This window comes from Aulostomus chinensis, chromosome 6 (genome assembly GCF_037954235.1).
Source record: "Aulostomus chinensis isolate RoL2024-O1b breed Wild chromosome 6, RoL_Achi_v1.0, whole genome shotgun sequence".
Taxonomy (NCBI): domain Eukaryota; kingdom Metazoa; phylum Chordata; class Actinopteri; order Syngnathiformes; family Aulostomidae; genus Aulostomus; species Aulostomus chinensis.
The window spans coordinates 10,824,408-10,929,920 of NC_141325.1; the positions used below are offsets into that span (position 1 = coordinate 10,824,408).

The 105,513-nt window shown below is 41.8% G+C and overlaps 8 protein-coding genes across 10 annotated transcripts; 5 read left to right on the plus strand and 3 right to left on the minus strand.

The window, feature by feature from the left end:
* Window positions 1–5,481: 5,481 nt before the first annotated feature.
* tspan36 (tetraspanin 36) lies at window positions 5,482–13,371 on the minus strand. The gene is made up of 7 exons (XM_086206409.1): window positions 13,000–13,371; window positions 9,367–9,558; window positions 9,010–9,084; window positions 8,809–8,904; window positions 7,639–7,788; window positions 7,382–7,465; window positions 5,482–6,733 (listed from the first exon to the last, which is right to left on the minus strand). The coding sequence occupies exons 1-7, from the start codon at window positions 13,057–13,059 to the stop codon at window positions 6,653–6,655; spliced, it is 738 nt and encodes a 245-aa protein (XP_086062535.1). The 5' UTR covers window positions 13,060–13,371; the 3' UTR covers window positions 5,482–6,652.
* A 9,969-nt stretch (window positions 13,372–23,340) lies between these two features.
* prf1.5 (perforin 1.5) lies at window positions 23,341–27,738 on the plus strand. The gene is made up of 5 exons (XM_086206411.1): window positions 23,341–23,694; window positions 23,930–24,205; window positions 24,357–24,628; window positions 26,051–26,192; window positions 26,692–27,738. Exons 2-5 carry the CDS (start codon window positions 23,936–23,938, stop codon window positions 27,577–27,579), a joined length of 1,572 nt encoding a protein of 523 aa, XP_086062537.1. The 5' UTR covers window positions 23,341–23,694; window positions 23,930–23,935; the 3' UTR covers window positions 27,580–27,738.
* Window positions 25,583–42,830, minus strand: LOC147260046 (SWI/SNF-related matrix-associated actin-dependent regulator of chromatin subfamily A containing DEAD/H box 1A-like). The gene is made up of 23 exons (XM_086206410.1): window positions 41,961–42,830; window positions 41,138–41,255; window positions 40,951–41,059; window positions 40,534–40,603; window positions 39,731–39,804; window positions 39,516–39,620; window positions 38,655–38,733; window positions 37,973–38,556; window positions 36,499–36,695; window positions 36,131–36,221; window positions 34,915–35,014; window positions 33,547–33,606; window positions 33,206–33,281; window positions 32,952–33,087; window positions 32,671–32,802; window positions 32,201–32,296; window positions 31,759–31,876; window positions 31,561–31,676; window positions 31,172–31,360; window positions 30,918–31,036; window positions 30,630–30,812; window positions 30,242–30,356; window positions 25,583–29,025 (listed from the first exon to the last, which is right to left on the minus strand). Exons 1-23 carry the CDS (start codon window positions 42,070–42,072, stop codon window positions 28,969–28,971), a joined length of 3,036 nt encoding a protein of 1,011 aa, XP_086062536.1. The 5' UTR covers window positions 42,073–42,830; the 3' UTR covers window positions 25,583–28,968.
* Window positions 42,831–44,670: 1,840 nt separating this feature from the next.
* On the minus strand, window positions 44,671–48,929 carry LOC147260047 (uncharacterized). The gene is made up of 8 exons (XM_086206412.1): window positions 48,466–48,929; window positions 48,018–48,135; window positions 47,815–47,935; window positions 47,409–47,478; window positions 46,935–46,990; window positions 46,681–46,788; window positions 45,648–46,065; window positions 44,671–45,279 (listed from the first exon to the last, which is right to left on the minus strand). The coding sequence occupies exons 1-8, from the start codon at window positions 48,578–48,580 to the stop codon at window positions 44,792–44,794; spliced, it is 1,494 nt and encodes a 497-aa protein (XP_086062538.1). The 5' UTR covers window positions 48,581–48,929; the 3' UTR covers window positions 44,671–44,791.
* Window positions 48,930–50,510: 1,581 nt separating this feature from the next.
* zbtb35 (zinc finger and BTB domain containing 35) lies at window positions 50,511–58,104 on the plus strand. Of its 2 annotated transcripts, none has more exons than XM_086205333.1 (9): window positions 50,511–50,624; window positions 51,428–51,551; window positions 52,264–52,365; window positions 53,157–53,301; window positions 53,585–53,693; window positions 53,877–54,062; window positions 54,663–55,035; window positions 55,180–55,310; window positions 57,070–58,103. In XM_086205333.1, exons 2-9 carry the CDS (start codon window positions 51,434–51,436, stop codon window positions 57,595–57,597), a joined length of 1,692 nt encoding a protein of 563 aa, XP_086061459.1. In that variant the 5' UTR covers window positions 50,511–50,624; window positions 51,428–51,433; the 3' UTR covers window positions 57,598–58,103. The 2 variants fall into 2 exon arrangements, with proteins under 2 accessions (XP_086061459.1, XP_086061458.1); XM_086205332.1 differs by lacking the exon at window positions 50,511–50,624 and adding an exon at window positions 50,742–50,865 and having other exon boundaries at window positions 57,070–58,104.
* A 1,020-nt stretch (window positions 58,105–59,124) lies between these two features.
* Window positions 59,125–72,962, plus strand: nim1ka (NIM1 serine/threonine protein kinase a). 2 transcript variants are annotated; one of them, XM_086206414.1, is made up of 7 exons: window positions 59,125–59,281; window positions 66,808–67,327; window positions 68,088–68,456; window positions 68,776–68,888; window positions 70,274–70,395; window positions 70,520–70,666; window positions 71,127–72,961. In XM_086206414.1, the coding sequence occupies exons 3-7, from the start codon at window positions 68,146–68,148 to the stop codon at window positions 71,883–71,885; spliced, it is 1,452 nt and encodes a 483-aa protein (XP_086062540.1). In that variant the 5' UTR covers window positions 59,125–59,281; window positions 66,808–67,327; window positions 68,088–68,145; the 3' UTR covers window positions 71,886–72,961. The 2 variants fall into 2 exon arrangements, with proteins under 2 accessions (XP_086062540.1, XP_086062541.1); XM_086206415.1 differs by lacking the exons at window positions 59,125–59,281; window positions 66,808–67,327 and having other exon boundaries at window positions 68,116–68,456; window positions 71,127–72,962.
* An 802-nt stretch (window positions 72,963–73,764) lies between these two features.
* creb3l3l (cAMP responsive element binding protein 3-like 3 like) lies at window positions 73,765–80,080 on the plus strand. The gene is made up of 10 exons (XM_086206413.1): window positions 73,765–73,902; window positions 74,932–75,072; window positions 75,351–75,750; window positions 75,888–75,997; window positions 76,391–76,483; window positions 76,713–76,819; window positions 77,961–78,029; window positions 78,117–78,201; window positions 78,291–78,384; window positions 78,547–80,080. Exons 2-10 carry the CDS (start codon window positions 74,932–74,934, stop codon window positions 78,957–78,959), a joined length of 1,512 nt encoding a protein of 503 aa, XP_086062539.1. The 5' UTR covers window positions 73,765–73,902; the 3' UTR covers window positions 78,960–80,080.
* A 2,587-nt stretch (window positions 80,081–82,667) lies between these two features.
* Window positions 82,668–84,275, plus strand: gadd45ga (growth arrest and DNA-damage-inducible, gamma a). Its single transcript, XM_086205334.1, has 4 exons — window positions 82,668–82,791; window positions 82,888–82,989; window positions 83,103–83,313; window positions 83,471–84,275. The coding sequence occupies exons 1-4, from the start codon at window positions 82,739–82,741 to the stop codon at window positions 83,582–83,584; spliced, it is 480 nt and encodes a 159-aa protein (XP_086061460.1). The 5' UTR covers window positions 82,668–82,738; the 3' UTR covers window positions 83,585–84,275.
* Window positions 84,276–105,513: the final 21,238 nt, after the last annotated feature.

A 105,513-nucleotide genomic window follows, 5' to 3' on the forward strand; every position in this document is an offset into this window, starting at 1 on the left:
AAGGATCCTCATATCTGAGGACATTAGAGGTTCTACTGTAAATAAATACCACATTTTCAAAAGAAAACACAGCAAAATGGTTATTTCATGCATTATCTGGGCTGATAATTTAATGATTAAATTAATTAAACTGTCCCACAATTCAGCAGCCCGTGTGAAGCTTTGACATTCATCTTATCTGCTCGAGGTCACCGTATATTAGAAACAAGAGCAGAATTGAATACAACAGAGCTGGACCAAGCTGCAAACATCTGACACTAGAAAGAAAATCAACTGCTGTAATATGATTATATCAAGTGTTGCTGCTCGCTAATTCAGTTTTGACAACCAGAGAAAACAGCCTGAATATGTTGCTTTGTGTGGGTTGAAGGCCAAGTAGAGAGCAAAAAAGTAGCAGAGCAACATGAGTTTCTCCTGAGGTTGCAGTGGCTTTACTGCAGTTTAATCCCACTGCATGTGGTTAAGAGAAAGGATGATTCCAGTATTTAAACTGGGGACTTGTTTTCTCATGGTTTTTGGTTTAAATGATATGGAATCCGTTTGATACTGAGGGAAAATGCTAAGTAATCCATTGGTGCATTTATGTGTGTTAAAGCAGGATCAGGAAAAACACCTCTTTTTCCCACAATGTTTATACAAGAGAATATTATAGAAAGGATCTCGTCATAGACGTGTGTTCTAATGTTGCAGACGAGGACACCTCTGGACAAACAAGGGCATGAGTGATAGTGTATACGTTGTGACTTTGGCCCAACTGTGACAGAATACTAAAATTGATTTTCTGAAACATTTGAGGAGAGAAAAGAACTCCGATACCGAAACAGAATCACAATTCATGTTTGATCCGCGTTGCCTCATTTGACAGTTTTTCTGAGCCTGGTGTGTCACGCTGCACAAACCACGACACTCTCTGTGCTGTTGCACTCCTGACATTCTCAGTGGCAAAAAACGAGCACATTTAGAGGGAGTACTTTAGCACAAACAAATTCCCCTTGGGCTACTTTACAGTTTATTTATGACTTCCTTGAGTCTCCAGAATGCAGACAGACTGAGCCACATACATTAAGCTTGAATCTAATTGTAACTGAGGGCTATCAAATGCCATAACAACAAAAACAACACCAAAACCGCGATCTATTTACAAACTCTCAAGTGCATCACCAAATCTAAACCAAGTTGCCTTTATCCTGCTGCTCAATTAATTAACATTTTAGGGCAATTTTTGCTGTTGTTAGCCATCATTTGCTACTAGTTTCAAGCTAAATATATGTGGCTGGTTCTTTCTGCATTCAGGATCTCACAAAAAAATTAATGCAGGTTGGGAAAAAATGGCTTTATGAGGTTAAGGCACTTTTGTTTGCGTAATTGAAGGGCTTCATAAAATCTTTTCGTGACATATTGCTTTAAGGTTTTCAGGAGCTCAAGTGACATCGAGAGAGTGAGAAGGCAGCCTCTGGTCAATCTTATATTGATAACGGTGTTACATTTGCTGTGGCGAACCAAGAGCAGAGTGAGAACAGACCCGGGATTCACCTTCTGCTATGAGGCCAGTGTAAAGTGGCACGCTGTGTTTGTGGCTCCGTCACCTCTGCCTCCTACATACAGTAATGGAGGAGATCAAAACAGTTGGAGCTGCGAGCATGCTGGGACCAGACATTAGAGGCGGACATTCTCACATAAGCATTCCTTTTCATCTCATATGTCGAGATCTGATGGGAAGCAGAAAAAAATGATCAAAGGTCAGAAAGTCTTTGCTCATGAAGCTCAAGATAGTTAAATCTATGGATTATGTTTCTAGTATATTATACTATACTCCTTATTGAAATTCTCTGGAACAGTAATTTTCTTCACCCCTTCTTTCAGAGGGGTGGCATGGCTCATAGGAAGGGTCGCTGGTTCGAACATCACTTCCCCCGGTGACCATGTCCAAGTATCCTTGAGCAAGATACTGAACCACTAATTGCTCCTGATGGCCCTGGGACGGACTGGTGACCCGTCCAGGGTGAACCCTTTCGCCCAATGTCAGCTGGGATAGAGTCATTGTCACTTGCCTTCCACCTCTATTTCTTGATAACTGATGGACAAATTCTCATCATCTCATCAAATGCAGAAGCGGGCCTACAGAACATGACATCCTTTGAGATTCTGTGAATCAAAGAGCTGGTGCCTTTGGATAAATAGATGTTCGTATTCAATACAAATGGAAATCATGTGCCTGGACTCATACATGTACATCTCTAGGTGTGTGTCATCTATTGACACAGGAGCTAGTCAAACACTTTTTGTTGCTTTTGCATGTCTTAATGATAGTTTGTATTCCCATACTCTGTTTCTGTGTGTGTGTGTGTGTGTGTGTGTGTGTGTGTGTGTGTGTGTGTGTGTGTGTGTGTGTGTGTGTGTTGACTTTTATCTCATGTACCATTAGGCTATGCAATGGAGTCAACACTGGACCAATTTTCAAAACATTATCAATATTCCAGCCATCATATCATTAGATAATCATGCAACATGTAAAGCTCTGTAATATCTTACAATATTTTTACGAATTGGAATAGAAGCTGTGAATGAAATGGATTTAACTAAATTCATCCAGTGAATTACCACTATAACGTGATGCACATATTGCAAGACTACCCAGGTGGTCCATAGAAAGATGTATTTTCATCTTTATTTGGAAATATTCAGTTAATCATACATAGTATTGCACCATATTGAGATAAAATTGTAACCTTGTGTCCTTGACAACACCCAGCAATAGTGTACCAAATAAATGGCAGCAGAGTGTATATCTAAAAGCCACAGACTTCTGACATTCATTATTTTATAACTACTTTTAGAAGAGCCACATGGATGTCAGCCAAAAATAAGATAGATTGCTTACAAGGAAAAGATATAGGATACAATAAAGTATAAAGAGATAATGACATTGAGTGCAGGAGAGAAAAAAAGATGAATGGGAGAAAACAGGAGCCAGGATACTTGAAAAGGTTATATCTCCAAAGATTTAAGCTGTGAAGATCGAGCTCCGAGAATTAAGAGATGTAATGGAAAATGATATGGATTACACCATTACACAGCAGCTGCTCATTTGCTCCGCGTCTTTGTTCTCTGCGTCTGTGGAGCATTTCTGTTCCTCTTTTCTGGCTACTACTCTCTCTAATTAACACTGATAGCCATGTGACAAATGGAGATACTGCAGTGGTGGTGGGTGGCTATTTACAGACATGCACACACACACGCACACACGCACACAAGCACGGCACGTATGTTGTCAAGCAGCACCTGCTCCTGGTCGTGACAACGTGAGGTCATTATTTATGGGTTTTCCCTGAATAGAAAGGTGAAGGACAGAAATCTAGGAAAATTGCATGCTTGTCCCCTATAGTTGCATCACTTTTTAATAAAAAATCTCTTCAAAAGGTTTTTTTTTTTATTGTCTTATCCGAACTGTAAGAAGTCAAATGTGTAATTTACCATGGGGTACCCTAAAGAGACTTGTGAGGCCTAGAGTAAGAAGGGTTCTTTGTAATGTGTTTGATGTAGGAAATGAAAAAAAATCCAGAGGAGGCATTTAGGAATGTAAAAGTTATGTGAATCAGATAAAGGAATTCTCTGGACAAGAGTTCTCAGGTGCCTACTTAGACAGAAAGAGCCTGTCTACCTCCGGCCCAGTTAGCAGCAGCAGCATTGTGAGTTTGTCCTCAGCTGACCTCCCCTCAAACAGATACCTGCAAATAGGAAAATAAATAAATTACAGGCCAGGCTGAAATTTCCTTTCTGACGCCAGTGTGTGTGTGTGTGTGTTTGGACTTTGCCTCTCCAGAGAGATATGATGGCCTAAAGTGCAGTGAGCCCGTGAAATGAGACACATTTGTAGGTGTGCAGGGATGACTCATAAGAGATTTACAAATGATAACATGCCAAAGAATACACACGCGCATGCACACACACTTTTTGGTTCCTTTTTTTTTAACCTTTGAGGTGAGAGACAGTGGAGGCCTGAGCAAACATCATAGCTTGGTGCTTCTGCTGAATTAAGCCAGACTGCATTCCGCGATTTGCTTCTTTCTCCAGGCATCTGATCTTATTTGTTCTGCGGCAGTTTTGAGGTGAAGTTTGTTGAATTCACCTTCTCATACTTGCATACACATTCCTCCATCATTTAGGTTTGAAACCTATGGATTATTACTCTTTACTTGCTGTGAGTCTTGTTGAACTGTTTGCCATGGTGTGGGCTCCAGGGCGGCAGTGGTCTCTGAGGTGGTTTTGATGTGTTAGCAAAAAAATAAAAGTACATCCCCAGTGATAGTCACGGTTATCCTGGATTGGGTTGAGATTTATAACAGAAAGTCTATAACAAACGGCAGATGTGGGGAGGCTCAAATGATAGTTGCATGACAAGAGATGATCTTTGGAGTTTGACCGATACTAGGGACTAAAAGACTCAACGAAATAGAATTCAGTGTTCTTGGCCTCTGCAATCAGGAGGAGAGATGTTTTCAGGTTGTCCGTCCCATTCTTGTGATATGTTTGGAACACCTTGAGGGAATTTCCTCAAATTTGGAACATACACTGGGACTCGGGGATGAAGAATGAAGATGTTGGGGGTCAAAGGTCAAGGTCGGTGTGAGCTGTACACATTGCAGAGCTAAATCTCTTGTAAATCTTTGAATTATTTAGGTGGGGAACACTTAATGAAACTTGAATTTAAACAAATTCTTAACCATAAAACATAACACCCTGAAAAAGATACTTGTAATCAACCGTATGCAGCATTACTGAAAAAAAACAATGTTATCTTCTGTGCTGCACCCTCTGACATCAAGGATAACCATTCATGATACTATAAAGGTAAGAGGTTAAGACAGCAAGAACATAGACCAGAGACCAGATGGGTGGTCTAGATAGGAGATAAAGATGCAAATACAACTCAAATAACAACAAAAACATGTTGAGAAATTTTCATGACAAGAGAGGAAAAAGGTGAGCTGAAACAAGAAACTCGGATACACAGACGAGAGTGAAAAGGAGGGAGGAGAAACAGACAGGCTGGGGACGGGGGAGAAAAGATGAGCTCAGAGCTGACAAGGTTATCTAGCCGTGTGTGTGTGTGTGTGCGTGTGTGTGTGTGTGTGAGCCAGCAGTTCTCTGTGAAAAGGACGGGCCTGTCTAAATGTCAACGGAGCCTGGAGCAGAGAGGATATGCACTGAATAAGATATGCAGTCAAGAGATAGGAGAGGGACACAGGCTGAGACAGGGCAGCAGGCTTGTTTATCACTGGACGCCATTAATAAGAAACACACATGCATGTTAATTATATGTAGAACAACTTAATGACACTCGCACATAGGCAACAGTTGACAACAAAGTTTTGATAAGAGAATAAATTGGCGAGACAGACGTCAAACAACAATAATTTGGAAATCCCCTTCATAAAAGTGTGCATGTACAGTTTGAGCTGGAACATAGAACCATAAAAATACGATATGACAAAATAATATCTTTTATTCCCACTGCAGCACATAAACATCAGTTGCTTTAGGCCTCCAAAATACTGCAAACTCTCTTGCACCACCTGCAGGTATATTTTGGTTACTGCAGCTGGATGCCTACAAGAGCTATTCGGTTGCCTTCTTAAAAGAAGCACCTAAGTCATTTTCTTAAAGTTTTTCAGAAAACATTAAAAAAACTGGAGACAAAACATCATAAGGAGTTGTTTTAAGCAGAAAAAAACATTGTTAAAAAAATGAGTTATTTGAAGAAGGTGTTGATTTGTAATTACGTTTATTTCTCCTTCCATTCATGGTATCGTTTTCATTCATTTTAAACAAGAAACAGGTTTTCTGGTGCGATGTGATCGCTAACTGATGCTCCTGGTTTGTGTTCTCATTTATGTAATCTTGAAGGTTCCCAAAAACAAGTAAGACAAACACTCCAGTATTGTATAAGTGAGGGCCTCTTAATCAGCAGAGCCAGGTGGTGAGAGAGAGATAAGGTGGATTGTGCTTCATGTTTAATGTGAGGCGCCATACATGTTAAAAAAAAACAAAAAACAATGAAAAATAGACTAAACTTCATGTTATTGTGAATAGTTTTTAATTAAGAAACACAATGAACACAAAGTCAAACTAAGTAGAGCTGTAACTCAATGCAGACTATAAAATTACACATATATATTCATGGAATCAATTGACTATAAATACTGAACCCCTAAATAAGGTGCTCTCCTTTAACAAGTTTAAAATGTCTTATTATCTGTCTAAAGAATAATAGCTTTTATCTACACAGTGCGGCAGACAAACCTCGACACAAGAAGATGCAATGTCCAAAATATGTGTGTCTCCTTTGATGTGCTAGGGTTTAAAAGCTTCCTCGGGGATCAATATTTTCTATCACTTTTTTGAAGAAAAAAAAAAAGTATATCATTTCTCATAAAAGAAGGTAACAGTTGGAACACAGCAGCACAGGAATGTTTTGAATCGAATGGAATGACTACAACTCACTGAGCAAGAGGAAGATTTGGAGGAGTGATGCGTGCATGCCTGGGTGCAGAGTGCACAGCTGACGGAGGCTATCTGCTATTTGGCGCGGAGGTGTGTGTGTGTGTGTGTGTGTGTGTGTGTGTGTGTGTGTGTGTGTGTGTGTGTGTTTTCAGGCGTAGAGGGACTGGTAGCCACTCCTTCGGTTGTTGCTATTACAGGTGATCACACACACGCTTAGCATCCCGAAGAACTGAAACAGAGAACATAAAGATAATTACTGATAGTCGAGGTAAAAGGATGAGAACATATTCAATAGTAATAGTAATAATAAGCCAGAGCTAATATGATATATATAATATGTCAGAGGAAATCTGGAAGGCTAACACGAAGTCATTTTTTCAAACTCGTCTTTTCAGACCTGCTTTTTGTCCCCTTGGTTTATGTTTTATTGATATATTTGATAATGTTTTTCGTAACTGTTCTCCAACTTAATTGTATGCAAAGTATTTTGTTACTTGTCAAGGAAAATACTTTTTTTTATTGCTGGCGGTGTGCGTACCCCTAGCGGTTTGCAGAGTGAGAGTGTTGCTAGTGAAATGATCCACGTTTGCAAGAGGCCTCCTCTTGTGTAGACGATGTTTTCCTCTAACCTGTATGTTAGCTCCAACTTCAACACAATTACACTTATTTCATGATTAAAAACAAAAGTTTCCAATAAGATTTGTGATGGATTTAAAAAGTAGCATTTTAGTGTTTTCAGTCAAATTACGAACTAATTTATTGCATCGCACCGGAGGCTATTTTCTTTTCATGAAAATGTTATCCACTGTTCAGGCGGCTGAAAAACTCTTTTTCAGAGGAAATGCACGCTGGTTATACTGAGAAGTACTGTTCTTACCTTGATGATGGCAAAGCCCAAAATAACCAGCATGGCATAGCTCAGCACATCTTTCAACAGGCGCTCCAGTTTGCCTTCACAACCCTAAAACACATAAACACGCGAGGTGATCATCAAATGATTTCTCTGCTCTCTTAAGACGATGAAATAACGCACTTTCGCCGTCTTAAGAGAACTGGGAAGTCATTTGCCGTGGGAGGTTTATGTTAAGTAAGTCATAGTTAAAGTACAGAGTGTGTTGCTTGAGTATACTGTACCTCGAGGTTAAGCAGGCCTGGCTGATCCAGTCTGCCAGTGCACTGCGAGGTGCCGTTCTTACAGCATGACAGAGGCACAGTGTTGTTATGGCTGCTGAACCAGGTGGTGTTGTACCAGCTGGTGTAGTTTGTAACGCCACAGCACTGCAACTACACACATGAACAAACACACACGCGCACACATACACACACACGCAAGCGCAAACACACAAGAACAGATGGGAGACTTCAATCTAAAGGCTTCACTGACACGTAGCAGTAATTTACATACTCTATGTGGGATGACTTTTAACTGTTGTGCTTCAGTGACTCATTTCCTGCATTTGACAAAGCTAACAAGTAGAGCTTCTAGATCAGAGCAAACCAAAAAAAAAAGAAATCCTGATGATTTCGGGCAACGCTGAGGATTACTTAACACGATTACTCCTCCACTTTTTAAAAAATCTCGTTGTTCCTCGTCCGACTCCTTTAAAACTCATTTCGAAACAGAGGAAATCGTTTCATCTTTCTTATTGATGGAAAAAAACAACTATGTAATTCTGTTACCACACAAAGAGCAGCGTTGCCAATGCAACACAGTAATCCTTTTATCTCTACTCTCATTCAAAACCACATTTGTTGGTGAAGACCATTGATTAATCATTTAGCTCTACCCACCCAGAGGTGGAAATGTGTTGCATACTGAGCATGTAGAGCTCAGGAGACACTTGATTTTGTTTTGACTGCGGAGAGCTTTGTGATAGTTGTTCAGCTGCACACGTTCCTCGCAGTTAAGAAATCACACAATATATCAGTATCTCCTGAATCGTTCACTTTTCTTTTTTTTGCAGTGAATAAATATCGGGAAAAGGAACAGGTTGAGTTATTCATTCTTATTCTTAAGACTTAAAAAGGGTCTGATTTAAACATAATGCGGCTTGGACGGCGGCATATGACTCCGCTCGTTCTGTCTGCAGTCGTTCGTCCACAGGAACAGGAACAATTCATCACCGGGAATAAATAAATCTGACTCAGATAAATTGCAATATGGAGGATTTCTGACTGAAGTGTAAAAATGAAAAAAAAAAAAAAAACACGAAAAAACAGAGAAAAGGAAATGAAAGTAAACTGTCAGAACACAAGTCACAAGTGCACAGCAGTTATTTCAATAGAGTTCAAGCCAACACAAACCTGAGTCTGGAGGTAGTCCACAGTGTTGGTCTCAGGATCATTCCCATCATACTTTGCAAAGATCTCAGTCATTGAGTGTTCCAGGTCTTCGTTTATCTGGACAAACAGAAGAAATACAAACAATCTACTCAAATCTCCATTTTTTTTTTTTTTTTAGGTGTCTGGATACGAGCAGCAGCAGATCATGTACGTGTGACTCACCTTTCTTTGATAGACAAAGCTCAGTACTAAAGCTGCCACCTCAGCGGCGAAGATCACCATGATGATCAGAAAGAACTAGATAAACAGAAACAGACATAAAACAACTGGCATTTATTTTTGCTCGTATTTTGCAGATTTAAACATCAAATAATGTTGTAATTGCATGAAAAAAAAACAGAGGACACCTGATGACCAAATAACGTTAGAAATTCGTCCTCTCCGTTTACTCTCTCTTACACACACACACTCACGCACGCACACACACACACACACACACACACACACACACACACACACACACACACACACACACACACACACACACACACACACACACACACACACACACAGACTCACAAAGCTGAGGCCGACTTTAGACTCTCGGACTGTGGCGCAGCATCCCACCAGGCCAAAGATGAACATCACAACGCTGACGCCAATAATAATGGCCGCTGGGATCAGTGTGTACCTATCCTGGATGAAATTCTCAAAGTTTCCATAACTCTTGATTACGTAGGCGCCCACGTAGGCTAACGTCGCTCCCGCTGCCTACAGGGACAAGAGCACAGGAACAGAATACGTCAGGTGTTTCAGTCACGCTGGTTTGCATTATGCTCTCTGGTGCAGTGCCTGTTCAGAACACCAGACTGAGGAGTGCATGAATAAACATCAGTAACATGAATATAAGTAACACGTTCTTTAAACATTTTGAAAATAGCGGGTAAGTCAGACGGGTCCTGTTTTCTTTGCCTTCAGTTTGAAATTCAGTGTTTTGCGCCAAAGATTAGAGCTTTTTTCCCTGCAGTGACATTTCGCAATCTCACGTAAATAAAGGCTTTCAACAGGTTAAGTGACCTTCACTCAGTAATTTACCTCAATACCTCCTCTGTGAATACTTCAGACGACTCATCCACTTCAGTTTTGCTGTCTTCTTTTACTTTAAATATAAGAAAAAAATATCCAAACTATGCCACTCTCAACACAGCACTTCCTTTGGTCCTTGGCAAGCACATGCCAAGTTTGACACGGAACATCCAGAGCTGATGGGAATAAACCAATCAACATGTGTTACAATACTTATACTTGGTATACAATACTTACTTGGTCATTTCCTTAAAAAAAAAAAAAAAAAATCACTTCCTCACTCTTGTTTTTGGTCTTTGTGGAATAAACAAAAATGTAATAACCCCACCCGAATGCACATCATGGATTTCAACATGTCAGATTTATTAATCTGCCCGTAATCGTGATATAATCCAATGAAGACCAGGGCCAAAGTTGCTTGTTTAAGCATCACAAACCCCTTTGTTGATATAATGAGCTGCGTGGTCATGTGATGGATCCAGGCAGTCAGTCATGCTGCAGTATTGAGCTCATCGATCATAAGACTACATGTATATATAGAGTATGGCTCCATTTAACGCTGGAATGAGCGTTTCAAAATGGATTTATCATTCTTCTGGAATGTGACAGATTTATTTATTCTGTTTTAAAGGGATATCTTTTTAAAGTTGGCGTCTATAAAAACAGAGACAACTGTTACACAAACAAAAAGGACTGATCTCATTATCATCAGTGCTCCCGACTTCCATTCCACCTTTGACCAGCCTTTATCGAACCCTGACAAATGGAATCCAACCGTGTTGAAAAATAACACACTAATATTCTGAACCGGTTTTTTTTTTACCTGCTAGGAAGAGCGGTAATATAACGTGACCACAAAGATTTACCTAACAGATGGAAACATTTTCCAGCATTGAAAGAAATCTCACCACTCTCCCTTCACAGCCGCCTGTGGATTCGTGCGTGTTCTAGATTTACTTTGCGTGTAAACATGTGAGTTATAGATTACACAATTGTCATATTTACTTTTTTTTTTTTTTTTTGCTCTGTAACCTAACAATCATTCGTCCCTTCAGTTCGACCGCATGACTCACGTCTCTTAATCACTCCATAGTCACGGGATCCCTGTGGGGTAGTTACTCCACCCCCCCACCGCTCACCCCTAATCTTTCCAGAAACTCTGATCTTGTGCCTAAAGAGCAGCACAAAGAGGCTTACAAGGCGTCTAGCATCCATGCACCGCGCCACCTCTCTGGAATGTGGGAAATCTCTGGAGCAGTTTTTTTTTTTTTTCCTTTTACCCGCGGGGATGATATTTTATTGGGTCCCCGCAGGATTAATGCACCACTACGGTTCATTAGGCCAGGTCTAAGTGGTGCACATGATGTAACGTGAGAAGAGGGAGAGGAGCCTTAATACATCTGTTGGCGCTCATCAAAATGGTAGTTCACCTTAGACGGAAAAACATGGTTGTCACAACACTATAAAAGTACCACTTTAAGGCAGAATAAAATCAGAGAGCATCTAGCTGTTGGAGGGATAATCGCGTGCGCATTTCCCCTTAATGAAACATATTTTTTTGTAACGTTGTCTGTCGTAAAGTAGGGTCATGTTGTTTTGCAAACCAACATATCAGTCAGCAAATATCGAAGAACTTAATTTGGTAGATTTTTAAGCAAGATTTATCTTCTGTACACACAGTCAAACTTATCTGAAACGCTCAAAGCACAAGCCAGTAATGCAGAACCGCGACAAACATAATCATCTACTTTGATAATTTCTTCAGCATCGAACATTTGCTGGTTGCTGACTTTTAAATACAGGAACTTGCTGTTTTCTTGTCAGTCATAACAGGAAATGAAGAGTTTGGGGATTTTGAAGAGTTGAAAGATCAAAAGAAGCGCTGGGAATTTCTAATCAAGCTTCTTTTCTACCCTGACAGCAGCAGCGTTCCACAGATTAACAACAGTAAAAGTAAAAGCTTTATGATAAATGTGCTAATGTATTTACACCACGTTCACTAGCGAGACATGTTTGTCATTCCTGGAGACACCGGAATGAATCAGTGGAAAATCTAGGACAGTTACTCTGATTCATCAACACTCAGTAAACATGACAGGCAGCACAAGTAGACCGCAACCATTTAAGACGTTTCTACATTACAGACATTTTTCTTCGATATTTTACCCTTTTATGCCGGTTTGTGGTTGTGTACTTAATACGGTTAAGGAAGGACGCATCTTCTAAACCACCGGTTCTCACTGCGGTGTGTAGAGGAAATCAAGGCTCCTAGAGGGCTTCCTGGGAAATGTGTCAGCAGTTAAATGTTGCCTGGATTTGCGAGAATTTTACAGTATTGAAGCAAAACTTGATTTAGCAATCTGGATCTCTCTTACACACAGCAACATGGAATCATTGACTGAAATGTTCAAGGACTGACAGACTGAATGGTCTCTAATTTGAAGTAACTTCTGGTCCTTGACAGGGGAAGTGATGAGAACCTCTTCAGCACATTAAAGTCCCACAGGCCTGTCAGTTTAGGTTAGACAACAGAACAGAAATTGCATTAAATTGGAATGAAAACATAAAAAAGGGAAGCAGAGGTAAGATTAACCTACAGCAGTAAAAGAAACAGCATGCCTGTGGTTTCCTCCTGAACACAAACCAGACCTCTCTACACTTCTCTAATCAAATTACACAGAGAATGAAAAGTTTACATTGTCTGTTCAGAACCCGGATTGTCCAGGGGAGCGGAGCAGAGGGGTTTTACCACCGATCTGAATCAAAGAATAACAGTTTACACAGACAAAAATCCAGATCGTATCAGAGAGTGGCGATCCGGCGACACACGTCCCTCATGTCACCCCCGAATTACATCCGAGAAGTATTAGTCAGAAGCTGCTCTGACTAGAAAAAGGGAACGACGTCTATTTGAAGTGCAGGAGAGGCTAAAAGGAGGAAGTGAACGTAGTGATGAGAGAGAGCAGAGCAGGCCACCGGGGTGTTTATCAACTCTGATTTGTAGGGCGTAAAGATGTCGGCGCACCCGATTCACCACAATTTAATAAGGAAAATAACTTAAAAAAAATCAAAACCTAAAAAATATCTTTCCAACATGAGCAGTTTAAATCGTTATTGCTGACTTACCCAGAATATCAAGCTGAGGAAGAGGAGGACGGTCTTGGACGTGATGATACCGCAGTCCATGTCGAGAGGCGGTGGTGAGGAGACTGAAGAGGGGCCGGAGAGTCGCTTCTGCTCGGTTTATACGCTGTAGAGCCCCTGGCAGCTGCTGCTCCTGGCCGTGCTGCGGTTGTGTTGGTCACAAGTTTGTCTCGGTGTTTCTGACTCGGTCACATGCTCGAGGGAGGAGGAGGAGGAGGAGGGAGGAGAGTGATGTAGCGGAACAGGTCCCGCAGCCTTCCAACCCCTTCACGTCACGATTGAAAAAACAAACCAAGACATTGTGAAACAACCTATTGTCGGATCTTTCCCATTTAGTAGAAATCCCCCGGGACAGTCATCATATACAATACATTTTTCTCATTACCCAGGAAATATTATAATGGCGATCTGCGCGTCACTTGTGTATCACGTGATTGCGAGATCAACAGGGGCGCCCCAAGACACTTTTCATAAGGGCGGTCAAATGGGGTCACCGGGGTGGCAAGCAAAGAACCGTGCCAGGGGTGGGGCACCCAGGGGAGGGGGAGTTCCAGCCAGAACCATTCAGTAGGGCCTCTCTCTCTCTCTTAGTAACAGTGAGCATCTAATGATCAAATGTACCAGATCTGTTTGGAGATCGAGGAGGTTGATAAGTTTTGTTTTGATTATTTTTTAAATGACTGTTTTTACTACTTTTTAAGAGTCAGAAACTAACAAGTAACTCAAGACAGACTGTTTTCATGTATTTGGTGTACTCTGAAGCAAGGACAGACCAATATTGTTTGTTTGTTTGTTTGTTTTCAAGACCCATACTGAGAAAATTATCAGTGAGTCAAGGAGGCCGATAACTGATTCTTGCTGCCCAGATTGAGTTGCAATAAATGTTAACATTTCAGCGCCAGAAGTTACAATCATAAAACACACGCTGCCTTTAAAATAACATGATATTCATGGAAAGTTACTGTATGAATAATGAATTGTTGAAAAGGTGCATCAAGTGTCAACACTGGGCACACTGAGCAATAGAAATTAACATGTAAAGAAAGAACTCCAAAAACAATTTTCTTGATTGAATAGCAGGGATTCATTTCAGGATTTATTTATGCTATAGAAAACATATAAAAATGAAAGGAATATCACTGATATATTGTATTGCATGGATGGACTGATTATGAAATTCTGGGCCTGTATTGCTTGCGGTGATTAATTAATGCGTCTGCTAGCCGGTGGGTTTGTTTGTTTGTTTATGTTGCTTTTGTTGAGCTTCATTCCCCTTTTTGTTTCAGGGAATCGATCAGTGGATCCCTACTCTCTTTATTTAGTCTCATTCATATACAAATCAACAAACAATGTATTGCATCTTTTATTTGTGCAGTGAATAAAATACGCAGTAGAATATTAGTCTGATCCTGTTACTGGCCTTCTGGACTGGGTGGGTTAACAGTTCTGAACCTTCAGGTCTGGACTCAGATTGGATCTTATGTCCTCTTGTGTTGTGTTTTTTGCACCGTTCTGTATTGCTACTTTTTTTGTTATTTCCTATTTTATTTTTAAATGACTTCCTTTCTGTGTCTTGGTTCGCTTTACACTTCCTGTCTTTCTATGTTTCCCATGTTTTTTTTTGTGTTTCACCTGTTTTTTGTGTGGTTATCAGTCCTGGTCCGTCACAGACTCGTGTGTTTCATCCAATCAGCTCCTCCCTTGCCCTCGTGTCCCCTCCCCCACCTGTTTCATGCATGATAAGATGACTTTGTATTGTAGTCTGATTTTCTTGGTCAGATCCTCCTGTTGTTCACTGCATCTCATCCCCTGTTTTGCCCCAGTCAAACCAGTTCTTTAGTTCATTTTTGAATAATAAATTCCTGCCTCCTTGTCATCACTTCATTGTGTCCTACTCCACCACAAAATCCCACAATTACTTTGTATTTATGTATTATACATTATTAGAAATAATCCTCATGACAGGAGAGTAAAGGGCATCGGTTGATGTTCTCAGTCACATATCGTTATAGTTGAGATTGCTTTATGCGGAGTGAGGTAATCAGCCATGGTACATTCAGTGGATTTAAGTCAGCACGCCCTCTGCAGGGAGCGCCGACAGCAGCGGCAGCTTTTTTTCTTGAACTGAACAAGGACAGTAAAAGAAATGAATCTGGTCCCTTTAGATGTCAAAGTAGATATTTAAAGTTCCATATACATCAGTTCCATGATGTCTGGTAGAGGCCTTTTATCAGGTTTTAACTGAGCACCTAGGATCATCCAAGTGGTGCTGGAAAATGGTTGGACAGACTTTGTTGATTTAATCCACCGACTATGGAGGTGTGAAGAGCTGCTTGTCTGACGCGAAACCTGAAGACTTTGTGCAACACACAAAGCAGCACCTAATCTGAAATAAGTCACTGCACAAATGTCCTACTTTTCCCCCACTTACATGTTGTTTCAGGATCTCTTTAGCCAAGGAAAGAAAATTCAAGTTCAATAGCAGTCGAACCATAATTGTATGAATTGTTGTAGAGGATGGATTCACTGCTTTATTATTTCTCCTTCACAGGCAGAGGGATAATTTAGCAAGTAAATGTACATATCAATTACCCCCAGTGGCCGTTCTACCATGTACCAGTACAGAAGAGGGTGCTGAATTGTTGTTAACTGATCTTAAAAAAAAAACCCATTTACTTCATGTGATGTTTGTGTGTGTGTGTGTGTGTGTGTGTGTGTGTGTGTGTGTGTGTGTGTGTGTGTGTGTGTGTGTGTGTGTGTGTGCGCGTGTGCCTGTGTGATACAGGACGAGGTGCTATCAGTGGACTACAGGAGGCTGGAATTATCTCCCTCCTGAGCTCACACAAGCACAACATCAATACAGACAAAAAAACAGAGAGTGAAAGTCTGACATGCAGACACAGATAAATGTGATATGGTTTGCTATATTTTTTTTTTTTTCAGAGGTTGGTGTATCCATGAAATTAAAGTAGGCTAGGCTAGGCTAACTTTCTTGGCAATACATGAGCAGTCTCTGTGTGCACGTTCTCTCTTGATCCATGTTTTCTCACACATCATTTTGATACAATTAATTGAGAATATAAAGGCAGGTGCTGTGCATGAATTTGAAGATTTCAGGCAATAACCTGATGCAAAACATGTCATTCCAGATTACTGAGACATGGGTTGTTGCTCCAAAATTAAGCTGTTTTTTTTTTCCACACCAAACTTCTGAGGTCCATTCAGAATTCTAGTAGTTGTGTTTGGAAATGACTCCACAGGATGGATGAAACCATTTTGTAAGGGAGGAGAAGCACCTCAGAGTCTCTCAATTCAGGCTGAACACCAATAATGTTAGCAAACACTCCAAATAAAGTTCAACTTTTAAAGTCTGTTTCTGGAGCAGAATTTTATACAGATGATTTTTTTTAAGGGGGCGGCACGGTGGTGCAGTGGTCAGCACTGTCACCTCACAGCAAGAAGGTTCCGGGTTAAAACCCTGGCTCAGGCACTGGATCTTTCTGTGTGAGTCTGCATGTTCTCCCTGTTCCTGTGTGGGTTCTCTCTGGTACTCCAGCTTCCTCCCACAGTCCAAAGACATCAAGAGGGGACGAGGCTGATTGATACTCTAAATTGACTGTAGGTGTGAATGGTTGTCTGTCTCTATGTGTTGGCCCTGATGGACTGGTGACCTGTCCAGGGTGAACCCCGCCTCTCACCTGAAAACTACTGGGATAGACTCCAGCCCCCCCCACCCCACCCCCCGCGTGACCCTCAACAGGATAAGTGGAAGAAAATTGATAGATAGATGGATGGATGGATGGATGTTTTTTTAGGGTGCATCTGTAGCATACAAAACATTATGATTAATTTAATTTCCTTTATGTGGTGTAAAGATTAAAAGCAAGTTGCTGATGTTCATGTGCAGGTTGGTATTTGACCCCATCAATGATTTTTAGAAACGCAACTGAGTGTGGAGATACTTTGGTAAAATAAGCATTTTTCAGTCACAGTTTGAAATTGCTGACAGTGCAACAGCTGCAAAAGAAAGTAAAATTAATCAAAACAATATTAATACATGTTTGAAGTCTCATTAATAATCTCTAAATTAACAGAAAAGTAGGAAAACTGCTTCAGTGCAGATAATGAAATGATATTGTAGCCCAACATGTCATCATATCTCAACATTTGAAAGGCACTTTCAGGATTATGATACTGAAAAAAATAAATGATGTCTTCTATTCTTTTCTCCTGCCTTTACTCTCAGAGTTGATAAAGGTTTTTTCTGGCTCCCCCCCCCCCCCCCCCACCCATACACACACAGCAAGATAAACCGACAACTCCAGCAATGATTTCATTACATGTCATTATGTTCACAAAATACAGTTACACAAACACAAAATACAGTGAGCAAAAATCAAATTTCATACAAAGCAATCCTGATTTGGTTTTGGGGAAAATCATGTGCGTTCAGACCTTAATATGACGGAGTCACGAGCAGTTGTGTTTCTTTGGCCAACTTTAAATGAATTTAATTGCCAATAAAAGCTTAAATTCAGTTCATTTTTTAACCAATACATATGACACATGACTATTTAATAACAGAGATTTACCACAATTTATTAACCTTATCTAGTTTTGTTAAATTTCTCAAAATACACACGATCACGGTACTTCTGAACAGTGCCAACGCGTAATTACGCACAAAAACCTCTGATATTCTTGATTAAATCCGTTAATTAAGAACACGAATAGAAAGTAAACATCCCGCTCCTTGCTGTGATGCGGCTCCAATGAGTTTATGAAAGACTTAAAGCAGGATTTTAACAGGATAATCCATCCGGAGAAAACACAAACTGTGCCAAGTCTGGGAACAGACGCGACAAGCACGGCGTGGCTGCGGGGTTCACTCTACACGGTTCTCATCGGCTCTATGTAACCCCTGAAGCTGTCACGAGGGCAGACAGAGGTAACCCTCAGCCACCATATCTGTCATTATCTCTGAGACCTTCACTCACCCGATACAAGCATCAGCATCCAACAATGGCTTCTGCTGCGACTCCAGCAGTGGCGGCCCCAGCCGCTCTGAAAAAGAGGAAGAGTCCCACCGTGTCAGCTCTGATCAAGAAGGCAGTGGCTGCGGCAAGTGACACCGGCGGCTTGTCTGTGGTCGCCCTGAGGAAGACTCTGAAGGCCGGTGGATATGACGTGGTGAAGAAAAAAGGCATACTCCTCAACGCAATCAAGCGCTTGCTGGCCAAAAAAATCATTGTCAAAAGCAAAGGCAAACTTGTAATTAAACCAACAAAGAAGAAGGTGGTGAAGAAGAAGGCGAAAGCTAAAAAGGCGAAAGCTAAAAAGCCAAAGAAGGTCAGCGCCAAGAAAGCAACCAAGAAAGCAGCCAAGAAAGCAGCCAAGAAAGCAGCCAAGAAGGCACCGAAGGCAAAGGCTCCTAAGAAAGCCAGGAAGCCGGCTAAGAAACCCGCTGCGCCCAAGAAGCCCAAGGTTCTTAAAGCACGCAAAGCTGCAGCCAAGAAGTGAGAGCTCTCCTGACCACTAAATGCTGCCCCTAAGTGTTTCTGACGGCTTGTGCGGACTATTTGTATTTCTATATTTATTCCAAGAACTCGAGTTCGCTTTTTCTTTCTTTCTGGAGTTTTACATAAACACCGAACCTGCTTATCCAGCTGTCCGTGGATCAAAGTTTGATGTAAAGTTTGTGTGGACCAATAAAAACTGTTTCAATTTACAGAATCTACCGTGTGATTTCGTTTTTGTCGTCCTCCATGCCTGTGCATGGACACATTTTGACATCATTTTAAGCTTCGGTCTCTTATCACGTAAAAAGGGATTCTTTAGGAATCACAATGACTCCTAAAAACTCTAAAGAGCGCACAAAACGTTTTGGATTGGCCCTTTTACGCGTAATTACGCAAGACATCAGTTGCATAGACAGCAATTATAGACACAAATTAGAAAATGTAAAAAATGTTTGGAGGCACAAATTGTGTAAGAGGTCAAAATATACATTTTTTGCAGCGTATTCTAATTTAGACGGATTACATTGGAGGGTTATTGCAAAACATCAGCCAGATTGTAAACCTGCGAGGCCAGCTGACACCGAGCCGCTGGTTGCGGACACGGGGAGGCTCATCATCACCGATATGTGAGGGCGTGACGCGCGGAGCATGCTGGGTTCCCCCTCTTATCGTCAACAGGGGTTCGGCGCAGGTCAACGGGATTGTGAGCCTGGTGATTCATGAATCGATAGCAGGTGTTGGCTCTGTCAGCGCGAGACTGTACAAACACAAGCGCTCAGCTTTTTTTTAAGTTTTTTTTTTTTTCAAGTTCCCGCAAAGCTCCTTCCTGCATGCTATGCTTGAAATTAAAATTTTAGTTCAAAATGAAAAAGGCTTCCCAATATACCTCAGAATTCATCTTTAATAATTCTAATGCCACGTGACCTGGGGACTCTGTATTAATAGGTCTTCAAGACTACATACAGTAACGTGTCTTTTCTTTAATTGAATTGTATTAGCTGCAATACTTTAATTCAAAATTAGTTTAATGTACTGAAAAATTCATCAGTTCTTCAACAGCTTCCGTGTGACTTTGGAACTTTTTATTGCCTGTTATATATTACAAAATAATAATTTGTTGCATTAATCACTGTCTTTTTCCCTTAAGTGCAAAATTGATCTTTTCCATTATTATTATTTCAATATATTCTTTTTTATTTGAACTGGGAGAGATACTGGAACTGGAGGGGGAAAACCGGACACACCAAACAACCAAGTTCAGTCTTTGTGGACAGTTGAGCGAAGTCTCTGAATAATTCAGACAAGTTTAAAAATCGAAGCGTATTTTCTGTGAATGTAGTCACTGAACAATGCCATATTATTGAACCATTCAATTTTCAAGTCTTCATCTGGGTTTGAAAAAGTTGACGTAAAGGGTTTAAACGTAAATTACACACCAGCAGTGAATGATATTTGATCTGGTATATATACAAAAAACCACTAGAGGGCGCCAGTGAACGCGTGAAAGTGAAAGATTCATTCACTCTTAAGCTCACAGCTGTTTTACATGTAGCACGGCCCAGGATGTCACGACTCATTTCATCAAAAACAATGTTCCTACTGATTAGAATGAAAAAGTCCTGGACTACGATTGATTGGTCTGGTGTGGAATGTAAGTCCCGTTCATTCATAATTAATATCAATGTCCACAGGGTGCACAATACCGCTTTACTCAGTAATGAAAACAACAACGGCATGAATAAATCATTTTTGTCGCAGTAAACTTTTATGTAAAGAAATTCGTAGGACCCAAAATCCACAGAACTCATTTGTAAGACCAAAACAAAATTAAAAGACAATACAACAAAATAATAATAAAAAAAATTGTACAATGGAAACAACTGAAACGAAGTCTCCTAAAGGATAAATGTATATTTTAATAAGTAAAAAAAAAAACCTGAAATAAACAATTAATGCATCAAATTGTTTGAAAATGGGGAAAATAGATGATAGATTATTTTTAAATGAAAAAGTGATTGTAAACTGAAAATTTATGGTTTTTTTTTACTAAATAAAGAACAGATATATTGCATTTTGTTGACACCATTATTTATCAGGATTATTTTCATGGAAGACTCACAGTGTCTCTTTTCCATTTACTACAACACACATTTATCTCACAGCTCTCATGTCATGTGACCTCGGGATCCCTCAACTGTGTTTCCTAGACTGGAAGTAAAGGATAAATCATTGTTTAACATTTTAACGACACTCGCTGTCTTTTAGCAATGTTTTTTTACTGTAAATTTTTTTTTTTTTTTTAAATCCACTCAAAACAAGCCAAGATAACCTCACTGGACTGGACAAGTACAACACACCACTTTTATTGACTTTTACTGACTCTCCCATGTCAAATGAATATCTATATATAAGATTCATCATTTCTTTCAGTGGCTTTAATATCATGTGGCCTCATGATTAAAAAGAAAACAGATATTTTCATTTGGTTGCTAAAAATGGATGAAATTTCTACAGAAGTACGTGCTGACCAGGGGGAATACCCAAACATAAATCTGGGCTATAACTCACTGCAACCTGCTGGCTGAGTAATTCCTATTCAAAAACAGATATTAATTCTCACTTTTGTACTGTCAGGAAGGCGGGAAAAATGGGACACAGTCGCGGACCCGGAAGTCCTAAAGTTAACCCAGCGGGTTAACCACTAAGGTCACTAGTGGACTACAAAATGGGAAAAATAAACCACGGCTGCCAAGCAGCTGAAACCCAAACTAGACTCCCAAAACAAAGAGGACTGCAGCTTCCCAGCTACAGCTACTTGCCCAAAGACGACAAAACCAAAAAGACCTACAAGGCCACTCCACAAAAGGCAGAACCAAAACAAAACCCCATAAGACAGTGGAATCACACAGAGAGGTTCAATGTGGAGCTCCTGTAGATTCCCCTGTTTCTCACACCTACAGAAGACTGAACAGTGCTTTCTCCTTCACGCTCAGTGAGACAATGAGTCAGCACCGAGCAGAGGAGCCAAGGGCTAGATATAGGTTAGCCACACCTGGGCCACATCAAGGGCAATTATGTCTCACACCTGACACTGCTCAGGTAATCAGCCAGTGGAGCCCAATGTGTGGCCTGTGTGAGGAAACCCTCACATGTACTCTGTATTATATTTGCCAACCATCGCACTACTGTCACACACTGGCTGGAGCTGGATGACCAAGATAGCGTGCCTACATGCTCAGTTACATTGATATTTCTTCATATATGAATGAGTACAGGGACACCAGAATATTCTGCGCTATTCGAAGAGTGACTAGACCTCCAAGCTGCAAAGACAGTTGAGATCTGGAGATCTGGGTCTGAGATGGACTGATGAAAATGTGGAAACTGACGTTACCGGAGTAAATGACGATTTGAGTTACGTGTGCAAGGGAGAATAGAAAGTGAAAGCATTTGAAGTAATGATTTCAGTAATGATTGCATAGAAATAGCATTTGTAGTAATTCATCCGAAGAGGAAGCCTTGGGGGCTCACAGGGTTTGTGACAGAGATATCAAGAAATGGTTTGAAGAAGTGGAAAATGCTGAATGGAGAAGCAGCCCATACCTTGGAAATATATTTTTAGTATAAATGTTCAATATCAACTGTCAATATTGAATCATATGACTTTTATCTGTCCGTTTGTGTTAGTTGTAACATTTCTGCAGCTCTATCTTAACCTGGTCACTTGAAACATTTCCCCTTGTTATATACAACACTTTTATAATTTACTTTTTGTATCACTCTAAGAGACTTAAAAATTAAAAAAAAACACGTTAAATCTCTGTATAAAACACCTGGGGGAGGTAAAGAAATATCAAAACATGTCAATAGATACAAATAATCCGCCTTCCAATAAACCATGAATTCTGTCGTGTTACATATTCAAATCAAGCTGATTCAACTTCTCCATCCATTTTCTACTGCTTATCCTGTTAAGGGTCACAGGGGGCTGGAGTCTATCCCAGCAGCCTTCAGGTGAGAGGCGGGTTCACCCTGGACAGGTCACCAGTCCATCACAGGACCAACACATAGAGACAGACAACCATTCACACTCACAGTCACACCTACAGTCAATTTAGAGTATCAATCAGCCTCGTCCCCTCTTGATGTCTTTGGACTGTGGGAGGAAGCTGGAGTACCAGAGAGAACCCACACAGGAACAGGGAGAACATAGAGACTGCAGAAAGACACCATGTTTGAGCCGGGGCTCGAACCTGGAACCTTCTTGCTGTGAGGCGACAGCACGAACCACTGCACCACCGTGCCGCCCTGATTTGACTTTTCATTGCAGTGAATTATCTTTGCCATATATTATTATGGTGACTCTAAATAGAATAGTAAATCTGGGCTAAAAACTAAGTTCCACTGTCTCATATTAAGTAAAATGTCTCCCAGATTATAGAGTAAATCTTGCCTGAGTTCACTGACAAAAACCACCAACATTCCACCCACATCTATATATAGAGGATGACGAGGCTGACCTCACGGTGTTGGTGAGGTTATCAGCATACACAGACAGGCTGGCTCACACTTTAAATCGACAAAAGCACACATATGGTCACCATGGACCACCAAGACACACACACACAGATTCCCTGCTAAATACTAACGTGCATCTTTTGTGACTATTACAAGAATCTCCCTCCTCCCACTGCTCATGCACGTGCACACACACAAACGCACAGCTGGGAGGGGAATCATCGAGGGAAGTCTTCTTAAACATGAAAACAAAACTCAGTCACGCTGAGGAAATTAGACTTGCCTTAGGGCAGGCAAGAGAGAGAGAGAGAGAGAGAGAGAGAGAGAGAGAGAGAGAGGGAGAGGGACAGAGAGAGAGGGAGAGGGACCTGAGCCATCTAGTCCCTCCTTGGTTTTTCTCAAAGGTTATAAGGCAGACAAAGGAGCGTTTTAGTGCAGTCAGACGGTAAACCCTGAACTCTCTTGGCAGTGACTTCATTTCCAGAGGGCGATTCGTCATTTTGCAGCGCGCAGTGTGTCTGATGCTTTTAGGGAGCGGCACAAGGAATTCATTTTTCTTGTCAGTAAAATTTTGAAGAGGATTTCTGACACGCAGTAAAGAAGAAGGAAAAGACTCAAGCATAAAGATAAGAAATCCAAGGTAGGAGAGTCTTCTGGATACTTGTAGTTTTTAGTGCACGTGATTGATGTGCACGTTTGTATTGTTGACACAACATCTGGGGCAGGATTATATGCTCCGGTTCATAAAGCAGGATTAGTAGCGGCTCTCTGAGCTCTAACCCTGAGAAAATGAGGTTGAATGGAACAGCAAAGGATCGTCACACTCCCAAAAGTATATGTTCTGAGGAATGTCAATGTTTTTCTGTTACATTTAGGTCACCATGCCAGCTAAAGAAGTCCAAAGGAGCAGTTTTGTCCGGTTTATGTTGATCTTGGCAGTTGTTATGGACAACTGCAAAGTTCAGGCCTGCCGGACTGGCTCTGGGACGGAGTGTGAGAAAGCCCCGTTTGTCCCAGGATACAACCTGGCCGGGGAGGGTTTCGACGTGGTACGGATGCGTCGAACAGGAGCGTATGTCATCAATGTCAAAGCTCATGCGGTTGACAACCACACCTGTATCTTGTGTCCAAACCGCTTCCAAGGAGGACAGGTGACTGTAAAACTCTCTTTTCATTGTGTCTTCACTCAGTGTAAACAACCTCTGGGTTTAAATCAGTTCCTCTTCAGCTCCAAATAATGTGACACTTCCTTTCAATCCTTCTCCTCCTCCACCTGCATCCTGCTTCTGTTTTCCTCCTCAGATTCAGAGGCTTCCAGCTGCAGTGCTTGACTGGCGCTCCTTCAGCCGCTGCAGTAAGCAGCTTTCCAGCGCCCTCCACCACTCTGTGGACTCCCTGCTGCGTAGCTCCAGCTCCCTGGTGAACAACAACTGGGGTGTGGGCTTGAGCTTGGACAATATTGGGAGGGCAGTGCTGGGAGGAAGCCGCTCAGACTTGGCCAAGTTTGCTCGTTCACAGCACAGCGTGGACAAAGCCACGTTTGCTCTCCACGAAATCAGCTGCACCTACTACAGGTAAAGAAGGATGGCGTGGTGAAACTGTGATTTAATTTAATTTTATTTTTTTTTACTTTAAAATCCAATCAAAACAATATTCATGTAGGTCATGTAGTCAGGTTAATACAGAGCAGTATTTTCTCCATTAAGACTGTGAGTCCGGCTAGATTATCACAGAGGATGAGCTTCGGTTTAAGGGGCATTAATGAAGGATGAACATGGTTACCTCCAAATTTAACACACAGGAACTATCATACAGGATAGCAGCACTTTCTATAGCTACACAGATACAACATAAATGTATATCCAGGCAAAAACAGCTGCAACAATAGCTAACAGAGAGTACAACGGTAAACATAGGTACAAATGCCCAATGAGGGTCCTACTACGTAAGAAAACAGGTGGCTGCAACAGGTGACAATGATGCAAATGAGAGCAATGAGAAATTACATATTAACATTAACTGGGATGACACGCAACTTCCCCAAAGTAAGACGCCAACATGCAGCACAGTTGCCATCAGACAAACCGCTTTCCTCTAGTCGAAATTCGGCCAGACCGCAGTTTTTTTTAAAAGCGCAGTATTCGTTAAAAGCTCATCTTTAAGTCAAATCACCATTTCGAATCAAATATTGAGGCGGTGCAGAGATGTCGTGCCTTCACGTCTTTTGGTCTATCATGGAAAACAAGAAGGATGATATAAAAATGAATTCTCCCGAATATGTCACATCACAATCAATATAAAAATGATTTAATCTTTTTGTCAAGATAGTGCAATCCTAATTTTAATATTGGTTATATACATATATACATACATACATATATGTGTGTATATATATATATATACATATACATAAATATGTATACATATACATAAATATATATACATATACATAAATATATATACATAAATATATATACATATATATATATACATATATATATATACATATATATATATATACACACACACACACATACATATATATATATACATACATACATATATTTATATATTTGATCAACAGGGTAAAGTCTAGCCATTTAACACAGAGGCCAAAGGTCAAAGCATTTCTTCTAATTTTATTTGTATGGTTTTTTGTCGTTTCATATTATAATTTGTTGCTATAAGTAAAGAAATAAAGGTTTTGGTGGATAGTGATGATTCGTTTTTAGGTCTAGACTAGACGCAGGAGTCTCGGTGGCTCAAATCGTGCGAGTAATATGTGCCCGTCATAACAAACCTTGTAATGGAGGATGATCAGACATTAGCATAGTTAAGAGTTTCAATTCGGTTGAAACTGAACTAAACAACGACTCAGATTCTTCTCACAAATCAAGAATCCTTGAAAATGTATCAAAATAAATTTGACGGCTCGTTGTGCTGCATCCAGATAAGATTCTTGTTGGCCGGAACGTCACATGCTTTTGTTATTTCAGCTACAGGCTGGCTGACCATCCCCAGCTGAGTACAGAGTTCACCAAGCATCTGAACAGACTCCCACAGAGGTTAAACACGATCCAGAGCAGAGCCCTGTACAGACGGCTGATCGACACCTATGGAACACATTACATCCACCAGGTCAGATCCAAGGACGGTCCTCTCTCCCTGCAGTACCTCAGTGAATGGCCTTTTGTTTCGGAGTGCAAAAAAATTGCTGCTTGAATCTCTGATTTCTTTTTGGTGGGAGGTCAAACTTGATTTGAAACGTGACCTCTGAAAAACCAAACTACTTCTTTTAGTAAGCAGATGCAGAATCCAACTGAAGAAGCGCTTGTGTTGTCATTTTGTAATTTAGCATCTGTGTGAATTTGACATAGGAGCATATTTGATACTTGGCAGGTGTTCTTTGGGGGCCATTTACGTATGGAACTCCAGTGCAGGTGACACCATCTATGTACCTTAGTAATTTGCTGTCTTATCAGCAGGGTCCTCGAAATGAATAAACTGAGTTTGCAAAAAAGGAAAGTCTGAACTTCAGAGACAAGAAAGTCTAAGGACACAGCTGCTTTGTTCCGTGGGATTTTGATTGAACAAGTTGAGATCATTCATCTAAATATCATTTGTTTGTATTCCCCAGGTGCAACTTGGTGGTCGGGTGAGGCGAATTACTGCCTTCAGGACCTGCTTGGCCACACTGAGGGGTTTCTCAGAGTCTGAGATCAAAAACTGTCTGAATATTGAACTCCGCATGGCTCTGGGATTCCTCCCCGCTAATGCATCCTTCTCCAACAAGTGTGACAAACTCCTGAAGGGTAACATGAGCATGGGCTTCTATCAAGGCTTCATGACACATAAGATTGAGGTGATTGGGGGAGAAAGGTACTTCCCTGACATCCTCTACCAGCAGGACTCATCTGAGGCCTACCACAGCTGGATGAACAGCCTCTATGACAACCCAGATGTGGTTTCCTATGCTATCTTCCCTCTGCATCATCTGGTGGAGGATTCAGAGATCAGTGCTAACCTGAGAACTATTATCACAGAGTACATTAAAGAGAACAAGCTACAGGAGGACCAGCTCGGCTTCAAGAACTGTTCTCCGGCTCCTAACTTGGACCACAACTGTTGTCCGTTACGAGCTGGCAGAGGAACTTTCAGCCTGGAGATCCACAGAGCCGCTGGTCTGAGGGCGGACACCTTCACCAAAACAGACGCCTACGTGAAGATCTTCTACAACGGCTTGTACGAGGAGACAGAGACCGTGCTGGACGACAATGACCCAGTATGGAACGTGACTTACTACTTTGGATCGGTGGAAGTTGGTCATGAGCTGAGGTTGGAAGTCTGGGACAGAGATGTGCTTTACAATGACGTTGCAGGAATCTGCATCATCTCTCCTGAGAGGGGAACTCATTCTCAGAGCTGTCAGCTGAGCAAAGGAGTTCTCTATTTTACTTACAGCATTGGATGTGACGCTCACCTGACAGGCTACAGGTGTGGGCGATACTCCCCCAATGCCGAGTAGATTGTAACAATACTGCATGTGACATTTATAGCATTTCCTTTAAATCTTAAGTTGTTGTTCTTTTGTTTTTGTTAAAGTCAATCAGCTGTCTTTTATTTTTTTCTTCCTTATGCAATTTTCAGTGTCAAAATTTAATAAATAAATATTATCCTTAACTCAGGTGGTGTTTGATTTGTGATTTGTAACATTCCAAATCTTTTCAAGGTCAATCCTGGTCAAAAGCTCAATAGAATCAAGTGTGATCTTGAAATTTAAAGTATATTAGTGTGGTAATTATTTCTTTGTGAATTGTAGCCCAACAGACAAAAGATAGTCTTTAATCTGCTGGTCTGATGGTTTGACAGGAGCTGAATAATTCTTCCAGTAGAGTCCCTGAATGAGCAACCAAACAAACATGTATTCACTTTTTAACTCAAATTTTTTTATTCTATTTATTACTCTTAAACATCAACCTAAAAACATAATAATGAAACTGAAAGCTTCTATACCAACGTGTCAACACTTGCAACATCCGGCAGTGGTACAGTACATGAAAGCAGCAGCTGCTTCTTGTAAATCATCATCATCATCATCATCATCTCCTGTCAGTTGTCTCAATTTATTCTGGAATATAAACAGTGACAGAATCAAATCCAGCCCCATAAATCATAAAAGATGTTTCATCTTCTTAAACTCCAGTAGTGTTTCCTACATGAAAAGTTGGAAATATTTATGGTAAATGTATCCAGAACAGCCGCACAACCACGTCAGTTCCAATCCAATTCAAACCTGCCTTTGCTCAACTGACTGGACACAGGTGGAGTTCGACTTCAAGTATGACACCGAACAAAACACATTTAAAACAGGGACACAAAACAACTTTTTACCGGATATTTTCTCGCTTTTTTGATGGAATTATAACTGATCCTCTGGATTCCAATGAAGTTTTCCTTCCTGCTGCTCGCAAAGTTGGGATGTAAACATTCAAACTTGTTAAGAAGAAAGACGCAATACTGTCAGACATGAAAGATAGAAAGAGTCTACTTATGTATATATAATAATACTCATGGCATCAAGTTTGTCTACCAACATTTGCTGCATTACTGGCAGTTTGGTCTGAGGTTCTGACTGCTTGAGACTAACATAACATGTGGAGGGCACAAGATATAAAAAGGCACAATTCCTAGCCTCTGTACGCTTCAGTCCCTGTAGAACATGCGCGTGTATAAAAATTGTGTTCCAGGCACAGCTATCATTCTACACAGCTTATCAGATCTCAATATCAGCCTCACGCCGCAGCAGCAAAATTTCAGTAGTTTACCACCGAGACAGTGTGTGTTGTTGAGTGTGTGTTCAGTGGAAACACTCAAGTCTGCCCAGAATCATTGAAATGCCATAGAACTGTTTGTGTCACAGTCCCAGAGAGGCTTTGAGCAGTGACGCCATATCCTCAGGTATGGTCCCCTCCTCACCTAAAGGACAAATAAGATTTTATTGATTTATAAAGTAGAGAGTTCAAGCTAGCGCTGTCCGCTCTTTCAAAACATGGTCTGACTGGTTTTGATATCAATGCAAGTATCAGAAAAGCCTCCGATACCGCAAGAAATACCAGATTTGGCATCAGCAAGTACACAATACTCAAACTACTACTTCTTTAATTCTGCATATCAATACAAAACTACTGGTATCCTTTCCTAGAAATCACTTCTTCAGTGCTCTTAAACAGTAAAAATACTCCTACTCATTCCTTCGTTCCTATTTTTACATCTTTATTTTTTTAGTTGCTGTTGCACTACAGTTATTAATAAAAAGACTTACAGTATAAAAACCTGTATTTTTCTAAATCGCAGCTGTACCAGCAGTTTACTTGAGGGAATGTTATTTATTGCGAGATTTGAATTCTTTCTCAGGTATTATGACTGCCTGTCAAAGTGGGAAATAAAAAGAGCACAATGGCTTTAATTCTCTGTAGGTATTTCTTGTAAATATGGATAGTGATCTTACCGCATCAATACAGAGCAGGAAGTTTACAGCTCTTAAAGATAGAGGAGGATCTCTATATCTAAAAATATAGATATTTCAATGCACCGCTATCAGATCAGTCCTCTGTATCAGAATATACTTGAAGTTCAGGTATCAGGATTGGTATCGCAAAGGGAAAAAAATGGAATCGGAACATCTCTGAACACAACATGCCTAAAAATCAATGAAATAACACTCTAAAGTCCCAGCATGTGTTCCTACCCAATGTTTTAATTCTTTGTATCCATATAATAATTGTATCACTGTATTTCTGTGGACAAGCTCTACTCTATGTCTGTCCTCTAAGCCCTCTTACGGACCTTACTGATTCTGTACTTCCTCATCATATTTACATCCATCCATCTATATATTTTCTACCGCAATTTGTCATTTCATTCCATTTCTTTTGGAGATGTAAGGGGAAAAAAAATCTATGGAGGGTTTAAAAGGGTTGTATTTAGATTCTAAATATATTTGCGAAAAGGATTGGATAATTTATTACAGGCGGAGCAATGAAGGAATCAAATGTTATTCTTTTCTTAACCAAAAAATATGATGTGTTAAAAACTTGCAAATTGTGACCGTGAACACAAGCTGGTGGTGTGTCTACGTGAAACTGGGAAAGAGCGTGAGTGTGTGTGTGTGTGTGTGTGTGTGTGACCTCACCCTCTTCAACAGTGGTCATGTCCTGCTCCAGTTTGAGTTTCTTTTGGCCCAGCTGTAGGATGCAGTCCTCTATGCTGCCCTTGCTGATCAGCCTAATAACTTGAACCGTCCTGAATCACAAAGCAAGACGTATTCAGCGTTTTCTTTCTCCAAATTTGCACTTGGTTGTGCATTATGTCACGCTAAAAACAGACACCAATAATCATGGCAAGGCCCTGAGTAATTCTACTTGAGGAGTGTGTTTATCCACTCTAATTTTTATTTCCATGACTTTCGGCTGTGAAAGAAATCCTGTGTGTCCGGAGTTGAAGTTACTTACTTGTACAGCGTACACGTTATTTCACCCCTCATGTTTGTGTCTGTTGCATTTTATTCCATCTTACCTGGTCTGACCTACACGGTGACATCTGTCCTCAGCCTGTTTGTCATTGTAAGGATTGCAGTCGATGTCGTGCAAGATCACAACGTTAGCTGAGGTGAGGTTGATGCCGAGGCCGCCAGAGCGCGTCGACAACAGGAACACAAATATATCCGGATCTGCGTTGAACTCATCAATCAACACAATCCTGCAGGATTAAAAATGGTTTCATTCATGAGTGGGGCAAAGCGCAATACACAGAATTCCAAGGCCGCTAAAAAAAAACCCAGACTGATCACAAGACTGGTCTGACCTGTCTGCTATGGGCGTGGATCCGTCCAGTCGGATGTAGCGGTGCTCCAGATGTTTAAGCAGTTCTTCCACAATGTCAAGCATCATAGTGAACTGACTGAATAAAACCACTCGGCTCCCCTGTAGGAAGAGAAGAAAGTTACACTACATTGTCTCAAGATCACAAGCAAAACAGGAGACAAGAAACAAGAGGGATGTGCCTCAAACTTGCAGCGGACTACAGCTGCTCCCTGTGACATCACAGATTATTTCTACCTTTTCTTTGAGGGAAGCAAGCATCTCAGCGAGGCAATGAAACTTTCCAGAGTCCAGCACAAGACTGTTTTCGAGCTGGTAGGAACGGATGGAGGAGTACTGCTGACACAGACGATGAAGCTCAAAGTCTGACATCACTTCCATGTCCTCCTGGATCAAAGCAGCGTCAGCGTCATGATGAGTTGGTTCCTGAGGAAGACAGAAAAAAGAAGCAAAAATAACAGACTTAATGAATTGCATCAAAGAAGAGGCATCTGGGTGGAGGAGTAAATGAGGCTTTAATGCTCGAAAACCAGAGAGCCAGAGCTCCAAACTCAGCAGTTCTACCTATGAATTTTATAACCCTGTCAAAATCGTCACAATGGTCTGAATAATCAAGCAGAACCAACCTTGAGCATGAGTTTACTCATGGTTTTGAGCTTTTCCGTAGTGTAGTACTGCCGATGAAGCAAGGGATGGTTGGCCATCTTCCTTAACTGCATCATTACATTACACATCTCTCGCTCTACAGGACAAAATATTTTTGACATCTTAACCACAGATATGTTAGTTGTGCTTTAGAGTACGGAGCAGAAAATGTGGCTTACTCTCTCCGTTAGTGGAAGTCTTTAGTTTTTTAAAGAGGGACTCGTAAAGAACCTGCTGTTTTTCACTCATTGAGCAGAACTCCACCTTTTCTTCCTTGGCTGGCAGCTGCTTGAGGACCTGGAGAAAAGAAAGACGGGAAATCATTGATTCACGCTACAGTTTCAACGAATAATTCTGCTCATAAAAGTCCATAAATGATGTCACAAATGCGTTCATCAATGGATTTATTCTTTGTTTCATGAAAAGATTTCACGTTTTTATTAGATTAATAAACTATGCTTTCGGGCAGGGGAATCTAATTAAAAACAAAATGAAAACCTGATTGTATTTATATTTCACATCACAAGAGCTAAACTTAATGTGGGTAAAGCAGAAGATCAGAAAATCCTCCGACAACAGATTTGCCTGCAGCACATGAACAACTCTTCCACATCAACTCACCTCGCTCTTGACTCTTCTGAGGATAAAGGGTTTCATGATGAGCCTGGCCTGAGAAATGCGATCCCTCTCGAAACGGCTCTGCTCGTCGAAGGGTTTCTGCACATAAAGGACGTTAAATGTAAAGGGAATGAGGCAGACACAGTAGAACCTTGCTCTTGACTACTTGAAGAACCTGTTTGTACATTAGTGAAAGACATAAGATGAGAAACAGTGGAAAGCCAAGGAAATAAAATCTACTCATGATGTCGAACTGAGCAAGGAAAAGTTCCAGGTCTGTTGAAATTCTTTATCAAAACCTGCGATTCATTCATTAAAACTCATTAATTCATATAAGAGTATCAGAAAGACAAATAAACACTTTGGAACATAAAAAAAGGAGGTACACTTGTATTGCCTGGTGGTGTGCAGTTATTTTGTGCAAAACAGAATTTCAGGACACAAACTGAGACAAGGCACAATCGCACACTTACCATAGAAAACATTTTGGAGAGCTGTGATGCTGAGCTGGAGAACATAGAGGGCATGATGAAGTTCAGGAGTGACATCAGTTCTAGGAGGTTGTTCTGTAAAGGAGTGCCAGTAAGCAGCAAGCGATTCTCTGCCTAAAAGAGAGCGAGAGAAGCAACATCTGAAAAGCTGATGGTCATGGAGCATCGTGCACATGATAGCAAGGCAAAGAATTCTGATGACCTATGTAAAGTACCAGAGAAACTGAACAGAGAGGGAAAATACAAAATGTTAGTGAACTGACATTGATAGACATGAGGTGGCGGTAACGCAGAGAGTTCATGTTCTTCAGCATGTGACCTTCATCAAATACAGCGCACTTCAGACACAGTTTACGGAAAAGGCTGCGGTCGCTGTCGTTTCCAATGGCAAAGTTATATCTGTGGAACAATTCACATACAAGCAAAGTTAAGTCAAACAAAAAAAAAAACAAGTTATCCAATGCACACAGTCCTTCCAGTACCCGCTGTGATCTACACGCTGTGTGCGTTAACTCACGTAGTTACAATGACGTTGAAGTCAACAGCGTCACTGAGGATGTCGTGTTTGAGGTAGCGGCGGTCTTCTACAGATCCTGGTTAGGACAAGCATACACTTTGCTTTGGTCTCAAACTGTGATATCATGGTTGTCAAACAGTTAAACAGTAATATGAATAAATACCAACAGGGTAAAGCTTTATTCAGACCAACAATTGCAGTGAATTCAAAGAGACAAAGGTTCCGTTTTTTTTAAAGTGATCCAATGCCAGTTGGCAACAACAATAAAAAGACAATTAAATAAGCGCAAAACACACATGCTGCATAAATGTGCATGGGAAAACATGATTGAGAAAACTTACCATAATAAACTATAACCTTGAGACTTGGACACCACAGATTAAGCTCTCTTGCCCAATTATCTACTCGAGATAAGACAAAATATGCGTCAGTCAAATAACTTATGTATACGCCCATTTGTCAAAGCCAACTATAGCCAGTACGTTGAAGACAGCAGCCTAAATACAACAGTCTGAGGTGTTTACTATGGCGTCAGATAGCTGTCAAAGTCATGAGAGCGCGAATACAAACTGAACGAGCACAGGATCAGGAATTGAGGGCATAAAAAAACATAACATTGAGAGGTCAAAAATAATCTTGTGGCCATTAACGTTTTGAGCAGAGCAGTTGTGAGACGGTGGCGCTGCTCGCTCTCTCTTCTAACTTACACGCTCGCTCGCTTCGGGATGTTTTTTCGCTCTCGATATTTTTTCCTACCAGAAATACGTCACGGGGACAGGCTCGACAAGACGATTGCCGATCGAATACGCCTGTTAATGGTCAGCTGTTTAAATCAATTTTCTTATGTGACTCCATACCTTCCTGAGATAGTTGCTGTGTTAAGACTGTTTGCTACCAACTGCTGATCTAAATAGGACTTCACAATAAAACTTAAAATAAGAATCAAATCATGGAGCGGGCTAGGTTTGGCGCCGCTGACCATTAACAGGCGTACTTTGGCGAACTTCTTCTTCTACTCCTTCTTCTTCTATGTGGTTTAATGGCATGTTCGTTGCATGACCGCCACCTGCGAAAAATTGATTTAAACAGCTGACCATTAACAGGTGTATTCCGCTGACGAACTTCGATCGGCAATCGTCTTGTCGAGCCTTACCACTGTGACGTATTTCTGGTAGGAAAAAAATATCGAGAGCGAAAAAAACATCCCGAAGCGAGCGAGCGAGCGTGTAAGTTAGAAGAGAGAGCGAGCAGCGCCACCGTCTCACAACTGCTCTGTCACAATTTACACGCTGGAGACAAAACTTTAATGGCCACAAGATTATTTTTGACCTCTTAGTGTTGTGTTTTTTATGCCCTCAATTCCAGATCCTGTGCTCGTTTAGTTTGTATTTGCGCTCTCATGATTTTGACAGCTATCTGACGCCACAGTTTACACATCTAGCATTTTTACATTAACTTACCAGATCTTTTTGTTATGTTGGACACACGTGAGTTTACAGGCACAAACGAATGCCAAATGAAACATAAGCAAAAAAAGCTTGTATCTATAGAAAATTGAGGCAATGGCACAGAAGAGCAACAAATTGTGTGTAAAGATCTCTGTCACTAAAGTAGATGCATTAAAAGTTACATGTAGATCGAGCTGCCATTCTTCCACCAGTACTAAGACCAGAATAATGAAAAGTATGTATGTTTTTGTAACTGGTTACCCAGTGTAGAGGACGGCACAATGATGAGGTGAGGACCCTTTACTCCATTCTGGTATAACTGGGCCAGAAATGCTATAGCTTGGATAGTTTTTCCCAAACCCTGAAACACAGAGGAGGAAGAGGCGACACAGATGGACAGACACATACAGAGGCTGTTAGGGCGTTTCCCCTGGCTCACTTTGGCTCGGCTAGGGCGGGAACGGCTGGGTCGGGTGCGTTTCCACTAGCACTGGGTATCACATCAGCCCGGGTGACTGGCCAAGAGTTTCCTGGCGTAATTTGTGTGCGATACAACAACAACAACGGACGACATGGAGCAGGGGTGGGCAACCATGTGCCATGGAGGGCCGTGTGTATGCAGGTTTTCCTTCCAACCAAACACTTTAACACACCTTCAGCCACAGAAGAGTGTTAAACAGTGGAATCACCCGTTAAAGTGTTTGGTTGGAAGGAAAACCTGCATACGCACGGCCCTCCATGGCACATGACTGCCCACCCCTGACATGGAGGCAGCGTGATGCCTGTTGCTTGGTCAGTGGTTTTTGCACAGACTAAAAGTAAGGGACAATAGACAGGCAAGGTTTCAAGCAGCGAAACAGAACACCCAAGAAAGTATAAAAGACTTGACCAAGCAATCAACCAGTCTTCCACCGCGGCCAAGATGACGTAAGCAGGTAGGTTACTCTATCAGCGCCCCGCTATGTGTTTACATCACATTTTAGTCTCCGCTCAGCTCACTGGGAACCCCAGCGGAGCAGGGACTAAAATGGTAATGGTTAGTACCATGTTGGGGCCGGTGGAAATGGGGCCAAACTGACCCGAGCTGAAGTGAGCCAGTGGAAATGCACCCTCGTACATCAAATTAAGACAGACCCATCCAGACAAAGCCAAGACGAAGCACATGTACAAAAGATGCCTGTTCATTTTCATCATTCATTACCAGTAGAAGCAGTCCTGGCATGACTTCAGCTAAACTTCATCTTTACTGATACACACACCTAAAGTTCTGCTGCTTCTTCTTTACTTTGCTTGTTGATTCACAACAGGTTGGTTACATTCCGAATATACAACATAGTAACGCCCTTTCTTTGCTAAAGCAAACAAGCTGCAAGTGCCACTGCCCTACTTTGGTTTGCACATATTTCTTTTTTAGGGTTATTTACTGTTGTTTGGTTCCTTTTCTTAGGCCCCCAGGTCCTAGTTTTGGTTTCCTTACCATTTCATCAGCAAGGATGCCACTCAGGTTGTGCTCATGAAGAAGTAGCAGCCATTTTAGACCAATCAGCTGATAAGGTTTCAACTGGAATCTGAAAGGTAACAATAACATTAACACCATCAACAATCAAACAGCTAGTCTTTTATTTTTAAACCACTGGCTAACAAACCACCCCTCACATATTATGGACAAAGCTGCATCTTTAAAACCTGCAATTAACTCCAATCATCTGATATCAGAAGCAACACAACTACAAAACCAAACGTAATTAATTAACACATCAGAGAATGATCCTAAAAAAGTGAAAACATATATCACCTCTACGTTCGTTAATTATAAAATGCGTATAATAAATGCATTTCACTCACTGCCTGTTGAGCACACTGGGCTGCTTCATGGACCCTGTGCCTTGCTCCATCACTTTGGTGACTTGCTTCACCATTTTTGAGGAAATGGTCTCACATTTGGACATGAGTCCGAGCACAACACTTCGCACCTTGAGAACAACTTTGCAGCCCGGTAGCAAGTCCTCTGACAGACCCTTCTCCTTTTGGATGGCATTGAGCTAAAGGGAAAAGACATAAGTCAACAACATCCAGGAGTTTATAAGGCAAATCTGATAATAGGCCAACATTGTAGTACAGGTTAGTACAAGTTATTAAGCCTTGAAAATGGAAATAACTGTGCTATTGTACCACTAGAACAAGCGTGCAGCAAGACAAAGGTCAACACACTAGTATATACACATCACCACAGGATAACTAAGAAGGTTGTACTTTGGCAGGACCAACTGTATCCAAACTTCACCCAATAACCTGGCTTTCCATAAATACAATTTTCACTGCATTTTCTGACCTCCTTCAGGTTAGTTATGTATCTGTGGAGTGTTTTTTTTTTTAAGCAAGACAAGCAAATTCATCTTTTACATTTAACCCCTCCTTTACGGCGCAGTGAGAAGCTGCGTGCAGCACTCGGGGACCAACTCAAGATCTTCCAGGTCAGGAGCACTGACAGGACTAATTACACGTCTCTCATGGTGGGGGAAACCAGAAGAAGACTCACACAGACACAGGACTTAACATGACCTTGCTGTGAGGCAACAATGTTGGGCACTGTACCGTCACACCATGCTGTCTATTTACCCTGTCATACTGTAGGACTGAAGCCTGACTGGTTGCTAAAAGCAGTTCAAGTGTCACTTCAATTGCTTTCCAACTTAAAAGTGTAATAAAATCTTTAAAAACTTAAAAAAAAAAAAAAACATTTTACTGACCATTTATCGCAATATGGCGTGACTTAATTATGATTTTGCGCTGTTGGCATTAACACTGATGAACTAGGACTGCATGATTATATTTGTATTAAATATATCTATATCAAATATATATCAACATTCATGTTTACATTATATATTCCTTTCCCGAAGAGATATACACTTGCGCCTCATCATATAATAAATGTGATTCACAAGCTTTATCAGATGTTTCTGAAATAATGACGTTACCTTTTCAAATTCACAATATTTCTGGGTGTTTTTTGGTATAAACACAATGTCCGTATCATAAAAAACCTGTCTCTATCGAGGTAATATCGACCGTTGTAAATATCTGCTAGGACCAAAAAAATCAATACATTTCATGACAATCTTATGAAAAAAATGGATGAAAAAGTTGTTGAAAATTCTCAGGAGGGGATCTGCAGATGTAGACATGTCCTCCTGGTGTTTGGCTGTGGCTTCAGCGACTGCTTTATAAAGCTTCAAACATCAACCTGAACTGTTTTTTGTAAAGAAGAGCTCTCATTAAATTCTCACAGCCTCATGGGAGGAAAAAGTTCTCTCACCAGGCTTTGCCAGCTCTTGATGGGTCTCATTTCCACAATTTTCTGGGCCTTTTTCACAGAGCACCCAGAAATCAGTGACAGCTCATCAATCGACGCTTCCTGGAAGAACGTGAGTATCTCCGTCTTCTGTACTGTCGAGCATCCTGTTGGGTCCCGCTCGTCATCGGACTCGTCAAACTCACTGCTAGCTTCATCGGCACTTTCTCCCTCAGAACTGACACGTTCATCAGAGGCGCGGGCTTTCCTCTTCCGCTCCGCTGCCTGACTCTTAGCTATACCGGTAGCACTGGTAAATTTAGACATTGTCTTGGCAGCAGAGGATGAAGATGCTGAATTTGATTTTTTTTTAATCCAGTTAGAGAACATGGAAGTGCTACTTCCGTTTTTGGACCTTTCTGAGACTGCATCTTCGTCACTGTCCTTTGTTGCATCTGTACTGTCCCCCTCTGATTCACTGGTGTCGCTCCTTTTTTTACTGCCTGCATGATCTTTGTGGCGCTTCAACTTCCTGTGGTCCGTGTTATTGCTGTTTGATTTGCTGAACGTCTCGTCTTCGGTCTCAGAGGAGCTGATGCTGACAGGATCTATCGGCCAGGAGAAAAAAAATAAAGCCACCGTTCACATGGGAACAAAACCTTTCTTTAAAAAAAAATGAAAATAAATGCAGGAGATCTATTCACACCTGGATCAGAGAACAACTGTAGAACTTGAAGAGCATCCCTGACATTCCAGTTGTGTTCCAGAAGCACCATCCGCAGCTCCTACATAAAGACAGCCATCAGAAACATTCACAACAAAACATTATGTATCTTTATCCAGAAACAGCATCACAGATCCTGCTAGCTGATTACAGTCTAACAAGGCAGAATTCCTGTACAGCATTTGCTCATAAGTGGTCATGGTCTTTATTTACAGAACAGAAGGTGTCTGGTGTTCACTGGAGCCCGGCTTTTCCTAAACGGCGAGGAAGACACGGCCAGGACAAACTATGTCCTTTATCGTTGCTAAAATGCTGAAGAATTTTTCTGTACGTGAAGCAAGCAGTGCTGGCTCTTTCTTTGACTTCTTCTCGCAACTGTGGCTGCACATCATGTTTTATTTGCATGCATTTTGATGTTTCTAGATTTCTATTAAGAACTTTTACTTCTGATTCACACTGAAAAGTGTAATTGCCCATAAATTAGAACAAAGCCTCCCTGATTTCTGCAATATATTCTAGAGAAGCTGCTGGATTTTTGGTGAACTGAAAAATTTGTTTCTGGAAAGGCTGCAGATTATCATTCATCCATAAAAAAGTTCATCTTTACTTATTAATACCTACATTCATGAGTCATTAATGAATTGGACGAGTCACATGAACACTTCATGGGTTGACAGTGAAAGTGTCAACAAAAACCATTGAATACAAGATTTGCCTTCCCTTTCTGATCGCATGGCAGCATAATTAAAGTAGCAGTGTGTGTATGTGTGTGCGCGTGCACATGTGGATGTGTGCATGCCTGTATGTGTGTGTGTGTGTGTGTGCGCGTGTGTCAGATCTCACCGACTTTTCCTGGTCAGGAAATCTTTTCTTCAGCTTTCTGACCATCTCCTGCTGCCTCTCCCTGCTTGGTAGACTCATTCTGACGACGACGTCATCATCATCGCGCTGAACAGAGAGAATACCAAAATAATCAAAGGTATCATTCAAATCATTTTGTAGGATCGTACTCTGTGCTATATAGTTTGGAACAGCAGGGGTATGGTTCATTATCTCACATCTGATTGTCGACTCTTCTTGTTGGGTTGACTCGAACCGCTGGACTCATCCTTCTTCCTCTTCTTGTTTCCATCTGTGGATGAGACGACAAAAATCACCAGTGTTTTTAATAATAACGAGCTGAAGATTTTGCATTGTAATTATTTACAACGCCTATTAACTGCAGTTGAAAACATCCTACTTTCACTGTTTGGCAAATGCAAATCAACATCTCAGAATGACAGAAAAAGAGCATTTGGTCAACAAGAGATTTCAAACAGATTCAAATTTTTATACACATTTGTTTGTCATTGTCACACAAGGAACAACAGCAAGCAATATAAAGTTTCCAAAATCAGTGAGCGTTACATTGTCATGATACCAACACTGACAATCATGACTTTAATTTTTACATGAATGTATAGACACAATAAAACAGATTTAGTTTGCCTGTAAAACACCACTTGAAAACAAAAGGATTAACTGCTAGAACTGAAATGTCTCTCAGAGCTGCTTCAAAAAATGTGTGCTACTCATTTGCAGCACCATTTTTAACACGTAACAACCTTGCTCTTCATATGTGGTCCTTACACAAGTGTGTGAGCAAACAAACTATGGGGTCGCATCGTAAGTTGCAGCCAGGAATTTAATGATGTGACAAGTAGAGTCAGAGAGACTGCAGCCTCACTCCAACCTGTCTGTAGTCTCTGTTCACGTGTAGACTGAGCAGTAGTTTTCACCATGAAACGTGTCAATCTGAGACAAACTTGAACGTGTAAACTGGGCATTCATCCACCTTGACCACAAACACTGTATGTTTTACCTTCTTTATCACCAAACATTAGCAGGCATGAAGCTACAGCCCCATCCAGTGTGCTGGTGCTCCCAATGACCTGTCAAATGAACGGAATCGAGATGTAATGCTTGACCTAAAATACAACTATAAAGTGTTAGAATTTATGATACGGCACTTAGTTGTCAACTATAAATGAGTACAAGCAATCCATATATTTTCTCACTGTCTATAACACTGCAATAAAATAATATTAACAACTTAAAAGAAAACTCATAAGTCCTCATTCTGGTCCCATGTGTTGGCTCCAGATATCTGTGGTTTGTTTCTTTTAGTTTATTGCCAGTTAAGCAGCTGCGGCTATTTCATGGCCAAAACAGGTCAAGATATCTGTGGAATCAAACTACTGAATATTAAATTTGCAGAACTGCTGATGCATCAACTCACTTCCAGTGCATCTTTCCTTGTCAACTGGGGGAACATCTCTAGCAGGGTGTTCAGTTTTTCTTCCTGTACAGTGTCGTCATCATCTGTTGACGTTTTCGCTACATGGTCCCTGAAGAAGACAGAGAAAACAGTGTAAAAAAATATGATCGGGGGGGGGGGGTGTGATGGCATTCGTAATGATGCTTACTTGGATTTGTTTGCTGATGATATTTTGGTCTTTGGCTCATCGTCGTCAGTCAAGTCAATAGACAACTCCTCCTCAAAAACCACTCCTCGGGCATGAGACTTTCGTAGATTCCTGAGAGCTGTAGCGCAAACAAGGACAAGAATAGCAGAATACCCGTTCGGAACACTGAAAGATCATGTGGCAGCACCAAGGAGAAAACCAGAAACATATAGCCAGAACGCATAACTAGTTAGAATATAAACAAAATCAATCTTTTAGGAGCATAAGTCAATCCTCTTAACTTAGAAATTGCTTTTTAAGGTGGCAAACAGAATTTCATGAAACCTATAAAATGCAGTGGGATCACTACAAATGCATACACACAACCAGTCCTTACTTTTGATTGTACTGTCTGTGAGCTACTTACTTCTTCAGACTACAGCTTTATCACATTTAAGCAGTTAGGAGCTCATTGAAATGATGCATCATGGATGCAGAGCTGGATGTCAAGAGTCTGAAAGTATTTCTGTAACATTTACACCTTCACAGGATTGATGATAAACACATGCCCTAAAACCCCGTGATTTATATATGTTATGGGTTCGATCTAGCTAACACAATCGCATGTCACATGAACTTAAATTTGGAAAAAAAATTAAAAACATATTTAATACATCCAAAGCTATGTAGCTTTAGGTCCCATGCGTATCAACCATGTTTGCCATGAGCGAAATACAGTAATTCTAATCTGCACCTCGGTTGAAGTGGTCACTGGATCAATGCTAAATAAGACAGCATCCCTGACACATCTGGCTACCAGCAAAGTAAGCTAACATTAGCTCACCTGGCTTGTTCTCCTTCTCAGAATCAGGGCTTTTGGAGACGCTCGCCGGGGTTTTGTTCGTTGTCGTTACCGTCTTATCAAAACGAAAACGGTCTAAGTTGAACATACTCATTTTTGCAATCTCCTTCGTGTCTGACAGCAGCAGCCCTTTGTCTCCTTCCAGGTGTTTTTGAGTCCGCTTGCATGAAACACAGCGTTTCTGGGAGCTAACGAAACAACCTAGCTAGCAGCAGATATTTGCATAATATCGACACTCAGAGCGGCGATGAAAGAAAACTATTCAAACTGTGTCAACGCTGTGCTGTCAACCGTGGTAGACCGAGAATGTTATTTAATGACACTTTGAATTAAAAAATCTATGAGCACTTGTAGGTCCACTACTGCAGTGTTTGCCCGCGAACTCCCGTCCCTGGATGCCGACTAAAGATGGCGCTGACTCCACTCATTGGCCAGAGGATGGAGGAGGCGGGAGCTTACGAGTGAGTCAAGATAGTTACTGCTGATCACTTCCGGTTTTGAGTGGCAGTAGGGGTTTTCATGACTGGTGCTCGAAAAAGGAGGAGACTTATCTCGAAAGTCAGTTATGCGTCGCTTACAAAGTTGATTTAACCTTGAAAAGTCGTACATTTACTGGAAAAAAGGGGCAGTGAGCCTGGAACGATGCACGGTCCTGACTGAAAGGAAACCTAAGCAACATTCAGGGACAGACTTGACTTTTATATTAAACAAACAAGGGGATTGTAGCCCTCAGGATGCGTTCTTCTTGCTATTATGGAGGCCGTTTTAGAATAAAGACAAAGCCCAGCAACTTGTAGAACGATTCCTTTCCACCGTCGATGATGTACGGGCCAGTCACAGCTGAGTCGGGCTGACAGCAGAGCCCTCTAGTGGCATAAAAACAAACCACATTTTAAGGAAAAGAACAAAGCAGAGAAATATGGTCCAGGTGTGACCATACGAGCGATCGCTTATTTAGTCCATGAAATCACAGTTTAATGAGTTCACACTTCTTCCAAAAGTCTAACATTCTATTAGAAAACTCCGACATACTGCATTTAATTTGTTTCCTTGTTATTTATTGATATACGTTGGTTGTGTTGATAAAGACACACGAAATAAACAAACACATCCTATGTTACCCCTTTTTCTAAATAAAAACATTGGACACGTCGGGGTTGAGTACTCTGCTTCCTTCGCGCTCAGGGCGGGGCTACGGGGGAAACATTTCCCGACCGGGAAAGTGGATTCGACGGCCAATGCCCCCCTTCTTATTATTACAGTTTCCAGCATCCAAACCCGAACAAAGGAGGAGACCAGCAGCGCTGAAGATGGTAAGCTGAGCAAATCACCTCTAGCTGAACTCACTGAAGCTCTAACGTACATCTAATATATTCTGGATTCCCACAGTCCAATGGAGTACCTATTAGGGGCCAGAATGGCGAGGAGGCGCCGGCACAGGGTCCACCGGCCAAGAAATAATTACCTGACCCTCGGCGAAGCGGAGTGCCAGGAAAAACTACACCTTTCCCGCGATGTGGTGACAGAGATTTGCCATATTGTTGCAAATGATGTAGAATCCACTTCCAGCTGTCCAAACGCTCTCCCAGTTGCTGTCAAAGTCACTGCTGCGCTGTATTTTTACGCTACCGGATCTTTCCAACATCCGCTGAGTGCAGTTGGAGGCATATCCCAATCTGCCATATGTTCGGCCATACATGCAGTTACGTCAAGCCTAGCACGGCATGCTAACCGATACATTAAGTTCCCCATTACACCTGACGCCCAACAACAGGTTCAACAGGAGTTCCTGGCCAAGTACGGGTTCCCAGGGGTCCTGGGTGCCATAGACTGCACACACGTTCACATACGTGCCCCTGTTGATGATGCGGTAATCTACATCAACCGCAGGGGAACCTATTCCATCAACATCCAGGTAATCTGCGACGCACGGTGTAAAGTAACACACGTGTTCGCCAATTATCCTGGATCCAGCCACGACTCCTACATACTCGCTAAATCTGTCATTCCAGCTGTGTTCCAGGGGGGAGCCCCCCCGGAGGGGTGGCTGTTAGGAGACGACAGCTATCCGTTAAAGAGGTGGCTGATGACGCCGTTTGTCACGCCTACGACTGCCCGCGACCTTCTGTTCAATCAAAAGCACACGGAAACACGCAGCGTCATAGAGAGAACGTTCGGGATGCTGAAAAACCGTTTCAGGTGTTTGGATAAGTCAGGCGGAACGTTACAGTACAGTCCTCAGAAGGTCGCGGCGTTCTTTGTGGCGTGTTGTGTCTTGCATAACATTGCCATACAGCATGGATGTGTTTTGGATCTAGATGAGGACACGTTACGGGACGTGACGAGGCGCGACGCTGAACTGCACGTGCCGATGCCGGTTGACTCAAATATGCAGGCAGCGGCGGCTGCAGCAGCACGGGGGAGGAGGGAGGAGCTGGCAGAGGAGCTGAGTCACCTGTAGTCCGGTAAGCAGTCTGATGGTTTGACCACAGTTTCATTTGGCAAATTACAAATTTGCAGCGGCAGCAAAAACTTTGTTGATTTTATTTAAAGAAATAAAATTAATTTGGATGTTATGAGCTGACAATTGTAAGTCAAATATTGAGTAAGACGAGATTCAAGGTTATCTAAGGTCATGATTCTGACATTTTGATGCCTTCAACAGTGTCACTTTGTCTCCTCAAACAACTCAAGCATCAACTTCAAACGTAGGTGGATTCTGGGTATTTATTGCTGAGAAGTAAATCAATACTCAGTAAAAAAAAAAAAAAAAGGCTACCAAAATAAATCAAACAGTCTTACAAATTATTGATCTATCTTCTTCCCCCTCTGGCTCTAAGGCGGCAGTGGTGAGGAGCACCATGTCTGAGCCGGCCACCAGAGGGTCCAGGAGCAGAAGGAGCCAGTCTTGCCCTGGACCGGGTGCGGTTGGATGGAAGCGTGAAGGTTTGCTGAGGTGGAGGAGAGGCTGATCCATCGGTTGCAGGTGGGGACGGAGGAGCTCGGCGGTGCTCGGCTGCATCTGCCAGCCTTCCCAGACTGGTAGCAATGTCTCTTAGGGGGCGGAGCTGCACCTCAAGCCTGCTCAGGTGGTTATTCAGCTGCTGGACGCTCCTCCTGAGGCCACCCAATTCACCCTGCAGCATGTGGAATCCATTCTGCTGGAGCTGGAGGAATGGGTGATCCTCCTGCAAGGCGGTTGCTTGCCGAGATCTTCTTCGGGCTGGATGACCTCTCGTGCTCCCCTCCCCACGAGTCTCTCCTTTCCCCCGCTCCTGTCCACTGGCCCCTTCTCCAGGATCTTTAAATAAAATAAATTAAAAAAAAAACAACTGTGACATCCTGCAAACTCAAGATTTCATTTTGTATCATTTTAATGTGCACATTTTTTGACTGGGGGGGGGGTGGTTCAATTCTGTCTAAATGCCTTTTTATGAAGAGGCAACATGTCTGCTGTCCTGATGTAATGAAATAAAAACACTGGTTCATCTAACTGCCTGAATGCTTTCATTCCAGATTAAATCAAAGGAATGGTGTTCAGCACACACGCAAGGCTAACATGATGATGTGGAAGTGGGAGTAACTGGTCGTAGCTGTTCGGGTGTTAATTTTAATTCCGTTAAAATACCTTCTTGGGTTTGTACAAGTTGAAGTTTTTTCAAGCTTTACCTGGTCCTCCAACCTCTAGCCCCCCAAAACCTTCGATGCTGAGAGGAGAGAAGGTGGAGGTGGTGGTGTCCTCAGCTGGTGTCAGCTCCTGGCTGGTTGCTGGTCCTCCTCCTGTGGCCAGGCTCTGATTGTAAGCGACAACCCTTTGCTTACCCCGTCTCTTGACATCACAGTAACGCTTTCTGCACTGTCTTGCCGTTCTGGTGATGCCGGAAGATGAGGTAATGATCGCCGCTACCTCCTCCCATGCCTGCTTCACCTCCACCTGCTTTGGTGGGGCCTTCCCGTCCCCGTAGATGGCCGTCTCCCGGGACTTCACCTCCCGCGTCAGGAGATCGATTTCCTCAGGACTAAACCTCCTTTCTCTTCCTCCTGGCGCCATTCTTGCTGCCAAGGCCGGCGCTGAAGGCACACCTGCCTCTTGAAGAGAGTTGACAAGCTGACTTTCTGATTGGCATGTTTGGCCAAAATGCACCCATAAATGAATGAAGGCAGATTAACGCGACTGATGGGTGAATCCCTCTTTGGGACAGGAGCGGGCGAGGGGATAGTACCTGCACTGCTGGTGTAGGACAGAGAAGGTGGATTGAGACACGCCTCACTCTTTCTCACTGCGCTTTGGATGCGTTTAAGATAAAGGCCCGACGTATCTACATCCAGACAAATCCTGCTAGCTGACTGGAGTCCAACATGGCAGAGTTCCTGTACAGCATTTGCTCATAAGTGGTCACGGTCTTTATTTTCCTTATTGTTCAAATGCAGATGAATTTTTGGGTACCAAAGCACATCTGCTGCACTGACCTGCTGCCTCAGTTAACATTAAACAACCAATAAATACATTGTGAGGGTTCGCTTTTTCTTTGTCTTTATCCCACATTTGTGGCTGCACATCAAATTTACTTGCGAGCATTTCTTTGTTTCTAGATTTCTGTTAAGAGTTTTTAACTTCGGTCTTCAGCTGTTCGGGTTTTTACGGTCTTAAGTTTATTGTACTGGTATGTGTATGTGTGTGTGTGTGTGTGAGAGATCTCACCGACTTGTCTTGCTCGGGGATTTCTTTCTTCAGCTTTCTCACCATTTCCTGCTGCTTCTCCCAGCTTGGTAGACTCATTCCATCATCATCATCATCATCATCATCGGGCTGAGAAAGAAAGCCACAACAATCAAATGTTATCGCTCAAATCACCATCAACCTGGCAGCCATAGGCAGAGATGGAATCATGTGCAAGTAGAATCACACGTTATGCCATATCATCAGATCAGCTGAGGTAGTGGTCGTTATCTCACCTCTGACGGTTGACTCGAACCGCTGGACTCATCCTTCTTCCTCTTCTTGCTTCCATCTGTGGATGAGACCGCAAAAATCACCAGGGGTTCCTATAACAGCCCGCTGAGGATTTTGCATTGTGGCTGTATACACCGTACATTAACTGGAGTTGAAACTGTCACACTTGGGAATGACCCGTTTGCAGAATCAGTGACGATTGCACAGTCAACATAATGTGGATTTTTACCTTAATTGGCCAGCAAAGGAAGTTTGAATCAACAGCAGAAATAAACAGATCGTTTGCCCGTAAAACACCACCCAAATACACCGAGACTGCAGCCCCACAACAATTTGTTTTTATCCTCAGTTCAGCTTGGAACTGTCGCCCGAGCAGGAGGTTCAACGATGGAATTTGCCGACTGATTCTGAGACAAACTCTTACATGTTAAATGGGGCTGCCCGAAAACGCTGGATGTGTTGTGAACATGTTTTACCTTTTTTATCGTTAAACATTAGCAGGCATGAAGTTACAGCTCCATTCAGTGTGCTGGTGCTCCCAATGACCTGTCAAATGAACGGAATGAAGACATAAAGCTCGATATGTTACAACATTTTACATGAGAATATTTTCTCCTTTGGTTTACTTGATTAAATAAAAGGTCAAATAAAATGAGGCTATCAAGTGTTATAACTTAAAACAAGTCATTCAGTTGTCAACTATAAATGAGTACAAGCAATCCATATATTTTCTCACTGTCTATAACACTGCAATAAAATAATATCAACAAATTAAAGGAAAACACATAAGTCCTCATTCTGGTCCCACGTGTTGGCTCCAGATATCTGTGGAATCAAACTACTGAATGTTAAATTTGCAAAACTGCTGATGCATCAACTCACTTCCAGTGCCTCTTTCCTTGTCAACTGAGGGAAAAACTCCAGCAGCGTGTTCATTTTTCCCTCCAGTACAGTGTCGTCATCATCTGTGACATCATTTGTTGATGTTCTCGATACAGGGTCCCTGGAGAAGATTAAGAAAACACAGTGAAAAATATGAACAAAGGGGAAAAAAAAGGTGCAGTGGCATTCGTGATGATGCTTACTTGGATTTACTGGCTGATGATGTTTTGGTAGTTTGCTCGTCATCGTTGGTAAATTCAATCGATAACTCCTCCTCATAAACAACTTCTTGGGGACGGGACTTCCGTAGATTCCTGGCAGCTGGAGCAGAAATAGGGACAAGATGAGCTGACCCATTCAGAACCAAAGATCATGTGACAGCAGCAGGAAGAAAACCAGAGACGTACGGCCGTAATATGCATAACCACTAACAATATACTTCTCTTAGTTAGTTTTTATTGACAAGATACAAACTCTTTCAGATAGAAATAGCTGTGTAAGGTGCCAAAAGAATTTCATGAAGCAGGAATAATTATATTAATTATTAATAATAATAAAGAAATAATTTGATAATAATAATATTAAATAGGTAAAAAAGACAGCATCCCTTACACATCTGGCTACCAGCAAAGTAAGCTAACATTAGCTCACCTGGCTTGTTCTCCTTCTCAGAATCAGGGCTTTTGGAGACGCTCGCCAGGGTTTTGTCCGATGTCGTTGCTGTCTTATTGTCAAAACTAAACCGATCTACACTAAACATACTCATTTTTGCAATCTCCTTCGTGTCTGACTGCAGCAGCCCTTTGTCTCCTTCCAGGTGTTTTTGAGTCCGCTTGCATGAAACACAGCGTTTCTGGGAGCTAACGAAACAACCTAGCTAGCAGCAGATATTTGCATAATATCGACACTCAGAGCGGCGATGAAAGAAAACTATTCAAACTGTGTCAACGCTGTGCTGTCAACCGTGGTAGACCGAGAATGTTATTTAATGACACTTTGAATTAAAAAATCAATAAACCCCATCTAGGTCTCCACTGCGGCGTTGACCAACAAACTCCCGTCCCTGGATGCTGACTAGAGATGGCGCTGACTCCACTCATTGGCCAGAGGATGGAGGAGGCGGGAGCTCACTAGTGAGTCAAGATAGTTACTGATGATTACTTCCGGTTTGGGGTGGCAGTCGGGGGTTTCGTTGCTATATAGTTCACTTCCGCTTTTGCTCAAATTGTTTTACTTTTTTTTTAACTTTTTTTTAACACCTAAACCACATTCGGGGACAGACAAGAGATCCAAAACCAATTTAGGCACAGCTTTTGTCCCCAAAGACAAAATGATTTTGATTTTGTGTCAGTAGTTCCTGTGTAAGTAGTGTTTGGAGTACAAATCCAACAAATGATTGTAATCTAAAATATTCTCTTGCATTGAGGATGAATATATTCTACAGGCTAGCCTCTTCCTTTGACCAGACACAACATTTTATCTGGGTTTAACAAGCTCAACAACAAAATAAGGCCGGTCACAATTTGTCACAAAAAACAAAACAAAACAAAACAAAAAAACAAAACCAAAAACAAAAACAACAAAGTGGTTTCTTTTTTATTTGGTTTAAAAGGTTCACACATAAACCTTCCCGGGTTGTCTTAGTTTGTAGACTGTCTCATATAAAAGCTATAAATGTTTACCAAGAGATATCAGACTAAAAATCAAGGACTGGGACATGTTAAAAAAAAAAAAAAAGGATGTACTCATTGGTTTATAGCTGTTGCTTTTATCACCCCTTATGCCCTTGGAACGGTTGAGGCTAGATTGCATCATCCTGAGCGAGGACTGGAGGGAACTCTGAGAATATCACACATCAGTTTTACTTGCAATTTAAAAAAAAGGTTGCAAACTTGAGAGTTTTGCTCTAGAATTAGTTTATTTTCCATTATGGCAAATGGGGAAGGCTATAAAACTGCAACTGTTCCAGGGTTTATCACAACTAATGTCTAACATAAGTCTTTGACTATGCTACATAAACTGAGGAAATGCAGTTAGACGCAAGCCTATTCACAAGTACAGCAGGACATTTTTTGTCACCTCCATATATATCTGGATTTAAAAAACCTTCAACGTAAATGATCCAATGTAATCCATCCATCCATCCCTTTCCTATACCACTTGTCCATTAAGGGTCGTGGTAATGGGGGGGGGGGGGGGGGGGGCAATACTACCCTTATGGTTTCTGTAAATTAATCTCAGTCCCACATAAATCATTAAATAAACCTCCCTCAGTATTGGGGATTATAACATAAATGTAGTCTTATAGATACGATAAATGTCGATGTACTCAGTATAATATATCAAATCTATCAAATCTGGGGGTGGCATGGCCTCAGAGGTAGGGTTGCCATCGAGCAACTGCAGGGTTGCTGGTTCGAGCCTTACTTCCCCTGATGGCCATGTCAAAGTATCCTTGAGGAAGATAATGAACCCCGAATTGCTCCTGATGCCCTGCGATGGACTGGCGACCCGTCCAGGGTGAACCTCACCTCTCACCTAATGTCAATGCTGGGATAGCCCCCCCGCGACCCTTAACGGATAAGAAAACTGAAAGATTGATGGAAGTCAAACTCAAATCTATCAAACTCAGCTGTCACTAAGCAACGGTCCGAGGCGTCCTTGGGTTTGCAAGGAATTCTGGGAAACCGAGGCCCAAACGTTGAACGACCGCCCTTTTTTTCGGAGCAGCGAGAGAAGCACTGTGGTACATGCGTCGATGGAAATATTATCCTAGACTAACTCTCTGAAGCAGCGTAACCAATCTATAGGTATGCACAACAATGTTTTTAATCGCATATTTTGACCTGTGTTGGTTATAACAAGGAAATCTGACTGGTAAAAGTGTTTTTAATGCGCGGTTTGATGACGTAATGTTGCTTGTCAAACGCGAAATGGCGAGCATGCTAAGAGGCCCGTTACCAAATGTTACACCATTCTGGCGATTTCATTTGGTTATTTTAGACCTAACCCACTGCAATGAATCCGTAGATGTATGTAGTTACGTTACTGGTAAGTTTGGTTTTGGTTACTCGTATTTTATCGAGTGTATTGTATAGCTAGTTTCGTTCCTCTATATGGCCGGGATTGCGTGCTTGGTAGGTAAGCCGACATAGAGCTAAACTAGCGAACTCTTCGATAAACTCTGTCAGATATTACGTTTCATTACCTGTATGTGTCGTTGGCTGGCACGAAAGGGTCCGCGTTTCAGGACAGGTTCTATCTCTGGTTTTACACTTTATATTGAGAAAAAGCACTTCTACAAAAAATAAATAGTGTTTCCCCCGGGCCTTCATCTTGATTTCCTCTCTGTCTGTGTGCAGTCTTTTACTCGAGAAAGTCAGCTTTCAATTTCAATCTATTATTGTGTGCTAAAAATTTCATTGCTGTTGACACGGCCGCTGTTCTGTGACGACGTAAATTTATTTGTCAGTGCTAATTTACTGTGTGAATTATTATATGTGTAACAAACTTATGCATTCAACACAACCATACAGGAGAAAGCGGTGCCTCTGTTACCGGCTGTTAACCAAATAAAATGAAATGCATTTCTACTGTCCTGTGTTTATTTTAGTCAAAGATGATGGCTGAGGCTGATGGAGGCAGTGAGTTCCCAGCTCATTACAAAGTCATGATGGACAAGCTTAATGAACAGCGTCAGCTGGACCAGTTCACAGATATCACCTTGATTGTGGATGGTAAGTCCATATACATAAAAAGTCATTTATGGCCCAGTGCACACCTGGTATTAGGATTCATTCTGAGCGATCTGATCACAAGCGATCTGCCTAGATACTAAGTATGCACATACTCAGGGCCTTACCTTACTCGTGATGCATTGGCGTTTTGGGACACCAGAACACCCTAAAACAAAGTAGACCAAGGAGAGACTGGTGTTTGATCAATGGCGTTATGTGTGAAGTGCGATTTTTAAGGGCACATCAGTCAGATGAATAGAAGCCGTCGGTGGATTCATGCTGTGTATGATGTGCTTCACCCCACACACAAGGAGATCCATTCCCAGATGACAAGTGCTCACTTCTCCCTGGTTGAAATGCTTTCACCATGGAAATCGCAACACGCCTTGAACAACCAGGGATTTAGAGGGAATGACATTTGGCGCTCTTATTGGTTGGATTTATGTAACACCCTAAACACACCCATCAATATTAAAGCTTTAAATGACTAGCTCTTTGAACCCTCATTTTCTCTCTGAATACAAAAATGAGGTTGAACATGTCCCAAACGCACGATGCACACATGGCGCCATTTGCCAAACCGCCTGGTACCATAGATCGCTTAAATTAGGCCCTCTGTGTCCTGAACGTGTCTTGAGATCTCATCATCGGTGGTCTGGGGCAGGAAATCGCTGAGGTTTTTAAACTATTGTTGTCCCTGCTGTCTCTCCAGGACACCAGTTCAGAGCCCATAAAGCAGTGCTGGCAGCATGCAGTCAGTTTTTCCACAAGTTCTTCCAGGATTTTACGCAGGAGCCTCTGGTGGAGATTGAAGGTATGGAATTACTCTTCATGGACGTGTTAGACTGGTGTGACGTGAATACGAGGAGACCCAAAACACTTCTTGTCAAGTGAAAACAGTGATGATGCAGGACTAATTACCCATAATGTTAAAGGCTGATTAACTTGTGTGCTGGTGTAGCTGTCACTCAGAAGTTGCACTACCAACGTTTTATTTAGCTTCATATACATCAAACAGTAGTGACTGAAATGGAGTGAAATGTTCAGAGTTGGAGCTTTTAAGTTGAACAGTATTTCCTGAAATAACCGCAGCACCAAAAATAGCTCAGAACAGAGGAGATGGTGTGGAAATTTAGGGTTAGCTATGCATCCAAACAGGCCAGGAGCAGCTGTTGCAAGCATTTGCAGGGCTATGTTGCAGGATCTGCAGTTTTTCAAGTTTTAAGATAACTCTGAATGCTCTTGTTGTTGGCTCAAATATTGCTTCTTTTAGAAAGAGTTGCCAAAAATTGATACAGTAGCAATGGGCAAAACTGTAGCAATACATCAAGATTGTTTTCATTGTTGGAATTTTTCTAGTATTTTTTGAAGGACAGGTAGGTACGCATGGACCACACACACTTAAGTCACAACACGTTATTATGTATTTATATAGTCTGAATGATCAGTCCAGTAATTATTGCTGAGATAAACTGCAAAAGGTATTATATTCAAAATATAGCAAGCAAGAAATGTGCAGATTCTGAGGTACGGCTGCTTTTCGTCATTATTACTGCAAAAAGAACAGATTTCACTCACCATTGCTGCTTTGTCATGCTCTGACAGGCGTGAGCAACATGGCTTTCCGTCAGCTGATGGAGTTCACATACACTGCCACGCTCGCCGTAGCAGGAGAAGAAGAGGCCTACGATGTCTGGAAGGCCGCTGAATACCTCCAGATGCAGGAAGCCATCAAGGCACTCAACAATAAGTAAGACTTGCACCAAAGTCTCATCAGCACTCCATCTCTAATGAGGTTAAATGGTTTCACTAAACAACTCATTAATGATGGAGGAAACTTGTTGATATTCTCCTTTTGTCAATATCTCGTAGTCTACCACCTGTGCGGCTGTGTGTAGTGGAGGTGTATTTGATTACAATTGCAGACGCCACCTTTAAAGTAGTCGTGTGTCACAGTTGGAAACAAGTTTGATCTTGAGTGTTGCGTATAAAATACGTTTTATCTCTCAACAAGAGCTCATCATCACTTGCAGGATAAATGAGACTCCCTCCCTGACGGCAAAGAACAAAGGCACAAAGAGGAAGATTGCAGAGACGTCTAATGTGATCACAGAGACCCTACCCTCCGTGGAGGGGGAACAGGTTAGTGAGTTACTGTGTTTCTGGGATTTACAGTTATACACTCGCTTGCACACAAGTAAAAGTACTCTTACCTGACATTTCAGTGACATCCCTCAACTTCCCAGTGTATTAGCTAAACTCTAGAGTGCCTTACTTTACCCATACATGTAATTGTCACGACTTAATTTGTTCATTTTTGTCCAGGTGGAGATTGAGATGATAGGGGAAGGCGTCATTGAAGTGGAGGAGTCAGGACTGGAGGAGGTGGTTGATGCAGCCAAGAACGCCCAGTCAGATGACTCAGCTTTGGCTCTGCTAGCAGACATAACCAGCAAGTATCAGCAAGGGGAACCTTCGCTCCATGTAATCAAGAAGGAAGGAATAGATGAGGTACATCATGGTTTTTCTACCAATTTCAGAAAGCAGATTCATAACCAGAAGGTGTTCTCAATCTACTTCTGAACTGTGTGACACAGCTTTTCCCTTGTTTTTCAAATATCTCTCCCTCTGTTAAGGAGGTTATATTTGTGGTGCTATCAGTTTGTCTGTTAGCAAAATTCACACACAGTCCTCCTGGCTGATTATCACATAACTTGTTGGAGCAGAGGAGCATGAGCCAAGAAAGAACTGATTAGATTTACGCCTGGATCAGAAACACATGGTGAATGTCACAAATTATTTTTTGTTGCTTTTTACACATTGGGTGTCAGCTGACGCAAATTAAATATTAAAGCTATGAGCACATTTACAGTTTTAAAATAAATCACATGGAGGGTATGTATAGGCTTTCTTTTTAAAACATTTTTCTTTGATCACAGAATTTAGCAAGAAAAAGTGTTGAAAGGATGAGATGCACTGTTTGATAGAACCCCAAAGTATATCTGTACCATATTTCAATACCAATCGGAACAAATCTGATTCAACCAATTATTGTCAGGTTTACTTTGAAGGGCTAATAAAAGAAGTTCTTGTTCTGCTACGTCTGTGCAGGTCGTGTATCAGGAAGAGACCGTGACTGCTTCCAAGGTGCTGGAGAATGTCGAGGTCGTGGAGGTCCAGATCTCCCAAGTGGACAACATGTTCCGCTGTAACAAATGTGATCGCAGCTTCAAGTTGTACTACCACCTCAAACAGCACTTAAAAACCCACACAGGTTTGCTGGAAAAGCCCCATGTTTGTAACCACTGTGGAAAAGCCTACACGCGGGAGGGAGCCTTGAAGCAGCACATAAGCTCTTTTCATTTTGATGCCGAGGAGCTGTCTCGAAACCAGAAACCCCAAAAGAGGGTGCATGTTTGTGAATACTGCAAGAAGCACTTTGACCACTTCGGCCACTTTAAGGAGCACCTGCGGAAGCACACCGGTGAGAATTAAAAAAAATGAAGCTGTTTGCGTTCAGTATAATCACGCGCCAATTGTTTGTGTTGGTACAATTCCATTCATATATCGTTGGCCTGTTTTTACAGACCTAGCGTAGAAACACATCATTGTCTCTATATGTCTGTAGGTGAAAAGCCTTACGAGTGTCCAGATTGCCATGAGCGATTTGCAAGGAACAGCACACTGAAGTGCCATATGGCAGCCTGTCAGAACGGGGCCGGAGCCAAGAAAGGTCGCAAGAAACTCTATGAATGCCAGGTACACTTTGCACTCCCTTACATTCTACTTCATTCATTTTATGGTCACTACTCACAGATGCTTGGTGTTTTGTTTTTTTTCAATTTACAAACTATTTTTTTAACAGTGTTCCAATACTGTATACATTGATGTCTGATGTGTCATGCAGTCTATATTTTTCCTTTTTAATCAAGAGTTTAGGCTAAAGTAAATTTGATATATATCTGCCTGTATCTGGTGTCCATCTGTTATTCAGACATTCCTACATAATACTAGCCTAGAAAATTTAGACTGCTCCTAGCGGTAGCAAATTTAATTTGCCGGCAGGGTTAGTCTGGCGGCACACGGCTTAGGCTCCAGGCAGCAAAACCCGAACTCAGGTCAGACCAATCACATTGTGCAGGCTTGTTAGGAGGCGGGCTCAACATGACGCCAGGTTTGCGACTGTTTTTGCATTTGTAGTTTGGAAGTTCCTGTAAATAATAAAGGTTACTGCTGCTGGCGGACAGCAGTCCTTTGAATCTGCATTGGTCTCAATTATGAACGATTTAAAGTTAAACTTTTCCTTGAAAGAAGAACAGAAAACAGCACTTAAGTCATTTATATTAAAGAGAGATGTTTTTGGAGTTTTGCCAGCTGGATTAAAGGAAAAGTTTGATTTATCAGTTAGCTCCGCTGGTGGCTAAGCACATGGGACTCATCAGTGGAAACACGCTGGTGACTATTGTCTCGCCAGTACACCTTCAAGTCTCGATAAAAAGGTTGACAAATTCTGTTCAACTTTGCCGGTGTTTCCACTACCGCCATGCCGACATGAAGTAATCTCATGGCAATACTTAGGGGCTTCTTCAGGTTTTGGAAGATGCTTGTTGAATGTGCAAGCATGCCTGCATGTCATATTTTTTTCCACAAAAAACTGTTCTTCTGGGAATCCAGAGCGTGTGTTTGTGTGTGTGTGTGTCTGTGTGTGTGTGTGTTTCTCCTTTGAGAAAAATAAAATCAGAAACCAAAGGGTTAATTTTTCATCCTGGGGAAGGCATAACACTGAGCCAGACAAGAGCCTCCCAAACAATAATTTGTGCATGCATCTGCTTACCTGATAAGATATTCTGTTTCTCTAGATTTCATAAACAAACAAATGTCCTGTCCTGCAGCAACTTAGCTTGTTGAACAAGCCACCGAACAAACATTCACAGGGTTCCAGTGGTCATGGAAAAACTTTTGGTAATTGAATTTGAAAATGCCCATTTCCAGGCCTGGAAATAATATGAATAATAAAAGTCCCCAAAATGTTGGAAAAGTCACAGAGTTTGTTATAAAAAAAAAAAAATAAAAATCCTTGCATGTTACAGTATGCATGGTTCATTTTGGATCAATTGAGAAAAATCTCTTTTGGTTAGTATTGATTTACTTTTATAGATGTTGACTCAAATAACAGAGCTTGTAAGTTATTTTCATGAAATGTATGCTGGTAACTTTTGACATATAATTCTGTTTATTTGTCATGTGTATGGTTGTATGGTCATTCAGAATTTCCACAGAACATGAAAAGTCTTGGATATTTATTGGTAAAAATGTTGATGAACTTTAGCGTGTGAAGCTGATTAGCTCCAGCACATTAAACAGAACTTGCACACACTTGGAATGATCCCAGCGGAGCATTTGGATTCTGGTGTGATGCTTGGCATAGATTATGAGCACATTTCTTTATTGTTCCCCATAGTGTAATGTTGGTACTCAGCCAGCTGCCGTCAATCTCGCTGTTCTCCGGTTCCTCCAGGTCTGCAGCAGTGTATTCAACAGCTGGGACCAGTTCAAAGATCATCTCGTGAGCCACACGGGGGTCAAGCCCAACCACTGCACCATGTGTGACTTGTGGTTCACTGACCCCAAAGAGCTAAAGGCCCATCTCAAAGACGTTCATTCTATCGAGGACAACAAATCAACTGAAGAACTGGTTCTCACTGACTCTGCTGCCACCGCAGCCCTCGCCATAGCTACGCAGAACCTCGAGGCAGCAGAAACAGTCCTGCTGGATGATGGGATCCAAGTGGAACATGTCACAGTAGACCCCATTGAGGTGATGGAGATGGGAGAGACGGCAACGGTTGTAGTGGAGGACGGAGGCGTAGCTGAGATGTGCGAGGAGGACGTGGAGAGATTAAAGCAAGCTGGTTTGCAGATCCAAGTGGTCCACGTTACCACAACGGAAGTGGAGGGGCAGCAGGTGGTGAACTCTCAGGTGGAAGTACAAATGGAGGGGGAGATGATGAACGTTGAGGAGGGAGTACAAGCAGTGGTTGTATGAAAATGTGAAGAGTTGATCACAAACGACACCGAAGGACACATTCGGAATGAGCGCAGTATCTTGTAGCTGCATGGGTGGATACCGCATGTCCCCTGAATATCCTGAATGACTTTGTTCCCAAGACCATCACTCTTCAACTGTCATGGATTTTGCCAACGAATGTCACTGTATTTATTTTTCAAGCTGTTTGTCCCCATGTCACTTAATTCTGGCTGAGATGGATTTATGTGTTTTGTTTTTTTTTCTTTCTTAAAATTATGATCTGGAACGTTCTTTTAATTTGGCTCACTTGCAAAGACAATACTTCACATTGTTTTTACAGCTCATATTAGAGCTGATTCACTGTGCTACAGTTGCGTTTAAGCTTATTTTCATATGGGTCTCTGTTTTTGTTTTTTTTTGTAGGATGAAAATAAATAAATCTTATTTCCAAATGGGCTATAAATGGAACGAGTGTTTTTCAAAGTATTTTCAACATTTGGGGTTTGTTCTTTGCATATACTTGTTTTATTTAACAAGATAGTGTTTCCAATACAAACCTCTGTACCTCTAACGCAGACAGCTTGTTAACATGATTGTATCAGGCATCAGGTTATTACGTGCCTTAAATAGAACAGTGCATAGAGTTCAGATGGGCTGGTGCTAGTTTAGTTTCAAAGTTAATCGTTGTACCTTTTAAATGTGTTTTCAATGCTTCTTTATCTCAGTGGCAAAGTAGAATGTATTTTACAAAATATGTATGGTTCAAATTTGTAAAGGTTGACCTCTGAAATTTATTTATTTCCAAAATTTGACATTGAAGCGGGGATAACAAAAGACAAAAATAGCAGCAATTAAAATGATGGAAAATTAGCTAAATTTGAAGAAAGTTAACTAAAGATTGAGAATATATCAGTTTGAAAAGAGTTAAGTAAAGGCTCTTAAAAGAAAAAAAAAACCAACAACAAAAAAAACCTAAGAACTGAGTCCAGCTCCGTCAGATTACGTCCCCCTGTTGGACCATCCCAGTTGGGTGGTTAGGTTCAATGCAACTGAGATTACTGATTAGAGTTAGTATAAAATGGTCTCAGATTAAGATGGGTTAGGTGTAGGATTAAGGTTAAGGTTGAGTGCAGGTTGAAGTGAAGGAATCCCATCTACAGGGAAACAATTTGACACAACAGTTATTAAGACAAATCAATTATGAAGAGAGAAAAAGATCTTTCTTACTCTTGATATCATGCAGCAAAAAACAAAACAAAACAAAACAGGTGTTAGAAGCAATCTTTAACGTTTCAGCACTAAAAACTACACAGAAAAAGCAGATCCCAAGCCACACCCCGAGAACTGCTTCCAGGTGTTGTCCTGACCCCATGTTGACCCTGTACCGGACCAGAGACCGTGGCGTGTGACTAGCACAGGCTACGGGTTAGTGGACAGCTCCTGTTGTCCCACTAGTGTCCTGCGGCTCAGCTGGGTTTTCTCGCTTCCTATTGGATGAAAGCAACCCAGGGTCCTCCCTTGGCCGCCGATGATTCGCCGCTTGACCTGTCACTCAAACGCCTTCCCTTCACAGGAGACGCAGCCGGCGGGGAGCAACTGCGGAGAATCAGACCGTTCAATGTCACCGGCCACCCGGGAAGATGGTTGTACTAGGAAGTCAGTAAATGTATCCGCCAGGGGGTTACAGAAGATATCCACCAAAGTAAGAATGAGCATAAATGTCGTCTTTGTCCTTCCTGTGCTGCTAGTGTTTTGAGAAATGCGGTGACTCAAGGCGAATGGCCTGCTGAGAGGAGGAGGAGGTGTTAACTGTTGACTGTCAATGAACGCTGATTAAGACCGTTTAGTGATGCTCTTTCTCGCGTGTTGTCAAGAGCACACGGATATTTTACAAGATAGAACTATTTCAATATATTGCTGTGCCTAACTTCTAACTGTACCTCTGACTTTTTTTTTTAGAGACCGTGTCGTTTTTTGCAATTCATTTGCAGTGGGCTTTTGTAATGATGGTGGCCGGTTAATTTAATTCCGAGGATGAGGGTAACTATTTTGAGCCTTTTGTCCTCAGCGAGACTGGACCTGTCACCTCTGATGTTTGGATGAATAGATGTACCAATACATCTTGGAGTACCCATTTATAAGTAAAAGTACTGCATGAAAAATCCTCAAGTAATTGAACTATTTAGCGATAGGCTATCAGTTAAAGTTGTTTTGCTCCATCTGACTGTTTCATTATTAGATGATTAATAGCTAAGAAACAGCGTGAACGCAGCATGTTTCTGTTGTTGCTGGAGGTTGAGTTAGTTTGGGACACTAGATACATTTCGGGGGTCATAAATATGATTAATGGGGAGGAAGAAGAGGAAAAAAGGGGGAGGACAGATGAAGAAGAAAAAACAATTATCGGTTTCAGCAGTTAACATCTGACCAGTATCCTTGATTAAATGCTGCTTACTGTGAGACATTAGAAGTCAAGTATGTTGGATTCCACTGGTTTGATCCTGTAGCAGTCCATGTATTCTTGGGTGTAATCCATGGGTAACATATTCGCCATAACGCGATACTTCACCCAAAACTGTATTTTCAAGTTTTTATGAATAGGTGTCTTAATCTCCTCAAGACAGATGTCATCACCTCTTTGTAAACGCCATAACGCAGAAAGAGCCAGCCACGTATTCTTAGCTTGGAGCTAATAGTGCCACTCTAAAAGCATAACGCAAGAATGTAGTGGTGTAGAAAGTAAAATATTACCCTCTGCAATGTAGTGAAATAGAAATATAAAATAGCATAGATGGGAATACTTAATTAAAATACCTCACAATTGTATAAAGTACAGCGCTTGCAGCCTACTTGGTTACTTTCCACCCCTGCCTTGCAGTTAATGCCAGACCACACAAGCTCTTACCGTCCTGGGGGCTTACTGTGACTGACAGATTTCGTTTGCTGTTTGGAGCAGACGGACCAACTGATGCCAGGAGCTAATTAACAGTGTTTTGGATCCAGCACTTTTGCATCTAGTGGTCTTTTATACACCTTCATGTGCAGCATCCATGATATCCTAGTTGTTCCTCACAACAATCTGACTGTAGTGGCCCTGCTTGTACATCACATACATCAGGTTAATGAGTAAAGGAAGCACCCAGTTTATGGTTGTTATATACACAGTATTCTTTGATTTATACACTTTATGCTGACAGTGTTTGCCAAGAAAGAGGGGATACATTTAGACCCACATGTCTTAAACTACTGAAAAGAATTGAGTGTGGTGGAGTAGAGCTGTATAGATATACATTGATTTGACATGATGTATGTTTTTTTAGTCAACTTCTAGAATGGCTTCGTATCTAAGTGTCTTCTCCCAACATGATGCAAATAATCAAACCAGACAACAGTGATTTACGAAAAAAATGTTTTTATCATCACCTGTCTTCTCAGAGGCTTAGATTACAAGCTGAATACATTTCCATAATTTTAAGCAAAAATAGCCCATCCGTTTATCTCCACCTGAATGAAATTTGCTCTTGATTTTTATTCCTTTGATGGTCAATCAGTTAGAGCACATGAAACATTATTCTCCATGTGTCCTTTTCTTTGATGGAAAATCCTATTTGAAGTGCTTAACATACAAATTCAAATGGATCTATAAAGCAATGAGGAAATAACTGACCAAAGAGTGTTGAACTGACACATGCAGGATTTACTGTATTTGTCTGCTGCATGGTTATGTTATTGTTCTCCCTCCCTGCAACCAGTGTCATGGTAACTTTGATAAGGCCTCAGAGACATCCTGAGTGTTGTCCCTCTCAGGCTTTGGAATAACAGGAAACAGTGGAGGTAATAGAGTGGGGCAGGAATGAGCCCTAACACCCGGAACTAAGTTAGCATTGTTGAATGTCCGGTTCCCTCGTCTAAAGGTCAGTGGGATTTTTGAATGGGTTTTTGGCTAAAAGCCTGGAAATTTTGATTGATAATATGTAGAATATGTCAGCAAATAGTACACACAAAGGTACTGTCTTTAAAAAGATAGTTAAAAAGACTACAGAAGAGTTCATGCATATGCCTTGTAACTTATTATGAGCATAATGTTACATTCGTACTTCTGGTGACGGCATTTATTACAATCATAAATGTCATGTTCATTGGAAACAAAAATTGTCTAGTGATGCTTACCACAGAGTTTATTTTTCAGCAATAATCCAAAATCCAGTTCAAAAGTCCCGCAGGTTTTCTGATGAGGGAACTCATGGTAATGTTAATTTCTGGGTTGGCCTACAAAAATAGGAGAGGGAGTCTTCATACCATCACATGAAAACTATGGTATAAAGAGAATAACATACAGCTGATATTTTTCTAGTTTAGGTATTGTTTTTTTGTCTGTCAGGGAATGTGTGTGAGATAAATCCTTAGACAAGAGTTTTCTATATAGCTCATTCACGTCCGCTGTCTCTAGGTAGAATATAAAAAAAACAACTGTTACAAAACAGCAGTTACAATACAGATAATATACCAGCTGAGAACAAACTATCACAAAACAATACAACAGTTAAAAACAGGCGATTAACATATTTCTGATTCGTATGTCATACAGAATATTCATTACAGTCTGCAATATCAAGGATGTCGGTGTTGTTGAAGAGGGCTTCACGTCAGCGTTTGAGTACTTGTCGGTCAGGGAGAAAGGATTTGGAGGTCATTTTGTCTGTTTTTTTGGAAATGTGAACTATTTGCTCTATGAATTCCAGAGGGGTCTGCCTCGCCGCTCCTAGCGCCCGTAGTCTTCATTGTTGTAGCTCTTTCACTGCTGAGCTCTTAATCCTTGTCAACCGCGCGTCTCAATTAACACACGGGGGAGCTTTGTGTGCAGAGAGCCTGCTGTCTGTGTGCGAGCGCTTTTGTGTATGTATTTACACGAGTGCGTTTATTCATGTGTCTGTCTGAGGAACAGGCTGTGTGAATGTGTGTGCACTGGTGCGCATGTCTCCCATTTGTGCCTCAGTGCATGACAGCAGTGAAATATAGGGAATTAATACAATGGGGGGAGAGAGACAGAGAGAGAGAGAGAGAGAGAGAGAGGAAAGCAGTTAAGCAAGACAAAACAGGGCCAAGAACATGGATGGTTTTTTTAGCAGGTAATGCGGGAAGCAGCTGCTCCCTCCTCTCACCTTGTCTAAGTACAGACTGTAGATGGAAAGACTGACTAATTCTTGATCCACAGCTGCTGTGGACGGGTACTCGTGTTTTCCGTTGTTGAAGTGTGTGAAGAGGGCTGCTGCTGATGCTAGCAGTGTTTTTCAGCTATGAGGCAAACCCTCCTCCTTCCTCTAAAGGATCGTCAGACAAAAGACTGAATGTGTGCGGTGAGTAAGGACCCATGTACTAAGCGGAACTGCTTATGCTGCAGGCTGTTTGCGTATCTGAAGTAGTTTTCAGGAAATCTTCCCAGCATCAGTGTGTGTTCTCGTGTAGAGTTTTTAAATTATGTATTGGTGGTGGTAATTTGGACCAGGAACAACAAAGTTTTATAGACTGGGTGGATGCAGTGACTAGGTATTGCTTCAATACGATAACGTATGGAAGGATTGCCTTGACTAGCTAGGAATAAATCTTCAGTTTGTGGTTTATTATTTATGTTGTAAAATTGCTTTGAGTGGAAAAATGGCAACATGCTGAGACAAAAGTGTAAGTTGAAATGCATCAAGTGAACAAACAAAGTGAAAACATTAGTTGGTTAACATTTTCATGATATAAATAGTTTTAAGTGTTTCAAAGGAGCTTAAAACGAAAAACAAAAGATTTGTTTTCATCTTGTTAAAATTGATTTTAATTGATGATGAAAGATGAAAGATGTTTTATGAAAGAACATCAAGTATGCTGCCCCCTTCCGCTTATTCCTACATTAAGGGTCGCAAGGGGGCTGGAGCCTATCCCAGCGTCAACGGGCGAGAGGCGGGGTTCACCCTGGACAGGTCGCCAGTCCACAACCATTCACACCCACATTCATACCTATGGTCAATTTAGAGTATCAATCAGCCTCGTCCCCTCTTGATGTCTTTGGACTGTGGGAGGAAGCTGGAGTATCATAGAGAACCCACGCAGGAACAGGGAGAACATGGAGACTCACACAGAAAGATCCCGTGCTGGAGCCAGGACTCGAACCTGGAACCTTCTTGCTGTGAGGCGACAGAGCTGACCACTGCACCGCCGTGCCGCACTCTAACTCTATCGCTGTATGAAAATTAGATTGTTGAATGATATACAGTCCTAAACTACTGTATACTGATTTATAATACAGAATATTGATTGTTGACATTGATGAATAATTTTGGTATGAATGAATCTTGTTGTTTGTAAGTACAATATACTATAAACCAAAGTGATTGGGGCACTCACTAATAGGTATCTTGATCTCCCATTTTTTACCGCTCCATCCCCTATTTGTAACTCCAGAATGCACAAAGAGCCAGCCACATATATTTAGCTTGAAGCTAAAGGCCCATGGCCTCCAACCACTAACAACAGTAAAATTGTCCATAAACATCAGTTTACAAACCCTCAACCACATTGTCCGGAATAATCCAGGTCTTCTTTATTTACCCGTATGCCCAGTAATCCACAAACACTTGGATTTGAACTGAAAAGAAATCGTAACACATCAAGTGCCTGACAGTTTGTAAACTGATGTTTTTGGGCCGTTTTCCTTTTGTTGGTAGTCAGCCGCCATTCGCTTCAAGCTAGGTACATTATTGGTTCTTTATTTAGGAGTCACAAGAAATGACTCAGTGAAGAATTATGTATTTGTAAGCTCCAGACAGCTATTTTGTGAGTAGTTGAAAGGCAAAATATACATTTTTATTTAACGTCCCTGTAATTGTGAGTTGAATAAACGAAACAGCAAGCTGAAATTTAACCTTTAACACCATCTCTGCTATCATTAACTTCAATATTTAAAGCCTTAGAGCTTCCAAATACTGAAATGACGTTGCGAGTGGTCTCACTGCTTGATTTATTCCACAGGTATGAGCCAGGCAGTATATTTTTACGAGATGTAATTCTTCCACTGATGGTCTGTATTTGTATGCATGTGCTGGTGGGTATAAATCCCTCATTCTGCTGGGGCGCTTATTTAACAGGGTACTCTCCAGTTGAAAGCAGAACTGCAAACACTGCACTGTGTGCTCTCTTTCTTGACGCTCCATAACAGTCGATGGCTAATCCTCAGCCTGAAAAAGGGACAAACAAACACTCTGTCAGTGTCCATCACCAAGCAACCAAGTAGATCTTTTATTCAGTGGAAGCAAAGCAGTCTGGGTAACTATACTCATCTACAGGCCCTCTGTAGGGATACTCGTCCCCACTTGTAGAAATTATCTGCAGACCCAGTTAGGTACTTAAAAATCCCCAAGCTTTTTAATATAGCTGTAAATGAGTCAACTATTAATGTTTATTAAATGCAATAATAAGATGATAGACAATTCAATTTCCTTATTTCTTGTCCCAGAGCTTCTCTTACTGTGCTCTCTTTATTGATGTGTCTATCTCCTGCATCCTTTAGTCTTTTTATCGATACACATAAAAGAGCGGTATTCAGGGCCAGCTGCTTTGTGCTGTAAAATGGAGGCCTCTCCTCTCTTAGCAAGTCCTTTTAGGTTCCCTGAGATCAATCAGATAGTCATTGCAGATAGGCAGGAAGGTGTTTGAAGGCTCAGGGACTGTAGGTGTGAACAAAGAGAACTGAAATCATTTTATTACTTTTACATTTCCACTCTCACCATGCATTCAGTTAGCAACAGTGCCCCTCTGTAGGATCTTTACTGCATTGAGCAGACAGTTATATTTTGAAGCATGTTGCTCTTGTTTGCTTTTTAGAAGCTAACACATTGCAGCTGTCAAGAACTCCCAGGAAAAGACCAGAGCCAGCAAAGATAACTTGTAAAATCTCATTGCCTTTTGGTAGAGGAAGTCCAAGGTGAACCTGGATGTTAGCATCGCCATGGTCTCCCTCTACCAAAAGGCAATGAGATTTTTTTTTTTACATTATATTATAAATTATTGCAGAAATTTGCTAAAATACAAGAGTAATACACCACAATTTTTACCAATGAACACCAACGTTATGTTTATTGTAGAATAAGTGGAATTGATAGAGGTAAAAAGCTAATGAGAGGTAATGAACAAACTACATCTTGGACACATAATGTCATGATTATGTTTAATGTCCTCAACAACTTTTGAAATTTCATTTAACCATAAGGGACTGCCATTTTTGATTACATTTAAGCCTGGAGAACCAGCCTTTGCTTGTGTTTTTTGTGTGATAGAAAAAAAAGTTAACATGTTTTTAAGCTTGTGTTTGCCAAAGATATTATTTCAGATATTTAACCAAAAACTGTTTGAAAACAAGCTTTGAGTGATAGATGAGGGAACAGTAAGTTGAACAGTGCAAACTTAAATCTGTGTTTCTTTCCTCTGCTTCTCAGTCGTCTATTTCCCACTACTTGCCCGCTAGCCTGCCATTTCTGTGACTCTTACAGTAACTGCAACCCCACTGGTCCGTACACAAACCTCTAGAGAAAAGCCTTAGATACATATATAGTTTGAACCAAAACAAGCCTAAAATGATAGCTGGGAATTTAGCACTACCCTCAAACAGGGCTAAATTAAATATTTGGTGAATGTGGTCTTGACTTAAAATGAACTGCGTTTGAATGAAAGAACATGAACGCACGTTGTACACCGTGTATTTAAGTAAATAACCCTAACTGGTTTCTTTTATTCAACTAGATTGTTAACATATATGTAAATATTTTGGTAAAATCAGGGTTCACTATGACTCGACCCATTATTTTCCATCTCGGAGGACATTGTTAGAGCTCAATTCCACACAGTTATCACCTAATTACACTCTTATGTACACACCCACACACTCACAAGGACATTGCTGATATTCTGCAGTAGAACATTAGGAGGTTACTTGTGTCTTGTCTTGTTTGGAAAGTGATGAGGACATGTGATTTGTTTAGTTAGGCTGTCCCAGCAACCTCAGGACATGTTGAGACGGGAACAATAACTGACATTTAGGGCGGAAGAATTAAATAAATACCAAAATGCACAATTGTTGCACCTAACGATTAGACTACAAACCAAATGTGAAGACAGTGGCTGCTACTCTGGTGCACCCATGAGAATTATTGACATTTACTTTTGTTTCTGTCTTGTGTTTCATTTCAGATCATAAATGGCTGCACCCTGACACCATCATCTGTTCAAGCTCTTTCCTCTAAACCCCCCCCCCCCCCCCAGCCCTGCTCTTCTTCCCTCCTCCTCCTCAACCTGTGTCCTATTTAAACCTTGGAGACTCGCGTGAGCCTGTTAAAGCTCTGTGGACCTCTACTGTAGGAGACTGGAGTGAACAAGACTCACGGTCTAGCTCATCACCAGCTTTTCAGCCGTAGCTTCAAATAAGGAAAAGCTAAGTTTGTCTGTTGTTGAAGCTAATTAACAAGATTACAACGGCTTCAAAATTCAGATGACAAACTGGCCCTGACGATCCATCCCAGCTGCAGCAGATTTCTGAGGGTCTGGAGGCAGCATGTGCTCAGATCCATGGCCTCGAACTTCTAACCTGCTTGGTTAAAATACAAGCTTATTTTACATGAGTTTGTTTTGTTTTGTTTTGTTTTTTTGAACAATGATGTTTGAGTAAGGACGCCGAATGGATTCATCCTCTTAATGACTCATATAACTGGAGGTAAATCTTTCTTATATTTTTACACAATATCTGTACCAGTTTGACAGTTTGTTTTTTTTTGTTTGTTTTTTTTGTTTAGTTGTCTTTTGTAATGAAAGTTGAGTTCTCAACGTGACATGACAATGGTGGGAAATTTGGTTGCAAGCTATTTAAATATTTTCCATTTACACTTCATGGGAATTACAGTTAGGACAGAATGCTGTTTGACAAAAATATCCAATTGGGATTCTTTTGACCGGTATTGCAGTTAAAACTGTCCAGTGATAATTTTTCACATCATTATTCTCCTTTTCTCGCAAAACCCATGAAAGTATTTATGGTGTGATTTTTTTTTTTTTTTTTTTTTATTAAGATTTGAATTAAACAAAGATATTTTCTAATGTCTTGGTGGATAATGTGAGGGAAGGACATCTCTGCAGCAACACAACGTTTCATTTGAAATGGTATTTTGGCACACGTGTAGCCTTGAAGAAATGTTGCATCTTCCTGCATTTAGTTTCAATTAATTTTGCAGCCCTAGTTATTGTGTGTGTGCTGTGCTTGTGTTTTGATGCAATTATCTGTTCTTATATCTTTATTCATTATTATATTAATTATCGTCATTCGTTATTATACCATTATTATATGTTTTAGTTAAAGGCATAGAGATTTGGGGACAAAGCTAATCATTGTGCATCATCCACAGTTTTCGATGGCTGTGAAAAAATACAACATAATACAATAAAACTCTAACAAGATTTTTTTTCTTCCTTTGCTGCAGTCCCCCACCCCTCCCAGACATGAGCTAAGCCCACTCCACCCTGGGTGTCCCTTGCAGGATGACTGCTGTCTGCCCCTCCGAGAGCAGCCCAGATGGGGCTGGAACCGGGGCCGGGACAGCAGGCTCGAAGGGGACGGGGGCAGCAGGCACAGCCGGGAGCAGCTCAGTTTCTGGTGCAGAGACTGTGGAATCTAATGGAGATTCTGCTGGAGGATCTATCGGAGGCACAGCTGGAATTACTGGTGTTCAGAGGTATTCACGCTGGAGCCGGCAAGACAGCTCCGACATCAATACCGATGATGAGGGAGCTACCATCCGCCGCCTCACACCACTGGAGAGACTGAACCTGGATATGTGCCAGGATGAAAGGTATGGCTGAAGATGTGAAGTTATCGCCTGGATATAAGATGTGGTCAAAGTCTCCTTAGACAAAGCTCGGAATTAGGCGCCCTCTCTTTACGTCACTAATCTAATCATCATCTAATTTCTGGAGCATTATTATGTTATTTGATCCCATCAGTACATATTTAGGTAACCCATGCAGCTATTACTGATTTATGTAACTTCAGAAAACTGTTTTTTTCCTGGAGTCATTTATTAGTTTTAGACTCCAGGAAAGTATCAACAGTGGTAATTTTCTCTTGACCCTACATATCTTTTAACTAAATCTCATGCATTCTGGTGGCAGGGTGGTCCGTGAGCTTGCGGTGGGCAGAAGAATCGGCTTTTACAAAATTCGAGGAGAGATCGGCTGTGGTAATTTCTCCCATGTGAAGCTGGGAATTCATGCACTCACCAAAGGTAAGAGACACTGGCGTTCGTCAGTGAAATGCAATGGTGCACATGCACAAGAGCATCTGATCCTAGAATCCATTCATCTCATTCGCTCACTGCCCAATAGCCTCTTTATTAGACCTAAGTGATAATTTGGCTGGTGAACTGTTCACATCAAAGGGCTGCACCACCACCAAATTTGTCCTTATGTAGCATTTCACTAAAAAGGCAGTATGGTGCGGGGGGGGGGGGGGGGGGGGGGGCTGATTCAGCCACAAAGACAGACTGTCTGCTGCCCTTGAACAGATGGATTGATTAGAGATCTCATTTCCTTAGCGACGGCTGAAATTGCTGCATGCCTCATCAAAGGCTAAAGAGAGAGACATGCATACACACACACATTAAGAGTATGTCATTAGATGCATTCGATTTCTGTCAGCTGTCTGTATCATTTTGCAGGTGTGTGTGTGTGCGTGCGTACGTGGGCTTATGTGTGTGGACATGCAGTAAACATACCTGCGTGTGTCTGTGTATATAAGTGGGGTCATCTAGTCCTCTGATAACAATATGAGCTGTGATGCATTTTGAATGCTCCTATTGAAAGCTATGTCACAGCTGAGGGGAGCCAAACGCCACCGGTCTGAATAATGCATACTGATGCACAATTAGATATCCCAACAACAGTTTGCCTCTTAACTTCATTTCTGTATCCGGTTACCCGAGGCCTTTTTTCCTCCTCTGCATAAATCATTTAAGGGAATACAGTTACAATATCATATGTATAAATTTGATATATGTTCACCTCAATATAATGTATAATTTGCCACTTGCGCTATATGTTCCTCCTCACATGTTTTTAGAGATGGTACATTTGATTTAATTCCAGGATATTGCAGCTTATCCAGCACCATGTGTTCCAGACATGATTAGTCTTTCAATCTGATCCGGCCTGTTGCAGTATTATAGAATATGAGCAATTTTCCTTCACTTAATAAAACAAATTTCCTGTTAAAATTGACAATTGACCCCCCCCCCCCCCCCCCCCCCCCCCCCCAAGAACAGAATCAAAATTATTTTCCGAGGACGGATAATCTTCCATCGCACTGTTAAAATCAGAACCTCAGGCACAGTCTCTTCAGGGGTTCTTTTCAGACATTTTTTTTACTCCTCCAGTCACAGATACCAAAATTATGTGAAACATTTCATACATTTTATTGGTTATTTTAATCAATGTGAGATCCTCAGCCAACACTGATGTTTAAAATAAAAGTTTGTTCCATTGCTGATGCTGAAACCAATGTGTTCTACACATGCTTTATCTGAAGTGACTCATCTGTGCAAATGTTATCTGTATTTTGGGGTTTTACGTGTTACTGATCATTGACCTCTGTCTTCTGTTTCTGCAACACCAGACAAAGTGGCCATAAAGATCCTTGACAAAACTAAGCTGGATCAAAAGACCCAAAGACTTTTGTCCAGAGAAATCTCAAGCATGGAGAAACTACACCACCCCAACATCATACGCCTCTATGAGGTTTGACTCTCTCATATTGGTTCATGCGCTTTATCATCAAGAGGCTTTCCAAGCTGCTCTCATCTCATCTGCATCCTATTAATGAATCCGAACATTCTGGTCATCTGTATTTCTACATTTTTAGGTGGTGGAAACACTGTCACGGTTACACCTGGTGATGGAGTACGCAGGTGGAGGGGAGCTCTACACCAAAATAACCACTGAAGGGAAACTTAGTGACACTGATAGCAAAATCATCTTTGCTCAGATCGTCTCTGCTGTAAAGCACATGGTCAGTGCATTCAGGGTGTTCCAAGGACTGTCTGAGCACATCCTGCTATGACATCATCACTCTTCAGGGGTTCCTGACCCGGTTCCTACTGAAACACGAGCCAGTTGTGCAATCGTTGTGACTTAAGCTGCTGTCACCTGAGCCCCAACCATGAACCCTTCCTCTATCATCCCAGGATCAACTGGGCCTGCTCAGAATTTACGTATACACCACTGAGCATGACTGGATAATCAGGTGTAACATTCAGTAAAGCTGCCAAGAAGCAAATTTATCACTCATCTTTATCTTTGCATTAGCATCAAGCTTAATACTGATCGTATAATTGTTGAATAAACGTGCAAATAAAGGGATAGTTCACCGAAAAATAAAATTTTCAGTCATTCTCCCTGTAAGAACAAATTAAATACATTTGTTCCCGTTGGATGCCTCAATAATCCAGTTTCTATTTCTTCTACCACAGCATGAAAACCACATCATTCACCGTGACCTGAAGGCAGAGAACGTCTTCTACACCAGCAGTTCTTGTGTCAAAGTGGGTGACTTTGGTTTTAGCACGTTGAGCCGGCGTGACGAGACACTCAACACGTTCTGTGGCTCCCCGCCTTACGCTGCTCCCGAGCTCTTTCGGGATGAACACTATGTTGGCATCTTTGTGGACGTGTGGGCCTTGGGAGTCATGCTGTTCTTTATGGTGACAGGCACCATGCCGTTCAGAGCAGAAACTGTAGCCAAGCTGAAGAGATGCATCCTGGAAGGGGCCTACACTCTACCCTCCTGGGTGCCAGAGGCATGTCAGAGGCTGATCAGGGGAATCCTCCAGCCCATCCCGGCGGACCGCTGTACAGTAGAACAGATGATTGGCTGTGAATGGCTGCTTCCTGTAGACTTCCCGCGCGCTATGGAACCTTTTAAACTGGACCCATCCCACCTAGCAGAGGGAGATCCATCTGATCTAGGAATGGAGGAGAGGGAGGTAAAAGTAGCCTTGGAGACACTCGGAATCACCTCTGAACACATCTTGAACAACCATGGCAAAGATTGCAGGAGCTCAATCACGGGGATCTACAGAATCCTGCTGCACCGCGCTCACAAGAAACGGGCTGCAGAGAGCATGCCTGTCACCACGCAGATAGTTGGACCTGCAACAACAAGTAAAAAGGAACGTCTGAAGGTGTACCGTAGTTTACGGCACACATCCAAACTCTGTGTCATTCTGTGACAAAATGCTAAAATAGACTGTAGTCTGGAATGAGGCCGCATGGATTTCACCAGAAATTAAGTGCTTTTCAGTCCAGCAGTATAAATAAAAATCACGAGATGTTAACCCTCTCAGTTAAGAGATTTCTTACTTGAGTATCTTTCTTCTAGCAAGTAAAATTAGTCTCTGTGAGAATGTTGCTGCAAGTGAATTCAAATCATCTCCTCCTTTGACATGGACATGCAATCCTCATGAGTGGGAAGTAAACACTAAGATGGCATATATAACTTTTTGGGGGGGTTGACTCCACGTTCCATTGTGCCGTAACTCAAATACACCTTAAAATCAATGTAGCATTTTTACAAATCAGAAATCACGCAGGCTGTTCTCAGAATAATGCTTTAGCATTGTGATGTCATGCATAGAGGCTTTACCTCCTTGTCTGCTGTATCTCTATGAGATGTTCCTGCTGTTAGAAAGGTTGACCCATGTGACCTCACATTTTTCCATCCATCCATCTTCTACCGCTTATCCTGTCAAGGGTCACAGGGGGCTGGAGTCTATCCCAGCAGCCTTTGGAGGAGAGGCGAGGTTCACCCTGGACAGGTCACCAGTCCATCACAGGGCCAACACACATAGACAGACAACCATTCACACTCACAGTCACACCTACAGTCAATTTAGAGTATCAATCAGCCTCGTCCCCTCTTGATGTCTTTGGACTGTGGAGGAAGCTGGAGTACCAGAGAGAACCCACACAGGGAGAACATGCAGACTCCACGCAGACAGACCCCGTGCTCAAACTGGGGCTCAAACCCTGAACCTTCTTGCTGTGAGGCAACAGTGCTGACCACTGCACCACTGTGCCACCCTCACATTTTTCCATGTGGCCTAAAAAAGTCAGTCAAGGATCAAGCTACTAATATCAACATCACTACCAGATTATCAGTCATCAGTTGTTTGTTTTTTTAATTATCTGATGCCATGTTCATGATCATATACTGATTAAAATGAATTTAATATAAATGTGTTTCTCTGTTTTGGGCAGTGTTTCCCTTTTCAGGTGACACACTCACAAAAATATATATATATATATGATGAATGATTTTGTCCACCATGTGTGATCATTAAAATGTTTATTTTTTCTTACTTCATGTTGATCTGTCTTTCAGTTGCCATAACATATGCTGTGTTAAAAATACAATTTTGAATGTAAGCTGCAGCCACAACAATATTGCCAGCAGATTTATGGCATTGCACTGAACAGTTGCAAGCAGAGATGGGTGGGCCCGTGCACAGGGATGCGCACGTCTGCATGTGAGGCTGTTCCCTACAGCATCCTGACTGTATTTTCCTTAAAGAAGCAAACAAATATGTGTACAGTGGTGCAAATATCACTTCCTATATCCAGTAAATAGGGATGGAGAACACATCAATTGACTGTAAATCATTTGAAGACCACACTAATTTTGATCTAATTCAAATGTGTGTTGCATCGAGATTACTACCTGTAGCCACTGGGTGGCACAATAATCACAAGCCTCATTAAAGATCAGCTTGTGAAATTGAGAAAAATCTGTCCAGCTGCAACAACTTTTTCTTCCTAAGCAAGAGGAAAACGGCTGTTTGACTATTGTAACACTGCTATACGGAAACTCGGTGTTGAATTCATGTCTGACCAAATGTGAGATTAATCATGACAAACAGAAAATCTCCGCTGAAAACAAGCTATAAAGTTATTTCATTTTTTGTGCAAGCATTTTCTGTGCAGAATAGACGGCTGAAAATGAGTACTTATGTGGTAAAGAACTACAAATCCCAGAAGGACCCAAAAGGAGGCTACGTACTGAGCTCCTACGTCCTCAGCTTCTCCTTTACGTGATGACGCATTTTTTGCCTTGTTGGAAGGTGGTTTCACCAGGAAACGCTGTGTCGGGGGGGCAGTAACGTTAGCCGCTGACAGAAACGCTGAATAGGGAAACACAGAGACACACGGAGCTGCTCACTCGACTGGTATTTTTTCTACTGTCATCTTACGGTAAGAAAAAACAACGTCATTAGCCCCGTAAAGTCATTTCCAGTGCTTTTATTCATGTCGAGGGTGGTCCACGCCCTCTTGGTAATGGGGGATCATGACGGGGTTATCAGGCCAATTAGCTCGTCAGTGGCGGCCTATTGTGTGAGCTCGTGGAAGTCATTATTCCATGACATGTTTTGCTTTCAATATTTAAAAAAAAAAGAAGGTGAATAATTTTAGAGGTGCTCGCTACTGTAACTAGGTCATGTCATTTATTTATTTATTTATTGCCCTAAATGCTGCAATTGCAAGACAGTAAGTGTTACCGTGCTGGACGCTGCAGACAGCTCGCAGCCGGACTTCGCCTCTGTTGCTACGTTTAACTCTGCACACCAAACAGCACAGGTTCTCTCTGCGTCTTGTAGCTCTTTTATTTGTTTTGACATCTGATGTTGCATTCAGATCTCGTGACAAAGGCATGTGGGGGCGGGGCTCTAAACAGGATGAGGTCATGGTGGGAGCGTGGCGATGATGCAATACGTAGGTGTTTACATGGCGCGTTAGTTTACGTGTTATTAACCCACGAGGGCGGAAGTGTGAAAGATGTACTTGAAAGGTTCGTGAAAGTTTGACGTGGTTCTTGGGATTAAATAACGTCCCTGACATCCCAAGAGACACGATTTCTATTTTAAATCTTTTACTAAATTTGTGTTTTCCATGGAGTGTAATTGTTGATGCTGCATAAGTAGAAGGTGTTGATGTAAAAGGACAGAAGGTTTCATGAAATTACAGAATCTTTTTAATATACCTCAGGTTCATGTAGCACTTACTTGAAAATATCAGATTTTTTTTTCACAAATTCTAGATGATAATCAGTGTTTACATTTGTCAAACATATTTGAATTAAGAATAAGTTTATACGATATTTCCATTTTTATACATTCTGCAATGAATTCCTCAAAATAGCAATAAACCTAAACAAATATATGCATATTATTGTTCAATTTAACAGTTGCACAATCCAAACGTCAAGTCTGTATGTCACTGCAGATGTCAGTCACGGAGGAGATATCAGACATGGATGGAACAGACCTTTTGGGGCTGCTGTTCCATGACGGACAGGAAGGATCTGCTGAGCCCCTCTTCCCTGATGGCAGTGGGCTCATCGAGTCTTGGCTGTCTGAACAATATGTAAGACTAAAGAGTGCATTTGTTGAGAGAAAAACTTGTTGGTTCTAATGCATTTATTTGTCACGTCAGACAAAAGAATGCTGAAAATGGCATTTTGAACAACATTTGACCAGCTTGTCCTTCTTGATTACTCAGAATTCCACCACAGTTTAGATTTATAATCTTTCCGTTGCTTTGTCACCAATTTCAATATGTGCTTTGTTTAAACACGAAAATACAGCATATATAAGATGATGGAGCAGCTAAAAATATAAGTTCCCGCTGTCTTTTTTTCTCAGATGCTCACAGGCATGGACACTGAAGACTTTCTGTCCAGCTTGCTGGAAGACGAGGACAGCACATTGGCCATCTGTCCCTCCCATTCTCCCCTTGGCAGCGACAGCGGCATCTCTGATGACAGCAGCACCGGCGGTGGAGTTGTGAACAGCAACCCTCTGGGATGCCCAAGTCCCCAAGGCAGTGATAGCGACGTCATGCCCAGTCCCAGCTACTCCCAGTCCAGCCCATTGTACCCTGACCCTGCCCCGGTTGCTGGAGAGCTGCAGACAGAGAGTCTGGAGGCCTTAACGGTTCAGGCCGATCACAGCTACTCTCTCCTGCAGAGTGGCTACCGAGACATGGAGATCCTGCAGAGTGTGAGAGCAGAGAAGCCAGACACAGACGTCTTCATCGACCTGGGTACGTTTAGTCATCTATAGGCTTGAATATTTTACCACTCTCCTCTCCTAAATCTCTTCTGAATACATGGATGTGCTTTACTTGTACAGTTAGAAGGTGTGAGGTTTAACATAAATGTGTCTAATCATTGTTTTCAGATGACCTGGTGAGTGAGCAGATGGAGAATGACATCACAAGCGAGCTGCCCTGCACTTTGGCCATCGAGGACTCCGCACTGGATATGATGCAGCCCGACAAAACAGAGCAGGTGTGTTCATTTGATTCCACCAAGTTATCGGCATACACATCAGCATGTTATCGGTATTAGAAGATTTTGGTAATTTTTGAATATTTCTATCAATCAAATGACTGATATCTCTATCTGCCCAGTTTTGGTCTTATTCCCTTATCATTAATTATGTGGAAACGCTAAATATATGATTGATGAGTCTTTCCAAGAGTTTTTGAAAAGAATGAAAATTGGGCTCATATTCATTACATTTGCATGCCTTTTTCAGTACATACAAAATGCGAATATCATATAAACTTAGTTGAAACATATATCAACATTGGCATATCAGCAAAATAGCATTGATTGTCAAACATAATTTAAGCAATCAAACCAATACAATGTAAAAGAAAAAACTTTTCTTTCTTTCAGTTCCAGTTTAAAGAGATCATGCTCTCTGAAGAGGAAAAGCGACTTCTAGCGAAGGAGGGAGCGACTATTCCCACACACATGCCCCTCACCAAGGTAACCGATGCAGGAAAATCTCTATTTACATCCGCTGTCTTTGCACTGAGTCGCTTCTTTCACGTACTGCAATCATCCACAGTAATGAGCCTCGTCAGGGGGAGTTGTTGTTCATTCACGCAACAGTGATCCTGAATGCTCGCCTGGTCTTTCTGCCGTGTAGCTCTTATCCTTGTGTTGTCACCTGTCATGTCTTCATTCTGATGAAAGCATCCTCTCCGTTTAACAGGCGGAGGAAAGAACCCTGAAGAGAGTCAGGAGGAAGATCAGGAACAAACAGTCTGCTCAGGAGAGCCGCAAGAAGAAGAAGGTGTACGTTGATGGACTGGAAAACAGGTGAGACGAAGCGGGTCGTCGTCTTTCCTGTAAACTCGACTCATCAAAGGCAGAACTTTTCCTAGCTGTCTTTTACTACCTTTATCAACCCTTCTGAGCGCGCCTTTTTTTTTATGTTTGATGATGTCATTTATTCAAATGGGGGGGTGACAGTCACAGTGAATTCTTTGCTCGTGATAATCATTATATTGCAAGACTGTTCATCACCATATCTGTGAAGCAGAAATGGAAAACAAATTCTAGTGATGCAATATTTGTTGACGTCATGTTGCGATTATTGGGTACAAGAATACAATAATGACATAACAGACATAATAAACTAATGGTATCATGAGTCCGCTTGCTTGGTTATCAAGAAATAATGCCCACAGATTACAGATAATTTTGAAATGTGTGTTTTTTCCAACTCAAAACATACACTTTTATTATTAAAGAAGTACAAAAAAATTTCTTGAGTAAGTTTTTGATATAACATTATTTTACTAAATTAAATAATACCAATGTTTTTCTTTAATAAATTGTTGAAACAAAAATCTATTTTACTAAACTAGAGCCTTTTCTATTACTTTAAACTGTAGTATCGTTCAAAATTTTGTTTTTCTTTTCAGTAATAATAGGTATATATAATTTTACAGCGATCCATCGTCATCTTCCGCTTATTCCTACACATTAAGGGTCACTGGGAGGCTGGAGTCTATCCCAGCGTCAACGGGCGAGAGGCAGGGTTCAGCCCGGACAGGTCGCCAGTCCATCGCAGGGCCGACATAGAGAGACGAACAACCATTCACACTCACATCCATACCAACGGTCAATTTAGAGAATCCAATCAGCCTCGTCCCCAGTTGCTTGACAACTGTCAAACTTAGGAATTGTGTATTTTATTCACTGGATTGTTGTGTAACAAAATTCGACATCTAGTAGGAAATCATCTGCCAAAAGTGAGCAAAGTCTCATCTGAGATACCCGCAATAGCAACATGCCAAAAATGTAAGGCTCAGTCAGGCTATTGTGAATAAAAGCATTCCCATTTTGCTGCCAGGGTAGCAGTATGGTATTGTGATGTATATTTCATCCCACTCCTGTATTCTGTGTTTGTTTGGACAAATGTTCTTACCAATGAAACGGTGCCTTCCGCCTGCAGGGTTGCCATGTGTACCGCACATAACCTGGAACTCCAGAAGAAGGTCCACATGCTTCAGAAACAGAACATGTAAGAACTCTGACACATGGATCTCCGCTCCAACACACAACATACTCAACTATCTGAATCCAGTGACATTGATTTGTCTTCTTTCAGGTCATTGATCGAGCAGCTAAAGAAGCTCCAGGGCATAGTGAAGATGTCAACTATGAAGGCTAGCACAACTAGCACTTGTGTTATGGTACGAGGACTTTTTCGCGTCCTATCATCAAGTTCCCTTTTATTTCCTGGCGATTTTCTCCTCACGGCCTCCTTGCTGTTGCCCTCTAGGTGTTCCTGCTCTCTTTCTGCCTCATCATCTTCCCGTCAGTCAATCCATTTGGCAGCAAGACAGAGCAGAAGGAGGTGTACACGCCCTCCTCCAGTAAGTGTCTTTATTGCTGAGGGCTTGTGTGTTTTATTGTGTACCAGGAGCATACACCACATTGCCTCACCTCAATAGGTTATTTATTTTTCTTTAATTTTTGGTTTGCACAGCTGCTACTCTCAGCTTTCCTAATGCTTATTTTTTTGTGGCCTATCCCAGTCATCTCCCGGACGTTACGCTCACTGCCACTGGAGAGCACGGATGCACTGACCTACTTCGAGCCTGAGGAGGAGGAAATTCTCCTGGTACCCCAAGCAGAAGTAGAGAAGGTTAAAGCCATCTTTGCTGGCGGTCAGAAAAATCACACTCCTGACTACGAGAGGGTGGAGAAGCCTGACTCAGAAACGGGTGTCAACAGCAACTCCTCAGCAGATTTCGCCAGTCCCTCACAAGCTGCAGAGATGAAGCTGGGGACTGCTGGCGGTGGAGGAGGCGGAGCTTTACAGGAAGGACCCCTCGATTCTGCAGTGCCATCAGCTGTGGCATATGATGTCACAGGGTCTAAGGATAACTGGATAGACAGGAATCCTCCATCTGTCATATTACAGCAGCACCGTGTCGATGAGATGTAGTAGGGTGATGTGTATCAGTGTAGCCAGCAGAGGGAGCCATATTCCTACTTTATTATATAAATAGGGAAGCTAAAGGGAAGAGGAAGGGAATTTAACAGCTTTCGGTTGTACTACTGTTCATTTACTTGCACTTTGCCCTGAATTCCTTGTCACGTGGTAGAAAGAACTGCTCTCTGGGATTTCGCTCCCTCTCTCTCTTTCAGAATTGAACTACCTAAAGAACAGGACTGTGCAGAGATCAGTTCCATACATGCATGAACTTATTCTGGCCACTACCTAGTCGCAAATTTGCTGTTGCCATCGCAAGAAAATTGGGGACGAATTGAGTGAGGTATTACTTGATGTTGTTAATCATCCGATAACGAGAAGAGCGCAGTTTCTCTCTGGCCTAGGTGATAATGATGTTAATAATGATTAATAGTTCCAAAGTGAAAACTCAGCATCCATTGTGTCGTAGAAGAAAAAGGCTGCTTGACTCTCATGAAGCTTGATCAAAGTGGTCATGTGACCACCGTAACGCTATAGCCATTGCAGGACATTTGGCCATTTAGAAGACTTGTAAAGTTTGTTAGTATTTCCCTTGTAACAAGGGCATCCATGGAATGCTTTGTTTTTATGTTGTACAGCAAAACAAGAAAAAAAATGGAGGACACTGAACCATTGTTAGCTGACCTCAGTCGACCCCCCCAACCCTTCTTTTCACTGCTAATGGGACAGTTTCTACCTTTATATACATGTCTGAAATACCCTTGGTGCACACAAATAAGGGTCTCGATATATTTGCTCAGTAAAATGTGTTGCAGTAATATGAATATACACAAATATATATACTCTGAAATGTAATGACCTGTATCGTCAGTGAAGCATTTTTTTTAAAATGTATTTCCTCTATTACTGTTATTAATAAGCAAGTGTAAATGGTGTCGGAACTGCTTTTTTTTGTTGTTGTTGTTGTTGTTGGTATAATCAACAGTCAATGAGATTTTAAATGTTATAAACAATGCACTGGCAAGTGACATCGTCCAATAATGGAATGTAAATAAGCTTACATGATTGTAGCTTTTTCTGTACATTGGAACTCTTTATGTATAAGACGTGTCTGGACATCTATGATATTAAACTTTTTATACATTAGAGTGGTTCTTCAGAGTCTTTTTTTTTAATGCAAGTTAATCCTAATCATGCAAATGCAAACCGAGATGTCACATGTGGCAATTAGGATAATGTTCATTTTATTAAATCTTTATCATCCCCGGAGGAAAATCCTCGTGCAGTTTTAAACTAAAACACGTGAAGGAAGAGACATAAGCACGCGACTGCAACTTAAACGCTACTATACGACTGCAACAGAACAAAGAAATGATGAACAAGTAGAAGTAGCGGTAAAGGTCCAACTGATACATTCGTGCAACTTTATCCGCGTCAATAAAAGGAGGAATAATCTTAATGATGCCTTGTGAATTAGCTTTTACATCATTCTTCATCTTTTGGTCTTCCTAAAGTGACATTTTGGTTCACACACCGGAACTTGGTGTACAGCTCGCTCTGATCACGCCGGTTTCCGAGCCTTCCGTGCCCAGCTGAAGGTAACGTCAGGACAGGCGGTTGTAATGCATCCTCCGATGGGATTTTCACAACCAGCCCGTGATTTCCCGACCTCAGCTGAACTGCTTACTGCACTCGGAGCTGGAAAAGTCACCAGTTCCCAGCAGCTTGGGAGGACACGTCCAGAGAGATGTACATGAACTCACAATGTGACAGAATCGTTGAATCATACATCTCGGGTTGTTTGCAGAAAGACGATCATTTCTACTATAAACTCCACATCTTCTCTTACATTTTGTCTTTTTTTTAATTTTTTGTGTTTTTTTGTTTTTTGCACACTGCTCTTTAATGTCTGGTGAACAATATTTGTGTGACTTCAGACATTACCTCAGCTGGAGAGGGGGATAATAGCGGATGAGTCACGAGCGTGAGGTTAGAATGATGAGTCATGTGCTTCACAACATGCTCAGACTAGTCGGTGTGGGGGAAAGGTCACACTGTCACCGACCAGCAGGCGGCGATGTTAGACCAGGGTTGTCTCCCTCATCAACGTTCATCAGCACCGAAACTGATGTAGATTAGGTTAAAGGTCGTCAATCAAGATTTGCATATAAATAAATGTCAGTGGGTTATTGGACACTAAAGGTGATTAAACACGTTGTGCAGTATTTTTTTTTGAAGTTCTCATCTTATGTTGCCAGACACTGTACCTAGTGACCACAGGGGTTTAAGTTCCATCTGTGTATTTTAGTTCCATTTGTTTTTATCAGGTCACTCGTTCATATTACAACCTGAAGTAGTATTTTTTTTTCTTTTCTAGACTGAGACGACCGGTGACTAAACACGCCGAGACGTCGGCATCTGTCTGGAACAGCGGTGGTGTTGAGTGTAAACACCTACAACATGCTGGTGAGGTAAATTAGACACAAAAGACCACTGACTTCGGCACGCGGCGACTTGCGGGAATGGCTCATGCTCATTTGCCGCGGGGCATGAATCTGAGATATAAAAAGTGTATACATCTACACGCACACACACGCACACACACACACACACACACACACACAAGTATAGAGGAAAACCCTGAGGACAGGTGCAGGGCGTGAGTAATGAATGTAAAAGTCTCCTTTTTTGTCTTTTTTTTTTGGGGGGGGGGGCAACACGTGTCAACACAGACCTCCAATTAAAAGCCTCCTTTTCAATGGACGAACAATGACCGGCGTGTGCCGGGAACAAGCTGTTGGGTCACTCCTCAATGAGAACACGGAGGAAATCTCGCCCTATTCGGGTCAGGGGAGATTTCCTTTGCGGGTAAACACTGCAGCACGTTGAATAACAGGCTGGCGGCGTGAACGCGCATGCAGGTGCACCACCAAACAAGTTGTTTATCGAGCACGAGGGAAAGCTCGACGACGGGGAAAGTTGGAAGGAGAATAAATAGCCTAACGCCACCAGTGATTCCCCCGGATTGGGAAAGTCCAGTCCGATTACCAGTTATATTTTTTCACCTCTGATTCCATGATGCAAAGTCACCCGTGGGCTTACGATCAGATAAATGTATCGAATAGACTTTATCAATTGATGTAGTAATTAACCACAACGCAAAGATGAGACGAAACGTCCCTGTGATTAAGTAAACCGGTGAACCGGCGCCCACCAGGCATCAGCAATGACAGTTTATAGATCAATTAAGATCTTCTACGTAGTTTATTCTGGAAACAGTACCGCTACATAAATAAAGACATAAATGCATTAAGTGCACTCTAAATGTGGGTCAACATGCTTCCATGTGTGTTATGATTGAAGCCGGTGGCTTCAAATGTGTCTGCGCACTGACTCTTGGATCTCTTCCATCGTGTACCGGACTTTTAGTTTTTGCACATTGTGATGATGTTGGATGTGCAAGATAAGGGGGAGTCGGTGGTAGGTGGGTGAATGTAGGAGGGGGGGGGGGGGGGGGTTCTTGAAAGTGTGTAATCTTGCCCCCACGTGGGTTTGTCAACAAGCTGAGTGTAACTGCCGGGGGACTTTTGCTTTCCTCACCCCGGCTGCTGTGAGCCAATGGTAGAGAGAAGGAACGGAAAAGACCGCCCCTTGCCGAGAATCCACGCTGACCCGCTATAAAACCTCCCACAGTCTGTTCCTAGCTCAGAATAACGCAACAGACGATTCAGACAACCACACAACCTCGTAACTGCTCGCTGCAAATCCCCGATCGCGTTTGGATTATAACTATGACTCTTGAAGAGATCCACGGACAGGAGAGCGCAATGGAAAACACTGATAGGTAAATATTTCAACACAGATGGACATCCGGTTCTTTATTTTTCTTTAACAAAAATGAGTACAGTGTTCTCATGATGCGTGTTTTCCTTTTGTGAAGGGTGCAAAGTGCAGGCGCAGACCTGGAGGGGCTGCTGGTCGCTGCTAAGAAGCAGGACTACCTGACAGTCGGAGTTTATGAGTCCGCTAAAGTCATGAATGTGTAAGTATTTTATCTTTTTTACGTTGTTAATTTATTGCATATGACATTTACGTCATTTCGAGCATCTCGTGTGAATACTGTCTAACCGCCGTCCACTTCTTCCTTCCTCACAGCGACCCAGACAGCGTGGCATTCTGCGTCCTCGCCACCGATGAGGAATACGAGTGTGACATCGCTCTCCAGATCCACTTCACTCTCATCCAGGCTTTTTGCTTCGATAATGACATCAATGTTGTCCGCGTCAACGATATCGAGCGTCTGGCTGACCTCGTGGGCGCAGACGAGACCGGCGAGCCCAAGGACGCGCACTGCATTCTCGTCACGGTATGTTCCGGGAGCACGCCTCTTGTCTGGAGTGAATCACGCATGCATCACTCCTCCGTCTGCGTTTTCTGCGCACAAGTCACTGCCTGTTTGTTGTATATGGGATACAGGGGTTCTGACTCGCCATGTGTTTTTTTTCTCTCTCTCTCTATTTTAGAGCCCCAGTGCAAATCCATGGAAAGATCCCTCTCTGGACAAGCTGAGTCTGTTCTGCCAGGAGAGCCGCAGTGTGTATGACTGGGTGCCCACCATCACACTCCCTGAGCGCTGATGAGATATTCGTCTGAAAATGCTTCACTTGATAATGATGATGAAGAAGAAGAAAAAGAAGAGAAAGTCAAGAAGTTTGGCTTCAGCTGGGGGTGTCAAGCCTTTTTTGGCCCATTTGGATTAAGAGGCGGTGGCTTTGACTCCCACCCCCACCCCCTACCCCTCCTGCAAGAGCACACCCTTCCAGTGCATTCTGGGTCAGCACTGCTCTGGATTACCCTGAGGAAGGGTCCAAGTTCAGAGGGCAAGTGAGGCCGGGGTCACGTGTATGTGAGGACTGGTCAGACAGCCTGATGGACACTGAGGAGTTGGACTGTGCTGCACAATGCAGGAAGAGATTCTTAGTGATGCATAAGAGGAACGGCAAAGAAGGTTCACGTGGAGAGAGACTGTGCAAGAAATGGACTTCTGGGTGTGTGGAGGATGCTGATAATCATCAGAGGGGAATAAGACAGATGCTGTTCCTGAAGAGAGAATCTGAAAATATGTGGACTTTTCTTTTCCAGTGCAGCTATCAGGAGGCTCATGGAGATTTTTTTGCTTGCAAATCCTGATTTGAGCACATTTTTACGGACTATCACCTTTTTTTTATATATATGCAGACAAAGCAATGCAATATTTATTTGAATCATTTACAAAAAAAAAAATGTTTTTTTTGTGAATAAATATTTGAAATCAAACTTCTTCTCTTTGTCAGAATTCTTCTTTGTACTTTTACTCATCAAACACGAGGTTAGCAGAGAGTGGGAAGAGCGTCTTGCATCATCAGCAGCACCAGAGAAGAACAACACGTGGGTGGCCGGTGGAAGATCAGAATGATTGGGTGGCTACAAGAAAGAGAGAGTAGGGAGGGAAGTATGATGATACTGTGACGCTTGTGACATGTGCTCTTTCCGGGTACCGACCTTTTCCCGTTTATGATAGACCAGCTGCCTTGTGTGACAGCTTGCACAATCACCACAGCCAGGAACAGGGCTGAGGCGGGGGGGGGGGGGGGGGGGGGCTGCTGTAGAGAGAGAGCTTTCTTTTGTTTTCTCTGCACTCACAGCTGGGACTATGGGGGTCTGTGTGTCAGTGGGTGCTGTGTTAAGTTGGGGTTTTGTGCATCCAAGTGGAATTCGGAGGCTGTATTGAGTCAGTTTGCCATTTTTTTGTATTGCAGCATTTCTGAGAGGTTACATAGTAGAAATACTGGGAAATTGATTTGCATGAATAAAACCTGGAATAGCTTGCAAAATTCACACATTTACAAGATGTTACCTCTTTTTTTTTTGCACTTCCGTTGACACGCGCACGTAAAAGCACGGGCAATCAGTTAAAGCTGAACTGCAGCACAAAAAAGGGTCAGTTAGATCATCAGTGGCAGGTAGGGGAAATGTGTTGTGGTCGATTCAGAGCTGAAGCTGACAGGAAAGCACGGCCCACATTAAAGAGGGGGAAGACTTCAGAGGAACTCATCTCACATTTCTCTGCAGCCCTCTTGGTCTCCAGCCAACCACTGGTCATACACTGCACGTGAATGCACAAACACACAAGTTCAAACAATCATTTTAAGAGAAATGCACCTGAACATGGGCACGTTTGCACAAACACACACAAGAAAAGAACCGAGGTGGCGTTTCTTTGCTAAGACCAATGCAGGCTGATGTTGAGTGTTCTAAGAACAGAAGAACTCTCACGGGATTACAAAAAATAAGATGTGAGGGGACTTTCCATGGGGATTCATGTTTGCTCTGACAGGTATATGGAAAACTCATACCTCAGCATAAATGCTGACAATATTAGTCATTTACTCTAATGCACAGTCAGAATGGTTGTTAGATTGGGTTAAAATAGTTTTGTTATACATGGAAATTAAGAGAAATATGATGAGTAAGACTCTGGACTGTGTTGTGATCAAACATGAAACCAAAGTTTGCTGAGCAACAGCGAGAAAATCATCTCTAAAAGTCCTCCCAGGCAAGATTGAATACATTTAGAAATACACTGGAAATAGAAATTTATTTGGCATTGAAAGCCCACACAATGCTTGGAGCTTTTGTCTAAACAGGTTAGTGTTCTTCAGCCAACCCTTTCAGTTTTCTATGACCAACCCTTGACAATAGCAGCATCTCATATGACCTTTTTACATGGAAAAAAGGGGCTATTTGGAATTCATTTTCCAGGAATATAAATGTTTATCATTTTATTATGTGCTTAAAAAAACAAACAAACAGTGACCTTGGCTACAGGAGTTACATCCAAGTGTGCTTTGAATGATCCTTGATCTACATTGGGATGACGTGACACTGGTGGTCAGAATCTTAATTTGAATCTTAATCTGCGTTCCCTTAGTTCAACTTTACTCAAGTCTTCATCATCTTTGGTTTAAGAATTAACTTACAAGACTGACCCCAGCCTGTTATAATACTAAAAAACATAGTTGTTTTTCCTGTCAGGCAGTACCTCTTTGGTTACAGGTGCAGCAGCAGATAACAAACATGCTCAGGCTACCAGAGAGAGAGCGAGGGCAAGAGAGCGAGAGAGAGAGAGAGAGAGAGAGAGAGGGAGAGAGAGAGGACCCCTCAGCAGCTGCTGCTATTTATATAGATTTAACAAACATCTTTTCCTTGTGATGACCAAAGCCCGACTGTCTGCACAAGTCTGATCCAGAGATCTAGAGCTCTGAGGAAAGGAGAGAGAGAGACAGACAGACCAGACAGATGTGTGTTCTGACTTAGAAACATTTGCTTTTTTCAACTGTGACACAGAAATGATGGTAAACATCAGGCAGCAGAATACCCAGAGGGCTACAAACCTTTTTTTTCCCTTCTTGTATGGGAAGCTGATAATTTGCTTCTGTTTGATGTGTCCAGAAGTCAGACAAGTTGATCCCCTTATTGATCTGCTGTTACAGATACAATTGCAGATTGTATTCGCCGATATGATTAAAGAACTTACAAAAGAGAATTTTGGTATTTCTACTATTTGAGTGTATTTAGGAGTCAGCGGGGAATGCACATAAATCAAAGTGCATAATTGAGGAAAACTATTCTCACGGTGATTAAGTACATGCCTTTGATGCTTGCGAGCATGGCATGCATTGCTTGGTGAACTGAAGCAAATGCTGCTGCAGAATGAGGAAACATTCAAACAATTTCTCATATTCTCATGAAACAGTCTAATGATATCTTTCCAATAGTTATGGACAATTTTCCATGCATTACCCTCTTAACGTCCAACAGCAGTAGCGATCGGTGTGCCTGCACCAGTTTTGGGTAATGTTACTTTTAAAAATAACTAGTTACATTACATGATTACCGCACTTCCTCGAGTACGTTTGCATTGCTAGAGACGAAGATGCCTTTGCATTCCTCCTGCACGTCTGATGATACTGCAGAACTACGGAGTCTCCACGGTTCATAGGAGTAGAATCTATTCTACCACCTAACCTGGTTCAAGCATATTTTTCTCTTAGTGACTGCTGTTGATCGTCTCGCAGCTGCAGTGCTGCAGCAGCATCATTCTCTTCCTCTTTGGGCCTCATCACCACTTTTGCAAGTTCTTTGCAGCTGCAAGACACTTAGAACCCACCTCACTATGACATTCTTTTCCCTTACACCCACAAGCTTTAAAAAATGTGAGCAGGTCTACTGCAGAGGTGCTGTCCTGAGACCGCCATATTGCCGTAGAAGATGCACTGCAAATGCACCAAGTACTTTCAACACTAATGGCAAAAGTTACTATGTGAACACCTGAATCGCAAAACTAACAAGTTATGTGACTAGTTAGAACACTAAAGTAATCAGAGTACTCTAAAAGACGGTCAAAACAGACAGGACCTCGCTTTGGCCTGCAACCCCTGCAGCAAGACCCTCAAGCAAAGTCCTGCCCAGAGCAAATTACAGTATAAAAAAGATGATTGTAGTTGTGACACAAAATGAATAAATACAGTGGAGGATGCCCTGATTTTTCTCTGTGCAGACCAACTGAGCAGCAAGCCAAAGGAGGACAAGCAAAAATAAAAAAAAAAAACAGTTGATCAAGTCATTGTATAAGTTTTATAAGGTCTGAGATCACTGGTGATATAACAAGACTCTTGTTTACAATTAAAATGGAAAATCTCTGAGCCATACGAAAATGGTGGTATAACCTAGGCTTAATTTATTTTGAGAGGGTACATAAAGTTCAGAATTTTAATGCCTTGAAATTTTCATAATGATACTGTAATGTTAGACCTTGCTTGCTCTTCTGATGTTAAAGTATATGGCTCTATATTGGGCCAGTTGGTTCAACTGTAAATGCTAAACTCTCAACTGGATTCTGGTGGAGTGATACTCCAGCCTTCCCAGAGCCATTACATTACCGGACAACTGTGGTCCCTTTTACCCGTTCCCCTCTGCATCTCACTTACTGTAACCACAGCAAGATGAAGTTACACGATGAGCTGGCAGGCAACCTCCCCTCTAACCTTACCCGGCTCTAACTTGCTCTCTCGCACGACCAGAATGGTACCATGAGCTCATGGCCCAGCTGGCTCTGGCAGGCTGCAGAGAGAGAGAGAAAGAGAGAGAGATGGATAGATAGATGGATGGGTGGCCGGTGTAGGGTGTCTCTAATCTAAGTATGTGTCACTCACTGGAGAAAGGAGCTGCACTTTAACTGCTTCTGCTGCTGCATTGCTCAGCTTAGAGTGAGGTCACCCCTCGGAGGTCTGGTGACAAGCCAAAGAAATGTGCAACGTTCAAGGGTGTTTTGATCGGGTCAGGAGGGAATTTCTCATGGTTGTGGTGGCCAAGGTGATTCCAGCAAAGCGGCATTTGTCAGTCCCTCAGTATGACTAGGGGTTTTATGTGTGGTGGTTATGTTGTGATTAGGTCATAGTAGGTGTAAATCTTGAGAAGAACTCGTGTTCACATACACCTGTGCACCTGCGATGACTGCACCACTCTCAGTGGGATGAGGTCACATGACCGCCACCTCTTCAGTTTTGAAGTTACGATCATAGGTGATTTCCTGTAAAACCTTAAATCAGAGTGAAACAGCTGTGTATGAGCCAAGGGGACGGTGACCTGGTAACAAAAAAACAAACTCACACACATGCACAAACACACACACACACGCGCGCGCACATGCACATACACACACACACACACAAACACACACACACACACCTGACCCACACTAAGAGATCCACTGTGTCCCGGGGGTGGGGGGGTGTAGAGTGACATACACATCCTAGGTCATTACAGATGAGGTCAGGACACACTCTTAACTACTGTTAATGTGAGATTCTCTTGATAATAACCAATGAGGAAGCTGTCTTAAAGTGGTACTTCGCCTGAAAAGTGTTTTTTTTCTGGCTTTCAGTTACTCACAAACAGATGTCTTGCGCTCACAAAGATGTTTTTGTCCCCTCTTGTGTCACTTCTTTGTAACTCCAGAGTGCAGAAAGAGCCAGCTATGTATATTTAACTTGAAGCTCATGGCGACTGATGGCTAACAGCGATAAAACTGCCAAACTGTCCACAAATGTCCATTTACGAACTCTCACACACATCGTCAGGTATAATCCACGTCCTTGTTCTCCAGGCGTATGGTCAGTAATCCACAAACAAGTTGATTTGAACTAGTTACCAACTCCTTCAGAAGACTTTGTTTTTAGTTCAAATTAAAGTGTTTGTGGATTGCTGAGCATATGCCTGGAGAAAGACAGGCATGGATTATACTGGACAGTGTACTATGAGCATGTAAATGGACATTGTTGGACAATTCATCTTTTTTTTTTGCTTTATCTGTCGTTATCTGCAATTAGCTTCAAGCTCTCCCTCTCTCTCTCTCGCTCTCTCTCTCTCTCTCTCTCTCTCTCTCTCTATATATATATATATATATGTATGTGTGTGTGTGTGTGTGTGTGTGTGTGTGTGACTGGCTATTTTTGCATTCTAGAATCACAGAGAATTCTAGTATGAGAGTAAGCTCCAGACACCTTTTTCTGAGTGCTTAAAAAGCGAAAAACAAAAACAAAAACAAAACCCCTCAAAAACCCCACATTTTGTTTGAAGGATAGTTTTAAATAATATTATCTGAGCATTGGTGATTTTTTTTTTTAAACATGGAATGTATTCTTGATACAGTCACTTGGATGATTGCTTTCAAACACGTCTACAAAAAATTACCCTGGGATTGCATCAGGGTGTTTGTACACTACCATCTACATGGCTTGACTGGATGAAATGTGTGACTTCTCAGTGCAATATCTTCATTCCTAACAAAGACAAGATTTGTGTCCTACAAAGCCACCATCATGCCTCGATCTCAGTGACCTCACATAAACTTTAACAGCTAAATCCCATGGTCCAAGTTCAAGATTTCTGGTACAATCCTGATTATTTAACTTGAGTCAAAGAACAATATAGCTACTGGTAAACAAAACACTCTGAGGTGGATAAACGGGTCACAGGTACTAAATGTAATGCAATTATCATATGAGGCTTGGGCTTTGGGCTCCTTACATAAACTGCAATGATCTAAGTGTGTAAGGCAAAGGATATTTAAGGACAATGTGCTGCACAGAGAATTCTGAGTGTCGCCTGGGTTGTTATCGCGCATAAAGTGTGGACAAAATTTGCGAGTAGAATGTAGTTTCGAAATGCTTTTATAAACCAACGGAGAACATTTAATGAATGTAAGGAAGACTCTTATATCTCACTCTCACTTTCTGTCCCATGACAGCCACTGCATTCTTCTAATATTTTCTAGTTTACTGTGGCTGCTAGACAGGCTGTGGTGCGGCAATGCTAAGTGATTCTCCAAATATGGGGAGCAGCCTGTAACCTCGGCGGGGCTGACACATTACTGACATAGCTGAGCTTATCCTTCCACAAGCACATGTACACTCAGCCATGCCAGGAATTCCCTCTCATTGCCTGCACTTCTCAAGAACAGCATCGGGCGGAAGGTATGACCATAGAGGCTCAGCCCTGAGGAGGAGGAGGAGAAGACATGAACTAATACTGCTGTCTAGAAAAATACAGACAGACCCACAAATACATGTGGGGAACAACTCTGCACTCTGCTCCGGCATGCAGACGGCAAACAGGAAGGCTGGGTTGATTCAAGGATAGAGTGTGTAAGAGAGGGAGAGACAGAGAGAGAGAGACAGACAGAGACACAGACACAGACACAGACACAGACACAGACACACACACACTGCATGGATGGCGTAAATTCCATTACGGTGATGTGTATGATTATTTCAAGCTTCACAAAGTGGTAGCTGAAATAGAAGCACTCCTTTCTACCCGCTGGGATTGTTTAATTCACACGCATACACACACAAACACACACACACACACACACACACACACACACACACACACACACACACACACATTTTCACACATAATAAAAAGGAAAAGGAACAAAAACAAGTCATGTAAGCTCTATGTCCTTTCTTGTAATGGGTTGGTACAGCTGCTGGATAGGTGTCAAGGCAGCATGAAATTTTTTTTCTAAACGGAGAGGGTGAGAGAGATCAAGGGAGGAAGAAGGAGACAGAGCAGAGCGACGGAGTAAACAGTGTCACTGCCAGACTTTGCCTTTCTACTTTCAGTTCACATGTGAACTAAAACCTTCAGAAAAGTTGAGCAACCAGGGATCGAACCTGCCTCAGCACAGAGAGGGAAAAAAGAGGAGAAATTAACGTTAACAAGGGGAGATGAGAGAGAGAGAGAGAGAGAGAGGGGAAGGAAAGGTTAGAGGAGGCACCCCGGTGAAGGCCTTGTTTACTTTCGCTGTCGTCACTCCGTTACAAGGTCAGGGTTATTATACGACTGATGATGCAGCAGCAACTCCTAGGTACTCCTCATGCACAAACATGCCTTTTAAAGCGTTTGTTGTGAGTGGTAGGTAAATGTGTGTTACTGTCAAGCTGTGCACAAATGCACAATAACAAAAACAGGAGCTAACCTTGGCCAAAGTGTAAAACTGACCACATGTTTTCAGGTTACTTTCTGTGTATGTGCATGTGGTCCAGCAAGATTTCAAAAACATGTTCCTTGAACACAGAGGTATTGCATAATAGATCCTAGATCTAGACTGACTGACCATGTTCTTGGCAACATATCTTATCTCACGGTGCCTCTACTCTTAACAACAACAACCTCTAAACACTCACTGTAAGACCAAACCAAACGGTAGCTCCTCAGTGGGAAAGAGGAAGACTACTGATAAGAATGAAACATGTAGCAGTGCATGATTTATATGATAGAATCATAAAATAGTGCATTTGGGGTTACTTTCATGCATGAAAGAAAATGTAAAAGTCTCACTGTGCTGCATTTCAATGAGAAATTTCCCGAGTGTATTATTGAAAGTGCATGTTAGACTTCGCACAGGGCACAAAGGGAGAGAGGTGTGTTTTTTCAAGGACTTTTCAAGGGGGTGATGCAATTGCCCCTCTTCCTTGCACGCTTTTTTTTCATAGCAACATACCATACTTAACCTAGTAACACACAGAGGGTGCATGGCAACAGTGGTTCAAGTTATCCCGCCCTCTCTCATTCCCACCTCTCTGGATCTCTACATTTCTCTCTTCCGTCATCAAATAGACGCGTGTATATCCAAACAAGTCCATCACACATGTGTGGGTGCAATCGATGAAAAACAAAAATAAGCCCTTTTTGTTTTGCTGGTGTTACTTAATCTGTAGGAATGGAGGCATAGGCAGAGTGAGATAGGGAGGGAAGAGGGGGGCTGTGCTCCTAGGCCCAGCTACCAGCCAATCAGAGAGTAGGATTAGCTAGAGGCAGGAATAAACAGGAGCTGTTGCTGTTGGTAACAGAAAACTGATTGGCTGACTGGAGTTCTTACCCAATAGGAGAGGTGTTGGAGTGTAACAGTATTTTGATCACTGTTTTCAATGTGTTTATTTGCTGTTATGTTCTTTTATAACCTTGTTACCCCCTCACCCACCTCTTCCCACCTCCTCCATTGTTTTTATCCACACAGGAGGATTTTACAGTCCATCCACCGAGATTATAACAGCGAAATTCCTGAGCAGTTATATAAGTACCACTTATAGAACTAAAAGTCCTGAACTTTGGTTACCTTCAGTTGGTGGCCTGCAGAGGAAAGTACACACTGCATTGCATCAGAAGTAAAAAAACAAAAACAAAACATGCAGCCCCACAAAACCTGTGTTGATATGACGAGGAGAAAGGGGAGATGCTGGAGGAGGCCACCATTATTGTGCATTATGCATCTGCAAAAGCTCTCAATTGCGACACAACTTTTTGTACTTTTTTCAACGAACAGACATATCTCACTCTTTTTCTGAGTGTTTATTCCTCTTGCACGTTCTTCTCTCAATTTGTTTTCTTTGTCTCAGTTGCGGTCAAACCCTTGATGTCTACACAGTCACACGCAAAACACGACAAGTACGTAAAATCCTTAAAGCTAACACAGTAATATGTGGTCATGGTGGAGGTCAGCTGCCTGTATCCGCAGCCACACTGTTTACCAGAGACGGAACACAAAATGCTGCACATGCTGGTTTTGTTTACATGCAGCTCCTTCCTGAAAGGGGCGGCACCACACAACCGGCATTCTAATGTTGCTTTGGAAACAAGGCTCTGAAAGCAGCCAATGAGAGGACAGGGATTATGACATGTGTGTTTGCGAATTAATCAAACAGTGGTTATCTATCTGGCAGCATGTTGACAGGAGGAGATTTTTAATCAGCTCACTCAAGGAAGAAAACACGAGGCAATAATACCGGGATCAAACAAACACACGTAGCTAAGCCAATTATAAATCAACAGTCTAATCTACAAATTAAAGGTTTTGTGTGAGTGTGTGTAAGTGTGTTTGAGGAGTGGGCATCTACTTATCAATTTGTGTGTGAATGCTGAACACACATTTTTAAATTGCTATTAATTCTGTTAGAACTTTTCTTTAAACATCTCTGTTTAAATTTATTTACTGTTGAACCATTTAAAGTGTGTGTATGTGCGTGGTGTTTGTGTGTGTGTTTTCATGAGGGACTGTCACACTAAAAGTCACACCCTGTTGAGTGTATCATTGTTTGTGCACATGCACCATGTGCTCTTGTGCTGTCCTTATACAGCTGTTATTGTTATTGTTCTGACAGATTGCTGGTTCTGGCAGATGTTTCAGGCCCCTTTACCGTCAAGAGCTCACTGTTTTCTAGTTATTGCTGAGGGAAAAAACACAGGTGCTTTTACTATCTACATGGAAGTTAATAAAACCAAAAGGTGGATTTTATGTGGCTGGTTTTTACAAAGTGTATTTGCTGTTTTGCAGTTATTCTTTTGTCTGCCTGCCCAGGGGCAATAGATGTAAATTAGCTCCTAGCAAGCGCTGATGTAATTACCTTTGTCAGTGGCAAGAAAAGGCATGATGGTTGAATGTATTTATGTTCTTTAATATATATTTTACATACATTATTTATGATATTGCATATTTTTCAAGTGACTTCTTTTGTCCTGCTGGGACTTTTACCCAGCACATTTTGAATTATATGTAAAGGTGTAGAGATGGCTTAAGTGGGGTCTGTGTCTTTGTGTGTTTTCTTGATGTGTTTGCCGCACAGGATGCAGCTGTTGCAAGTTAACAACAGTGCGCATTAGCGTGTGCACTCAGAGAAGTGTGCTTTATGCTTTATTTCTTCAAACAGGGGCTTCTTTATCATCTTTCTTTATCCTCTTTTCTCGCTCTGTGTCTTTAATCCCCTACTGGCTCTTCACCCAATTGGCAGGAGAGAGTTAATCTAATCAGTAATTCACCTGATTTTTTTTCTTTTGTCTGCAGACAGCCTGGGAAGCATGTGAGTGCAATCACATTTGGTTAATCGCTGGAACATGGGGATGTAATAAATGAGCGACACATCATCCATGGCAGACACTGGGTTGATATCTTAATATTTCAAAGATGCAAACCTCTTCTCTCTTGAGTCCAGTGTGAATCTGGAGTGGCTCCTTTGTTCCAGTCTGACAGCCAGACAAGACAGTTTATGAAACAAAGAAAAAGGATAACCAACCACAACATCCTCTGCAGATTCTTCAACTCTACCCGGCAACTACTGTACTCTTGACTCTACACTGAGCTGTTGTAAACAAGTCCATGTGCGCTCAGAGAAGATATCAGTGAGGAGTTTGTAGGTGTAAATGAGTGTGTAGGTCTTTTGATGCTTGCCCTTGCATCACATGCCTGCATGAACTGTATGAGTACAATAAGGAGGTTTTAGAAAATACTGCATCTGCTGTTTATCTTTATTAAATAATCATTTCTTGTACAGTGTCTTGTACTGTGTACACTGCGTGTGGGTGGTCACTATTATGCATGTATACACGCTGGGCTCAAGTTTTAGCCAAAACCCCAGAGCAAGGCAACTCTCATTGACGTCTGACTCTGAAAATAACAAAGATGTACTTTGTTGCCTTTGTGGGCAAACTGAAAGAACCCGGTCTTTCTCTGCGAGTCACACTTTGATTGCGTGTGTTGGTTGGTAGGTGTATGTGAAAGTGTAAAGGAACATTTCTTTCCTTTTCTCAGCACTTTATACTCCCCAGCTCACTTTAAACCATAGACAGACTGCATACATCTGCTGAGACAAACTTGAGGTCCCTGATACTTTTGGATCTCAGGCCGTAATTAAAGCCGGAAGCAGTGATGAGCAGGCCTTCACACATTGCAGTGCAAATCTGTTCTGTAGAGCAAGAGCAGATCTTGATAAAATTCAGATTTTTGCATGAAATAGCTACAAGGTGGCACTACTGAACACATAGTTTATGTTACTGTACATTGCGTAGGACTCAAACTCAGTTTGTAGACATGCTCTTTGGGGGACAAAGGCAAGCTGACATTGTCCCTCATAACAGTGTTTGATCTTTTTTCTATTGAAAAGAGACACTCAGACAGGCTCAAACGTGTAAGGCTGGAAAAGATCTGGCCAGTGAGTTGACAACAGTTTCATGTTCTTTGGTGAAATTTTGAAATTGGCCACACCGGCATGACAAAACCATTAAATAAAGTGTCACAGTAACAGAGCATTTCCGACCAATTCTGAAATTTCCTTTCCTGTTATCACTAAAGGCAAAATGACTAATCCACCCCAAATTGAATCAATTCCTCCTGACCCATACTACACCCCTCCACAAAGTGTGTTGTGAATTGGCCTCATGATTTTTGCATAATCCTGCTAAAAGATGAACAGACAAACACCACAAAGAACATGACCTCCTTGGTGCAGTTTCTGAACAGCCACAAGAAAAGCCTTCACTACATATTTGGTCATTTCACTCCTTCTCTCCTCCTCCCTGCCTCACCTACATCTTCCTCCCTGGGTAGGTGTACCACATGAGTCTATATCTAGCATCTGTGTGTGTGTGTGTGTGTTGTCTGTAACTCAGAACACTTACTATACCCTCTCAACTCCTACAGTGTTCTTTCTTGGCAAAGCCAGACATGAGTCGTCCCTCACTCAAACACAATCCTCTTTGTTGGCAACCATTCAGAAGCAGTGAATGTCTCTTCAAACACGCACGCATAAATGCACGCACATGCAAGCCCCCGAGGGATTGTTTCCTTTGATCTGGGTCTTACTCAGCCATAGACAGTACAGCAGGTGTGAGGCAGCGTCAGGTGTGCGCGAACAAGACATTGTGTATATGTGTCATCAGCCATATGGCCTTTTAGTTTTTAACTACACACCTCATGCAACCACTCAAGCAAATCGGCCTTGATACAAACACGCTCACTATCTCCCTGTCTCCAAAGCAGCTGCAGCATTTAGAAAACACTCCGACTGGTGAACACACACGACCGCCGGCAAATCACAGCAATTGCTAGGCTGACGCTGCACCAATCAGACGGCTCAGGCTGAGTGCAATCAGCAGCTGAGCCAATGACGGATGAAGAGAGGGAGCTATCCAATAACAGCGGGAGCCAGAAGCAGAGACAGTTAGAGATAAAGATAAACCAATCAGACGCTGTAGATCGAAAGCATTGATGTGTAGTCTTTGAAGTTCTGGTAGAACTTTTTCCTTTATAGTCCTGCACGCAAGATGTTATTCCCCTTACTATGTAATCCTGACTTCATAGCTATTAAGACAAAAGGGAAATTTCAACTTGTAGTAACAGTGTGTTCCAGAGAGCGTTTAGAAAAGTTATTTGTATGTGTCCCATCTTTTGTGTGCATGCGGGTCATTGTGTTTCTGTAAATGTGTCAGTGTGTTGGTCCCAGGTCGCCCCCCCCAACCCTCCGTCTTCATGGACAATAAAGCAGAGATGCGTGTCATTGACACACGTGCTGCCAACTGTTGCTGAGACACAAAGCGAACATAAAAACCACTTTACTGACTGTGAAGCCCCCCTCCCAGTGACCGTGGCACACTCCAAAATCATGAGCCACATACTCCCCTATCCTGGCTCCTTTGTCCCAAATGAATGAGTAGAGGGGTGTGTGCGTGTGTGTGTGGTTGAGTGTGTTTGTGTGTGTATGTGTATGTGTATGTGTATGAGGACAGCTGGCTCTCTGGTTCCATCAGTAGCAGCTGCCCCAGCCTCAGGCCCTCAGGGTGGAACAGTGCAGATTAGAGGGTGGCAGGGGTGGGGTTGTGTGTGTTTGTGTGTGTGTGTGTGTGTGTGTGTGTGTGTGTGTGTGTGTGTGTGTGTGTGTGTATGGCCTTACACTCAATGCACAGAGGACTGGAGGAGAATCCTTCTCAACTTCTTTGTCCATTCGTCTGTGTCATTTTCTCTTTTTCTCACTTTCTTTCTTTGCATCTTGCTACGCTAAAACATTTGCCTAAATAAAAAAAAGAAAAATTAAGATGCAACTCAAAGGAAGTAATAAGCAGTGACAGGAAGAGATATTGACAGTGAAAGTAGGCACCTAATCGAAGGGTTAGGCAGTGCGATGGAGACAGTGACAGACGAGGAGTTGTTGGTCCTTGCTGGGTGCTGAGTGGAGACCAGCTATGGTAGCTTAGCGACAGCTGTTCCTCCTGCCTATATAGGATATCTGAGCCAGGTCCTTTCAAAAAATACAAGGCTGTAATGAAGAATGGTGGGGCCACTTTGCAGCAGTGTGTGCAGAATAAATGGGTGTGGATTTATGCCAAGACATAAAGAGTGGCACACTTCACTCAAACACTGAAGATAAAAAAGGAGCATTTCTGAGTGGAGGCAGACAGACTTTCTCCGTGCACAGTGCAGTTTATAGCCCTGTTTGTATCTGCGTCCATCTATAAAAACCCTCTGGCATCTTCAGGACAGCCAGACTTTGTTGACATAAAGGAGTCATTTAGAGCTTCACAACAACATGATATTTACATTGCGATGACACTTTGAGATCCATGTACATCTTTACAGGAAACTCTATCCTGGGGGGATTCTCTTGCAACAACATGAAAAGTACACAGAGTTGAAAGTTAAACACTTTAATGAGCAATAAGTACAAAACAGGTAAAAGATGAATGAGTTAATTATTGAAAAATGGGTTCATGAGGGGGAGTTTAAAGCTGAAAAACAACGTAAACAACACTACTCATGCATGGCCAACCTTAAGAGAGGCGTGTCCGTCATTTAGATTTGCTCAACTGTTTTCATCAAATGCAAAGGAAATGCAAGACAGATTCCCAGCTGATTGGAGCATCTATGTTTTTTTTATACACTTCTGTCCACCTCCGCCTCCTCCTCCCTTCTTACAGCCTCCACTGCAAACCCACTGACCCTTGTTGCCAAGGCAACATATCAGTCTGATCCAGAGTGACAGCTCTATTCTTATTGTCATTGCCTCCCATGACAACCAACGAGCAGTACTTAATTGGGTCGAGGGATGCCCCAGTAATTAGAATGACGGTTGACAAAATTACACACACATTGTCTGCTCTTTGTTTATCTCTCGTGTTATTAGCTGCAACAAAAATGTCGTTTGTCCCAAAACATAACTTCGCCAAGAAAAGCAAACACAGAACAATGCATCTCTTTTTTTAAGAATTTGAAAATGTGTTACATGGTGTTGATCTCACATGGACTGTGAGATTAGGAAGACTGCCTGAGAATCCCAGAGAATGAGTTCAAAGTTATTTTAACTGCAGTGAGTGCCAGGAGTGTGTGAGGCAGATACGGAGTCTGAGTCAACCAGCAGACAGGAGATCAGATGCAAGCATGTATTTATAAGCAGGGATTCTTCAGGAAGTCAGAAAATAAACCTGTCCACCATCTTGATGTCATCCTTTTTTTAAAAAATCTTTTAATTTTTTTTTACATCTAAAACAGATTATGATCATGTAGAATCAAATATATTGTGAATTTCACACCAAATTACACTGTGATGAGCTCTTCTTATCCAGGTAGCAGCACTGTTGTGCTGGAGCCATCATGTTTGCATAGGTAAAAGAGCAGTATTTGTAAAAGTGAGGGCAGCTGCATCCACAGCTGTCACACCGACACAACACATTAGAGCAAAGGTTCAGTCCGCCCTCTGTTTTCAAGAAAATGGGGGGGCGGGGGGCTTCTGAGTATTTGGCAGATATTATCAGTAAGTATTTGGCAGGTAATTACAAAGTAAACTGAACATCTATTAATGTGTTTATTCATAGTTTTTGTACTCTAACCCTCAAACATTCTCCCTGGAAGGTTCTGCTGTATTTGTATAATATCAAGCTTGAATGTGAAAGATTAAATAATATATTTAGCCCATTAAAAAACAAGCTGCTCTCACTCACTCTTCTCAATTATACTTGTGAAAAGTAATTCACTACAGTTCATTAGTAACTCGTGTAATCCTGAGCTAGGGATGAGCCTGTGAGACATTTGCAGCATGTTTCTTCTCCTAAAATATTACCTGTCCAACTGAGAACAAAATGAATCCCTATCATTTTGCCTGACTCTCCCTGCAGGGTGTGCAGCACTAATCCCTCACGTTGAGAAAACAGTCATAGAATCATGCATGAAAGATTATGCAATACTTTTTTTTAAGATATCGTAAAAAAAATATGTTGCTCAAATTTCTCTGAAGGTTTCTATTATTCTATATTTAAGGGAATGTCACATGGTATGTCCCAACGATGCATTTACAAGTATTGCAACTGTCATGTGATGCACACTGGTCCAAAAAATGATTGGAAGACTCAATGCATTTGCTCTAAGTTTTTTTTTTTTTTTTTTTTTGGCTTCATGCACCGCTGAACAGCTTTCAAAAGAATGAATGGCCCTGCCACCCACACTGGACCCAGTTATTTTCATACATCTGTGCCACATACAATATACCTTGTACCAAAAAAGCTCCATGCTGCCCCTGTTTGCCTCAGATTGAAGACTTACAGGCAGAAAGAAACACACATCACCTGATAGAGATTACCTTGGACACACAGAATTAGTGTGCTTGGTCTGGTTTTCCTGCTGTGCTCCTCTCTCTGTCCAATTGAACCCTGGTGACAGACATTTATGAGGAAATGAATAGACGCATATCTACACATACGTCCACAGTTACACGATTGTGTTCCAATCCTTTTAGAGGATCGTTAGATTTATTAAATGGCGACATATACTAGCTGTAAGCCTCACCTTCCTTTCAACAAATCCTCACCCTAAATTTTAATGGTTTATGATACAGACGTTCTCTCCCTCTAAAATACAGGTGAGGCCCTTTAAAGTCTGTTTAAACAGATTTATGTCCCCCCCCCCCGACTTTTGTAGGCAAGTACGCAGATACATGTGCGCACACGTATGTTGACATCAAATAAAAGACGCACATCGAGTGTTGAATTAGCAAACATACGCACAAATAGATGCAGAGGTCTGCATGAGCATAAACACTGAGAATATACTCTCTGGAATATGAGTCATTTTGCTTCACTGTTTGCACTCACAACAACACATGCTGCAGCCGTGCTGATAACAATCTGTCTGCCTCGCTATATCTTCCATAGTACCTGCATCTACCTGCCGAAACTCCCAGTTTATAGCCTACCATCATCAGCCAACCTGACTGCAGCTCCTACAGCTCTGATTTCACCAGACAGAGTTGATTGAGAACATATCGGTTTATTTACAGCAACAGGACAGCTAATTGCTCACGGAGGGAAAACCTGACTTTCCTGTGTGTCTTTCTGACCACCGCCGTCTGTCCCGCATTGCTGGTCTTTGTCCACATGATTGTGTGCTGCATGATTGGCTGATCTACCAGCATGATTCAACTGTCTAAACCTCTGAGGATGGAATTCATGACTTCATGGTTGGAGATTCTTTTTCCGACACGCTATGGAGTTGTGATTGTGTGCAAAATATGAAAATAAGTGGCGTGAATGAGTCATGGGAGCACGTTTTTCTCTGTCATAGATGCAGTGTTACAGCTTTTACTCATAAAATCACAGACTTGCTAAAACTTTTGTTGGAGCCTTTTTCATGGTTGGTTGAAAGCCAACTATAATTGCAGTAATCCTCAGAGGAAACTTACACTATTTTCTATCTCGCTATCATTGTGCAAGATATCATCTTATTGTCCTTTGCAAATCGGTGCAATTGGTTTTCTTATAAAAAGAAGCTGACAATTAGCATAATGCTCACACCGATGACACAGAAATGCACAAACAAAAAGTTGACAGACCAGCAGGTTTAGATTGGCTTGAGGCAGAAACTGAGTCTTGTAAAACTTTTTAACATCGGTTTGCTGCAACAAAGACAGGTGCTTTTTTTTTGTTTGCATGCGTGTGTGTGTGTTTGTGTGTGTGTTCATGATGAATGTTTGGTGCAAACACTGAACAATGTGCATTCATTACACTCTGCTCTACAACAAAAACAGTGCTGCATTTTATATGGACTGTGGAATATAAGGTGAGAGTTGGACAGTTTTTCACTGGCTGTGTTTATTGTCTGGGTTTTTATGGATTTAAATGAAAGGGGCAATATTATTTGGAAAAGCCAAATAATTGTATTTCAGCTTCACCTACGTTATGAATGGAGGTTTACAGAGGCATGCCAGATTTTTTGGGACATATGCTTATTGTCCATTTTTAAAGGCAGACAAGCACATAGATAACTTTCTCTCTTCTCTGCATGCATGACAGAGCTTCAGGAAGCTTACACTGCCTGCAGTTCCTCCTCAGTGTGTATTCTGGTTCAAACAGATCAGAATCAGAGTCTTGGTTGCTGCAGCAGTAATCCTCCTCATCCTCTCTTACAATGTCAGCCCCGATTAGTAGCAGCAGTTGCTCCTCTGGTGAGCAAAAATGTTATGTCGACCAAATTTACGATTGGGACTTTAATAGGTCTGCATTAAATCAATGGACTTGGTCAGGAAGGTAGATCCTGGTATGTATATGAGTGTAAAATAACAACATAGCATACATGCATACAAATAGGATGCAGAATCATAGTGTTAGAATTAGTATTTGAAAAGGTCCAAAAAGATCCATACATTCACATCCATCAGATGCCAATAGAGGGAAAAGCCTTGACATGTGAGTGTCATCTCACAGAGGCCCTGCTGAACTTGGACATAAATCAGGAAATCATGAGCGATAGTTGGAGTGTAGAAAGAAGCAGTCACATGTTAGCTGGTTGGCACTAATACACAGCTCAGGTGACTTGTTTGTGCAAAGAAAAAAATTACTGTAATATTATAGCAAGGGAATTTAGATAAAAAGTAATCACAAACATGTTACTTTTGCTCAATGAGTGTTGAGTGTGCTTGTGCACCTTGTGTGCCCACCACATAAAGACCACAGGCACATGTGACAGGCAGGTTAGTGCCTCAGAGCATTTAACACCATCTCTTTAACCTCGAGAGCTGGCTCCTTGCAGCAGGAAAACTGAGAGTTTTGTTTATTCAGCCATATCTAAGAAACACTCAGTATTTCTCGGCTAGCGTTCAGACTAGAGCGTGAAACTGCACTCCGCCTTAGCACACTCTCACACCCAAGTAACAGTACACTCAAGCTGTCCAGACCCCGAGCTCCACGGTAGAAAAGTAGAAAGATCAGCTTCACAGTGGTCTGTGACATGAGGCTGTCTAAGAGGCAGCCTAATTCATAACCCAGGGGGGATTCCAGTGGTGCTTTAGCGTTTACATAGGTTTGCAGCCCCTGCTTCGGGGAAGAGGTCGAGTATTGAAGAGAAGAGTGAAAGTGAGCTGTTAAATACCTGGGAAAAATTTGGTCGCACTCTGAGAAGAAAGAAAGAATTGAATTCAGAGGAGTGTGTTTGCTAGAAAAAGCTTTTGTTAGGTGAGTTCCTGTGAGACCACGAGGAGAGGCTGGAAAGTCCAAGCTGACTCACCATGCTGTCACCTTCACAGAATGCAGCGACCCGGCAGAGGAGAGACAGACAGACAGACTTAACAGACAGGAAGACAGCAAGCACACTGTCTGAGAATCCAGAAGAGGTATTATTAGTTGTGTTCATGTTTTCAGCCAGCTTTCACCATTCTGTCAGCTGCTGGGAGCTGCCCCACAGCAAGCCTTGCCCCCCCCCCCCTTCCCTCCTCCTTTTTTTTTTTTTTTTTGTTAAGCAGAAGACTGTAAGATGTTTGAGGTCTTTGAAGTCTGAAAGACAGAAAGAAAAAGGGATCTTAAGATCAAGTCCTTTGATCATGTGTTTGGCAATTTTGCTCTTTGTTCAAGAGATGAGTGAGTTAAAATAACGCTCGTGATCGAGTGTCATCCAAGTCCACGGCGGCTGTATACAGTGCTTTTGTCTGAACAGAGTCATTGAAACCCTTTTGGATGTAGATTAGTAACTACATTTGAGGTTTGGAAGATCTTCTTTGAGTGAAAAGACAACAAAGCGATAGAGAGTAATCCCTTATCAAATGATACATTTACTGTGGGGATTAATCACAGTAGAATGGCAGATAAGTGTAATACCCCTCCATGACACAAAGCAAAATCATCTTGAGTCACTGTTGCTGGAACATCATCACACATTCACGCCTCCTTTGAGCAGCAGTAGAGTTTAATACACCCCATATTATGCCATTATATTATTTCAGCTTTTACATAAAACGCTCTCTGATCGGATATAAAAACAGTGAATAAACTCACAGAAGTGGGATTTTTATTGCTCTGGCTAATGCATAGCCTCTTTTGATGTCATCGCCAGTATGTTGAACTCAAACACAATCTAATGTGAGCCAGACATCCCCTTTCTCAGTGGAGCAAAACCTACCTACATCCTGTTCTCAACCTCTGGCCAGCTCTGTGAAGATGGGGGAAAGGATGTTGGAGTCAAATCCTAAAACGATGAAGTTACAGCAAAGAAAGACAAGCCAATAAAACCACCATGAAAGGCTAAAAATGGACCAACGAACTCTATCTGATAAACAGATTGCGTAGCTTTTTGAAAAATTTAGAACGCACATATTCAGATTCAGACTCAGAAAACTTTATTTATTTCCTTGGGGAGCAATTAAGGGAGCAGAGAGCAGTACAGTTGGTTACACAAAAGCAACAACAACACAACAACATACATTCAGTAAGGAAGTGCAAGGAAGTCTATACCTACCAGAGATAGCAGCATATGCAGTGGTTCGTCTGAGTTAAGAGTTATAAATGTTCGCATGGATTAAACATCACTATTGGGTTTTTTCACTTAAGAGTTTTTCTTTCTTTTTTCTTTTTTTTTTTTTTTAGAAAAGAGTGTAACGTTGTTATAGAAAGATTTCCCCATGGTTTGACCCAATATTCTGAGAGCTGCCGCCAACCCCCGCTAACACCGGGCGAGAGGTGCGGTCCGCACAAGCCGCTCACAGGGTTGACTTCCCCGATATTCCCACACTTTGTGGACAGCATGCGACATGACTGATACCAGCTGGCACAAATGACCTATTACAGCTTGACCGTCTGACAGTTATTCCTCAAGTTGTCACACTATTTGTTTTGCCAGTAGATGTCTGCAGTAAGTCAATATGATCACCTCCTCTTCCAGAGTCTGTTGCAGTCATGCGTGACTTCGTCCACACTGCCATCTTCGGACAGAAATCTTGTCTTAATTACACACTTGTGTAAAATGAGCAACGGCACGATGGCTTTGTGCAAAACGAATGGTTGATGATTGACCAGAAGAGTTCAATATCTCAGCTTTGGACACACACTGCCAGTGAGGACCTCTGGTTGCTAGGTGACGCTTGCTGTAAATATCAATAATTCAATATGTCTTCATGTATGACTATTACAAATGTCTTTTCCTTATTAACCAGTTGATGACACTAAATTCCCATTTTGGGACATTTGGGGTTTGCTGGTAATTCTCTTGAAAAACGGAAACACAACTTTCACAAGCTTTATTCTTCTTGCGCAAGCTAGCTGACAGCGTGTTAAATGTCTGTGTAAATTAGAGTTGCGTGACACCTCCAAAGTCATCGCAAACATCTTTGTCAGTCACCTGCTTACCATCAGGCACTGTGGCATCCTTGTTTTATGTGGCTGCCAAGACTGTAAACTGGGCTCAGGCAAAGGAGGAGTGGTGAGAACTCTTCTGAGAAAAAGAGGTTGAAGCACTTCCATAAAACTCACACAGACTTTGAACAAATAGAGCTCAAGAATGCAGTTGTACATGCTGTCTAAAACAGGATAATTAAATGAAGGAAGAAGGTAAGGTAAGAGTTAAGAGGAGATGAATGCACTGTTAATGTTTCTGCTTCTCCAGAGTGGGAGTGTTGCACTCATTCCTGTAAACAGAGGAAGGCTCTCTGCTCTGCAGAGCCCCAGTGAGGATATGGTTACTTTCTCAGTACCCAGCGTCTCTTCCTTTCCAAGTACGGTACTCAATGTACTCCTCCTCCAGTGGCAAAGTAACAAAAGAAAAACATGCATCTGTCGAATAAAACCCTGTTATTTTAACTGCTGCTTGGTTGTTTTTGCATTATTTTTATTGCCTCCAATGTTTTTTGCAGGTCATTTTATTTGATATCATCATAATAAA

Bases quoted from the DNA above. Each gene is read 5' to 3' on its own strand.
- tspan36 (XM_086206409.1), bottom strand. From the start codon at position 13,059: ATGGACTGCGGTATCATCACGTCCAAGACCGTCCTCCTCTTCCTCAGC. The intron at 7,789-8,808 runs GTTTGTGTTGGC...TCATGTGTGTAG, and splicing joins TGGACTACCTCCAGACTCAG to TTGCAGTGCTGTGGCGTTAC. The intron at 6,734-7,381 runs GTAAGAACAGTA...TCTCTGTTTCAG, and splicing joins TGGGCTTTGCCATCATCAAG to TTCTTCGGGATGCTAAGCGT.
- prf1.5 (XM_086206411.1), top strand. From the start codon at position 23,936: ATGCCAGCTAAAGAAGTCCAAAGGAGCAGTTTTGTCCGGTTTATGTTG. The intron at 24,206-24,356 runs GTGACTGTAAAA...TTTCCTCCTCAG, and splicing joins ACCGCTTCCAAGGAGGACAG to ATTCAGAGGCTTCCAGCTGC. The intron at 26,193-26,691 runs GTCAGATCCAAG...TGTATTCCCCAG, and splicing joins GAACACATTACATCCACCAG to GTGCAACTTGGTGGTCGGGT.
- LOC147260046 (XM_086206410.1), bottom strand. From the start codon at position 42,072: ATGAGTATGTTCAACTTAGACCGTTTTCGTTTTGATAAGACGGTAACG. The intron at 40,604-40,950 runs GTGAGTTGATGC...TTCATTTGACAG, and splicing joins CAAGGAAAGATGCACTGGAA to GTCATTGGGAGCACCAGCAC. The intron at 38,557-38,654 runs GTGTGAATAGAT...CCTGGCCGATAG, and splicing joins ACAGTTGTTCTCTGATCCAG to ATCCTGTCAGCATCAGCTCC.
- LOC147260047 (XM_086206412.1), bottom strand. From the start codon at position 48,580: ATGAGTATGTTTAGTGTAGATCGGTTTAGTTTTGACAATAAGACAGCA. The intron at 46,789-46,934 runs GTGAGATAACGA...TTTCTTTCTCAG, and splicing joins GTTCGAGTCAACCGTCAGAG to CCCGATGATGATGATGATGA. The intron at 46,066-46,680 runs GTGAGATCTCTC...TCTCTTCAAGAG, and splicing joins TCCCCGAGCAAGACAAGTCG to GCAGGTGTGCCTTCAGCGCC.
- zbtb35 (XM_086205332.1), top strand. From the start codon at position 50,845: ATGTATGTAGTTACGTTACTG. The intron at 50,866-51,427 runs GTAAGTTTGGTT...TGTTTATTTTAG, and splicing joins TGTATGTAGTTACGTTACTG to TCAAAGATGATGGCTGAGGC. The intron at 53,302-53,584 runs GTAAGACTTGCA...CATCACTTGCAG, and splicing joins ATCAAGGCACTCAACAATAA to GATAAATGAGACTCCCTCCC.
- nim1ka (XM_086206414.1), top strand. From the start codon at position 68,146: ATGACTGCTGTCTGCCCCTCCGAGAGCAGCCCAGATGGGGCTGGAACC. The intron at 68,457-68,775 runs GTATGGCTGAAG...TTCTGGTGGCAG, and splicing joins GATATGTGCCAGGATGAAAG to GGTGGTCCGTGAGCTTGCGG. The intron at 68,889-70,273 runs GTAAGAGACACT...CTGCAACACCAG, and splicing joins AATTCATGCACTCACCAAAG to ACAAAGTGGCCATAAAGATC.
- creb3l3l (XM_086206413.1), top strand. From the start codon at position 74,932: ATGTCAGTCACGGAGGAGATATCAGACATGGATGGAACAGACCTTTTG. The intron at 78,030-78,116 runs GTAAGAACTCTG...GTCTTCTTTCAG, and splicing joins ATGCTTCAGAAACAGAACAT to GTCATTGATCGAGCAGCTAA. The intron at 78,202-78,290 runs GTACGAGGACTT...GTTGCCCTCTAG, and splicing joins CAACTAGCACTTGTGTTATG to GTGTTCCTGCTCTCTTTCTG.
- gadd45ga (XM_086205334.1), top strand. From the start codon at position 82,739: ATGACTCTTGAAGAGATCCACGGACAGGAGAGCGCAATGGAAAACACT. The intron at 82,792-82,887 runs GTAAATATTTCA...CCTTTTGTGAAG, and splicing joins GCAATGGAAAACACTGATAG to GGTGCAAAGTGCAGGCGCAG. The intron at 82,990-83,102 runs GTAAGTATTTTA...CCTTCCTCACAG, and splicing joins TCCGCTAAAGTCATGAATGT to CGACCCAGACAGCGTGGCAT.